At 49.0% G+C, this 122,025-nt stretch overlaps 1 protein-coding gene across 3 annotated transcripts; it reads right to left on the bottom strand.

Annotated features, from left to right (window-relative positions):
* Positions 1-6,046: 6,046 nt before the first annotated feature.
* On the bottom strand, positions 6,047-87,755 carry FAT2 (FAT atypical cadherin 2). Of its 3 annotated transcripts, none has more exons than XM_084764121.1 (24): positions 87,634-87,755; positions 59,365-62,635; positions 54,510-54,824; positions 50,553-50,611; positions 48,565-48,876; positions 45,161-45,371; positions 43,718-43,857; positions 42,239-42,520; positions 40,740-40,950; positions 33,453-37,517; positions 31,147-31,343; positions 29,220-29,373; positions 26,318-26,551; positions 23,314-23,697; positions 22,696-22,910; positions 21,489-21,626; positions 20,898-21,041; positions 19,797-19,994; positions 16,404-17,214; positions 14,015-14,160; positions 11,420-11,861; positions 11,045-11,198; positions 8,824-9,281; positions 6,047-7,920 (listed from the first exon to the last, which is right to left on the bottom strand). In XM_084764121.1, exons 2-24 carry the CDS (start codon positions 62,621-62,623, stop codon positions 7,391-7,393), a joined length of 13,059 nt encoding a protein of 4,352 aa, XP_084620247.1. In that variant the 5' UTR covers positions 62,624-62,635; positions 87,634-87,755; the 3' UTR covers positions 6,047-7,390. The 3 variants fall into 3 exon arrangements, with proteins under 3 accessions (XP_084620247.1, XP_084620248.1, XP_084620246.1); XM_084764122.1 differs by lacking the exon at positions 87,634-87,755 and adding an exon at positions 64,978-65,053; XM_084764120.1 differs by lacking the exon at positions 87,634-87,755 and adding an exon at positions 64,827-64,947.
* Between the last annotated feature and the right edge of the window lie 34,270 nt (positions 87,756-122,025).

The raw sequence follows: 122,025 nt of genomic DNA, 5'->3' as shown, positions 1-122,025 counted from the left end.
CACAGAGAATTTTGGTACCAGAATTCAAGCGTTTCTCAAAGTACCTGCCTCTTTGCTTAACGCCTCAGGGGGCAGTGCTATGAGGGTAAAGGGAATTGTCATAAAAGAATGAAAAGTTTAGAAGACGCCAAGTCAAGGTGCTGATTTACATGGTCGCCCACAGCAAGGTTCCATTCACACACAGTGGCTGGGCTCTGCACTCCCAGATCTCCAGGTCGCTCGAGGTTAGCCCCTTCCTACGCTGGAGACCCTCATGTGAGTGACAGTGCACTGACCCGGGGTTCCTAGGTAGGTAGCTTCCCATTTCAGCCCTTTGTAGATGTGTTTAGAGATTGACCCTTACATGATGCATTTTTCTTAGAGCAGTGGTTCCCAGCCTCTGAGTTCTGACCCCTTTTGGGGTGGGGGTGGTTGAATGATCTGTCACCAAGAGTCCCCTAAGACTAACAGAAAACACACATTTTTTTTTAACATTCTGATTCATAACAGTAGCAAACATACAGTTACGAGTAGCAATGAAAATAATGTCATAGTTGGGGGTCACCACAGCATGAACAGTGCCAGGAAAGTTGAGAACCACTGTCCTAGACTATGGTCATTGGCTCCTTCATCTTTTTAAAAAATTAAACATTACCCCCACGTATAGCAAAATTTTCTGGTTTTTCCAAGGCACAACTTGATAAGACTGTCTCAATAATAATGTAGAACATTGACTTCGCCTTAAATGCTTGCTTATTTATGTCTACATTTGGTGTGTGTGTGTGTGTGTGTGTGTGTGTGTGTGTGTGTGTGTGTGCAAGTGTGTGCACCTGGGTCTTGGGCATCCTGCTTACTTTCTGAGACAAGATTCCTCACTGACCCTGGAATGAGCGAGGCTGGCAGCCAGGATCCTGCAGTCTCTGCCCTGTGACGCTGGGGTCATAAGCATGTATCTGGCTACTTCAGGTTTTTATCTGGGTTCTGGGGATTTGAGCTCAGGTCTTCATGCTTGTGCGGCAAGCATTCTTACCCACTGAGCCATCTCCGCAGGTCCCCCCTATAGCATTTTGTAATCTCCCCCTCCCCATACCACTTTGCCCTTGGCCTTGGCGCAAAGGTCTGTGGATATGGAAACTACCCAGAGGCTGGCTTTTCAATGATAAAGGTAGAATAATGTGTTGAGACTTTTTTTTTTCTCTTCAGTGACAGTCAACAGTTTCCTATATAGCATCTTATTTAATACTCAGCCAGTGAAAGAAACTTCTGGCAATATCTCCTTTGCAAACAGAGAAATTAAAGGGATTTAAAAACTTACCCAAGATGCACATTTTCTGCCTATCCAGGTCTTGCCTCTTGCTTTTGCCCCTGAGATCCATGGCTCCTGCCTCCCACTTTCATCTGCCCTCCTTCGGTGGGCACAGAGAGGCCTCCCTGCCCCCACACCTGCTGGGTACCTGGGCCACCCACACTGCTCTGACCCCAAGCCTGCTCTGTTCACACCACCCTCATTAGTCCTGAGTTGTCATCTGTGAGAGCCACCCTGCCTGTCCAGTCTTCACAGTATGGCTTGCTCCCGACCTAGCTGGCTGCCCTCCTCCATGCTCAACCTGGGACTCAACTCCCAGCACCCACACCAGAGGGGGCTGCTTGTCTCAGGAATCTTCCTGGGAGTTTTTTTTGGCTCCTTCCTCAGCTATGTGCTGTTATATGATGAGCCTTATACCTACCTGGGCTCCATTAACCCTCCGTGGTCTTTGGGTAGCTCAGCTGCAGACTCATCCAACAGAGCATAGGAAACACTAGAAGAACTTCACTTGCTGTTGAGCAGGGCCAGACTTAGTGGCTCCCTCACCTCTCCTCCATATGACCTTAGGTATGAGGATGTGCAGTATGTAGGTAGGAAGACCTGTTCAGCTTACAGGCAGACAGCAGGCTGTTTTGTACAAGGGCTGAGTTGGCCCTGGAACCATGAATAATGAGAGTCTTTGTACTTGGCCCCCCCACCCCCCCACCCAACCCCACCCTTACTCCCCCACCCACACCCACCCCTACTCCCCCCACCCACACCCACCCTCAGCCTAGCTCCTAAGCTGCTGAGGACATTGACTAAGGGAGAGTGCCTTTCCCCTCAGTGTCTGCCCTAGGGGTAAGCCTGTCCCTGGTTCCGTTGGGGACTCGGTGTAATCTATAGTGAGTAGTGTCCTGGATAAGGAAATTAACTTCATTAAGCTTTTAGTTTCATGTTAATCTCACCAAGCAGTTTCCTTGGCTGGATCTTGGAGGCTTTATCAGAGAATCTGATAAAATTCTAGACTGTCTTTGATGAGTCAGGTCCCAGAGGAACCTAGGCAAGGGCCCCGTGCAGAGACTCGTGATCCATGGTTTCAGGCCTCATGCATTTCAGGAGGCAGCCCAGCACGATCAGCACGGGGTCAGTGCCCCAATGCAGGGGCAGCTCACTAAGTCACTATATCCTGCAGTGGCCATGACTGTCCCTTTAGACAGGGCCCAAGCAACTGTGGGCCCTGGGTAAGTCACTCCTCATCCTCAAATGTCGTGTCTGGTATTTCTTTTCTAGTCAGCTCTTTGGGAATCTCCCTTCAATTCAGAAGAGCGTAGACCACTCTGGCTGAATCCCTCTGTTAGAATTCCAGAAACTTCTCATGGCATCCAAACCTTACTGAGATCTCTGTCTTTGGTATTTCCAGTGAACACATTCACCCTTTGCTTTAGAAAGCCTTGGCAGCCCTGAGGCTGACACTGAGCCCTCCACATGACCATCACACGGGAGTCTGCTGTTGTTTGCACTTTGTCTCCACCTTCTCCCTCAGCAGGAATTGCCTGAGCCTGCCTCCTGCAGCCCCTCAGAATACATGCTGGGGGTCCCTACTCTTTTGGCTTCCTTTGAACTCCTTCTGCCCCGCCCCCTCCAGCTGTCTTCCAGACTGCTGGATCACTCTTAATGGTCCCAAGACCAGCTGTAGAGGCTCAAGGCTGAGACGACTTGTACCTCTCAAGATCAAAACCCTCTGACCTTAGAGTTCTGGGCTGGGCTGTTTCTGAACCCTGCCCCATGGGTCACACTTGCAGCTGCTGCCTGTTGGTCCTCTGGGGTCCTGACATGGTTTCACAAGCTCACACGCAGAGCAGACCTGGGTTTTAGGAAGGTTAAGTGACTTGGGACTATAGTCACTCCGAGTGCCTGACCTCCAGCATTGGATCACAACAAACGACTGTGGGACTGTGGCTGCTAGCAGTGAATGCTTTTGTGTGAGGTAAGGTAAAGACCAGAATCTGTTGGCCCAGATTCTTTGGGTCTAGAGGTCACGTGGCTTCATGGAAGGATTGGTTCTTGAGGTCAGAGATCCCTCTAGTGGCCAATCTGGGAAAATGCACAAACAAGGAGTTGGGGGGGGGTCTTTGGGCTGGGAGATGTTACCTGTCAGTGCTCTGTGGACCTTTTAAGGACAGGACTAATTCAATTGTTCCAAAACACAGTTGTTGTTGTTGTTGTCGTCATTGTCATCATCATTGTTGTTTTAGTGTGAATAGGGATTTCACTTGTGTTAGAAGAAAGCAACCGGTGGCCTGGACTTAGCTCAGCTGATGAATGATGGCTGACTTGGTGGCACTCAGTCCCCAGCACTGCATACATAAATGGAGTGTGGTGGTAAAAATAGGGTGACCAGAAGTTCAAAATTATTTCCAGCTACATAGCAAAGTTAATGCCAACCTAGGCTGCTTGAGTCCCTGTCTTAAAAGATTAAAGAAAATGCTGGGTGTGGTGGTGCACGCCTTTAATCCCCAGCACTAAGGAGGCAGAGGCAGATGGATCTCTGTAAGTTCGAGGCCAGCCTGGTCTACAAAGTTTAGTTCTGAGGCATCCAGGGATATACATAGAAACCCTGTCTCAAAGAAAAGAAAAAAAAAAAAGGAAAGTGGTGTCCTTATGTGACAGTTGCTGTGAGCTATCCTTGCTATTTACAGCAGTTACCCTTCTCTGTCAACCGGAGTAGATTCAGAGTTACTCAGGACATACTTTGGTGTGTGTCTTGGGGATTCCCAAAGAAGCTTAACTAAGGTCGGAAAACCTACCCTGAAGGTGTGGCTTAAAATTAATCCCAGATTCCATGGAGTTGACAATATTAGCCATCACAGTAACCAGTGTGATGCTATTTAACGTATTTGTTTACTGAGAAAAAAAAAAAACCCCAGAAAGACTTTGGTAAAGAAGTAAAGGGAATCCTTGGTGCAGAGATGGTCTTTTCAACAAGTAGCACTGAAGACTGGCTATCCACGTCTAAAACTCTGAGTGAGACTCAGCTCCATAAGTGAAACATAAGACTAGAAAAGACATCGCAAAACCATAGAAGCTGTTATACAGGAAAATACAAACCATCTTTGGTTCGGCAGTGACTTTTAAAGGATTGCTCAGGAGACATCTGGGCACGTCTTTGAGGGAGTTTCCGAAGAGATTTAGCCGAGGGAGGGAGACCCGCAGTGAACGTGCGTGGCACCGTCCTGCAGGATGGCGTCTCAGACTGTACAAAATGAAGAACGTAGAAATCCAGCTGGGCAGCGGCATTCTGCTCTCTCTGCTCTCTGACCTGTCCAGAGGTGTGCACCTGGGTAGTTAGGCACAACACCAGACGTAGCACACGTAAAGGGACGAAGTGCTAAGCCTTAAAAATGAAAACTTTGTGCCATGTTTTGTAATGTGCGCTGTAATCTCAGCCATTTGAGAGGCTGTGGCAGGAGGAGCTAAGCTGTTCCATATGATAACCATCGCGGTGGACGCCCCATTACAACACCAGGAATGAGCCCTGCTTTGTACAATGGACTTCGGCTGGTAGCGTGCCTATGTTGGTTCATTGATGTAAGAAATGTGCCACGCTGGCGATGGATGTACATGCTGTGTAAGGGTGATAGCTTTGTGTCTTCCACTTAACTCTGCTGTGAAACGACTACTGAAAGCCTCTATGACGAGAACTGGGGATGTGGCTCAGTTGATACAGTGAGTGTGATTCCCAGTACTTCATAAACACCTCATGATGCTGCACACCCAGCACTCAGGAGATAGAGGTAGGAGGACAGGAAGTTTGAAGTCATCCTCATCCTGCCTGGGCAGCATGAGGTCTAAAATGCTCTCAAAAAAGAGTCTTTAAAAATGAGAGTTGGGTCAAAGCTGCTCAAGGATGTGTGAGTGTGCAAGGGAGCTGGGTGACACAACCTACCTGCCTGACTCCAGAGCCCCCAGTCCACCTGGATGTCTCACGCCAGCCATCTCTGTCAGGCTGGGCTTTCTAGTCTCACGTCACGACAGCTGCCAAGGGAAGTCCCATTCAGGAGTGAGGCAGCAGTTGCTGGCTCCCTCAAGACTTGTGTTAGTGAGGTCCCTCCTGCAACCATCCTGAGTGGTGGCAGGAAATGAAGTCTTGAGCCTTAGACTTTTAGCATGCCTGCTGCTTACAGCCTCTGCTGAGAACTTTAGCGTTCCCATCTTTAAATTGAGGGGCTTGGGGCTGGTGAGATGGTGGGGCACTTGCTACCACACCCGATGACCTGAGTTCATTCCCTGAGAGATGCACAACAGGAGAACACTAACTCCCACAAGTTGTTCTCTGACCTCCAAACACATACAAATAGATTTTTAAATAAATAAATAAATAAGGATTTTTTTTTTCCAAGACAGGGTTTCTCTGTATAACAGCCCTGGCTGTCCTGGAACTCACTTTGTACACCAGGCTGGCCTCTAACTCACAGTGATCCTCCTGCCTCTGTCTCCCAAGTGATGGGATTAAAGGCATGCACCACTATGCCTGGCTCAAGGATTTTTTTAAAAACTGAACTGGAGAGGGGCTATTGGAATCAGAGGTGTTTCCCTGAAATACTGTCCTGGCTCTATACAGACCTCTGACTTGATGTCTGATTGAGCTCAAGGGTCTAGCGTAGCCAGATATCAGGGTAGTGGACCTGTCCAGCTCATCAATTCTTTATGAACCTGGACTTGGACACTCTTTTGACCTGACCCTGACCCAGCCTGAAGGACTCTAAGTGACACAGAAAGTAACAGTAAAAAAAGATATTTATTGTTAAAAAAAAAAAATCAAATGGCCAACAAAGCCACTCGTGCAATCACTCACACCCACAGTCACGCATGCCCACTAACAAGCCCTCTCCACACAGCTGCTTCTGAACGGCTCTGTCGGTGGGAGTCTCGGCTGTTCTTCCTTCTGACTTCTGACTCCAAAACCACACACATGAAAGGCAGTGGACCAGAGAGGGACTGGGGAAAAAACAGAGTGCTCAGGCCACTACAGGCCTCCCTGGCTTCCAGCCTCTGCCATTCCCAGCTACATAACTTTCTACACACGTGCCCAATACACACGGTCCATGGGTGCCCACATGTGTAGGCATGGGCCCGCACTGACCCTCCATGCGTAGGGCTGAGTCAGTGTGGGTAACACTTGATTGGCAGGCATCTGCGATGAAGGGTCTGCTAGCTGGCTTTTCTCCTCCACCTGGTCCTGAACAGTAGTTGAATTCCTTGTGTCTAGACAAGGAGAAACCCCTTGCATCCAGGCAGCAAGGTTGAAAAGTGCCTAAGGACTTTTTCAGATGAACTACTTCCTTCTTGCTTTTGGCCAAAAGTGCCTGGAGAACTTGGGCCAGTCAACTCAGCATTCCACGGGATCTGAATTCTTCAACACAGAAGGTCCTCCAGGCAGGATCCTACTGGCAGAGGTGCGACGCATCCTGAAGCTTCAAGGACAAGACTTCTGGGACATGGAGGGGCAAGCGACTCATCTCCCAAGAGTGCTCTTGTTCCCAGTGCCCAGGAATGGCGCTGACACGAGACACTTGGCACGGACTTCACAAATGCACACACAGCGCAGATACTCAGCTGACTGCAGTACCTGCGTGCAGGCTGCTTTACCCTTCAGTTCCCTAGGAGACCACTGCATGGATCTCAGAAGGCCCTGGGCCCTCCCTCCACAGTAGATGCATGCGTGGTTGCCTGTTGGGCACAGACCTGCCTGCCCCACAATGGGCCTGTGAGCCGTTTTAAGTAGCTTGGCCCAAACATGCCGAGCTAGTAGTTGCAGCTCTTTTCTGGCTGAGTCTGGGAGGTGGTCGAGCTGAGGGATTGCCCTCCTAGTTCTCATCCCAGCATGCACCTGTCTGCGCATCCTCTCTTGGCTGGGGCCCAACAGCTGTTTTGGCAGCTCCACCCTCAGCTTCTCTCCACCCTCGAGGACAAGCTAAGGGACCCGAAGAGCACATTTTAAGAGATAGGGATGTGGTGGCTTCCCTCTTTCTCCCAGTCACACCCAACTCACTCCCCCCACAAGACTGGAAGACAGTACAGGGCCTGGGCCTCCCCCACGCCTTCCGCTGAGAGCCCCCGGAGCTAGAACATGACTTCCTCACAACTCCCATAGTCGCTCTCTACCATGTCTGAACCCTCGTAGTTAGGAGGTGCTCGAGGTTGGCTCCGGCCTGCAGCAGGCCCACCATTCACTTCACAGTCAGCGTAGGAGGGCCCGGCTCTGCTGAGGCGCATGCTCACTCCCTTATAGCCCCCCTCTGCCAGGCAGGGCCCGCTCCCCTGGCGGAATTGCGAGTGGTAGTAGCTGATAGCCGTGTACTCGTTGAGACAGGGGGCGAGCAGGTGTTCCCGGGGGCTGGGGGGCCGTGGAGGCATCAGGTCTTCCAGGTTCTGGTTGCTGTAACGGGGTGGGAGGGGTGCCCGCTTGTTTTCCAGTTCCAGGGGGAAAGGGAAGCCCCCGTAGAGGCCAGTGGGATCCGGCATCACCGCGGGACTGCCATGGCGGTGAGGAGAAGGTGGCAGAGGTCCCTGCATTACTTCGGGATGCTGGTATTCCCAATGCTCCTTCCGGGAGTAAGTCGGAGGCCAGACTGCAGCCTCACCTGGGTATACTGAAAGAAAACAGAAGGCTTGGTGAGCTCCGTGTTTCCGCGTCGGGCATTCTAGCAAGCTGTACAGGGGCTGGGAATGACTTGACGTTTGGTACGGATGGCCCAGGGAGCTGGTGGGCGTGTCACCTATCTGTACATGTTGTCTCTGGAAGTTGGGATGGATCTCCAGTCCAGGGAGGGCAAGTTAAGGCCCTGAGGTTAAACCCAAAGCCAGCCCATCTTGCAAATCCCTACTGCCAACCCGTGTCAGTGACAAGGACTAGGGAGACCCTGGTGGCGTTGGACAGTTGAAACTCGTCCCGAGACCCCACCACCCCCGCAGAGAGTTTAATCTCAGGACTGAAGGGAGCAGATGCACACTGTGGACTTGGAGATGGCATGGCATCGGTCACAGGGGCTGATGGGATGAGGGAGGCTTGGAGGGGCCCTTTTATCTCACACCTATCTCTGCCAGAGAGAACGAGAGCAACTCATTTCATCTTTATGGCCTCGGTGACATACCACGACAATACCCGTTGTAACTACTGGGGAGAACACCAGGAAAAAAAAAAAAAAAAAGAAAAGAAAGTGCTTCACAAACCCAGCTCTTTCTGAACCAAAGAGGACAACAGCGCAAAGCTGCAGACAACCCCTCTTTGTTCCCAAGCCTACGCAAACTCATCAAGAGGAGCGGACAGTGGAACAGCCGCCATGAGCCACAAACTCCGGGTGAAGAGTCTTGGCCTCTTCTCCAGGCACCTGTGTACTGCAAGCTGGAATGCATCCTTTCGTGTCCCAATTCCCAGAGATGGGTTTGATGCCTGGCTCTTTCATCGTATCCCAACACGTACACCCGTGGAGTGTTTGGGGGCTCCTACTCCCTACCATCCACCCCTCAGCCACAGGACTTCTGGTTATACTGACCCAGCCCCTCGCCTGACCACGTTCTCTTGATGACCGGCTCGTGGCCAGGATGGGAGGAGATTGCGGCCGGTGGCAGCCTGGGAGGCACGCTGCACACCATCGGCCGCTGTTTGGAGCTAGGTCCGAAGGTGACGAGTTCACTCGGAACTGAGGCCTTGCTGGGCTCCGTTTGGTTCAAGTTGTCGCAGGAGCTGGTACCCAGGGGGTCGAGCTCGATCGCAGGCGAAGCTTGGGTGTCCACGCCAATGCTCCTGGCAAGGAGGTCTGGGTCCTCCATGGCCACTGGCTTGTGAGACTTGCAGCGGCGACAGTAGAGGAGGAGGCCCACGGTGGCAATGATGATAAGAGGCAAGGCCACTATGATTACCAGAAACTCCTGCTGCCCCCAGTCGCCTCTCTTAATCTCAGGAGTGATGAGGCAGTGTCCTTCAGAGCAACCTCTTGCCTCCATTTCACACCTGCAGAGATGGAGAGGTTACTTAGCGGACTTTGAAGGTACCTCTTAAAAAAAAAAAGAAAAGAAAAGAAAAACCCTGTTTATTTTTTTTTTAATGTGCAAATATTTTGTCTGCATGCATGGCTGTGTACCACATGTGTGCCTGATGCCCTCTGAGGCCAGAAAAGGGAATAAAGATCCTACAGACTGTTTGTCAGCCACCATGGGGGGTGCTGGGGGATCAAACCCAGGTTCTCTGAAAGAGACAGCAAGTGCTCTTAACCACCGAGCTATTTTTTTCCATCCCCCTAAAGGTCTCTTTTCCAAAGTCCTATGGGATAGAGCCCTCACCCCCAATCCTGTGACTTCCTGCCAAAAGTCAAAAGGGAATTGTCAAACACTCTACCTCATTAATATCACAATCACCCACACTTGTACGTGTGTGCGTGCGTGTGTGTGTGTGTGTGTGTGTGTGTGTGTGTGTGTTGATGCTTGTGCACCCTGGGTCGAGGGACACAGCTCAGTATGTAAGGGTATGAACTGAGTCTGAATCGCCTGCATCCACACAAAAGCTGGCTGTGTGTTGGCCCCAGACTGTGAGAGGCAGAGACAGGAAGATCCCTGGGCCTTGTTGGCCCTGAGTCCAGCGAGGCCCTGTCTCACAAGAATAAGATGAGGGTGATAGAGCAGAGCACTAGGCACCCTAGAACACTAGGCTCCTTTGTGTTATTGGGTACATGTACTCCCACATACAATTGTGTGCAAGAATACATGTGGGGGAAGGGTACAAGGGCACGTGTATGCACATATGTGTGAAGGACAGAGGTCAACCTTATATGCCATTCCGAGGGCACCATCCACCTTGTTTTTGAAACAGGGTCTTTCACTTGCTTGGGGGGGGTCTCTCACCAACTAAGTGAGACCGGCTGGCTAGGAAGCTCCAGGGACTTGTCTCTCTCTGCCTCTTTAGAGCTGGGACCACAAGTGTATACCACCATACCCAACCCTTTCACATGGGTTCTGGGGACTGAACTCAGATCCTCAGGCTTGCAAGGCAAACACTGTTACCAGTTGAGCCATCTTCCGCTGCCCCCCCCCCCAGATTTAGAAACCACCTCATTTGTGACCATGTTGCCTGGTAATGTCCATTTCTTTACCAATGACATACAAGCCTGGGATATTCTCTCCACCAATGAAATCAGATGCTACTGCTGAGGATGCTACCTCCTCAGGTATCTGTTTACCAGATACAAATCAGCTATGGCCCAGGAATGGGAAACAGGTAGGAATGCCACCTGCGTCTCTTCACTGAGCCCTAAGAAGCCAGCCCAGTCCTGCGCTGCAGTCACGGAGGAGCACATGGCCTATTATGTGGATGCTGGAATCTGAACGCCCATCCTTATGAGTAAGCTATCCCTCCAGCCTGGACCTTGAACTTCTGACTCTCCTGCTTGACCTCCTAAGTGCTGGGATTGTAGTCATGAGCCACCATGCCTGGCAGTCAATGGCTAATATATCTAGGCTGACTACAGCTGATCAGATGTATGGCTTCCTGGTCCCTTGCTTATGTGTCTGGTTCAGACGGTTGGGAATTGGGTTTGGGAAACCACCTTTTCCACAAGCATTCCTTCTCGTGGTGCCATGATGGAAGGAAGTCATAGGAGGAAAAGGCCCAAAGGCTGGGCTTCTAGACTCACATTGGCCTCCCTAGTGGTCAGAGGGCAAAGATCACTCCCTAATGTTCCAGGGTGAGGAACCAGGGCATGTGGCCTCTCGGGGGCTTACCTGTCTCCTGTGTGAGGGTGAGGGCAGTTACAGGAAGTGCCTTCAGGAGAGGAGACACACGTGCCACCTTCCTGGCAGGGCGCAGAAGTGCAATTCTCCCTCCCAAGTTCGCAGTTCCTGCCAGAGAACGGAGGGGGGCACCGGCACAGGTAGCCTGGGAAAAAGAGGAAGGTGAATGAACAACCGGCTAGTGCTTAGGGACCCTAGTAAAACCTGTCTTTGCGCTGTAGTTCAAGAATCATTAGTGGCTTTCCCAAGATCACCCTGGGCTGTGGTCAGGGACCCTAACCTGCCAAAACTACAGTGAGACACAAGGTCTAGATCACAATCAGGGGCTTTGAGTATAAACCTCGGGCTCACCTTCCCAGTACTTACCTGCTCCAAGGGTCGGTGAGCAGCTTCCACCGTTGAGACACGGGTTCTGGCTGCAGGCAGTGCCGGGCCAGCAGCACTGGGTGAGAGCCCGTCTCTCTAGCCGGCCCACCGTCTTCTCTCCGTGGCCAAGCAGCTCCAACCTCTCACCATTGACCACGACAGCATCCAGGCAGCCTTCAAAGCCCAGGGAGATGTTTGAGGAAGGATTCGAAGGGACGAGGCCACCCAGCAGTAGGTGTCTGTCAGTCCTCAGACCCTGACATTCCTCTGGGATGACAAAGGAGGCGTTGTCGGTGGCGTCAACCAACAGATGAACGGAAGTGTCCCTCTCCTCTAGCAGCATGGAGTGCCACTGCCCATCGTTCACAGGATTCCGGGAGGAAAGGTTTCCATAGAAACCACCTGGACAGCGGTGTTCCAGCTGGAGAAAGCCATTGGCCAGCTGCAAAGGGAGCGTGGATAGCCGTCAGCGAAACAAGGATTTCTGAGACGGGCTCTCAGTTGCAGAACTGTTTTCCTGGTCTTTCTTGTTCTACCCACCCCGCCCAGTCACCTACCCCACTCATTTACACTGCCATTTTGCTCGTTGGCCAAGGGTGACCTTGAACTCCCGATCCTCCTTCCTCTACCTCCTAATTTGCTAGAGCTACAGTTGTTCGCCGTCATAGCTCTTTAGGTAGAGCTGAGGATCAAATCTAGGACTCTGTGTATGCCAGACAAGTGCTTTGCCAGCTGAGCCACACCCCCCATTTCCAAGCATTTTCAATCGCTTCAGGTCGTCTTTGAAGATTCCAAACGTCCTCACAATCCCATCCAGTCCTCACCATATTCCACACAATGATCAAGATACAATTTGACAGATGAGGGAACTGGGGTCCAAAAATGCCTTACTGGTGGGACCTTGTGTTTTATCATTAGTGAATGTGCTGGGGCCAGCTAATCTAGCCTAGCTGTTCAGCTCCAGACCATCAAGAAACAAAAACAAAACAAACAAAGAAGATCCAAACAAACAAACAACAACAACAACAACAAAAAACCCCAACGTAGATGGTACCTGAGGAGCAACCCCCTGAGTTGCACTGTGGCCTCTGCACTTGTGCCTGCACACACATCATAAGCCCCCTGAAGCTAAAGTGTTAGAGAGCCCCTGGCTTAGAACATTCTAGTTTTCTTTACTGTCAACAGGTGGGTATGCTTATAAAGCACCAGGCCAGCCTAGGATACATAGAGAGAGCCTGCTTCAAAACAGAAAAAGAACAGCTGGGGCTAATAGCTCAGTGGGATGCTTGACTGGTGAGCCTCTGCGTCAAGGCTCGGTCACTTTATGCTGGCAGGCATAAAGTTGGAGCTGTGTTGAAAAAGCAGAAACAAAGCAAAACAACAGAACCTAGGCATTCCTGCTGAACCCATCCTTCCTGTGCTAAAAACTGCCGGTGTCCAGTGTTCAGTGCGCTCTGTGTTGCTGTGTCAAATGGCAGACCTTCTCTTTCTTCTCTGCTCCCAGCAGCCAATCGCTCAGCTAAGCACTGACGCCACTGCCTCCTTCTGCCCACCGTCACTCCTCCTCTCCTTTCCTCTCTTCTTTTTAATCCTCTTCTTTCTTCGCCTACTTTTCTTCCTCCTTCATCTCCTCTGCCTCCTTTTCCTTCCTCCTCCTTCCCTTCCTCTCCACCCTTCATCTTCTTTGCTTTTATTGCCTCCTCTTTTTCTTCCTCCACCTTTTATGTTCCCTCACCTTCTTCCTCCTCTCTCATCTTCTTCTTCCTCCCCCTCTCTTTTTCTCCATCTTAGGATGAACCCAGGGCCTTGCCCACACTTTATTACAGCAACAGGAAACACATCTAATACATTTCCTCACGCTCTTCAAGTTACTGCTTAGCCACCACCTCCCTGACCACCTCACTCCCCCCCCCCATCACCCCCCCCACAGCATCCCATCCCCTGTGCCCTCAGGACTTCTCACATTCAAACCAACTCTAAAATCTCCCGGTTCTATCATCAGCCTCCCTGGTGTGTAATGAAAACTCTAAGAGGGATCGCAGTCCCATTCAACAGGGAGACCCAAGTGCATAGAACAGGACCTGTCACCCAGTGCTGATGCCCAACAGATACACGTTGAACAAACTGAAACCATGAAAGTAGTCAACTGGTGCAACGTTGTGACAGAAGTATTAACCCAGGCAGCAAAGGTGACTTTTGTAGGAGGTAACACGAATTACTGAGGGACTAGCATAAATTACCACGTTTTCCTTGTGTTCCCATGAGGCTTTGCTTTGGATTTGTTATCTGAGTACTCCCAGTGGAAATTCCTACCACACGCTAAAAACCTGCTCACAGTGCCGGGGCTATGTAGGCTCACGTCCTTCTCACTGTCTCTCTTCCAGGGATTTCACATCCCACAGAGCAAGTAGCCCCACCCCTGATGGCCTTGGGTATGTATGTCCAGATGGAAGAGCTGTGGTTTGGACAGTCCTGGCCTGTGTGTTCTGACTGATAGTCATATTCAGCATCCTTGAAAAAGATGAGATAGATATCCCCACAGCACCCCTTGTCTTCCCAGTGCTATGGAAGCCACTCATGTGGGAGTCGCCTTACCTTCAGAGAAATAGAGGCTGTTTCATTGGTGACCATTAGGAGGGCCCATGGCTGGAGCGTTCTCAGGTAGAAATGGACCTGCCAGTTCTGAGCCTGCAGGGGCCTATATCGCATGTAGCTCTGACCACCGAACCTCAAGGTGGTACCTGCAAACGAACCCGAGGCGTCACCATCCTTGAAGTGTCACAGATCCCTTACACTGGCAAATGGGTCATGTACCACATTGGCTACGTGAAGAGCCCAGGCTGGGGTAGGATGGGCTACATTTCTAGAGTTGCAAAGGGAGGTTGGCTGTCACCCTGCATGCCTCCCTCTGGGTACAGGTTCCTTGCCATCACTCCCAGCCTGAGGGTCTGCTGCAGTGAGCTTCAGCCATGCAGAAAGAAAAGTCAGCAGGGGGAACTAGTCAACTAATCAAGCGCATGAAGCCAAGCTTTTAAATCCCGCATGACCCATACAGCCTGGCTATCACCGGAAGACAGGAGATGAAATTGAAGAAGAGTTTGCAGCCGTGTGAGATTGGAGACCACAGGGCCTGCCTTCTTCTTGGGTAAACAGGGAACTTCCCAAGCGAGATGCTCATGAGGGAGTCAAGAGCTATTCTGTGATACAAGGAGCAAGTGATGGATGGAAGGGTCCAAATCTCTTTAAGTCCAGCATCCCTAGCCCTGTTACTGATTTCTAATGCACAGTTGCATAGGCAAGAGTCCGAGGTTTTGCCTGAGCAGCGGGTGGGATGGGGGGGTCTCCATCTTGGCTCACTTAACCACCATGCCCTCCTGCTCAGGAGTCAGGCTTGGATACTCAGCCAAGGCTCACCCAAGGCCTTGCAATAAAAACTTCTAGCAGCATGCCCGGGGCAGTCTCTTTGAACACACCCTCCCTGGTGCAGTGCACAGCAGCACTGGCTTTTAGAACCATTCCTTCTGCTGCCAGGTGGTCCAGAGAGACAGAGAGAGCCTTCCGTTATTACAGTTTTCCCTGAAGCAGGCTGCAGAGTGGGGACTTAGCCTAGGCCTACTGTGCCCTGTCCGTCTCTAAATCTGAGCCACAATCTCCTTAATGAAAGCTGGATGGGTCTCTAAAAGATAGTACAGGCTATGTCACTGTGTGTGTGTGTGTGTGTGTGTGTGTGTGTGTGTGTGTGTTGGTGCGTGTATATGTGAGGGCCACAGGCCGATGTTAGCTATCTTCCTCAATTGCTCTCCACTTTACTTTTTAACCCAGTGTCTCTTGATGAACAGAAAGCTATCGCTGTCTGACCTGGCTAGGCCAGCTAGCCAGCAAGCCCCACCCAGAGATCCTCCTGTCTCCATCTTCTCAGCACTGGGGTTAAAGGTTAAAGGTCTGTGCTACTGTACTTGAAGACGGGCATCTAAACTTGGGTCCTCATACCTTGAGCGGTGAACAATTTACCAACTGAGCCATTTCCCCAGCTTGCGTTGGTTTCCTTTTTAACAAACCTGAGCTGCTCTGGGGTGCAGGTCTTCATCCCAGGAGCACTGGGTGAGTCTTTCCAGAAAACCGAGTTCCTGCAGTTGCTTAGTGCAAGTTTTGAATAAGACACACTGGTGCATGGATAGCCTGGCCTCCATTGGAGGCTGTATAGTTTCAGGCAAAATAGTGCCCGTCTTTAACACAGAAGGGGCTGGTGACCCAGACAAAGCCCGGCACACAGCTGGCTCTTTATAGCTGTTCCCATGTGAATGACAGCCAGCACTGTCCTGCACTTACCGTGGCCAGCCATGGGCTACGTACTATTATATCTATATGTAATTATATCTATATGTACTCATATCTATATATAGATATATCTATATGTACATATCGATATATAGACCAATCTAAGTGAAGAGGTACTATCATTATTCGAGTTTATAGATGGGCAACACTAGTTCAGTGGACTTCATAGAACCCACCCAAGGACACACCACTAGTAAATGATGGAGCTGGGGTTTGACCCTATGCTGAATCTACTTCCTGAGTTGATACCAGCTGGCTGTGACGCTAACAGCAGTGGCCTCAGTAACTGGCAGGTCTGGAGGCCTTTGCCAGGCTCTTCTCCTGAGTACCTGGTATGTCAAACTCGATCCGTACAATAGCCAAGCCCGAAGGTGTAGAAAGGTCAATAAATAACCTCCCGTTATCTGGCAGAGTAAAGATGGGAACCCCAGCAGCAGGTGCCCCATGGCCATGCTTTTCGCTACTATATCTATTGTAATCCACTGTTACTTTCAAAATTCCAGAAAGTGGAGAGAACTTGGGTAGCACCCTATGACTAGGCTTTGTCACGTGACTCCCAGTTAGTCTGTGGCATTTAGTTTGATTATAGCCATGCTCACGAACCTCGCAGCCAGAAAGGACTCAGCCGAACATCCCCAGACCTTACCATTGCAGGAGCAGTTTCTTCCCAGGTGGTGTCGTGGTGTCAGGATGCTGAGCCTGGCTGTGCTATAAGTGGGCCCAACCCTGGGCTCCAGAGACACTGTCTCTTGGCAGGTTTGATCCTGGCAACTTGACCCTTGGCATGGTACCACGGGCAGGGCCGACCTCATCTGAATTCCCACCGAGTGTTCCATCTCTTTGGATGAATGAGCTATGGCAGATGCCAGCTCCTGGAGGTCATAGGAGGTTCCAGAATGCCCCTCAAAGACCAGGAGCACATCCACCCCAGCTGTGGCCTCTGCAGGCTGCAGGCTAGCTAGGTGGATGCTGGCTCTTTTGATGTCCAAGGTATTGCTGAGGAATCTCTGCAGGTTACGCCAGTGGTCGCTCACCAGCTCCTCGGGGGTGAGCTGGTGGAAGCCCAGCCACACAGCTTGCTGCGGAGCCTCCTGCCCCATGTGCCACACGTGGACATGGACCCCAGTGGTGGTGGTGAAGGTCCCATCACTGACTGTGACATTGAACGAGTATCGGCCACGAGGCAGTCCTTGGGAGGCAATAATCTTGCCATCGGCTGCGCCCACTGAGAAGTGCCTGCCCAGGCTTTCTTCCCGCTCCAGACTGTAGGTCAGTGTGTCCTGGGGGTCTCGGTCTGTGGCGTGGATTTTCCCTATCATGCCACCCTGAAATTCCTCCTCCCCCTTTGTGATGAAGATCTCCAGTGGGAGTGTGGAAGGCGGGAAGCGGCTCTGCTCCGTGACGTGTACCCTGACCAGCGTGGAAGACGACAAGGGTGGGAGGCCACTGTCTGACACCTGTGGGTAAGACAAACAGCAATGGCACCCAACAGGCTACAATGCCTCTCTGCCCAGCTGAAGCCGTTCCCCCTACCAGTCAAGGCTCCCTTCTCCACACCCGCCAAGCCCGGTGTTGCGAGCTGTCACGTTTGGGAAAAGATAAACTCCAACACGCAGGGATGTGCTGGAGATTTTCTTAAGGGTTTGTAGCAAATACGGAAACAGTAAAACGACCCAACTTTCCCAAACCTTATGCGCCCTGAGCCTCTTCCTAAATCCAACAAACCTCCATGTGTGTGCACGCACATGTATGTGCTTATTTGTGTGTCCATGTGTATGCTGACTGAGCCAGCTCTCTAACACAGGCCAGGCTTTTAGGCCTCTTCTCTTCTGAGGCCCCTACTCCCACCCTCTGCCCTAGGCTCTGGCCGGTCAGCAGGTACCACTGAGCACTCTTCATAAACCCCTGCGGCTGCTACCCTGCTGAAGAAGAGCCCCCTCTGCACTCCTTTTCCTACATGACCTGAGTGGGAGTGGGAACTCTTCCTCAGGACCAGCTGAGAGCTTTCTGTGGCCAGGCCCTCTGTTGTGGTCACAGGACAGGCTAGGTGAGTTCCTAACATGGCCGAGGCTATTGGCTTGGACAACATGAAGAAAACAAACAGAGGGTGACAAGAAGGCCAGTGAGGGGTCTGACTTAGGTCGGGTGGAGGTGAAGGTGTCTCTGAAGAAGGAGGGACATGTAAGGGGGTCCGAGGGTTGGGAAGGAGAAGCCGGCTCAGGGAAACATGAGGGCACTGGAGCAAATGGAGGGAAGGCTGAGGTGGCCTCCACAGTGGGCTGAGGCACAAGGCTGCATCTCATGTCACGGGTGTGAAAAGCTCATGCAGGCTTTAAACAATGGCGGAATGACCTCCTTAGATAAGAGAATCAGAGCGCTTGTTGCAAGCTTTGTTCTGAGCAGGGAGGCTCCCAACTCCAGCCCCAGGAGACCTAAACAAATATATAAACAAATAAAAAAAAAATAGGGCGACTCTTCAACCTGGCTTGCCAAGGCTGGCTGGCTTAGAGTGTTCTCTGCTGTGGATAAATTGTCATCAATGCTTAGTGTTTTCTGTCCATTTAAAATTCAGATTAAATTAAAATACAATCCCCATTGTTTGTAAGTGGAGCCTTTGGGAAATGGGATCATAGTGGTGGGGACTTCGTGAAGATTATTAGTGCCTTAAAGAAAGAAAAGAAAAGAAAAACTTTTATTTTACAAGACAAAATCTAGCTCTGTAACTCAGGCTGGCCACAGACTTGCAATCCTGCTACCTCGGCCTTCCAAGTTTTGGAATTACAGATGTGGACAGCTCCTTTGCTTGGTTTTAAAACATAGCCTTGACATGTAGCCCAGTCTGTCCTGGACTTGCTTTGTAGCCCAGATTGACGTCACCCTTATAACCCTCCTGCCTCGGCCTCCCTAGTATGAGGATTATGGGACCGTAACACTAGCTGAAGGGGACAGCAGTGTCCCTGCAGAGTCAACAGGTTAGGAAGAGACCCCTCGGCAGGGTCTGCCCACAGCTTCATTCTCACCTCAGTCTCCAGCTCCCAGAACTGTGAAAGGTCTGATGTTAGCCTGTCCCAGCCATGGCATTCAGCTGTAGGAAACACTTGAACTAGACAGCACTTCTGTCACTCTCCAGTTGTCACAGGTTGGACCTCAAGTGTCAGTCACCCTTGCAACGAGCAATCCTCCTGCCCCACAATGATTAACCCACCTAATCAATACTTCAGTGTCTTTCCTGACATTACTTCCGAGGTTTTGATCACAGGACACTTTACACTCTTACCCAACCAGAGTCTATCTTACTCCTCCTGCCTGGAATGCTCTCTTGCCCACTGTCCCCCAGGCCCCCACAGGTCTTGACTCAGACATCGCCTGTGTGACGAATATGTGTGTCCCCTGCCTCGAGTCTCTCATTACTTTATTTACTTATCTCAAGTCATAAAGTGTGGCTCCCCTCTTTATCTATTCATTGTTTATCGTCATACTCAGAATGAAATGGCCACAAGGAAGGAGCCATCCCCTTCATATCCCCAGCTAAGGCTGTCCTCAGGCCTCCACATGCATGTACATACATGGATAGTTAAACACACGCACGCACACACACACAGACACACACATGCACATACAGACATATAGACACCCACCCACATGTATGCACAGACACACAGACACATATACAGAAAGACATACACACATGCACACACAGACACACATGTACACACAGACAAACACAGAGAGACACACATACACACATAAACATACACACACAGACATACAAATACACACAAGGACATATATACAGACACACACAGATACACAACTACACACACATAGACACACATGAGCACACACATGCACAAGGATGAGATGAGGATTCATGCGGGGCTCAGTGTGAAGTCCCTGGTCCATGGCCGGGCACATACACAGCCCTCACATTTTTCCTCACACCACACTTTTCCTCACAGCAGAAGCACCACGACTGTGTCTGTCAGCAGGCATCCTGTCCCCCAAACCCCTTACCAGCTCGGATCCACGCAGCACCCACCTCAATGTGAAGCTGATACCACTCTTGGGCCCTCCTGCTCAGGCTCGCGGCTGTCACCAGCCAGCCATCTGGGGTCACCCGGAACACAGAGCCAGTGTTCCCCTCGGTGATCCGGAAGGAGTAGGGGGGCCCATTCTGTGGGGAGTCAGGATCATCCAGGATCAGCTGCAGGACTTTGATGCCAATGGGGGAGTTCTCCTGTGACCAACAGCAAGAGGAAGCCAGAGAGTGGTGTAAGCCCCAAGCCCTCCGGTCCCTCCTTTGTGGTCCCATCTTTCAGGGACCCATCCTTACCTCTCTGCCCACAGACAGCTCAAAGCTAGCCTGTTAGTCTTCCCTCGGTGTCCAGGAGTGCAGCATTGGGTCTTAGAAGGGATCTTTGACACCAAAGGTCAAACTCTTATCCTACACAAGAGGTCACTGCCTGACCCCAACAACTGACAGATTACTACTACTTAGAATCCATAACACTTCCAATTTTTAATAATTACTTTTTTAGTTAGAATACAAAATAATGGATTCCATTATGATGTTTTATATATGTGCATTATACATGTATATAGGTATATATATATGAATATATATAATTTTACCTTATTTTTATGAACCTCTTCACTACCCTCCTGGTTCTCCCTTCCTCATCTCACTGACCTTCCTCCTCCCCAAATAGTCTCCTTCTTACTTTCCTAATATGTGTGTAAGTCTATATGTACACAAATATACATATATGTACATGTCTAAAGCTAGAGTCTACGTATGAGAGGTAACATGGAGCATGCTGCCTTTCTTCCCCCATGTACCTTCATGTCTGAAATCTCTGAGGCGGACACTACCTACTTCAACGGCAGGGGTGAACCCCAAATAGGACAGAATGAACGCCATATAAATGCCTAACAAGGCTAACAAGGGGTCTGTTTCTTTTTTAATTAATTTTTTTTTCTGTTTCTTTTCAATCCCACAATCCACATGCCCCTTTTGGTGGCCTGTGTTGCCTTTAAGAACAGCTAGGAAGTATCACAGCAGGTTGGGTGGGCCAACACCCCTGGGCAGCTCCTCCCCTTGAGAGGGACACAGAGGAGCGCGGGCTCAGGGTGTCCTTACCTGGACAGCAGTGCTGTAGTTGAGCTGAAAGAACCTGGGTGGATTGTCATTGACATCAAGCACCTCAACAGCTACCTCAGTGTCCTCGTGCAAGGGGGGCTGCCCACTGTCTGTGGCTCGGAGCCTCAGGGAGTAGCGAGGTGTCTGCAACAAGATGCACACTGGGGAATTAGGGCTAAGGCCCCTGGTGTCTGTCCCTTGGTGTATCGCCTACTCCGGTGGCCCCACTCACGGCGCTGGTCAGACCAAGTAATTTGCAGCCCAGCGTTTCCTCATTACAAGGCCTTGGGGAGAGGACTGAGCTGGGGGGGATAAAGTCGGGCCGTTCTTCTCAGGACGACTGTGGGCATCAAATAGTGAGATGCATGAGATGCACCTAAGGCAACCAGCCACGTGCCTGATGCCAGTAACTGATCTCAGTCCCATGGTAGCTGTCACTGGATTGATCCCTCGTCAGCCCACCTCTCACCTCAGAGCTCGCAGAGGAATCATCTTGAGGACTGTCTGGACATCAGGATGGGGTGTGTTTACCCTTTACCCTCTGGATTTTACCATAGGGCCACATCTCTGCTCAGCCCGGACATGGCTCACCTGTTCCCAGTCCAGGGCCTTGGCCACCTGAAGTTTCCCCTTCTTGGGGTCGATGGTGAAGTGTCCAAGCTGGTTCCCTCCTACGAGGCTATAGGTAATGGCACTATTTACAGGCCCGTCATCATCAGATGCCGACACCTGCAGTAGAGAGGAGACCCTGAATGCAGGCACAAGAGTGACCAGAAAGGAATCGTAGCCCTGAGAGTGATGGCTGTGTCCACATCCCAACGGCAGCCACTGGCTTGGTAATCCCACCCCAAGAGAATCTCTTGTGACCTCAGCGCAATGTTTACCCATTGTCTTATGGCGACAGGGTACACCAAGGTTGGTCCCAGAAGGCTAACATGGGAGGAACATGTAAAATGATACATACACCCGTAGAAAGTGCTGTGTCGGGTGTTATGTGTGATTCTAATCATGGTGGGTCTTGTGGGAGTGCAGAGTGGAGTGACACTCCAGGAAGGTCAGGAGGATTCAGGGAGCCCTGAAGGACGTGGCAAGGTCTGGGCATAGAAAGAACATTTCCAGGCAGAGGCAGTGGTATGGGCAAGGAACTGTAAAGCCACAGTGTATTTAAAAAGGCAACGGATGGCATGCATTTGGGGTAGAGGATGCAGAAGAAGAGTCCAGAGGAAGATGGCGAGGAGTCCTGAAGAAATTAAAATGGGCATGCTTCAATGAAGGCGAGAGCAACTGTGTATTTAAATGCAAAAATATATATAATATGACATGCCCTCTGTCTCTATCTTCCACCATGGGCATTCCATGTCACAGGCATTGGAAAGACCTCTGCGGCCAATCTTGTTTTTTGTTCTCCTATTGAATATTGCCAATCCTGTGCTTTCACCAAATCACCCTGACATTAATATATGACAGTTTTGTTTTTGTTTTTTGTTTTTTTGTTTTTCGAGACAGGGTTTCTCTGTGTAGCCTTGGCTGTCCTGGACTCACTTGGTAGACCAGGCTGGCCTCGAACTCACAGTGGTCCACCAGCTTCTGCCTCCCAAGTGCTGGGATTAAAGGCGTGCGCCACCACCGCCCAGCTATGACAGTTTTGTTGAGAAGCTACAAGCCATGGTCAAGTCTGTAGAGAACGGGCTTGGTAAACCAACCTATGTTTGTAATGACTGAGGACCCATGTGGAAGGTGAGGCAAGAACCACCCCCAGAGCCCACACCCCACAAAGAGTGAAGCTGGAGGTCCTTACAGTCAAGATGACGTCACCCACAATGGCATTCTCTAAGACCTTCACAGTGTACACGTCATGGGTGAATCTGGGGTGATGTTCATTAACATCAGTGACATTAACCACGATGGTGGTCACATCACTGAGGGAGGAAGAGCTCTTCCGGCTGCATTCAATGGACAGGAAGTACTTGGGACTTGTCTCAAAGTCCAGGCTCCCATTGACATAAAGGATTCCTGAGGAGAGAAGAGGTGATGGAACCGTAAGGCAGAGATCTGAGGGGTTTGGGGACAACTCCTGTGCATTGGGGTAAATGGGAGGACTCTGCACGAGATGCAGAAGTGATATCCTTCCATGAGTCCCTATGGGGTTGACTCAGGCTCCGTAGGACCACTGAGGGTCCTGGGTGGAGTTCTTGATGAAGATATGGAGGAATAATTACCCTCTCGGGTAAGCTAGGCCCACATGGATAAGGGGAGCAGCTTGTGAGTCTCTGAAGAACTGAGGACAGCGTATATATAATCAAAGGATGCCAGCTGTGACGGTTAGGAGGGGAGCTGTGTGGACAGATGCTCCCTGTATGTGAAAGACTAGTGTACCCCATAAACGAAGCGCTGAGCTGCCTCCTGCCCATCTCACCTGTGTGAGCGTCGAGTCGGAACTTCCCCTCCTCATTCCCACCAGTGATGTGGTAACCAGTCTTCTCTGAGCCTGGGCGCGTGAGGGTAGCCAGGTGCAGCACCTCCGTGTCTATCGGAGCATCCTCGGACACCTGCGTGCTGTGCTCGGCGTTCAGGAAGATGGGAAGATAGTCCTCCAGGCTCACTACAGAGACCGTGACAGTGCCCAAGGCGGACAGTGGTATTGGGGTGCCTAGGTCAGAGGCACGGACCGTGAGCTCCACAGCTGAGCTTGGTCTGACCTGCAGAGGCTTCTCCAGGCGAATCACCCCTGAGGTGGCATCAATGGAGAACTGACCGTCAGCAGAGTCTGTCAATGAGTACACCACCTGGGCGTTGGCACCTGTAGAGACCAGGGGCAAGGATCATATTGAGGACACTCAGCAGCAGGGCTCAGGAGGAGGCTCATAAAAGCTGATGTGCCCAGGGCAATGTCAAGAGTGAGAACCTCTTGGGCAGCCACTCCAAGCCCTCACAAAAAGTTCTTAGGAGGATGAAGGGGCTTATTCACAAACTTGGTGGCAACTTCCTGTGAGCCTATAATTAATGTCAAAGTAAAAGGTTAAGAGAACAGGGCTGGACAGAGTGGCTTGTTTGACAAGGTGCTTGTCACCCCAGCGTGGGTGCTGAGTTTGATTCCCCAGAATGCATGCAAAAAGCAAGGCATGGTGGTGCATGCTCTTAATCCCAGCGCTGGGAGGAGGAGTCTGGCAGATTTCTGGGGCTTGCTGGAGAGCCATCCTAGTAAACCGACTAATGCTATGCCATTGAAGGGATCCTGTCTCAAAAAAAAAAAAAAAGCAAAGTGGGTGGCACCCAACGAATGATGGCCAAGGATGACTTCTGTCCTCCACACATACATGTGTACCCACATTATGAACATAAGTGTGTGTGCCAGGTTTACCAGGTCCAGTTTCTCTGCCTTTGGATTGACTGTTCACCTTCCCTAGAATACCATATTCCTTTGCCAAAAATCTTCCCTCCTGCAATGCCAAGCTAAAATATAGGAGATATTCAATTTACATTGCTGGGAGAGTATGATTCCACTTTTATAAGTATAATCATCGTTGTCATCTTAAATTGATCTGGCTACTTTGACCCTTAAGTCATCTTTTGGCCTACCCAGAGTATCAGTGATAAAATTTGACTTAGGAAAGTGGACCACATTAAGATGTTTCAGGATGACAGATGCTATCATTGGCGCAATATGGGTAAACAGACCAGAATGGCTTGAATTCGCTGTGTGCCACGGTTTAAATGTGACCTTCACAGTTGATGTTTTGAAAACTCAGCTCTGACATCATGTGTGGACAATGGCTGGAGGTCACTGAGATGAGAGCACAGAGGTGGGGCTACCAGGATGGCATTAGTGGCTTCATAAGAAGCAGAAGACAGCTGGGCAGTGGTGGTGCACGCCTTTAATCCCAGCTCTTAGGGAGGCAGAGGTTGGTGGATCGATGTGAGTTCAAAGCCAGCCTGGTCTACAAAGTGAGTCCAGGACAACCAAGGCAACACAGAGAGGCCCTGTCTTGAAAAACCAAATAAATAAATAAATAAATAAAATAAAAATAAAGAAACAGAAGACAGACCCAAGGTGCCATAGGTATCTGTGGCCTTCCCAAAATGCCTTCTGTTGTACTGTCATACAACCGAAAGCCCTTCCAGCTGCTGATATCAAATTCGTGAACTCTCCAACCTCTATAACTGCAAGCCAGATAAACTTCTATTTGATTTTTGGTGTGTGTGTGTGTATTTCTGTGTGTGGAGGTGTGCATGCATGGATGTGCATGTGCATATGGAGGTTAAAGGTCAACCTTAAGTGTCATCTCTCAGGAGCCATTTATATTGTTTTTTTCTGGCCTGGGGCTCTCTGATTCAGCTAGACCAGCCAGCCAGCAAGCCCCAAAGATCCTCCTGTCTCCCCTGGCGCAGCATTGGGATCACAAGCACACACAAGTCCAGCTTTCTTACACGGGTGCTGGGGATCGAACTCATGTCTTCATGCTTGTGAGCAAGCCCTCTACCACCTGGGCACCTCTTCAGCCTTGAACTTTACTGGCTCCTTACCAATCGCCCTAGTCCAAAGTATTTAATCACACCACCAGAAACCAGACTAAAAGACTTTGCAAATGTCACATGGGAAAGAAACAATGAAAACAGCGTCACTGAAATAAAATGGAGGCTGTTGGGGCTAAGGATATAGCTCCGTGGTTGTGGTTTAAACGTGGAATGTGCTTCCACGTCGCACCCAGCGTGTGGAGTTGTTTTAAAAGGTTGCAGAACCCTGAGGACGCAGAGTCCACTAGAGCAAGTAGGTCACTGGAGGGGACCTTAAGGCTTTATAGCCTCCCCCTGCTTCCTGAGTGTGGACACAGTGTGACAAGCCACACCTCATGTGCTAGCCCTATGGCGGACCTATCCTCTCTCAAACCATCAGACAAAATGAAGTCTCTCTTTCATGAGCTGCTTTTGTCAGGCACTATTGTGACAGTAACAAGAAAAGGAACAGACACAGTGGGAGACAGCTTGCTTAGCATGCCCGGTTCAAACCCCAGTACCTGAGAAAAAAGTAAAATATTGAATATGGTTCAACTTTACTGTCTAAAATTTGATGAAAGGATTTTTAATAAGCATCATGGACTCAGGGACAAAAGTTCCTTTCCTACATAAATTAATGAACCGAATAACTGGTTTGGAAATTTCTGATTAGCTGTGTTCAAAATGGCTTCGAGGGGAAAAAAACGCTTTGAGGCTCCGGTGGTTCTGCGGCTCTAAGTGGCAGAGGAGAAATGGTCTGTGATGTGCCTGCCTCAGATGCCACTAAAGCCACTTGTCACAGCCTCAGACTTGTAGCTGTCTACACTGGAGTATCCACACTCAACAACGGATCTTAGTCCACACCCACCCCAGATGGACCTAGTGGCTCAATAGTGTAGGTTGCCACCAGCTCTTCACATACTCACCCTGGTCAGGGTCCCGGGCAAAGACCACAGCCACAGGGGTCTTAACTGTGGTGTTGTCAAAGACAGCCACAGTGCAGTGGCTGGGGAAGAACCTCGGGGCATTGTCGTTTACATCCTCAATGTGGACAACCACTTCTGCCTGGCATGACTGGCCCCCTCCGTCTGTCGCCTTAGCAACAAGGTTGTACGTGTCCTTCCTTTCCCGGTCCAGGGCTGTGAGTGTGGTCAGCTCCCCTGCCAGGAGAAATGACAGAGGTTATTGAGTTTCCTATGGAGGACACGTGTGCTCCCTAGAGAGCTCCAGGGACAGCTCTTGCCACAGGCTCTATCACAGCTGGGAGAGACTGGTCTGTGTACACGCCGGCAGAGAAGAAGCCAGCCGCATTCCCTGGCACCAGCGTAACTTCCCGGCTCTCCTACAGCACTCCACAGCCATCATCACCAATGTAGGGTCATTATTAATAAGATACAAATACACAAACTTTTAGAGGCCAATTAGGCAACTTATAGAAAATGTAACATATACAATTTGACCCAAAATTTCCCTTGTGCCAAGCATGATGGTTAACATCTTTAGTTCCAGAACTCAGGAAGCAGAGGCAGGGGCATCTATATGAGTCAAGGCCAACCTGCTCAGGACTATACAGAGAAACAAGGAACCAAGGAAAAAAGTCACTTGTCAGAATGAATATATACATATTCAATAATTAGCCCAATAATAAAAATACATGATGTATATGTGAGTGTGGTGGCACATGTTTTTAATCCTAGCAGGCAGATCTCTGTGAGTTAGAATCCAGCCCGGTTTATATAGTGACAGTCATGACTTTTCTGAGACACTGTCTCAAAAAACAAACAAGCAAGCAAAAAAGAAAAACATATAAAAAGAAGTTCTCTGAGGTATTTTATATAATGGTGGCATATTTAAATCACCCTATATGCTTTTGAAGTAGAAATTGATTAATATACTATGGTTTAGCCATATAATAAAGTATTATGTAATGGCTAGATTAATTGTCAGTTGAAGACAACCTTGAATCACTTGAGAAGAGAGTCTCAGTGAGGGGCTGTCCACACTGGGCATGTCTGTGGAGAATTGTCTTGAGTTAGTGATGTAGGGAGACACAGTCTGCTGTGGGAGGCACCATTCCCTAGGTAGGGGGTCCTGAACTATGCTAGAGAGTGGGGGAAGGCCACACAAATGAGCATGTGTGCATTTATCTCTGTCTACTCTTGACTATAGATGTGCTGTGGCTAGCTATTTGAAGTACCTGCCTTGATGTTCAGCAATGAGGGACTGTAATATGGAATTGTGAGCTGAAACAATAATCCCTTCCTCTCCTAAGTTTCTTTGTATTGGGGTATTTTTTTTATCGCCACAACATAAATAAAAATAAGGAATAATATATAGCCAGGAGTCACCGGAAACAACTTCACATTCTTGCAAATACCTGCAAGCTACCACCGAGGGGAGAAACAGCAAACTATATAACAGAGACACAATTACAGAGAGATTTTTGGAGGTGAATCAGAAGGCAAGCCCATCGGACTTAGGTGAGAGCTTATTGTGTAGGCTTTCTGGCTCCTGCAGGATGCATACTTGTGGTGTTTTTTAATTTGTGTGCTGAGCAGGCATCATTTTCATACTCTGAAAAAAAAATAACAAAAACGCCCAACTGGTTCTTCTTTAAGTCCCCACGGGCAGTTCTGCAGCTGAGCAAACAGCAGCAGAGAGATGTGCTTCCCAGATCACTCAGTATGTTGGACTGGGGTCAGGAAGGACAATGTGCAGTCTCTGATCCTTCCAGACAGCTTCCTGGGACATGGCTCTCGCTGCCACCATCCACCCACCCACCCATCCCTGCTCAGTAATCTTTGAGTCATCTTTGGTGCTATGGACTCCAGCCAGAGGTTGGCAGCTAGCCCCTGTGCCTGGATGCCACCAAGCCACCTGCTTCCCACAGCAGCAGGACAGGGTCCCCTGGGGTATTGCTCTTTCCTACCTCTGTCTCCAGCAGACCCACAGTTCAAGCTTGGTGTGGCTATTCAAGGTTCATCCTCCAGGGTTTCCACTTTCTATCTCTGCTTTGTCCTTACCTGGCCTAATGACAGTCTATCCCATCCACTGAGTTCTTTGTTACCCTAGACGAGGATCCCAGGAGCATTACGGCTTGAAGTGTTTACTGATGTCTTGGGTACCAGTCGCCCGGTTTGCAATGTGCAATGTGCCTATCTTGAGACTGCACCAACTTTGGTCCTTACTGATCTAAATCTCCCATTGGCTCAGAAAGGGCATCGGCCCATCTGTCTTCAGGGCCCTCTCCTCTCTCTGTATGCACTCTGACATGTGTCCTTTTCCCCAAATAAGATTCTTGAGGACATTTTCCCTTTACCTTCAGGCTCTTCTCTGCCTTCTGCAAGTGCTTGACATAACTTCTGTGTGTGCTCAACTCCACATAAAATGGCATTTTCCCAAAGAGGTTTAACCTGGCTCCTAAGCCTAAGTCAACTTCTGTCAACATTGGCTGTCTCCCTTTCACCAGCCTCCTCCTCTCTTTCTGCGTTTGTCTGTGGACCGGACTCATACTATGTAGCCCAGGCTGGTCTTGAACTCACTATGTAACCCAGCCTGGCTTTGAACTCTCAATACTCCTCACTGATGTTACAGGTAGGAACCACCATACCCAACTTGCAGCACTCCTAACTCAGCACACTGTAAGCCACTGACTCAGCAATAGCCTTTCCCTCTGGATTATCGAGAACTGGGTCTGAACTCATCCATCCTTTACTGCTAGTGTCTGATGGTGTGTGGACAGGTAAGTGAGTGAATTTCTGCCTCGTGAAGAGCTCACCATGGCACAGGCACAGGCTATTGCCTTTATCCTACACCTCAGAGACCTACCTGTGTGAGGGTCCAGCTTAAATTCCTGGGCTCCGGGTCCATGCAGAGAATATGTGATCTGAGCATTGGTGTCCACGTCTACATCTATGGCAGAAACTTTCAAGACGAAGTGTCCGGGGGTGACATCCTCTCGGACCTTGCCCGTGTAGAGGAGCTGGAGATGGAAAGGTGAACATCAGAAAGTGAACATCAGGAGTCTGAGGCAACGGCTCAGACACAGAAGGGGGGGGGGGAGAAGGAGGAGCCAGAGAGGGGTGGGCAGGGGGATGGGGTGAGATGAGACCCCAGGAGGGGTGGCTCATCTTACATCCAGTACTCAGGAAGTAGAGGCAGCAGGATCTGGAGTTCAGCTTCGTTATCGGCTTCATAGTGAATTTAACGCCAGCCTGGACTATGTGACTTCTTGGTTTGTTTATTTGTTTTAAAAAGACATGTAAGGAAAATGAAGATTAAAAGCCAGAGGCCCGGTGAGATGGCTCGGTGGGTAACTGTACTTGCTATACAATCCTAAAACCTGACTTTTATCCCTGGAGCCCCTATAAATGTGAAAGGAGAAAACTGACTTCACAGCGGTGTCATCTGATCTCCACATGAACATCCTCCCAACTCCTCACCACATCATACACACAACACAAGCAATGATAAACACAGTGGTGATTTTTAAAGCTAGAGGAGAGAACTGGGAGATGGCTCAGTGGGCAAAGTGCCTGCCACAAAGACATGAGGACCTGAGTGTGGGTCCCCAGAAGCCACATACAAAGTATGGATGGGGTGCTCCTGTAACCTTAGTACTGGGGAGGGGTGTTGGATTCCTGAGGGTCACTGAGGTCTGGCTCTACCTTAAGGGTAACAGTCTGTCCTGGGAATATGAGCTTCATATTTCCAGTGGTCAGTGAGCTTCAGGTTTGCTGAGAGACCCTGACTCCAAAAATAAAGGTGGAAAGTGTTTGAGGAGAGACACCAGGCTCTGTTGTTCTCTAGCCCTTACACGCACACGCACATGCACACGCACACACACACACACACACACACATATGCACACGCACACGGACACACAGTACATAAAACAGACAACAACAAGTCAGAAGAGGAATGACAGAGAATAAGTCAGAATCCAGCCTACAAGCAGCCACCACTCAGAAGCCATGCTCAGGGCTGGAAGGACCCACCACAGCCCACTTAGAGAGGGTTGTTGGAAGGAAGCAGAGGTTGGGGCAGGTCTGGCAGCAGATGATGCAGTCTCAGGGCAAGCCCTGCCAAGCTCCATCCCTGCCTGGTAGTAAGGCCAGGCTGCCAAGATCACCTCCTTGTTCATATTCCCAGGACAGACCCACCAGCCTTTAGGGCAGAGCCAGACCTCCCCAGCCTTACCACCTGCCATGCCCTGCCCTGCCCTGCCCTGCCCTCCCCTGCAGGGCAAACTGGCTCTGGGTACTGGAAAACAGCTGGAGTCCTTGAGAACTTAGTGTCCCTTTGACATCCTAGTTTGCACCATATGGAGTGCAGGCAAACATGGACTGTGGCCATTCTCTGGGTGGATACATCATGCCCAGCTGGATTGTGTGGGACTGATGTTATGGGGCATCCCAGGCTTGGCCAAGCCTGAGCCTGGTCTCTCCTATTACAGGAGAAGAGGGAGGTTGTATGCATGACCAAATGGGAAAAAGAAAAAGAAAGAAAGAAAAAAAAAAGATGGCCACCTTTCTCCGCAAGAAACAAACTGTTTTTTTGAGACCAACTGAAAACGTGCTCATCTGGGAATTTATGCTTACAAATGTTCCAGGCTCTCTTCTGCTGTGTTTAATGTGACAAAAGAGAGGGATGAAATAAAAGTGACAGGGTGTATATATTCATGTGTGCTGCATGATGCTACCTTCTCCCAACCTTCCTTGCCCACTGTTCCCATGACAACACTCTCGGGGCTTACCTGTGAGCACTGAGGGCTGTTGTCATTGATGTCGAGGACGAACACCTCCACGGGAACAGAAGCCTGGAACTTGCCATCTGACGCTGTGATTCTGAGAAGATACTTGGCTATGTGCTCCCGGTCCAGACTCTTCCTTGAGGAGATCCTCCATTCACCCTCGACTTGACTGATGCTAAACTGACCCAGGGGGTCTCCCTCTAAAAAGAAGGGATGCAGCTATCAGAAAGCAAGTACAGGAATGAACTGAGCTCTGTGTCTTAGACGGCTGCATCCCTGACTCATCTTTCAGGATGGTTGGGGAAGGCAGAATTTTCGCTGCTGAGCTAGGGACCCACAATGCTACATTGAGTCTATTTTGCAAAGTTAGGAAGCCTCTCCTGACTGAGGTGATTACTACAAGAAGTACAGGGCTGGAGAGATGGCTCAGAGGTTAAGGAGCACTGGATGCTCTTCCAAAGGTCGTAAGTTCAATTCCCAGCAACCACATGGTGGCTCACAACCATCTGTAATAAGATCTGGTTCCCTCTGCTGGCTTGCAAGAGTACATGCAGGCAGAACATTGTATGTATAATAATAATAATAATAATAATAATAATAATAATAATAATAATAATAATAAAGTACAAATGTGGCTGATAGAAGGAACAGGTTCCTGTTTCTTGTAACCAGGAAGGCATTGAGGAAAGTCAGAGGGAGGCCAATTCCAGAACTGTATGAGGAATGTCTGAGCTCTGCTGCAAAGCTACAGCAGAAGAGTTCGATGACACCACCTTTAGGGTTTGATACACAGCTAAAGGCATATACTAAGTGGAGGGCATGTGATCATGTCCCAACAAGGGTGTGGAAAGATGGAGTATCCCTTTGATTCTAAGATTTTCCATGATTCTGTTCTTGTAAGAGTTGATGGTCTCCCTCCACTCATTTCTTATTCTGAGGAGGGGGAAGTTAAGACTGGTGTTGTCTGTCAAGTGTCTGATATCACAAGGTTATAACCATCATTTTCCTGACTATTTTGGGTGATTCTGACCCTGTCTGTCTCAGGGAGTCTGAGGTTCTCGGTTGGCAGTTCAGACTCATCAATGCTCGCCCAGTACAGCTGTACTGGCAGAACCAGCCGTGTTTACAGAATGGGGCGGGAGAAGGGAGGGGACATAATGTGGGAATGAGAAGACAAGGACATTCTGTGTGAAGGCTCATCTTTGTTTTCATCTTGGTTGAATTTAGGATCGCCCAGGGGATGCCCCTCTGTGTGTATCTGTGAGAGCATTTCCAGAGAGGTTTAACTGGGGAAGGAAAACCTACCCTGAATGTGGTGGGCAGCACCAGCTCATGGGCTGGGGGCCTGGATTGAGTTAATAAAAAAAAAAAAAAGAATGTAAGTGGAACGCCAACATCCGTCTCTCTGGATGCAGTGTGGATCAGATGGCTCACACTCACTCTGCTGTCACATTTTCCTGCCACAGTGGATTATATTCGTTTTTAAGCCATGAGCCAAAATAAGCCTTTCCTTACTTCTGATGCTTTAATCAGATTTTTTTGTTTTTTTGTTTTTTGTCATAGCAGTGAGGGATGTGACTAATACCCTCTGGGTGAAGACCCTCCCTCAAACTTGCCCTGGGCATGACACAATTCCACAAAGAAAGACAAAGCGGTTGCCAGAATTTTTATGAGTCACAACTCTTGGGTACCTCAGCACCCCCCCCAGAAGACACCCAACAGCAATGGTGGTTTGAATGAGAATGAACCCATACGCTCATATCCTTGGATGTTTAGTCAGAGAGTGGAAATGCTTGGGAAGGATAAAGAGACAGCAAGCCTAGTCTCTCTCTACCCACTACCTGCAGATCAGGGTGTGAGGCTCTCAGTTTTTGCTCCAGCACCAGGTCTGCCTGCTTCCCACCATGATGATCGTGGACTAACCCTCTGAAACTGTCATCAAGCCCCAATTAAATGTTTCCTTTCTCAGAAGTTGCCTTAGTCACTGTGTCTCTTCACAGCAATAGAATAGAGACTAAGACAAGCACGGGCGGCACGGTCCTTTGATTCCGTCTCCTCACCTAGAGGAATGATGGTTGCCTCTTTGCAAAGTACTTTCTAAATTATAGGTGACTTTAGGGGTTCTCTCAATTAGGTTTTCCCAGTATCCCTGTAAAGTGAGTGAGAACAGACATGCCAAATCTTTGAATGGGACTACTGAGGTCCTAGAGGAACAAGTGTCCAAAAAGTGTCACCTTCATCTCAGAGTGCCTCCTGCTAGGCTTTCTCAGTGTCTCCCAATGCCTCCAATCCATTACCAGCATCCTTACCTGTGATGTAGCAGGTGACCTGCCTGTTCTGCTCAGAGATGTCGGCATCCAAAGTCTTCAGGGTCGCCACAAGTTCACCAGGCTCACTATTCTCCACTACGGAGCCTCTATAATCTTCCGAAGCAAACCGAGGTGGGTTGTCATTCTCATCTGTGACGTATACCTCAACCAGGGCCTGAGAGGACAGCTGGATGGTCTGTCCGTGGTCAAAGGCCACCACATAGAAACTGTACGTCTGCTGGGTCTCACAGTCAAGTTCTTGGAGTGTGGTGATCCAGCCACTCTCGCTGTCAACAGCAAAGAGTTCGTGGATGTTGCTACCAGGCTCCACTGACAGCCTGTAGCTCACCTGTCCGTCACTTCCAGTGTCCTGGTCATTGGCAGTGACCTGAATGACTGTGGTTCCTCCTGGCATATTCTCAGTGAGGAAAGCCTTATATGGATCAGCCTCGAATACAGGCCTATTGTCATTGACATCTTCTACTTGAATGTTGACAGAGACTAATGATACCAAGTCAGTATCCTCATGAGGGCAATGTGCCATGAGGTCAATCTGGTACCACTTAGTGGACTCATGGTCCATGGCCTTCCTCACCTTCAGAACTCCTGTGTCCTGGTCCAGGGAGAAGACACCATCCCTGTTGCTCTCTGGAGTGGTACCTTGAACCAGACTGTAGATGACCGGATCTTGAGCAGCTACTGCTTTCACAGACCCAATTTCAGAACCTTCTGGAAGGTCTTCAGATGCAGAGAAAGTATACAGAGGTTCAGAAAACTTGGGCAAAGGGATTTCGTTAGGAACCACTTGCAGCCGTACTGGTACCAAAGAGTCCCAATGAGGAGGACCGCCATCCTGGGCTTTGATGTTGAAGTCAACAGCCCTGTTTTCCAGACCCACCAGGCTCTCCTTCACCTTGACCACCCCAGTGGTTGGGTTGACTTCAATGACCTCTTCAGCAAGGTCTTCGGTTGAATCTACTGAATAGGTGACATCTGCATTCCGACCTTCATCTGCATCATAAGCCAGAACCTGAATGACAGGGGAGTCTCTGCTGACATTGGATGGGATGGACACGGTGTACCCAGATGCTTTGAATTGTGGGGCATTGTCATTTTCATCGGTGAGGATGATCTTCACAGTGCAGAAGGCCACTTTCCCCCCTCCGTCTCTTGCCATGACTTTAATAGCAATCACCCTTTCGGTTGAATTTTCCCGGTCTAGTTTCTGCAGGGTGGTGATCTGACCGCTGGGATTAATGAAGAACCTTTCACCAGCTAGCTTATTGATGATGGTGTAATCCACCGTGCCATAGGGACCACTGTCTTTGTCTATGGCTAGCAACTCAATCACCTTCGTCCCCACTCTTGCATTCTCAGCTAATTCAGCCTCGTAGATGTGTTGCTGGAATTCGGGGCTGTACTTGTTGGCGTTTGTAGTGTTGATATATACAGGCACAGTTGCTCGGAAGACCCCATCAGAAGCCCCTACCCTCAGGTTGTAAGATGAGTCCAGCTGCTTTTTGCAAAGATTGAACATAGAAATGATTCCTGATGAGCTATTGATGGAGAAATGTCGGTCCTGATTGCCAGAAAGAATCAGGTACTCCAGGCGGGAGGTGTCCCCGACGTCGGGGTCAAGGGCTTGAACTTTTAGAACCAGATGGCCACAGGTGGCTAGCTCACTGACGTTGGCTTCGTACTGAGGTTCTCTGAACTCTGGAGGGTTGTCATTGATGTCAGACACATTGACAACCACAAGGGTTTCGCCAGTGAGCGGGGGGTCTCCTCTATCTGTGGCCCTGACCTTCACGTGAAAGTGTTGTTGAGCTTCGTAGTCCAGTTCTTGGATGGTGACCATCTCCCCCGTGCTCCCATTGATCTGGAAGTACTTGGAAACCTCTGAGCCATCCTCTACAATCTGATAGGAGACATCTTGGTTCTGTCCTGAGTCTCGGTCAGAGGCCAACAACTGGATCACAGGGGTCTGAGCAGGCAAGCCCTCGGAAACCGAAGTGGTATATACCAACTGGGAAAAAGTCGGAGGGTTATCATTGATGTCCTCAACTAAGACTTCTACTGTGGCTTCAGAAAAGGATCCCAGAGCCGTATCCGTGGCTCTCACTGTGAACACATGTTTGCTCTTAGACTCGTAGTCCAGCGGTCCTGTTACTGTAAGGACACCAGTTTTAAAGTCTGTGGTAAACAGCCCCAAAGGCTCTTCCTCTACAATGTTATAGATGAGCCTCAGTCCCTCTGGACTCCGGGCCTGTGTGTGGAGAATTGGGGTATAGAGTGTGATATTTTCGGGGACTTTCACTTTGTAGTATGGACTCTGAAACAATGGGTTGGATTTATTTCTGACAGTGACATGTACCTCTACCTCAGCTTGGAGGGATGGGCTACCTGCATCCCGAGCAATGACTTTTAGGTGATACTTGTTCAAAGCTTGATAATCAAAGGGCTTCTTGAGGGATATGTCCCCAACATAGGGGTCAATCCGGAAATAGGCATAATCTTCCGCAAACCCATATGTGACAGTCCCATTAGCTCCCATATCCTTATCAGTGGCAGATACCTGAAACAGGACATCCCCTGGTTCAGTGCCATCTTGGATGACTGCGTAATAGGGCAGATGCTGAAATTCAGGGACATTGTCATTGACATCTTCAATAGAGACCTTGACAAGCGCCTGAGCCACCCGCGGAGGGACCCGGTTGTCCCTCACTTCCACTGCCACTTCATGAGTGTCCTGCTGCTCCCGGTCAAATGTTACCCCTCTGGTTTGCACCACACCCGCTGACTTGACCATGTGAAATAAGTCTGTGCCATTCAAGAGGAAGTAGGAAAGGGTATCATTCAAATGGTTTCCATGGACACCAAGAATCACCAGGTCCTGTCTGTGCGGTACATTCTCCTTCACTCTTGCCCTGTAGATATCCTGATCAAACTGTAAGCTTTTGTCAAGCACTTGGGTCAAAAATATTCTTACCAGTGCAGTATCTTGAAGCAGACCATCAGAAGCCTTAATACTGAGCTTCCGAGAAATAGCCGCTTCCAGAAGAGCAGGATTAACCACAGATATTTGGCCTGTGATGGGATGAATGGCAAAGGCGTCATCAGCATTGCCAGCTTTGATGCTATAGGTGACTTCTGAGTCATCATCCGTCGCCTGCACTGTAAGGAGATCCATGCCAGGGTGGATGGGTCCCACCACTGACACTTCATATATCTGCTCTGAGAGCCTTGGCGGGCAGTCATTCACATCCCGGACATGGATGATGACCTTGGCAGGTCTGGATGCAAATAAGATGGGCGTGCCTTCGTCATGGACATAGATGTTGAATTGGAACAAGGGTGTGGTCTCAAAATCCAGCTCTGATGTGATAGTTAGAGTACCCATGCTGGGGTCAATTTTGAAAAATTTTAAGGCCTCTGGCTCCAAGATTTTATAGACCAACAAGGAATTAGCTTCCTGGTCACTGTCGGAGGCACGGATCACTAAGGGGCTGTTGTCTTCATCCAGGACCATGCTGTGCAGAGGAGCTCCCTCACTGATGTGCCCCACGAAAGTTGATTTTAGGAATGCGGGAGCATTGTCGTTCTCATCGATGACGTAGACAAGCGCCACCACATCCGTGTACACACCAGCCATGTTGCTGCCGCGGATTTTCAGTTGGTACGATGAGATTTTCTCATGGTCTAGGCGCTTCTGGGTGGAGATGAGGCCAGAATAGGAGTTCATGGAGAACACACTGTCCTTGTTCCCCTCTCTCAACTCATAAGTGACTTCGGAGGAGCTCGCAGCAGAGATGAGGAGGATCGGGGAGCCAACAGGGACTGACTCTGGGATCTCTATGAAATACTCATCTTTTGAAAAGATGGGAGCACTGCTGTCGGAGGGGTGGACATGAACGACCACCACAGCCAGGTCATGCCGCCGGGGGGAGCCTTGGTCTTCTGCCTTCACGGTGAGTGTATGCCTAGTGTGGTGGACACGGTCAAGTCTCTGGGCTACTGTGATGATGCCTAGGAGGGAGTCGATGTTGAAGAAGCCTCCACTGTTCCCTGAAACAGAGAACGGGATAGGCTGAAGTTTGCCATCGCCTCAAGAGACACCAGCCAGGCTTCTTAGGTCAGTCAAGAGGCCATGGCACCAAACAGGGACAGGATACAATCTGCGTCTCAGTCACCGTGGGTTTAGTATATCACGGATAGAGCAAGTGCACACTACACAGTCTCGAATGTCACCTTCTGCCATTGCTTTCTAAATAGAAGTGTGAGGAATTAGAAAGTCTGTGGGATACAACTTGAACTATAAACCAAAGCTGTCATCAATATGCCTTTGAAGCCAATAACAGGGACCGACACTCTGCAAGAAAAGCATGCTCCACCCCGAAATTCATTAGCACCTTTTGTAGGAAGAGCTTCAGCAGAGCATTCAGAGGCATCCCTTGAAATTTTTTTTTTCAATAGCTCCGCTTACATACTTCTAAGGTGGGTCTGCAAACATGGCATCAGGCTGCCAACACTGATGGGAATTTAAAAGCCGCTCTTCCTTTTATGGCCTCCCATTAGAAAGTCTCTCAATATGCTTGAAGATGGAGACGAGTGGGGAGGAAATGTACAAAGAACCGAGGCCCAGAGGCTTCTAGGCCAGTGCCTCCCACCACACCCGCTCCTCCTAATCTTCTGCCAGCCTCACATCATCTTGATAATTTCTTTTCAGTATTCAGCCACTGGTCAGTTATTTTATAATAATGTTTTATGACTACTTTCCTGTAAATAGATTCACTCCAGATTTGACATGTGTTTTTAGAAGGCAACTTCATACTGATTTTTAAAAACAAAAAAACACTTTTGCTATAAATTAAGGGGTTATTATAAAAACAAGTCAATGAAAAAATCATATTAAACTCTCTGTAAAAGATATTCCTTACTTAAGCATGTGGCCTGGAACCTATCTTTTTTCCCCTGGTTTAAGGGGGGGGCAGGCGGGGGGAACCAAAAAAGCAAAGCAAAACCAAACTCCCCCCCCCCCAAAAAAAGAGCAAGCATCAGATAAGGGCTGGAGATACTCAAACCCAACTGAGGCTTGTAACAGAATTTGACCAAGAAGTCTGAGTGGGAACCAGAAACAGAACCAGAGTGGCAGGGTGTATGGTTTGGTCACCACCGGAAGCACAGGTCCCACATGGAGGCGGGGAGGCGGCTTCCTTTCTTTAGACCATGCATGTTTTATATGGCCAGACAAGTAGCTAAGCGTCATCATAAAAACCTCCCTGCTGACTCTTCCACTCTGCAGAACCTTTTCCCCCCGGATGGTGGGTAGATACGGGGTGCATGAGTAAACAACAGGCATAGGTAGTCCTGTAAGTGTAGCTAAGTTAGCCGGGCACGGGGGCGCACACCAGTAACCCCAGCGCTGGAGAGATGAAGGCAGGAGGAAAAACGAGTTCAAGATCATCCTTGGCTACACAGTGAGTTTAAGACCAGCCGGGGCCACAGGAGACCCTGTCTCAAAAATGAAACAAAACAGTGCCTAAGTTAACTATCTAAAAATAATTATAGTGGGTTCTCATGTTGTTCTGCCGAGAGAAAAGACCATCAAAGATGCTCAGAAAAGATGGACAGGAAGCACAATGCGAGTTATCTCTGGGTGTTGGCATGTAGGGCTGCACCTGATGTTCTTCAGACACTCCTATATCTCCTGTGTTTACAAAAATGAGCATGAGTGGCTTTGTAATCCGCCCAGAGGATTTCAACTAATGTTTAAAGTTATTTATTACACTTATTTATTTTGCACGTGCATGATGAGAACACTTGTGTGACACCATGTGCTGCAGAGGTCAGAGGATGCTTGTGATAGTCAGTTCTGTTCTTCCCCCGTGTGGGTCCTGGGGAGTGAACTCAGGCTGTCCGGCTTGGAGACAAGTACCTTTCCTCACTGAGCCATGTCACCAGCCCCTTAAAACTAATCTTCATCTGTAAAATGCGACCATCAGCTCTATCAGGGTGGTTGCCAATGAGATGAAATGAGATAAACGATGGGATTATATTCCATAAATCAGGGAATAAACAATGAATGTGTCATAATTCATATTCTTCTTTGTAATTGCCTATGGAGTGTGGGTAACCATTTCCAATGAAAGGAGGTGTGTAAAAAACCTGACTTTTGCAGATGCATTCAGCCAGCACTGCACTCTGAAAAGATAATGGGCAAATCATAGTCATCATTCTCCTTCCATAGTGTCTACTTCTGTGCATTATCACCATCATAAAATATAATGACTAAAGAGTCATTAATTATGCATTTTATCTTATAAATGACCACTAAGAGTTTTTGGAATACTGGGTATTATCACTTTGTCACATCACACTGATTTAAAAAAATTTTTATTGGGGCTGGAGAGATGTCTCAGTGGTTAAGGGCATTGACTGCTCTTCCAGAGGACCCAGGTTCAAATCCCAGCTCCCACATGGCAGCTCACTACTGTCTGTAACTCCAAGACCTGCAAGACATACTTGCAAGCAAAGCACTAGTGCACATAAACAAAGGTAAAATTTTTAGAAGATTTATTATTTTTTAATATGTATGTGTGCAGTGTCTGCTGCAACCAGAAGAGGTTCTCAGGCACCCCCTCTTGCTAGAGTTACAGGTGAGAAGCCCAATGTGGGAAGAACCAAACTTGGATCTCTGCAAGAACAGTATAAATTTTTAACCTCAGAGCTAACTCTCTTAGCTCCACTCTAACGAATAATTGACATTTTTTTCCAATGACAGTGAAATCTCTGGCACTTGTACATTTCATAATTTATGACACACATACATTTTTCTTTGGATTCTTACGGCCTTACAGCAAAGGTGATATTCCAAGTTTTTAGAGAAAGAAAATCATAACAGGTGCCAGGTCAATATGTGAACTGAGTAGAAAATAAAAGTAACTCCTAAAACGATGCCACGAATCTGATGAGGTGCTTACATATCCCTGCTCACACACATGCATGGTGTCATTACATCCTAACACATTTACAGGCTCTCTAAACACCTTCCACATGGGCACTGGTGGCTTGTGTCCTATCATGCATAAATTTCACCATAACTTGAGAACACATTCGTTATTGCTATTACCATTTTTGGAAGAACACGGACACATAGAATGCTCTAGAATGGTCATCTCTCACTGCTCAGAGAGCTGGTACTTGAGGATTCTGTAGAGTCATGCCTCTACTGCTGACCCTTGACCCGGCCCTTCATCTAATTCCTCAAGCTCACCGGCAGGTCCTCACCTTTTAGGAAGGAGTAGTGGACTTCGGCATTGGCTCCCCGGTCAGCATCCACAGCTCGGACCTGCAGCAGCTCTGTGCCAGGGGCGGTGGTATCGGGAGCATTTGCCTCATAGTGGAGCTGAGTGAAGCGCGGTGAGTGGAGATTTCCGTCCTCCACGTGAATGGTCACCCACACAAAGTTCCTCTTGATGGGCATCTCTTGGTCTCGGACCTAACAGAGGGTTTTTAGCAGAGTAGGTAGCAAACAGAATTGAAGGCGGTGGGGTCAGATTCAGGTCAAGGAAACAGAATGCCGGTGAGCAGGCTGCCTAATTTCTGTGGATGCTTTTAAATCTTTCTCTAATCTGTGCTTTTATAAACGTCTCATTACCAGTTATTTGGCTTAGCTGTTTCTATAAATAATTCCACTTTAGTAGAAAGGCAATAATAATCAGAAATACAGCAGGTCTCAGACTAGGAGTTTTTAAAAGGATGCTAACACATTAAAGCATTCTATGGTCATGTAGATTTGGAAAACACTGAACTAAGTGAAGTCAAAAGGCTCTGTTGGTGGAAGGATGTCTCAAATCCTTCACTTACGTTAATATTTCCAGAGGATGCCAAATTGGCACGTAAGAACACTGACCCCAAGATGGGAGGCCGAATTCTGACTCCAGTTTCCTCATAAATGACTGAGGTAGTTAGCAATTTTTTTTTCTTTCCTTGTGGGCTTCAGGTATAGATAAGAATGGGCAAGGTCAGAACTGGGGAACTTAGGGAATGTAGGGTACAAAATTCAGGGTGACTCTCGGAGTCACAGAAGCACAGGACCCAGACAGTAAGTCCTTAAATGTTACAGCCTACCGGCTTGCTTGCTAGATTCTTGTCCTTGCCCTGGGATGGAGGATCTCTGGGTCCCTCCCCAGTCCGAGAATACATGAATCTACAGGGCAGCCATAAAAATCACGGAAGGAACAAAGATCTATTATAGATATTTGAGGTGAGTCCCGAGAAAGCCGAAGCTGGCAGGAGATGTTTTACCTGTGTCTTCACTCCAGGCATCCCTTAGAGAAGGTGTCTCTGGCCAGCTGTGAAATATTACACACCTCTGTCCCAGGGATTATGTTATGAATGTCTACACACCCGGCTCATCAGGGACCAGCACGTCCGCTCTCTAACCTGCATGCAAGCCCATTGTGGTTTGAATGTGAAGTGACCCCAGAGCCTCATGTGTTTAAATGTATCGTGCCTAGATTGGGGAGTTTGTGCAAGCTTTGGGAGGTGAAGGCTTGTTGGAGGAAGTGGGTCACTGGGAGTGGGTGTTGAGGCTTGATAGCTTGGCCTCACTTCCTGTTCCCTCTCTGTTTCCTGAGTGTGGATGGATCTGTGACCAGTCAGCCTTCTGCTTCTGCTGCCGTGACGGGCTGAAGCCTTCTGGAACTTTCTCTCCTAAGTTGCTTTTGTCAGCAACGAGAAGGTAACTAAGATTCCAATCTTCACCCATTCCTGGCTTTACTCACCATAACTGTCAGAATGTGCTGAGAAGGCCCTGAGTGCAGGTCCAGTCTCCCCACTGTCACCAACACTCCGCTGCTCGGATCCAGCTGGAAGAGGGTGGCACTTCCAGGGTCCAGGCTGCTCTGGATGGTATAGATGAGACCTTTGCCATTGTCATGATCTGTGGCCTGGACTCGGAGGAGTTCAACCCCAGGCAGTGTGTCCTGGGGGACCCTGATCTCGTAGTGATCCTGCAGGAACTGGGGCCGGTGGTGGTTGATGTTGGCAATCATAAAGATGTGGACCTAGGCAAAGGGGGAAAGGAGTAAAGAGGGAGCTTGTGAACTGCCTGGCCTCAGGGATGGTACCTGCTGGAGCTTCATGGCCCCACCCATGTTGTCAGTGTCTGACAAGCAACCGCCATTCTAGCCAGTAAATAGCTACCAAAGGTGTGGAAAGATCTGAAAATAACAAATTCCAGACACCAGATTGTCCAGATTTTTTAAGATGGGGTTTCTGAGTAGTCCTGGCTGTCCTGGAATTTGGTCTGTAGACCAGGCTGACCTCAAACTCAGAGATCTACCCACTTTTGCCTCCTGAATGCTGGGATTAAAGACATACATCACTACATCCAGCTTGCCACTGGACATATGGGAGTCTGAGGCAGAATTACCACGCGATTGATGCTATCTTGGGCTACAGAATAAGTCCCTGTAACAGTTAGTGTTAATGTCAACTTGACATAAACTAGCATGGCCTGGGAAGGGAATCTGAAGGAGATGTGGGCTAGATTAGCTGGCCTGTAGACATATCTGTGAGGGATTATCTTGGTTGTATTAATTGAGGTAGAAAGACGCATCCAATTATGCACCATGTCCTGGGCAAGGGAGCCTGGGCTATATAATAGTGGGAAGAGCAAGAAAGCACAGGCATGCACATGTTAATTCATTGCTTCCTGCTCCTGCTTCACGTTCCTGCAGCCTGAGTTCCTTGGCTTGAAGAACTGTAATCTGGACTTGTGAGCCAAATCAATCCCTTCTTTCTTACATTGCTTTTGTCAGGGTATCTTGACACAACAATAGGAAGAGACTCTCTCTCAAAAAAAACCAAACAGAACAATTTCATTGGGCTATTTCTTGATGCAAAATGTATAGATCTCAGTATATGAAATGGCTTTACTCTTCAACTGTCAGAGTAGAAACTGAAAGCATCATGGCCTGTCATTCCTCATATCTACTGTAGCCCTTATGGTAGACTATATTTAATTAAAATTGTTTGCATAAATTCTCTCATTCTATGGAGATGTAGAATTGGGGGAATTCTCCCACAACTACAGAAGTGAAGTCTGTATCAAAGTAAGACTGGTACCCAGAACTTAGATTCCAACTTCAGTACTTTTTAAGTGACCTCACATCAATAGAAAACATTCAATAGCCTTCCTCCAAGCAGCTTTGCCTCTCCTCTCCTCCCCAAGCCAGGCTTTCTTAACTAAGGCCTCTCACCTGCGTGGCAATGGTATGAAACCCATCTGTCACCTCCACAGTCAAGTTATAGCTTGACTTTCTCCTCGTATCAAGAGGCCTGGCTATGACAATGCTGCCCGTGGTCTTCTCGATGTCAAAATCCATGTCCTTATCGCCATCTGAAGGAGGGAAAGAGCAGATATGACGTCAGTGACTTAGGCAGCTGTAGCCCAACCTGGATGTGGCCACAGACCTAGAACACTTGGTAAGTGGCAACCTTGGCTGACTGTGGCTGGCAAGTCTGTGCGTGTGCAAGGGAAAAGCTGAATCAGAGCGTGTGAGCCTATTTGGAAATGGTAGCTATCTGCTGACAGACTGGAGTAGATTTCCTTGGGAGACCAAAAAGATTATATTATCTGCCTGATTATCAAATGATCTAGAGACATACAGGTCTATGAGGGCTGAAGAGTTCTGCGGGATCGGGGTGGGGCAACAAAAGCTGCCGTAGAATGCATTCTGCTTCTGGCGTTGTTATGGTGAGAGCATGAAGTGCTCCCATGGGCCCGTGATTTGAACGCCTGGTCCTCGGATGGTGACACTCTTTTGGGAGGGTGTGGAAACTCAGGCTCTGGGTCCTTGGGAGAATCTCTTAGTACTTCTTATCTTACTCTTGTTTTTAGTCAGCTGTAAAGTTAAGAGCTGCCCTTCCCCACCCAGTCCTGCTGCAATGGTGGTCTTCCTGAGCGCATGGACCTAAGCCATCATGGGCTTTGAAACCAGGAGCTAAAATAACTCAGAGATTTTATCACAACAGGAAAGGAACTGACACAGGCATTAAGATAGACAGGGCCAGGGAAGCCAGACTTCATAGCTTCTTCGTAGACTGTGCAAACTGCCTGTGACACACACAAGGACAAATGGAAACAAGTCTTTCCAACAAGAGGAAATTGATTTAAAAAAAGAATCCATATTAAAAAGTTTAAGGGGTGGAGCAGGAAGATAGGGGACATGGTTAGATAAAGCTAACCATGTTTGAAAATGCCAGGGGGGGCTCAGTGTTTAAAGGTGCTTGCTGCTCTCCCAGAGGACCCAAGTTCAGTTCCCAGCACTCATGTTGAGTGCCTTACAACTGTCTATAACTCCAGTCCCAGGCGTTTGGGGGCCAAACGGCTTCTGTAGGCATCCACACTCCCATAGCACATCCGCGAATAAGTACACACACGTCCACATAATTCAAAATTAAAAGGTTTTTTTAAATAGAAAAGAAAATGCCATAAGTGAACAAAATATTGGCTCTAAGAGAAGAGACCTGGCAGATGTGTTGTTCCTTCTACACAACGTCCTAAAAAACAAACAACTCCCCCCCCAAAAAAAAACAGGGAAGAGATGATCATCAGAACAAAGGAGGCTCCTAGAGAGGGAGAGAGAGCTGCACCAGGTGGGGATATGAAAATAGAGGGATTTGTTCTCCTTGGTCCTCACCTGAGATGTGGAACCAGAAGAGGCCAGGTCGTCCCTCTACACTGATGACTCCCACCATGTGGTTCACAGGGTCTGTCTCCATGACCGTAAAGCTGTAGTGGGGCTCTTCAAAGGACAGCGGGATGGAGGATGGACGAGGCTGGGGAATCCATTCGATGTGTAGCCGGACACTGGTGGACAGTGCCGGCTGCCCGCTGTCTGTTGCCTTGATCTAAGAAGACAGCAAATCCTAGTGAGTCATCGTGGAAGTGGCCTTCCATCCACTCCCTCCTCATCCACTCCCTCCTCCACTGGGCACACACTTGAAGGATGCTAATAGACAGCCGCTTTGTTAGTCATTAGAGAAAAACACCCAGCCTACATCCTAGAATCCCTTGGTTAGTAAGAAAACAAAACAAACAACTGGGACAGTTGGCGTCGGTTGTCAACTTGATTGGTGTAGCGGTTTGAATGAGAAATCTCTGCCTTTGGTTCAGATATTTAAGCATTTGATCCCCACTAGACAGCACTGTTTGAGGAGGTTGTGGAACCCTTAGGGCACGCAGCCTTGATGGAGAAAGTACATCCCTGGGGATGGTCTTTGAGGGTTTATCTTTTTTTTTTTTTTTTGCCTCACTTCCTGTTCTGCCTTCCTTTGCTTCCTGTGTGTGGATGACATGTGATCTCTCTGCTTTCTGCTCCTGTTGCCATGCCTTCCCTGCCATTATGAATTCTTTCCCTCGGAAACCATAAGCTAAAACAAACCCTTTCTTCCTAAAGTTGCTTTTGGTCATGATATCTTATCACAGCAACAGAAGTAATTAATGCAGTTGCACTGATAAATGTCTAGGGGATTAGTAAGGCACGCCTTGGGTATATCTGTGGTAGCATTTCCAGAAAAGGTTAGATTGTAAGTGTCCTGACCTAATCGACGGGTCAGTCCCTTGATGTGTTCTTCGTATGAAGCTCAGTATGATGGGAGCGGGTGAGATGTAGGCATGGGCTGAGATGGAGGCCACTAGGGCACATCTTTGAGGACTACATCGTACCTCTGTCCCCATCTGAATCTCCTTTTCTCAACTTCCTGGTCAACCATGAGGTGAAGACTTCTCTGCCATATAATCCTACCACCATGATGTTCGCCCAGATGGGCATGGACAAGTAATCATGGCCAAGACCATCTAGAAATGTGAGCCCAAGCAAGTCTTTGCTCCCTTAAGCTGCTCCTGTCAGGGATTGGATCACAGCGATGAGAAGGACCAACAAGGAAAGCCACTATATCTTACTGCGTAGTAATTCCTGAGTGGGATTTTATACTCCTAGACCTCATATCACTGCCAACCAACATGATGGGCCAGACACACTGAGCTCTGCTATGATTAGTTCTTGCTCTAAAGGTTCTGTGTGCAGTGTTTTGCCCTCACTGTAGCCCTAGGAGAAATACTATGATCAGTTCTCTCTCCTTTGTAGGCCGAAACAGGGGCACTTGTGATGAGGTCACACTCTGAGTCATATGACCCAAAAGCACCAAGGCTGGGCTTCAGTTTAGTGCTGCGGTATGAGAGCTCACGACCTGCCTTTTGACCCACTGGCCTCTTAACCTCAGCTTACAGAGACTCAAAAGACTTTAAAGATTTGTCTGAAGAAGAAGAAGAAGTCAGGGTCAGCAGTTGAGAGCACTTGCTGTTCTTGCAGAGGACCTGAGTTCAGTTCTCAGCACCTAGGTCATGTAGTTCACAACCGCCTGTAACACCAGATCTAGAGACATTAGATGACTCCTCCACAGGTACCCACATCCAGGTGCACACACTCTCACACATGTACACATACTTTTAAACAAATAAATAAATCTAGATGGGGCTTGTGGAGCATGCCGTTAATCCCAGCACTTATGGGGCAAGAGATAGGTGAATCTTTGTAAATTCTGGGCCTGCCTAGTCTACTTAGTATCTTCCAAGGCTACACAGTAGCACAGTGACAGCCAGGATACTAGTAAGACCCTGTTTAAAAACTATTTTTATAACTAAAAATGAAGTAAATAAATCTTTTTAAAAAATCTAACAGGTATGTCTCGATTCTGAGACCATGGTCATTTTTTTCTAAATGATTACCTGTAAGAACAGAGGATGCCAACAGCCTTTATTGCTCTCAAAGAAAAAAGGCCACAGTCCACAATTCTGTCCCCTGCATGTAAGTAGGGACTCCCTGGTTCCCTAAGGGAAGACATTGAAGGAGAGAGGTCTCCCTCCTCCTGTGCCCTCGCAGAAATTCACCATCCAGGACGGTTCTTCTACAGGTACTCTCCCTCGCCTACTCCACCCCGCTATGGTCCCTCAAAGTTTCATGTGCCACAAGCCTGGTTCTTAATGACACAGTGGTGAGGTTGGGGAGTGTTTCTCAATAGGTGAAGTCTAGGGGGCCGAGGGAAGGCTCAGAAGCTAAGAGCACTGGCTGCTATTGCAGAGACTTGAGTTCAATTCCTAGAACTGACATGGAAGCTCACAAGCATCTGTAACTCCAGTTTCTGCAGATCCAATGCCCTGTTATGGCCTCCACATGTATCAGGCATGCTCATGATACATGCACATATGTGTAGGCAAAACACCATACGCATAAAATAAGTTTTTAAGAGGTAGAGCCGAGGGGCTGGGGAGCTGGCTCAGTCAGCAAAGTGCCTGTCTTTCAAACACATGAACTGAGTCCCTAGAAGCCATTAGAAAAACCTGGGTGCTGTGATGCCCATTAGTATTCCCAGTGCTAGGGTGACAAACACATACATAGGAGAATCACAGGCCCAACGACCTGCCAGCCTAGCCTACTTAGTGAGCTCCATGTCAGTGAGAGAGAGCCTCAAAACAAAACAAAACAAAAACAACAGCAACAAAAAAGTGCTACTACACAAGATTGCACACACATACACACACACACAAAGTGGGGTTTAGTGACAGACTTTAAGGGTACAACTCTGAGGAACAGATTCACACTGGCCCAGCAGAACAGGCTGTCAGTGTCTCTTAGGAGTGAGCCTTCCTCTTCCTCCACCTCTTTATAAGCTAAAATAGACAAGGAAAGAAAGAAAGAAAGAAAGAAAGAAAGAAAGAAAGAAAGAAAGAAAGGCCAGACTGTGGTGGTGTACGCCTTTAATCCCAGCACTCAGGAGACAGCGACAGGCAGATCTCTGTGAATTCGAGTCCAACCTGGTCTACAAAGTGAGTGCAGGACAGTCAAGGCTACACAGAGAAACCCTGTCTCGAAAAACCAAAAGAAGAAGAAGAAGAGGAGGAGGAGGAAGAAGAAGAAAGAAAGGGAAGGAGGGAGGGAGGGAGGGAGGGAAGGGAAGGGAAGGGAAGGGAAGGGAAGGGAAGGAAAGTCTCTAGCCACTTCCGCCCTCCAGCTCTGCAGCCCTTCGTCCACGGTCAACTCACCGTTAGGATGTTGTACTCTCCTGCTGCAAAGGTGCTGCTGGAAGATACAACCCCCATGACAGGGTCGATTCTGAAGCCCTCCTCGTCACTCTCCTCAATGCTGTAGGTGACGCTGCCGTTGAGACCTTCGTCTGGATCTGAAGCCACCAGCCTGTACACAGGCCGCAAGGACAAGGGGCTCAGTCTCTCAGGAAGACGGACATTAAAGAGCTTGTGGGAGAACACGGGTGGGTTGTCATTGACATCCAAGATGCACACCACCACCCTGGAGGTGGACCTTAGAGGAGGGTCTCCATTGTCCATCACAGTCACCTGTAGACAGAATGGTGTGTGAGCTCCTGGGCTGCCACTGTGGAGCCGTGCATAGTACTGCGACGTTCCTACCACGTTAGAGCCGCCCAGCTTGTTAGAGCTGGTTGCTGTCTGTCACTGCCACAGTCTGACTTTGGAATAGCAAGAACAGAAGGGAACCAGATAGAAGTCATTGTCAGGATCTGCCACAAAAGCCTGGCCTTCGTGTAGAAGACCCCTGGGCCTCTCCCATTGATTGCCAAAAGCCTTGTTCTCTGCTGGGCTAGACAGCATATTTTTGTCAGGGATGGAAGAAGCTTGGGTCAGCCATGCCTCCTGATACCCCAAATAAAATCCAGCTTCAGCATCCTGCACTGCTGGCCCTGGGACCCAGTCGTGTGACACACTCAGAGTAGCTCGAAGGCTGGGGTGTGTCTAGCGTGTATGAGGCCCTGGGTTTGGTCCTCGCTCTGCACATGAGAGAAGCAGTTAGGAGTAGATGCAGAGCAGGGGTTCTCAACCTTCCTACTGCTGCGACCCTTTAATACAACTCCTCGTATGAGGTGATTCCAAACATGACATTATTTTCTTTGCTACTTCATAACTGTAACTTTGCTACTTTTATGAATCGTAACGGACATCTGTCTTTTCCTACAGTCTTAGGTGACCCCTGTGAAGAGGTCACGACCCACAGGTTGAGAACTGCTGTTCCAGACTTTAAAGATTACTGAAGCAGAAAGTGTAAGCTTTCTTAGTAACAAATGGTTTTCCTTTCTCCCTTCTTTCCTTGGCTTCTTCCTTCCTTTCCTTTCCTTTCCTTTCCTTTCCTTTTCTTTCCTTTTCTTTCTTTCTTCCTTTCTTGTGGTCCAAGGATGTCAACCCAGGGCCTCATGCTTGCTCTACCAGTGGGCTACACCCTCATTTTTCTCTATTTTTCAATCTTGGAACAAGGTCTCTCATTAAGTTTACACACTGCCTTGAATTCCCTCTGTAGCCCAGACTGCCTTTGAACTTGCGATCCTCCTCCTAAAAATAGCTGAGATCACAGCTGTGACACCCCAGGACTTCAAAGGGAAAGAGAATGTCAGAGCCTGTAGCATAGAAAAGCAGAGTGACCTCCAGTCTTCTCGGAATATGCCTCGCCCCTCCAGGGGCCCCTAGGGCCAGAAGAGATGCCTGGTGGGTTGTGAACTGCTCGGGAAGGGAATAACTTGCTGGGTTTGTAACCTCTGCACGTTTTCTCCCTTCTCCCCTAGAGCACTGTGAAAGCCTTGAAGGAGGGTGAGCACCAGGGGGTTCCCCTTTGCCCTTAAAGACACCCCAGAAAGAGCACAGAGCTAGCAGACAAAACCCTTTATTCTGGCTAGGCATCGAACCCGGTAAAGGACCCTTAAGTGGTTTGCTCTCCCCAAGCCAGGAGGAATGCACTGGAAAGTAGACCTGACACACACACACTACACTTCCAGTACCTCCTTCGGGCATTACTAGTTAACCTGGGCTTCCTCCCCTGCCTGGATATGGTTCCAGAATCCTTTCCTCCTCAATACTGAAGACCTAATGATCTTTACCACCAGCCACGGATCTTCTGCCACATCAGCTCCCCCACCCCAACTCCAGCCAGAGCACTGGAGCCATGCAGCTAGCCCAGCCCACTCCAGAGGCTTCCGAAGGCAGGGCCCTGCCTCCCCACCACTTACCTCCAGGACATGCTCATCTTTGCTCTCTCGGTCCAGCTGCTTGGCAGTGGACAGGAGACCTGGAAAGGGATGGATGGAGACAGACATGAACGAAGGGCTCCCAGGGCCTTGTTACTGGGGCAGGCTCAGTATTACACAGAGCTCTCGGATGGGAGTCCAGGGTTTGTACTTTTAGAGCTCTGGGGAAAGGGAAGGGGTTAGTGAGGAAGTTGGAGACATGAACAGGGCGTGTGCTGACTGGATCCTGATGAGCTGACTTCCTGAGGCTGAGAACCAGATCTTATTTCTCTCTTTCTTTATATAATTTTATTAAGTTTTTTATGTATACATTTATACTATTACACATATACAGTAAACTACCTACAGCAAGAAGAACCACAAAACAATCAGGAGTTTTATATATACATATACATACATATATATATATGTATGTATATATGTTCTTCTTGCTGTAGGTAGTTTATTGTATATAGGTGTAATAGTGTGTGTGTGTGTATATATATATATATATATATATATATATATATATATATATATATATATATATTACATTCATAGTGCTTTTGCTATTTGTACTTGGCAGCCTTGAAAACATCTTTCCTATTTTGGTGAGTCTAAAATTCTGAATATAAATCAATATCTATCGTATCTCATCTCTATTAACTTAAAACACCTATCCAGACCTAAAAACATCCTAACCCCTTAACAACTAAGCTTAATTTTAAAACTAAACTATCTGGTCTTCAACCACATCAGAGACTTATTTGTCTTTACATCTCTCTACAGCACAAGGCTTTAAGGCCTCACAAGGGTGACCTCTTTAAGCATTTGCTGGGTACGCACATGGATCAGAAACAAGGACGGTTCATCCATTTAACAATTGTTTATTGAGCTTCTACTGTACTCTACGGCACTGCCAGCTACTGAAGACGCTGTGGCAGGCAAAAGCAGTCAACTTCCCCCTTTTAGGAACCTGTCGAGATCCAATGGTCATGGAGAGTCAATGGAACAATCACTTGATTGAGTACAGTGGCCTGTGTGGTAGGTTAGAGATGTCAGCAGTTATGTTAAGATATGAGGACCTATCCGGCTGGGCTCTGTGGGAGACTAGCGGCCACACAGACAAAAAGACAGGGCAAGCCTGACATGTAGCCAAGCTTCTGGCCCCAGAACTAAGGAAGCAGAGGCAGGCAGATCTCTGAGAGTTCAAGGCCAGCCTGTTCTATTTAGCAACTTCCAGGCCAGCCAGGACCACATAGTGAGAGAGCAGAGACAGACTCCTTAACCTTTGCCAGACTCCATGTTAAGAGCTTTTATGGTCCGAAGCCTAAAATTCTGTGAACAAAAAATTCCTGAAGAAGCTATGCCTGGAGGTGGACAAAAAAATTCTCCTAGAAGGAGTGTGTGTTGGCAGAGACGAGGGGGACTAACTGGAATTTCAGTCCTGTGGAGAGACTGGAATTTTGTAGGTTCAGAGGCTAATTGCTTTATCTTGAGCTAGTTTAGCCTTCTGGAACAGCCATTCCCTGGCCCTCTCTGTATCTGAACTATCATCTCATGATAATAAATAAAAATGTCTTAGAAGCTATTAACTTAGCAGAACACGAGCTTCTAGCAAGCCAAGAGCTGAGAATGTCATCGGATAGCATCTTGGGCCTATAAAAAAAAGCTTCCCTGATGCCATCTATCTGTCTCTCTGATGTGCCCACCAATATATTTTAAAGTTGTCTAGATTTATGACTTTCTTTGTTCCTTAGAACTATAAATGCCCTGTGAAACTGCATCCACGTCTGAACGTGGAATTTGATTGGTGTAACCTAAACCTGTGGTCCTGGCCTATAAGTCACACACAATGGCTCCAGAATAAACTATCTCTTATTCCCTTTAAGACGAGAGCTGTGGTTTTATGTTGACACAGCCATGCGGTTGGAGCCAAAAGAGGTACAGTGAGGGGGATACAGTGAAGCTAGAGAGGTCAGTGGGGTCTGTTTAGGCACCCGCTTGTGGGACCCAGGGATCCCTGACTTTAGCTCAAGGACACAGAGAGGCCTTCCAGGCTTCTGTAGTGGGATGGTAGGGTGGCTCATGTGAGGAAGGTGGGTTGGGGGCTGATGGTGGATACAATGCTCATGTTAGAAGTAAGGCTTCAGGCGCTAATCACGGTTTCTTCTGCCTGGCTGCAGGAAAGCTGGGAGCGCCTCTGCCTGCAAGGGCATCAGGCCAGGCCTGCTGCCAGAGGACTGTTGACAGTAAATAGGAGAGGGATTGGGAGAAGCTGAGGAGTTAATAATGCCTTAGGTGACGGATCCATCTCCTTGCTCTTCTGGAAAAAAAGGAGTAGGGGTGTGAGGGCAGGACGCTGGGGACATGGGGTGAGCCTCTCTGGAGAACCTGCTTGGACCTGTTTTTTCAAAGAAAAACTCCCTAAGCTCAGAGAGAAGAGGATGCATCTACAGCCTGAGGTCAAAGGTTAACAGGAAAGGCTCTCACCAAAGTCTTCAGTGTCAAAGACACTTGCATTCCTTACCTACTCTTCCACCCCCACCCCTGATACCCCCATCTCTCAGCTCTTGGGAAAGCCCACAAGCAACCCCCTTCCCACTCCACAGTCTGTCCTGCTGGGCCAAGAGCACAGTGTGGCGTAGGAAAGACTGAGTCACATGGAAAGATCAGCCTTCTTTACAGTCGGCCTGTAGCATCCCTCAAACTCCAGTGGGAACAGGAGTGGCAGGTGACATAACTGGAGGAAGAGGGCAGGGACTAAGACCACAGGCCTGGGGCTGGTGACTGTGGAACCAAAGAACGTATGTGGGATCTGCTCAGTGAGCTGCTGTCAGCCTCTGGTATACCAAGGCCCTCTGAGAATGTGGTCAGAGCATGCCATTTTTTTTGAAGAACATCCAAAGATCTGGAATGTTCTGTGGAATTTGCCAATGTGGACTACAAGTTGACAAATCTGCGCTTAAAGTTTCTGAGTCAAATCATGTATCTTTATGATGGCTCTCCTCGGCTCACTGCTGCACAGGGTGACCCCTGGATTCCTCTGGACCTTCCACCATCCTTGGCCTGTGAGAAGGCTGATGGGGGGGTGTGTGAGTGGGATCGCAATTGTTACTGTTTCGTGGGCAGGCTTGAGGCTAGTCTGCTGTATGGGCCGCTCTGGTTAGCTTTAGTTGTTGACTTGACACAGCCTAGAGTGGTTGAAAGAAAAACCTCAGTTGAGAAATCGCCTAGATCAAACTGGCGCACGGGCGTGTGTGTGTGTGTGTGTGTGTGTGTGTGTGTAGAGTTGGCTTGACAGTTAATAAATGCAGGAAAGTCCAGTTCACTGTGGGTGGCACCATTTTCTGGGCAGGTACCCTAGCCTGCATAAGAAAGCTAGCTGAGCATGAGCAAGCCAGAGAGCCAACCAGTAGGGAGAGTCCCTCCATGGTTCCTGCCTTGACTCCTACCCTGACTTGCCTCAGTGATGAGCCGTGACCTGGAAGTATTAGCCTATAAAGTATGCTTAGTGAAAAAACCTTTTTCTCCCCTAAGTTGCTTTTGGATCAGATGTTTTTACCACAGCACCAGAAAGAAAGTAGACCAGTTTGGGCTCTGGCCATGGCTGTGACTAGGGAGAAAGGGTCAGTTGAGAGCAATCAAAGGCCTGAACTAATTTCAGCTTGACCTCTCAATCACATGTTGGACCCCAAGGCAAGAAAGACTTTAACAAGTTCTCCTCATTTTCTTGTGGAGATGGGCATTGTTGAAAAGTATCCAAACTCTGGCACCCGTAAAAATGTGATGTTTGCTTTGTTAAAACATATTTCTGGAGTCTGCCCTCAGAGTTGGCAAGGTCTAGTGAGGGGCCTGAGAGCTGGAATTTCTGACCTGTCTGCAGGTGGCACGGATGCCACCCCAAGAACCACCGTGTAGATCTGTATGCCTCTGGCCCTCCAGCTTTCCCAGCCTCACCTGTGAAGGGATGAATGACGAAGTAGCCCATGTGGTTCCCGCTGGTGATGTTGAAGGTCAGTTTCCCTTGAGAGCTGGAGTCTGGGTCCCAGGCCTCCAGCTGAAGCACAGAGGTACCCAAAGGGGCATCTTCCCGGACAGAGGGGTAGAACACCGGTCTCGACATGCAGGGTATGTTATCATTGATGTCCGTAACTTCAATGTAGACTTCAGTGACAGCAGAGAGGGGAACGGAGCCCCTGTCCACAGCCAGTACAGTCAACCAGTAGTAGGGTGCAAATTCTCGGTCCAGAGGTGCCAGAGTCTCGAGCATTCCTGGGGACAGCAAGTGACGAGAACCAATATACTCAGATCTCAGAGAGTCTTTAGAGACCATCCTACCCAGAGCTAGGGAGATGGCTCACTGAAGTGTCTGTTGTACAAGGGTGAGGGCCTGGGGAGATCTCCAACACCCATATAATAGCTGGGTATGGTGGCATGTGCCCATAACCCTAGCACTAGGGAGGAGGGGTAGTAGGCACAGAAGGATCTGTGGAGCTTGTTGGCTGTCAATCTAGCTGCACCAGTGAGCTCTGGGTTCTGTAACAGACTGCCTCAAACAATAAAATGGAGATCAATAGAGGATAAAACAAAATACCATCCTCTGACCTCTATGTGCCTGTTCACATGTCTATGGGCACACTCACACATGCATGCATAGTGCATACACATGAAAGCATATACAGAAATACATATGTACAGATACACACACACACACAATATATATATATATATATATATATATATATATATATATATATATATATATATATATATATATACACAAAAAGAAAAATGACCCTACCCAGCGTCTACTCATCTGTATTGTGGAAAAGATGTTGACAGACAAGGGGAAAAGGGTAGGGCTGTCAGTATGAGGTGGGAGATGGTAAGTTGGACACTGTGGAAATTGATGTCCATTCAGTAGACGCTCTTAGCCTTCCTCTGCTAACATGAGCCCTTGCTTCTGGCATCCAGGCATATGCAAGGCTTCCAGTTAATCATTTCACGTTCTGTAAGTGGGATGCCCTATATCTGACCTTAACCTGACTCCGTTAGTCCTTTAATCCTGGTAGATCCTCAAATTAAATATTAGAGGCTTTGGGAATTCGTTTCTCCTCCCTACTTTGTCACTTCATGGTTTTAGGGGCTTAGCTCTATTCTTTCGTCCGTTTACTCTACAAACCGCCTATAAGGGCCAGCTCTGATCTAGAAGAGGAGACTCTGACAGTGACACGAGAGGCCCATCCATACCTTCTGGTCACTCTCAGGTGACAGGGTCTGCCTGAGGGGACAGATTCACAATCAGAGCAGAGAAGGCCAGAGATAGCAAATGTGAAACTGAGGCCCAGAGAGGAAGCATAAATTGGTCAAGATTATATAGGACGTAAGAGGAGTAGCTGGGGCTGAGCGTGGTGCACATTTTTAACCTCAGCACTTGGGAGGCAGAGGCAGGTGAATCTCTGTGAGATTGAGGCCAGCCTGGTCTACAGAGTGAGTTCCAGGCCAGCCAGGGCTACACAGAAAGACCCTGGAGAAAAAAAAGGAGAAGAGTGAGGGGAAGGAGGAAGAGGAGGAAAGAGCCTGAGAGAACTGTGTCTAGAGTCTACTAAATGGAATACTCTTCCCAGCACATACCTGCCCTTCACCCTGAAAACAAACCACAATTTCAGACCATAAGATATATTACAGAGCCATAGTAATAAAACAATATGGCATAGACACAAAAAACAGACATGTAGCCCAACGACACAAAAAGACAGGGATCCCTCCAAGAGCCAAAGTAAGTTGAAGTAACCTCAGCTATTTAATATTTGACAAGAATGCCAAAAACATATGCTAGAGAAAAGAAATCATCCCCCACAAGCACTGGGAAAACTGAGGGACCACAGGCAGAAGAATGAAATTACAGCCACACCTACCACAGTGCCCCAAACTAATTCCAAATAAACCAAAGACTTAAAACTGAAACCTGAAACACTGGAACCATGTGAAGAAAGCATAGGCAGCACCCGGCGTGACACAGGGGTAGGAAAAGACTTCCTGCACTGAACTCCACTTCCCTAGAATTTAGGCCCACAAGTGACAACAAGTGGGACTTCATAAAGCCACAAAGCTTTTGCACAGCTAAAGAAACAACCAGCCAGCTGGAGAGCAAATCCACAGAATAGGAGAGAATCTTTACCAGCTATACATCTGAAAGAGGATTAATATCCAGAATGTACAAAGAACTCAGAAAAGAGGTTTCAAAAAAAAATCCAAATGGTCCATTAAAAAATGGAACTGGGACCTGAACAGAGAGTTCTCAAAAGAACAACAACAAAAGACTAAAGAAATATCTCAAATTTTCCCATCATCCCTAGAAATTAGGGATATGCATATCAACACAACTTTTGAGATTTATTTCATCTAACATCAGTCAGAATGGCAAAGATCAACAGAGCCACTGACTGCAAATGTTGGAGATGACATGGGGAAAGCTAGCCCTCGTTTGCTGCCAGTTGGACTGCAAACTGGTACAGCCACTATGGAAATCAGTGTGGAGAATTCTCAAAAAGCTAAAGTAAATCTACTCCATGACTCAGGTATATGACTCCTGACACATGGACACCAACTATCTATTTCACGGATACCTGCTCAGCCATGTCCATTGCTGCTCTATTCACAATAGCCAGGAGATGGAAACAACCTAAATGTCCTACAACTGATGAACGGGTAATGAAAATGTTACAGATAACACAATGGAATAGTACTCAGCTGTAAAGAAAAATGAAATCATGAACTTTGCAATTAAATGGATAAAACTAGGAAAAAAATTATATTGATGGAAGTAACCCACCAGACCCAGAAAGACAAATGCTGCAATTCTTTCATATATGTGACCAAAGAAACTGGGAGACTGAAACCAGATCATTGCCAGGATGTGGGACTTGGGGAGCCATAGAGTGGAGAATAGCAGTGTACACATGATTTGATCCCAGAAATGGGAAAGGAGAGCGTCTTTGGAGTGGGGAGGAGTAAATTCAGGAAAGGGTAGGAGAGGGCAGAGAGGCTGAGCAGGGTACAAGTGATCTGGAGAAACGCGATTCTGTGTACAAATATTTGTGTATAGTTTTAATGAACCTTTGTCATCTGGACTGACAGAACTCCCTCCAAGAGCCAAAGGCCATCTAAACAAAAAGCCCCAGCACCAGACATGAGAAGCCCTCTTTTGATTTGGGAGCCAGGGTTGTCCAAGAGACTCTTCAAAACATACGCTCTATTGCTGTTGCCTTCGGTTACCTCCTGAAGGTGAAAGGTAAGTCCTAATTGCTGAAGACACCATAAACTTCTGAAACTGGGCCCAGAGACCCCTGCGCTGGATCTGACCTGAATGCCTCCTCCCTGAGGACCAGCCTTCGTAGCAGAAGGCACCACATAAGCTACCAAAGGAGGGAAGCAACCAACAGTCCTACCCAGGTAGGACAACCATCATGGCACAATTAACCCTAGTAGTGGCACACGCCTTGGTGGTAACCAACAACTCTCTAATTGGACTTAAGACCCGCTCAGCAGGACAGAGGGCATGCTTGATCCTGGAAACCTAGCTCCTCAGTGCTAATGGCGAAGTCACGCTGGAGAAGAATCTGCAACCACTAATTTACAAAGCCAGCATAATCCTTAACAACAATCTACGCATTTGTCCTTTTACCCACAGATACGCACAGTCTTCTTCCCTCATCAAAGAAGCTTCTCTTTGCAACAGACAGACCATCACAGAAAACCACAGCCAATCAAAATGCAGGGTTGTGGAGCCCAGCCTCAGTGGATACATCTATAAAACACTCCTCTTGCACCTAAGACTCAGGGAACTTTGTAGAAGACTGGGTGGAAAACTTGTAAGAGTCAGAAGGTCAGACAGTTTGCTGTGAGATTGTGTTTCCTAGTAATATCAGAAGTTCCACCCATAGAATCTCACCAACATGGCCACCCAAATGTTTACTGGCCAATGACATGCCAAACTGGATGGAGGGAAAGCCATGAGGCTTCAACACGCTGAGCTATAGACAACTAAGGAAGCCTGGAATGGGACAGGTGGCCTTACTTAGGGAAAGGCAGATCAATTGGCTGTCCCATGCCAAATGGTCAGCCCTGAAAACATACAAACATCCATACAGGTAGCATTATATGGAATGCATAGATCATACTTATGAATAGACATGTATGTACATGTACAAACGTGCATGCTGTAACAATTAGTTAAAAAAAAAACAGCCTTGAATTTTAAGGAGAGTGAGAAGGGATATATGGGAGAGTTTGGAAGGAGGAAAAGAAAGAGAGAAATGTAATTAAATTATAGTCTCAAAAATAAAAAAGGGGGGCTGGAGAGATGGCTCAGAGGTTAAGAGCACTGACTGCTCTTTCCAAAGGTCTGAAGTTCAATTCCCACCAACCACATGGTGGCTCTCAACCATCTATAATGTGATCTAATGTCCTCTTCTGGCCTGCAGGTGTACATGCAGGCAGAGCACTGTATACATAATAATAAATAAATATTTTTTAAAAATAAGAAATAAAAAAGAAAAAAAGAAATGTATAACCATCATGTATCACTTTCATAAGTGGTATATGTATGTTATTATATGCATATAATATGCATTTTATATATACATGTGTATATTTATGTGAGCCTATATTTTAAAACCTGCAGGAAAAATCCTCATAAAGACATATTTAAGACACCAGGAGCAGGAGAGTAAATCCCCATTCATCCCTGTGTCTCTCTTCAGTCCACTGTCCTCCAGGCCCTGGCAGCCCATGTACCTCACCCCAGTACCTGTGTCTTGGTTGATGCTGAAGGCTTCCAGGCCAGTGCCGGCCCGTAGGAAGTACTGGAGGTCTCCATCCAAGCCATCATCTTCATCCTGGGCTGTGAGGACCATCACCTGGGTCCCTGCGGGGCTGTTCTCCTTCACCTGGCCCTGGTACACGAAGGATGAAAAGCGGGGTGACTGGAGATTCTCATTCACATCCAGGACTAACACTTCCACGTGGCAGAGGGTCCTGCGGGACAGGGGCCTCCCGCTGTCGCTGGCCCAAAGGCTCAGGTTGTAACCAGCCCGCCTCTCAAAGTCCAGTTCTTTTTCCAGACTCAGAGCTCCAGTCATCGGGTCCACCCGGAAGGTTCCACGGACATCATCGACCAGGATATATCTCACTTCACCTGCAGGGCCCAGGTCAGGGTCAGAGGCATCTAGGAATGTCAAGACTGTCCCAAGGGGCAAGTCCTCTGGCACTTTCAGGCTACTGTGCTCTGTGATGCACTGGGGAGGGTTGTCATTGGTATCCTCCAATGTGATGATCAAGTCAGTGACAGAGAAGAGCTGGTGGCCCTTCGTGGGCTGGTCCCTGGCCTCTACTTTGAGTATGTACAGAGGCTCTGATTCCCTGTCAAGGGGTCCTGTGACAACCAGCTCACCAGTGAGTGGGTGAAGAGAGAACTTCTCCGTGGGGGTCAGCAGGGCATAGCGAACCCTCCCATTGTCCTCTGAGTCAGCATCCTTCGTCTTCAGCTCCGCGATCGTGGTCCCAACTTCTGTGTCCTCAGGAATGGTGAGCTGGTACCCACCCGGAGGAAACCTGGGTGGGTTGTCATTCCAATCTTTCACAGTTACCGTCAACAACTTCCAGGAGGATCTCTGGGGAGTTCCCAGGTCGTACACGGTCACATTGAGGACATAGAAGCTGGTGGTCTCATAGTCCAAGGCCGCTGCCACTGTGAGCAGCCCTGTTTCCAGCTCAATGTCAAAACAGCCTTCCTCGTTGCCATCTGCAATCACATACACCAGTTTGCCGTGGAAGCCAGCATCTGGATCAGTGGCTGCCAGGCGGGCCAAGGGGGTATTGATAGGAACCTGCTCTAGAACGTCAATGGACTGGGGAAAGTGGTCCTCAAACTGAGGGGTGTGATGGTTGACCTGATAGCTGCTGAGGGAGGTGAATTCCTCTTCACCCAGCTCTTGGCCCTGAAGGCCAGCGGACTGGAGGATGGCCTTCGTGATATGGGTCAGCACTCCTGTCTTATCACACTGTACAGGGACCTCAGCGTGAGGGTCCTTCACCACAGTGACTTTCAGAGTAGTGGGGGAGGCATAGTTCTTGCCGTCAGAGGCTGTAATCTTCAGGGAGTAGACGGTGGGCCGAGCAGCAGTGAGATTCATAAGAGAGCGCTTGAGAGATATCACCCCGGAGAAATGGTTCAGATGGAAATAGTCTTGCTCGTTGCCAGACACAACTTCGTATTTTAGGTTCTGAAGTTCATCCATGTCTATGGCAGACACAGCCATTATTGATTTCCCAACAGGCGCATCTTGACGAAGGGACACGGTGCAGTTGACTTCCTCAAACATAGGCTGGTTGTCATTCAAATTCTTGAGCCTGAGAGAAACAGACACCTCTTTCTCCTGGCGAAAAGGGGACCCCCAGTCTGATGCCCGGACCCGAAAGGTATAAATTCTTTTCATGAGTTCATAGTCCATGGGTTTGGTGGTGGAGATGACCCCCAGGTAAGGGTCAATAGAGAAGGGCACAGCTTTGGGGCCAGCGATGGAATAGGCGACACGTCCATTGTTCCCATGGTCCTGGTCAGTGGCTGTCACAGTCAAAACGCTGGTGCCAGGAGGGATATTCTCATCCAAAGTACCTTCGTAAGAAGACCTGTTGAAGACTGGGCCATGGTTGTTACAGTCCACAATGTCAATGATCACGGTGGTGGTGGCCAGGCCCAGGGAGGTCTTCACATGGAGCTGGTACTGGTTTCGGTCATGGAAGTCCACGAGCTTCGTGGTAGTGATCAGACCCGTGCGAGCATTCAACTTGAACACGGTGCCCCCGGAGGATGGCTTTAGAATGTAACGCAAAGTGGGGAGGGCCGTGGTGACTTTCACTAACGCCACACGACTTCCAGGAGGGGAGAATTCGCTGAGCTTTACTCTGTAAACAGCCTTCTCGAATCTGAGGTTGGCCACCTTGGAGGGTGGAAGATGGAAAGCCCGGATGAGGGAGTGGGGGGGAAGTCTGCTGCTACTGTGGGCCTGGAGGCTAATGTTGAAGCCGTGAGGGTGCTCTGCCCAGTTAATGTCCTTGACTGCCACCAAATTGAACTCATTGCCTTGGGCATAGGACTTGAGGACTTGGAAGCACTTTCCAGGGTCACCACCAACCACCTCCAGGGAATCTACTTCAGCCGCTGAGCCGTTTGCATCCACTGTGACAACGGCATAGATGGCCCCTTCATCACCCTCTGGTGGGGTCAGGACCTTTGCGGTGATAGCTGGGGGCTTCCTGCGCACGGGCTCCACATAGATCACCAGCGCAGCCAAGTTGCCAAACCCATTGCCCTCCGAGATTTTTCTCATGCGGTCCACAGCGAGCACCTGGAGCTCGAACTTCCCTCGCCATGTGACGTTCAGCTTCCCAGCCACCGTGACCACCCCGCTGGTGGGATGGATGGCGAACGCCTCCGACCTGGCACTGAAGGCGTAATAGAACTCAGCGTTCTGGCCCAGATCGGCGTCGGTGGCAGTCACTTTGCAGATGGGCCTCTTGAGGGGCACGTCCTCGGAGATGGTGACTCTGTAGGAAGGTGGGGAGAAGAGTGGCTTCAGGTCATTCTGGTCCAGGATGTGGACCACCACTTGGGTCAGCGCTTCAAACTCCTGGCTCTTGTCCGAGGCTTGCACGACGAGTGTGTAGCTGTCTCGCACCTCCCTGTTGAGCAGCGCTGTGTTGCTGCTCTTGGTCCTTATTCTCAGGAAGCAGAAGTTGCCCACCACGTGCTCCTCGGTCTTAAATACTCCAGCTGCATCTCCGGAGATGATGCGGTACTTCACCACCCACTGGGGCTCCGCCAGGTACATGCCCATCTTCACTGGGCTCTCCACGTACGTCTTGGGAGCAGAGTTTTCGTAAATGGTGGCGTTGTACAGAGCATGCGTGAACCGCCAAGCCAAGCGGGGGATGGTTTCTTCCAGGGGCTTCTCGCAGGCCACACGGTGGAGCAACAAGATGGCTAGACCCAGCAGGACGAGAGTCATGGTGAAAAGCTCCTGAATGAAACAAGGCAAAGGGCTCAAGTCAGGGAAGAAACAGGTCCTACTACCGTGGTTCTTTCTCCATCTTTTTTTTAAAAGCATATATTAATTGTACTTAATAACTGCTTTGAATATAACGTTTTCCATATGTGATATGTATAATGTATTTCATACGTGAGTATAATGTATGTGATCATATTTACCCCCTTTTATTCCTCCTGCCATTCCCTGGGATCCAGATCCCGTTCCTCAATAGTGCAAGGGAGGATGCAGAGTGAAAAGCTCAGTTATACCTGCTCCCCCACCCATCCCTGTGGACAGAGCCTCCATCTGACTCATCCTGGGTCAGGACACAGACAGCTAGAAGCATCCTCTCAGGGGCCTCCTGTGGATGCTTCCTAGTTTTGATCCCTCATTGCATCCTTTATTTTACAGCCCCCCCACCACCACCACCATCCCCAGAAACCTCTGTGGCTACTTTGTGAAGGTAAAAGTGTTCCAACTCTTTAGCCAAGGATCAAACTTTAGCAGTTTCTCCTTGTAAGGCCCCTCCACCAGGGCTGATCTGGAGCCAAACTGAACTGTGTCTGTTCACCTAGAGACTACAGACAAACACTGCCATCAAGATCCCAGACCTGACACCAGGCTACCTGGATCTCAGCCCCGGCTCCCCATTTGCTAAGTGGGTAGCCCCCCAGCAAGTCCCTGACCTCTGTGATCCTTGATTCTTTCTTCCATAACGTAAGGATAAAAATAGTATCTAAATGGGGCTGGAGAAGATGGCTCAGTGGTTAAGAGTACATTTTGCTCTTCCAGAGGACCAGAGTTTGGCCCCCAGTGCCCATATCAAACGGTTCACAATTGCATCTAACTCCAGCTCCAGGGACCTGACACCTTCTGGCCTCTGCAGGCACCCACACTCATTTGCACAAACCCACACACAAGCAGACACACACAATTAAAATAAAAATCTATAATATATATGTCTGTGTATTATTTAGGCTTGGAGACATGGCTAAGTCAGTAGAGTGGATACATGAAACTCAGGATTTCATATTAACACTCGGGTGCGGTGGTACATGCCTGCAATCCCAGCATTCAGGAGATGGAAACAGGAGGATCAGAAGTTCAAGGTCATCTTTGCTTATGTACAGAGGCCAGACCCAATCTTACCAGCAACAACAACAGCAAGAGTGTGGGACTCTATCTCATAGCAGTGTTGTGTAAATTAAAGGGGGAAAGGTGAGTGATGTAGCAGAGACCCAGTATGAGATACATTTTAACAAGATTTGCCATTATTAGTAAAGGGAAGGGTGAACACAGGGCGGAGCACCTATCAGGAGGCAAAGCTGGAACTGGATGGAGCTTCTGTAGTCAGTCACACACTGTGTTGCTTCCTCTGACCAAGGCCTAGGGACACCTAGCCCACCCCTACCCACTGTGGACAAAGCTTAACTCCAGATAGGCAACTCTTGGACTCAGGGATGTCACTGTCAAAATGGACCTCAAAGGGGGCTCTATATTCATGTGCAAAGGGCAAAGAGTCCGGTTCTGAGGATGGGGCTTGCCCCAGCTCACAGGGCCAGCTCTGAACTGGTTGGAGGAACCGGTTCTCTTTGAACTAACCTCTGTCCGCTCCACTCCCTGCTGCGTCCCATAGAGCCGAGCCTGAACCCACGGAACCAGGGCTAGAAGCCGATTTGGGAGCCCAGTGAGGGGGCTGGAACCCAGTCTGCCCCTGTGAACCCCATTCCCAGGAACACCCTGGCTGTAGGCCATGTGTGAAGCATTCCTGGCTGAGACGGGACAGACTCGTTTTTCTGGTTATCTTGCTCTTCAAAGACACCGAAGAGTTAAACTTCCAGGGCAAGGGGGAAAGGCGGGAGGGCGCCACCTCTTCTCGGAGTCCCCCAACGAACAAGGCACTGGGTTTCCTGACAGCCTGCAGAAAATGGGAGGTTGGAGGCAGCCGGAAAAGCCCACCTGCCCCTGGCTCTGGAAGCCTGGGAAAGAAGGGGGCAGGGACTAGCCCCCCCTTCCAGCTCCACCACCACAGGCTGCCACTAACGACTTTGTTGGGGTGACTGGAGTTCAAGCACCTCCGCAAGAGGACACAGGACAGAGGCAGACACCCGCACTTGGGGAGGGGGGGCCAGTCCCAAAATCAGTGTTTCTCAACCTTCCCGCGCTCCCGCCACGTTCTTACCTTACTCCATCCTGCAGTCCAGGCAGACACCATACAAGGACCCACTCCTAGACCCTCAGGCAGGACAGGGGGCCCTGAATCACTCAGGTCCCAGTTCTCACAGGATTGTGTGGTCTCTGAAGTGGCAATCCCAAGAGAAAAGAGCCCTTACCCGAGTAAAGGATCCTCAGCTCAGAGAGCCAGGAGCTTGCAGCCGGCCCTGGCTGCTCTGCTTGCCCGCTGTGCAGGGCGCTTCCTGTTCCCCTGGGTCAGCACCAGCAATGGGCAGGTCCCAACAAGAGCAGGCTTAGCCGGCATAGGCGCCAAGCCGGACCCGTTAAGATGCACTGTGGGGATGAGGTGGTCACAGGGTCTTCCTAGGGGATGAGAGGCAGAGAGATACACCCTCGGGGGAGGTAGCTTGATGCATGTGCCCACATGTGAAGTGTAGGACCCACAGACAGCCACAGTGGGCAGGCAGCCTATGGAGGGAGGGCACTGTGCCTACACGTGGCTGTTTCCTGGTACCTGGTCCCAACAGGTGAGCATGCTCTCGGGGTATAGAGGCACCCAGGCCTCCCTGCCTCACCTCCCTCCCACACCCAGGAGCACTACATGAGACTTCTTGTAAAAAATACACAGCACTCCATATCTTCATATCATTTACCAGTTACCATGTTTTCTAAGTTTCCCATAATTCTTAGATTACGATCTGATCACCGTAGGCTAGCGCGAAGGTCCTGCAACACCTGGGGATGCTGTCACACTATTACCTGAGCTACCGATGTCCTGGAGCTGCCTTTTCCCTCTGTAAACACATTAAATGGGGAGCTGCCCCCAAGATTTTTGATTTTCGTGCCTTCCTCTACTTAAGCCTCTCACACAATCTGTCCCTTCTTGACAGTCTGCTTTTCATCGCACGTTGCCTCCTGGCCCCGCCCCTTTTGCATCCTGGCCCCGCCCCCTCCACCACCTATGTCATATCAGGGTCATGCCTCATCATTTGCCCAATGACAGTCCTCCCCCCACTGGGCTCCACGAAAGACAAGGGGTTTGTACTGGTTGTTCACGGCGGGATCCCCAGTGCGTGCAAAGACCAGTGCTTGGGTGCACACCCAGCTAATTGATAACCAGCTGAAAATGCAAGGCTCTGGACCTAGGGAAAGTCACGAGAGAAGAAAATGGAATGAAAGGTTGGAGATGGCCCTGCTCCTTTCGAAGTGGGAACATATGTCTTAGAAGTTAAAAGCACTCGCCAAAATTCCAGAGGACCGGAACTTGGTTCCCAGCACTCACATCTGGGGGTTCACAACCATTTGTAACTCTGACTACAGGTGACCCAACACCCTCTCCTGGCCTCCAATGGTGCCTGAACTCATACAGACACGCATGCGTACACATAGTCAAATATAAGCCAAATCTTTTTTTTTTTTTTTAAGGAAGGGGAAGGAAAATAAAGTCCTAAAGGAAGAAGTGGATTTTCCCAAGGTCACAGAGTAAGGATGACAGCCAGGGACTTTCCTCCAACTGGGCCACCAGAAAGTGATGATGCTATGTCCTTCGGACCCTAGTCCCAGTGTCATCACTCAACTGTATTGCTGAGTCTGCTACTTGGCCTCTGGGAACCTTGTTCTCCTTGTCTGGAAGATGGGCTGTGAAGAGCTTCTTACCCACTGGGTTTTATGAAAATGAGGAGAAACTGTGGACATGAACACACCTGGTGCCTGTGTACAACTTGGTGAGCCCCATTTATTCTTCGTTCTCAATGACTCAGAGCCTGGGATGGGTGAGGCTGGGGCCCACTGACATCTCTGGAGAGAGTCCAGCCTGTGCCCCAGTGAGCAGGAAGCAGGTCGGCTGCACTCTCTCATCTATCGCTCAATCAACTCTCAGCTTGCTGGCCCTACTCCACGCTCCTCTGGGAAGCTGCTAGCGGGTACTTGTCTGGGGTGGGGCTTGGCACTCCCCAACTTCCCAGGCCCAAACAGACAGGAAGGGGACATAGGCAGAGGGGTTGACTACCATGTGGAGACACCGAGTCAATACTCATCTGTTCATGAATAAGACCCCGTTTCTTCCCCAATGGGGAAGAGAGACCAGCTGTGTGGCTTCAGGTAATAGCTTGCCTTTGCTGATCATCAGGTTCCCAACTTTATGAGAACAAAGTCAGGGAGAACACAGATGTGTGACCTAGCTTTCTTTTTTTCTTTCTTTCGTAATAATTTATTTTTATTTTATGTGCATTGGTGTTTTGCCTACATGCATGTCTGTGTGAGGGTCTGGGATCCCCTGGAACTGGAGCTACAGACAGTTGTAAAGCTGCCATGTGGGTGCTGGGAATTGAACCCAGGTCTTCTGGAAGAGCAGCCAGTGCTCTCCAGCACCCCACCACCACCGCGCATGGTTTTCAATATCACCCAGTACCAGCATGCCTTAGTGACATGCTCATTTTATTAACAGTGAGTCTGTGGATAAGAAAGAGTTTCATGTGTCATGCTTTGCCTTTTCCTAACTGAGCCTACATCTGCTCATCCTCAGCACAGTGCCACGGAAAGTTTTGTTTCTCTGCTTGTTCTATTTTTAAATATTCAATCTTTATATTACATTTATTTATTTATCATTTATTTATTTATTATTTATAGAGAGAACAAGGAAGGAAGGGAAGGGAAGGGAAGGGAAGGGGCCACAGCACATGTGGACATTAGAAGCCAACTTGCTGGAGTTGGCTTTTTCCTATCACGTGGGCCCCAAGGAACAAACTAAGGTTACCAAACTTGGCAGAAAAATACCTTTATGTGCTGAGTCATCTTACCTGCCCCAGCTTGTTTTCATGAGACAGGGTCTCATGTAGCCTAAGCTGGCTCAAACTTTCTATGTAGCCAAGGATGGCTTTGAACTTTTGATCCTCCTGCCTCTACCTCCTGAATTCTGGGACCATGGGACTGTACCATCACACCTGGTTTGTGAAGTACTGGGAACGGAAGTTGGGGCCTTGTGCATGCTAGGCCAGCACTCTTATCAACTGAACCTCAGCCCCAGCTCTGTTGTTAGGGATTTTAAAAGGCCTTGATTCTGGTCATCCTGTGATTCAATTCCCAAGCCCTCAGGACACTGCTTCTGGTGTTCAAGAACTTTGTGGCACTAAATGTGGTGCCACTGATCCGGAGTGTCCCAGAAGAAGGCACGATGCAGGGAACTGCAGAGTTGTAACGTCCCACTGGCCCACTCAGCCACGGCTCTTTAAACTATACACACAGAGGCATCTCTATCAGACGTTAAATGAGCCTCCCAGAGGCCCTGAGAGATGTCCCTGGCCATGGACCTGTCTGTACACCCACTAATACTACACAAAACTTAGGTCAGATTCCTGGGGAGGTACCCACAGCATCCCAGAATCTGAGGTCAGCCATTCACTGTGTGGTCTTAGCCACATGTTTCAGCCTCACCTCACAGACCTCTTTGTAAGTGTTGTGCATATCAGGGGCAGTGGGGTAGTGGACGGCTCAGTGGTTCCAGAGCTGTTTGAAGGCAGAACTTTCTTTTCCTAACAGAACTGGGCTGGACCCGTGATGTATAGACAACCTGAAGATGGCTGTGTTGTTAGAAGCAGGGCTGGCGTCTGCGTCCTGCCTCCAGCCTTGTCCCTCACCCAATAGGCAACCCGGGCCTGAGCAGGGTGCTGGAGGACCCCTAAAAGTCCTTTCCACTCCGGCAAGCTGGCTCTGCTCTCCCAGCATCCTGGGTCCTGTCAGAAGAAGTCTGGGGACATCTGGTCGGGTGTGCTGTGATCTTCACGCCTGTCACAGCATACCCAGCAGCACATGTGTGGTGTGTCACTTTGCACTCCAGGAGTCTGTGACTCTGACTAATGGTTTTTTTTTTTTCTGAGGAGATCTATAAATCAAAGACAGACCAAGCTTCAATTGAAGGGGCACCAGAAAATTCTCCTGTCGTTCCCAGGAATACCCCAGCATGGAGCAGAGAGATGTCTGTCCTTTGGCTAACACTACCCTTTTTTAAACTTTAATTTTGAAGTTTTCGTACGTGTACACATTATATGTTGAGAATATGGCCCCCACCTTCACCTTTCCCTTTCTTCCCCATCTTATTTGTCCCCTTGGACTTCTAGGAAATTTTATTCCTATTTTTATTTTATATAAACATACATGCTTTTATATGGCTACATTAAAATGTGAAAACCACAAGTGAGAGAAAACCCACAATATTTGTCTGTTTGGAATGATCCTAATTTTTAATATGATTATCTCCAGCTTTATCTGTTTTCTTACAAGTGATATAACTTTGTTCTTGTTTGTGGCTTTTTAAAAAATCCTTTTGTGTACCCACACATTAATTATCCTTTTCCACTCTCTGTTGACGGATACCTGCATCTGTCTGTTTCTTAGCTATTGTCAATATTGCTGCCGTGATTGTGGTGTGCCAGTGTCAGTGACATGTTGACTCTGTCCTCTGGGTAGATCCTGGGAGTCTACAGCTGGGTCATGTGGGAAATAAAACTGGATCCACATGCAGAAGGATGGAGCCTGATTCCTAACTACCCCTCGGCCTGAACGTTGTCTCTAATGAATCAAGGACCTTAGCATAAGACCTGAAACTCTGAAACCCTTATGGGGAGTGATGGGAAAAAAATATGTTATGACCTAGGCAAAAGCAGAGACTTTCTGAGTAGCCTTCAAGGGCCAACACCTCCCTTTTGTCAGCACACAGCTGATGCTAATGAGCAGTGTCCCAAAGCTCCTAAGGAAACATGGTTCAGTGGGTAAAGCCACTTACTGCCAAGCTTGACAACCTAAGTTCGATCCTTGGGACCCACATGGTGGAAGGAGAAAACTGACTCCCACAAATTGACCTTTGATCTTCGCGTGCCTGCTGTGCACGCATGTGCGCGCTCGTGCACACATGTGCACAGGCACACACGCACACACAAACAAATATGAATATGAATAAATGTTAGGAAATGGAAGGAGGGAGGGAAGGGAGGTAGGAAGAAACTTCCTTTTTAACTCCAGCTCTCAGGGAAGGGAAACAGGCTTGCATGGCTGCCCAAGACACCCTTCCCCTAGTTGCAACAGGGGTTGACCCTGAACAGACTCCCCACTTTTGGAACCTGTGCATTTATGTACCTAAGCTGCAGGAGAGCTGGCTGAGAGCTCGGGTGCTGTTTAAACTTGGGCAGCTTTTTCAAGAAAGGACAAGTCCTTGGATTCACTTGTGAAGCCCTTGGCACCAGTCCCTCAGCACCATCGGAAGCTCCTTCCTTCTCCCCAAGGCCAATACAACTGCAATAAGCTGCGTGCTGCCAGCGCTTTTAGGTCCTCCTCATGGTGCCTCCTTTGCTCTGGGCATTGGGTACTAGGGATGGTTCTAGTGGCATTCAAGAGGGAATCCTAAACGCATTGCTTGCTATAGTGGGAATGGGGCCGATGAGCAGAGAGTGTGCATGCCTTCAAAACAGACTCAAAATTAAGTTCTGCGTAGTTGTTAGACAAGAAGACTAATCTCTCCATCTCTCTCTCTCTCATCTCCTTGTTCCCTCTCTTTCTCCCTTTCTTTCCTTGGTGGTAGAGAGCCATGGAGGGTGTTTGAGGGGAAACAAGACTATGCTTGGGGAAAACTAATCTAACATCAGATCAAGACTCCCCTGGGTCTGCATGCTGAGCGGGAGCTCACGCTCCATCACCTAAGCCAAAGGGAAGTCTCATCCACACAACCCAGAGGAACACTCAGTCCATCAGTCAGTTTGTAGGCGACCGCTACAGCATGTGGAGACTAAAGGGGCCTTGCTGCACATGTGCAGAAGACTGTCCATGGCTTGAACCACACAGACGGGGTCACGCGATCTTGAGAAAGCCACCTGACCCGTCGTGGGCCTTACTTTCCATGATCAGAGGTATTCTGACCCACTTCCCAGGGATGCAGGAAGACAGACGGAATGACAAGAGGATGCACAGAGAGGGAAGAGGCAGGTGACACCCTTTGGGACCAGCAGTGTATGGAGATTGCAGCAAGCCCAGAGGCTTTCTCTGGAGAGGATCTATAAGCATCAGACCCACCCATCCCTGAGACCAGAAGGAAGCTGACAGAGTGAGTAGCATGGTTACCTAGGTTGTAAGAAGCCCTGGCTTCCACAGCCCCCCCCCCACCAGAACCACATAACCCTGCCTGGCTCCAGAGTGTGGCACAGCAAAGAATAGGATTGTTGTAGGGGCCACTCAAGGGCCACTGGTCCACCATGCACTGTCAGCTCTTCGGGGGTCCAGGAAGATAGCTGAGCTTCCTTATTATTGCAAGGGAAATAGATCAACATTTAGATTGAAGACAGTGGGTTTCTGTTGTGTTCGGGGGCCTTATTTATTTATGTCTATTTTGAGATGTAGTCTCATGTGTTCCAGGCTTGTTTTAAATTCACTATGTAGCTGAGTATAACTTTCAACTTCCGATCCTCCTGCACCACCCCCCCCCCCACACACACACCTGGTTATATGGTGGTGGGGTGGCAACAGGGCTTCATAAATTCTAGGCAAGCACCCTGCCATCTGAGCCACATTCCCAGCCCTGAAGACAGTGCTTTCTTCTTCCCATCCTCCCACTAATGCTATGCTAAATAGTATCTGTTAGTTTTTAACTGTACACTTATGTTAAATGTTTTTCACGGAAGAAGGCCCCCAAAGGCTTTATACCTGGGGTCCTCAAGAGTTGGAAAGCAACAGGGGGACACATGAAGGATGGTAAGCGCTTTTGGGCATGTGAGTTTGAAAGAAGAAAGGGGATAAATGGGAGATTGCACTACTGTGGGGTTTTCGGGGGGAGGGGTCTCCTTTCCTAGATTCATTGACTGGTTTATTCAGTGCTCAGGAATAGAACCTTCTACCTGGAGTTCTAGAGCAAAGGGTGAGGGAAGCTGACCCTCGGCTTATGGGGGACTGCTTTCTTGTGGAGAGGGTGCAGGGAGAGGCTATCCGCTGTGCCGTTGCCTGAAAGTGAGATACCCGGAAACCATGGGGAAGAAGTGTTGCCCTGGAAAGGGAATTTGGAAGGACAGCTGACCTAAGAGCAGGGTGCTGACAGCGTGGGGAAGACAGCCATGTGGTTATCTTAAGGAAGAGAGTTCAAAGACACAGCTGATGTAAGGCTCCGAGGCAGAAGCAGAGAGACATGCGGGGCACTGGAGAGAGCAAGGAATGAGGGTGTCTGTGTGAGAAGAGAGGTGGCTGCTGGGCGTGGTGGCGTACACCTTTAATCCCAGCACTGGGGAGGCAGAGGCAGGCCTCACTGTGAGTTCGAGGCCAGCCTGGTCTACAAAGTGAGTCCAGGACAGCCAAGGCTACATAAAAAAACAAAACACATAAATAAATAAATAAATAAATAAATAAATAAATAAATAAGAAGAGAGGTGGCCAAAAGCCCTTGAGTCCAAAGAGAACTGCAGAGAAGAGGGTGCACTGTGGGATCTGAGCAGCAGTTACACAGAGAAGAGAAAGCAGGGCTGTGGTGGTGGTGGACCAGTGCCTTAACCTTGTGCAGGGACCGCAGAGATGGCTCAGGCAGCAAAGTGCTTGCTATGTAATCATAAGATCTTGGGTTCAATCTCGAGAACCCACATAAAGAAATCGGAGTGAGGTGGAACACACCTTGAACCCCAGCACTGGGAGGCAGAGGCAGGGGAATCTGAGACTGGCCAGCCTGGTCTAATTAGTGAGCTTCTGGCCAATGAGAGACCATGTCTCTGATGATGTAGATTGTTTCTGGAGAAATGAGACCTGAGGTAGTCCTCTGGCCTCCATATGAATACAAGTGCTCACATGTAGTACACACACACACACACACCCACACACACACACACACACACACACACACACACACACTGGTTAAAATAAACAACCTTCACCAGGGTGGCAGTGGTGCACACCTTTCCAGCACTCGAGAGGCAGAGATAAGCAAATCTCTGGGTTTGAGGGTAGCCTGGTCTACAGAGTGAGTTCCAGAATAGTCAGGACAGCATAGAGAAACACTGTCTTGAAAAACAAAAATAGGGCTGGAGAGATGGCTCAGTGGTTAAGAGTACTGTCTGCTCTTCCGGAGGTCATGAGTTCAATTCCCAGCAACCACACGGTGGCTCACAACCATCTATAATGAGATCTGGTGCCCTCTTCCGGAGTTCAGGTGTACATGCAGGCAGAATACTGAATGCATAATAAATAAATAAATCTTAAAAAAAAAAAAAGAAAAACAAAAATAAATAAATCAACAACCCTCAGGGGTACCCCATGAAGCCAACTGGTGAGATCCAGTTCTGTTTGTGGCCTGTAATGGATCATCCTGTTATTTGGTGGTTTTTATAAGCCACCATTTTGTTGTTTTTATAGTGGTTATTCACATAACAACTCTAGGAACCTTTTCCCCCCAAAACCTGGATTCCAGCTGCTCTTTCCAAAACCAGAAGACATGGCCCTGGGCTCTTGTGTGGCACCAGTTAACTGGCACTAGGTGGTAAATGCTTCTGGTGGGACACTTACACATGCCCCTCCTCAAAACGAGTCTGCACTCATTTTGTGCAAATTGTGTTTCCATGTCTCTCTCCAACCTGACAGAGGGCAGAGCCCAGCTACAGCCATGCCACCCTGAAATGCCCAGTCTCATCTGATAATGGAAGTTAAGCAGGGCCAGGCCTGGTTAGGACTCAGGTGGGAGAAAGCCAAGCCCAGGAGGGCCACCCGCTTTCCGTGCAGCAGCTGGACACCCTGAGGCCCAGGAGCCTAACTGAGACTACTGCCTCTTGAGGAAGAGCATCTGTGTGTGAGCTAAAACTCCGAGAACCAAGGGGAAGCCTAGTCCAGCCACCCACTCCCACTTACTGGTCACCAAACACACTGACCCTCCAGTTCCCTGTGAGACTCCACTGAGAATGATTTTAGAGATCAGACCTCGCAGACATCTGCCTGAGATGTGCTGACCAAGCCTCTAGGGAAACAGAGCCCCTCCCCTGGGGTCTGAGTTTGGACTCAAAGATTCATCTGCAACTTCAACTGTGCAGCATCTGGCCAAGAAATGACTGGGGGGGGGGGGTCAGGAAGCGTTGAGGTCTATCTCATTAAGTCCCCTGAAATTATGAGATAGACCAGCTCTCTGGGAACGGGAGAGCTTTTTTCTGAAGGAGGTCTCACTATGGAACCACAACTGGCCCGGAATTTACTGCATAGACCAAGCCGGCCTTGAGCTCCCAGAGATCTGCCTGCCTCTGCCGCCTCAGTGCTAGGATTAACTACATCATTCATTGAAAGCTTTGTTAGAAAGAGCACAGAGGCCAGGTGTGATGGCACACACAAAATTCAGTTAGGGGATTGGCTGCACTGCACGGTGGCACCTCAGCTCTTGGGACTTCACGGTCATCTTCAGCCACCTAAGTAAGCTACATCAGACCCTGTCTCAAAACAAAACAGAGGGGAGAGAGGAAGAAAATAAGGAAGAGAGAGAGAGAGAGAAAGAGAGAGAGAGAGAGAGAGAGAGAGAAAAGAAGGAAGGAAGGAAGGAAGGAAGGAAGGAAGGAAGGAAAAAAGGAAGGAAGGAAGGAAGGAAGAAAAAATTTAAAAATTAGAGAACAGAGTCAACGCGGAGGCCAGCCAGACCGGCTGAACAGGCCTCCATGTATACTGTTTCTTGCCTCTTTGACTCAGCAGAACCCTTTGCAAAAATGTTGAGTCTCCAGACACATAGACCTCAGGTTCCGACCTGGGTGGCCTTGGATAGCTTAATCGCCAGGCCTGTCTTTCTTCGTCTGCTGGAATGGCTTGTCATCAAAAAGACTAAAGACAAGCAGTGCTGGTGAGGGTGTGGAGGGAGGAGACGCCTGGTGCATGCTGGTGGTGATGTGAACAGCCGTGATGGAAAACAGCAGGGGAGGTTCCTCAAAACAGCACAAACAGAACTACCATCTGGGCCCAGCAATCCCACCTCTGGGCGAGTGTCCAAAGGAAATGAAATCAGTCTGCCCACCCACGTTCACCGCAGCGTGCTCGTGATGCCCAATGGAAACAAGCCACGTGTCCATCATCTGATGAATGGATACAGACAATGAGGTCTGTATACACGGTGGAATACTACCCAGACTTTAAATTTAAAAAAAAAAGTCTGTGGAGTGGGGGAGGGGCGGGCAAGACGGCTCACAAGGAAAAGGTGTTTGTCACCAAGCCTGAAGATCTGTGTTCTATCCCCAGGACCTATGTGGTGGAAGGAGAGAACTGATGCCGCGAAGTTGTCACCTGACTGCTCTGTGCTTCCCGTGGCATGCATGGATACACTAAATAAATAAATAAATAAATAAATAAATAAATGGAGTCAACGTTAAAAAAAAATAAGTAGATAAGATAAGAGAAATTTTTACGCAATTGTGTTGTTGAGATTTCATGGGCGCAGCCTTCCTGTAATGCCTAGAAGCCTCTGTCTTCTCACGGCAAGTGTGACGTGCATAATGACACCACCTGACACGCCAAGATGGATGCCGGAAATTTCACAAGGCCCCAATCCTAGATGAAGAGCTTGAAGCAACCAATGGCTGACGAGAGAGGAGAATTCATTTTCTCCAGTTTTTCTTTTCTGAGAGGTTATCCAACTCCTGTGGTCAGCCTTAGAGGACTCATGTATGTTATATTAAAGCCTTAATGAGCACACAGGCAACACCAAATGGATGAGGTAGAGGTGTGTGTGTGTGTGTGTGTGTGTGTGTATGTGTGTGTGTGTGTGTGTGTGTGTTATTAAAGAAGCAGCCACGAATCTGAGAGGAAGTGGGGGGGGGGAATATAGAAGCAGTCAGAGAGGGAGAGGGAGGGTGGAATACAGTAGTATGAAAGTCTAAAAAAAATTTTTTTAATAAAATTTTTAGTTAGGTAGTAGTGGCACACGCCTTAGCACTCAGGAGGCAGAGGCAGGTGATTCTCTGAATTCAAGGCCAGCCTGGTCTACAGAGTGAATTCCAGGACACCCAAGGCTACACAGAGAAACCATGGAGGGGGTGGTGGGGGAGACAGAGAGAGACAGAGATTTAAGAAAGAAGAAAACCAACCCCACCATTCCTAAAGAGGCAGCTGAAGCTGAGGGGCATTGTGCTAGGTGCAATAAAGCAGGCATGGAAAAGCCAGTGCCGCACCATTTCTTCCACAGACAAACTCTAAAAACAGTTGAACTAACAGACTCCAAGAACAGAATGGTGGTTACCAAAGGCTCAAGTGTGAGAAGCGGGAAATGTTGGTCAGAAGACCTCAGATTGCAGTCAGCAGTGAGCTCAGGACAGCCATTGTGCAAAGGGTGACTTAATTAATAACGAACTATAGCTGGTCCTGGTGATGCACACCTGTAGTCCCAGCTCCTAAGGAGGCTGAGGCAGGATGATCACAAGTTCCAGGCTTGCCTGGAGTACAGAGAGAGTTCAAGGCCAGCCTGAGCTATTTAGTGAGACCCTGTCTAGAAATAAAAAGTAAAAAGTGAACTGACGTGTAGCTCAGGGTTTGAGTGCTGGTGAGCACACACAAGGTTTTAGGCTCACTCCTCAGGGCCCCATCCCCAAAACACACACAAATTACATACTTGAAAATTACTAGGAATAGATTTTACATGTTCTCACTACAAAAACATGTCATGTGATGAATATAGCCTCATTTAGTTTTATTGATTTTTTTAAAAATTAGGACTAAAGGTGTATCTCAGTGCGAGGGTGCTTGCCTGGCATGCAAAAAGCTCCACATTTGACCCCATAGCCACAGAATTATTTTTTTTAAATAGAAAACAGAAACGTGTGTGTGTGTGTGTGTTACAAAATAGATACAAGATGGGAGCTAGGGAGATGGTTCAGCAGGCAAAATGCTTGCCTTCCAAATGTGAGGACCTGAGTTTGGATCCCCAACACCCACATAAATGTCGGGTGGATGTGACAAGCCACCTGGAATTCAGTGGATTGGGGGTTGATATGGGATCTTTGGAGCAGGCTGGCTATTAACGTCTCTGGGTTAGCAAGCTAGGGGCTCAAGTGAGAGACTGTCTCAGTATGTAAGGTGGAGAGCCACGGCATCTACATCTGGCCTCCATGTCCACACACAGAGATGTGCATGTGTACCCACACACATGTGAACACTCAGTGACTAGTGTTCACTGTCATGTGTGTGCATGTGGGCACACACACACACACTCATACAGAACGTAAGCTGAACTCTCCTCAGGTAACTGTTCTGCAGCTTGGTGTCAACGACTCACATTGAATATTGTTCACATGAGTGATTTAGTAATGATAGTTGTGAATACTGTCTTTTACTATTATAAACTGCTGTGAAGACTGTCCTAAAGAGATTGGAAAGAGTGGCCCTCTTTTCCCTGTCACCCCAAGCCTCAGTTTTCCCACTTAACCCCCCGGGGGACTTGGGGGACTTAGTGTGGAAAGCATTTGGCAAGACGCCAGGCAAGACGATGAAGTGACTGACAGGCTGAAGTCAGTACCATCACAGTACAAGTTCAAAAATTTGTGGAATGCAGGAATTCTCTGCATGTCGATGGCCATCAGTGTGCCCGAGAGCCCTTTGTTTGAGCAGTCACACACACACACACACACACAAACACACACACACACACACACACACACACACACACTGGCAGATCTGTGACACTCCTCTCTTTGCAGTCATTTGTTTCAAAGTGGAAGAAGCAGCCTTCGGGTTTCAAGAGGGGAAAGAAAAGAAAGAGTAGGAAAAGAGGAGGTGCCACACATGGGCTGGGCAGGGGCGGGGGGCGTCTCAGCTCCTTGCCAAGCATGAGCACAGCTCCGAATTCCACCCTCAGCATGGAAAAAAAAGGAACGGGAGAGAGGGAGGAAGAAGACAGGAAAAGAGGAAGAGAGGCAGGATGGGGGAAAGGGAAGGAGGGAGGGGGAAGGGAAGGAGAAAAGGGGGGTTAGAAAGAAGAGGAAGAGGGGAGAGGGGAAGAGAAGGAAGAGGGAAACAGGAGGGAGGGGAGAAGAGGGAAGGGCAGGGAAGGGGAGAAGGGGGTAATACTTTGGCCACCTAGATGCCTCCTGGTGATGGCCTCCTGACTCTGTGTGTTCTCCATGGTTGTGCAGGGTGCCCTCTCTGGTCCATTTCCATCACCTATAAATGAGCTCACACAGTCTAATGGCCCTGTGTATCCAGGGCTTCCTACTCTGGGGCCATCGGCTCCCCCACCCCCACCCCCACCCAGACACAGGAAATGGATACTCTGTCTTATCCTTGCTCCTTGCTCACAAGCCCTCAATGGTGTGGCTACCCCTGCCAGGTTCTACCTCCAGCTCTGGCACAGGATGATGTTCTGGGTAGGGCCAGGAAGTATATCATAGTGGTCACATACAGACTTGAGTCCTGCCTTCGCTTGTTGGTGACTTTCAGCCAATGAGGGGACCTGACTGAGCCATGATCATTTTACACATCAACCAGAAAACAAGGAGCAGGCTGTTAGGGGACCAAAGCAGGATGGAATGTGGACAGCACAGTGCCACTCCTGGGACCTTCAAGAGGTCATTATTACAACCCCAGCGACATGGTTGTCATCGGAGGGGCTGAGTGATGCCTGGGCAGAGTACCTCATTCTGTATACCCCGGCATCCGTCTGAAATAGGATGAACTAGCCCCTATTCTCCTACCTCCCAAGCCACCACTAGTGATGCACTGAGGACCAGCGGAGTGTGGGGACACGCAGTTCTCGGAGGCAGATGACATTAACTGAACATTTACTACGAGCTAGAACTGTGGTGAGCAAGTATCACACTTCAGCTCCAGCAACCCCTGGAGTTTAGCTTCGTTCAGGAAAAGGCATGGCTGAGGGCCGGAGGATAGCTGGCTCAGCAGGCAAAGGTGCTTGCTGCCAAGCCTGGCAACCTGAGTTTCATCCCAAGAACCCACGCCGTGGAAGAAGAGAACTGACTTTTGCGACTTGTCCTCTGACCTCCGCACGCATGCAGTGGTGTGTGTGTGTGTCCACACACAGACACACAAAAGCCACTGATGGGACTCACATAGGTGACCCACCTTTCCGATCTCACAGCCAAGCTAGGAGTAAAACTCACATTGCCTATGTATCTAACAGTTGCCTGGCCTGTCTGTTCATGCCCATAGCTTGGAAAGAGCTACCAGGAAGGGAGAGGTTCTGTGGTTCCTCCCCCTCAGCAGGGATCCTAAAACCATGGGACTGTTCACACCAGCAGATTCTCAGCCAAGGCTTCATGTCCAATTCTCCCATGAGCTCCCTTCTCTCCAGCCTGGCCCTTCCCAGCTTTCTGTCCATCTGTCCTGTCCCTCCCCTGAGCAGGGCAGCTTAGGACAGAGCCAGGCAGGCAAGCAGGTCACAGCAGGTAGAGAGAGAAGTCTTCTAGCAATGAGGAAAAACTGCACACAGGGCCAGCAGCCCCTGGTGAGTGAGGGGTGACTTTGGAGCATCCTCTGTTGGCCCAAAGGTTCTGGGCCCCCGACTACACCGCTCTATCCCAGGGCTCTGTACATCTTAATTTCCCTTATCTACCTTAAATGTACATTCTTTCTGGTCATCTGCAGACACAGGACTCAACAGATCTGCCCAGCAGCCTGTGCTCTGTGAAGCAGGATGCTGTAGCAACCAAGGGTTAAAACATAAATATCCCAGCCCCACCCCAGATCTATTGACTCAAGATCCTCAGGGGTGGGGCTCAGGAATAGGAGTCCAACAAGTTTCCTGGGTGATTTTGGGGTGACTGGCATTAAGCATCTACTAAACTAGACACATGGCTCCTTTTTAAAAAGGGTCTTCCTTTGTGCTGTGCCTCATCTGAGAGACCAGATCCCCCATAGGGCCTTGGCAAAGTTGAAATTATGCAGAAAGACTTCAGTCTTTGAGGTTAGACAAGAGATTTGAGTGTTGGTGTGTTGGAGACCACAGCCTTTGGTTTTGAGAAGCATGATTGGGCAGGGGCATGGGCTAGGGTTGCTCAAGTGGGGACAGACCTTCTCTACTGGAGGTCTTCTGAATGCTCTTGGGGGACATAGGACCTTGGCAAAGCAGACACTTGAGTGGATCACTCAAAAAAGTAGCCGGGTGAGAGAAAACAACACAACCTCACACATCTGAAGTTCACCTGCCTTCTGAGCTTGCCGTACCTGTCACATCCATCTGTGTTCAGGCCCCAGGGGCAGCAGTTGGTTACTTCCCCGAGGCAGAGTCTGTCCACCCTCAGGCAGTCCCAGGCCATGAACCATGCAATAAATAGAACCTGAAAACAGAAGGCCTCTGTGCATGAGTGCATGGCCCACAGCCCAACAGAAACATGAGCAAACCTTCACTTGCGAGTCTTCACAGGACCAGCACAGATCATCATCATCGTCATCATCATCATCATCATCATCATCATCATCATCACTACCACCATCATCATCATTGTCATTGTCATCTTCATCAAACAGTCCAAACAACCAGAGCCCAGTGCTTAAGTCAACTGGGGTATACGTGTGTAATGGAGTACTAGGCAGCAAAGTAGGGGAACTACTATTCTAGGTAGCAATACAGCAGCTGGGTCTTGTTCATGATGTGGAGCTGTGTGTGTGTGTGTGTGTGTGTGTGTGTGTGTGTGTGCGTGTGCACTTTGTACTACAACTAGTATATAAAAATTAAAATAGGCATTGAAGATATGAGTTAGATTAGGATAAAGTTACTCTCAGAGGTGTGGGGGCAGCTGGTGACTGAGTGGCACGCAAAGGGAGGATTCTGGGTGGAAGGTGAGTTCAGTTTATCTTGGAGTTGGTTAGTTTTCACTGAACTGAGTGTTTATGACTTGGCTCATTAGAAAGGTTTTTTTTAAAGACCCTAGTAAGGATTTCAAATAGGGAAGCCATGTAAGTGATGACAGCAGTCCCACTGGGTATTAGTCACCTGAGGGTTCCTAAGTTGAGCATCTCGGACTCTTCCTACCCCCTAGGAACCAGGAAGGAGGTGGTTCCTAAAATCAAGCTGTACGGGAACCGTGCCAGGCAAGGCAGGGCTGTGGAAACCAGTATCCCACAGTGCCATGCCCAAAGCCTCCAGCCCGCAAAAATCTACTTCCTTAGCCACACTTCACTCTTATACACTTAGAACTGGCAGCTTTTTCTAACTATCTGGTGAGCTCAACTCTGAGCCAGGGACCACAGAACAGGATGGCCGCAGCAAAGAACCTCAAAGGTCAAGTTTAGTTTAGCAGCTTCCAATAAACTCACGGGGCCTTCCCCCATCATTAGCACTGTGACTGGAGTGCAGAGCCTGAGAAGGGAGGTGTCGCTGCCCAGAGGTGGCCAGCTGAATACAGGTCATGTGCTACAACGCGGCAGCTAAGCATGGCAGGCAAGCTTAGGAGGGCTTCTGGGGGCTGTGACATCTGCTTTAGGCTCCAGTTGGCCTCTGGTCCTTTTTACTTTATGAAAATTCAGCAACTACGGCACAGGGTTCGTGCGCTCTCTTTGAAAGTTTACGCAAAGAACTTAAAAGGTTATATTAGACACTGGCCAGGCTCCGTGCCGGGACTTGATACAGGGGTTCTGCAAGGCCAGGGTATTGGTCTGAGTCTAAGGGTCTGAGATCCTGAGGGTTGAATCAGTTCCCAAGACTTCAGGACCTCCTCTTCGCCTATAGCGGTTGACACATGTTCAATTAGCACGGACTAGTGACTCTGTTACCTGTAACGTGTGAATGTTACCTGTAATGTGGCGGGCAGCGTGCGCCCTCCGTTGAGGTGAAAGTGGGTGTCCTGGACTACAGGTGGACAGTGACGATCAGCCCAAAAAGCGGCTGCAGAACTCACACATACAGAACTCCCTGACCTCTCTGTTTCCCCAGCTGACCTCTCAGGGGTCCAGAGCAATGCCGTTCAGGATCCTTGGGTCCCAAATGTGTTGGGAGGACCGGGGGGAGGGCATAGACAGCAGCTCTGATTCCAGGCACGTGAATACATGCAAGTCAACACACTCCCGCAGGCTGACGTTATCCCACACTGGCATGTACCATCCTGCTCAGCCTAGCCGTGGGCATGGGAGACCAGGGGAGCTGCTGCTGCGGCTGCTCCTGCTGCTGCCGCAGTGGCTCCCACTGGGCCTGCTGGGGAAGAACACTGCTGTACTCTGGCCACACTGGTGGCCTTGCACAGGCCGCCATGACCTCAGAACTAGGAAGAACACACACACACACACAGAGAGAGAGAGAGAGAGAGAGAGAGAGAGAGAGAGAGAGAGAGAGAGAGAGAGAGCAACTATTGTCTTCTGCAAGCTCGAAGCTGCAAAACGCGCAAACTGAATTCTTCTCCACTGCAAATGGAAATATGTTTAGAGACAGGTGTTGAGTTACCCCATGAGCAATGAAGGCATCTCAGGCCCTGGACTAGCCTATGGGGCAACAGGCCACCTTAACCTTTAATCTGACCCCTGCCTCAAGTTTGGCTTCCATTCTCAGACCGATGTGCCTAGCAAGACACTGGAACCTAAGTTTCTTCATGTCCTTCCGTGCTTATAGAGGGCAAGTCATACAGGGCCCTGAGGTATATAATGTCCTTCTGCTTTTAGACCTGTGGGGATGGCACCCAGAAAGATGGCTCAGTGGGTAAAGGCACCTGCCACCAAGCCTGACAACTTAGGTTCAACCCCTAGAGGGAGAGAACTGACTCCTGGCAATTAGCCTTTTAGTACGAGCTGTGCTGTGGGACTCCCTTGACCACACATACAGTAAATAAATACATAAATAAATATGTAATGCAAGAGTGTGTAGGGAGATCCAGATGGACTGAGCCAGATGGACTTGCTTCCAAAAGAAATCTGGGCCAGAATCTTGAGAAAGGCATGGTTGTTTGTTATTGTTGTTGTTTTGTTTTTTTAACATTTATTTACTTATTATGCATATACACTGGCAGGCCAGAAAAGGGCATCTGATCACATTATAGATGGTCGTGAACCACCCTGTGGTTGCTAGGAATTGAACTTGGGACCTCTGGAAGAACCATCAGTGCTCTTAACCGCTGAGCCATCTCAGGAGGCATAGTTATTAAAGGCAAAGAACGAGGGGCCTTAACAATGAATATATATAAATAATCCTCTCCCATCTATATTTAAAATGGCCGTGCTCCAGGCATGGTGACCCATACCTGGCATGCCAGTGCTTAGGAGGCTGAAGTGGGAGGGCCAGGAGTCGGAGGCCTGCCTGGGCTGCATAGTGAGACTCTGTCTCAAAAACAGTTCTTAAAAGTGTCTTAAGGAGCAAATCAGATGACATGTGTCTATAATCCTAGCACTTGCAAGACTGAGGCAGGGGTGGTTGCTCCAAGTTTGAAGCCAGTCTGGGCTACACAGTGAGTTCCAGGATGGCCTGGGCTGTAGTGTGAGAGACTGTCTCAACACATAAAAGCAAACAATCAAACCAAGCTGCATTCCCTTGATGGTCCAGCTTACTCTACCCCCAGGACCTGCCCAGTGCTCCCCACCAGCAGCAAGGGCTCTACACTGGAAGACTTCCTGCCATCTCTGCGTATGCTGCTTTCTCTCTGTGAGATGTGCTCTCCTCTGCCGTTCCTTGTCAACTGTGTGAAATCAGTAGCTATGTTGTACTGTGTACGTACAACGATGCTGCTGGTCTCTGTGCCAGCCTGGCTTTGCCTATGTTTTACTGTCTACCTGGAGATGTTAAAGGATCTGTGTGTGACCTGTCTCTACCAGCTACTGTTATTTTTGCTTTATTTGAGTCAGGGTCTCATGTAGCCCAGGCTGGCCTTCCCAACCTTATCAAGCGAGCCTCAGACAACAGAAACTGTGTGATATACAAGAAGTTAACCTTTCTGAGTCTGTCCTCACAGTGAAAACAAAGGTGACAGAAAGAGCCAGGGGAGGGCAACGAGGGTGACCGTGATGATGACCGTGTATGATGGTCTAGCCTGGAGACATGCACTTCTTAGGGCTCAGCAAGCCAACGTCCTCTCCTCCTCACTCACACCCCATGACTGCAAATGGCTTAGTGTGGCATGAAAACTGGCCCAGGACTTCATTCCACGCTGGCTATATGGGTTTAGATAAATGCTGAAATCTATGGTGTTACCTATAAAACAGGACCAGCAACTCTTCAACAGGGAATTCTGGGAATGCTTGCGATCCTTCTGATTGGACAGTTACAGACATCTGCTGGCTGGGTGGAAAGAGCTATGGAACAGTGAAGGACTCTGTGTGTGCACGTGCGTGCGTGCGTGCGTGGTGTGTGTGTGTGTGTGTGTGTGTGTGTGTGTGTGTGTGTATGTGTGTATGGGTATGTACCATGTGTTAGTGGTGTGGGAAGGGGGTCCAACTGATAAGTTTCTGTCCCCTGGAGAGCAGTTTATAATCTAGTGATCAACTTCATTGCTTATCCAGCATGCCTTAGGGGACTTGGGGGTCAATCCACCATTCCCCAAGATGGTGAGAAACACTGATGAGAAACAAGCCCTGACTGGCTAAGGTAGAGTGGGGCAAACGAAAGCAAGAGATGTGGCCATCTCAGGCCTTCCCCACTTGCTGTGTGACCCTGGTATAGTCACCAGCCTCCCACACTGAGTCTGTCTCACTCGTGGTCTCTGAGAATACTTGAGCTGTCTGTGATGGTATTAGCTCACGGCCCCTCTCATTTGCAACCAAAATAGAGGCTCTCCCGCATTGCTTGTTTGCACGTCACATCCAGACTGCACCACGCTCTGCACAGAGAGCAACACAGTCCCATGACTGACTTTCCAGCAAGAGATGCAACCCCAAACAATACAGACCTAACTGTGATCAGGCTGGGAGCTACTCAAGATGCCCTGAGATGACACCACCCAGGTGGAAGAGAGAAGAGCCATCAGGGGGCCTATGTGTGACTTCATTGAATTTTTAACACCAACTCTCTAAGAAAAGAAGGATATCAGACTGGGTAGATGGCTCAGCCAGTAAAGTGCTTGCCTTGCAAATATGAGGACATGAGTTTGATCCTCAGAACCCACATAAGAAACTGGGCTTGGTGCGTGCTTTTAATCCCAACACTGGGTGGGTGGAGACCAGCAGATCACTAGGGCTCACTGGCAAGACAGCCTAGGGTCAGGTTAGTCGGGGGCCCTGACTCAGAGAACAAGGTGGACCACATCCACAGATGTTCTGTGGCCTATTCATGCAGGTGCATCCCTGGGGCACACAATCCGCAAACACCCAGGTGCACACAGAGTGGAACCGTGGCTGTCCCCACTTTTCAAATAAAGAGATGGAGATCTTCAGGGAAGCTGAAGGCCCAGTCACATAGCTAATAACACACTCTGGGTTTAGATTACACCTCTCTCAGGAAAGCTACCTTGGAACAGCCACTGTAAATGGAGCCCTTAGCACCACAGTTGGAGCAGTAGAATTCTGTGGTCTGCCCCTAGCTTGGTTGGTATTGCTAACCCCAGGAGTGGTGATGGAGCTCCCAGGAAGCAAGCCCACCAAGGGGTAGCAGAAGGTCCCAGCATACAATGATTCCCCTCACACACTCACACACACCCTGAGGCTCAGCACCTGCTGCTGGCCTCTCCCATGAAGCCCTGGCTGGCCCCGTGGTGGCTGCTGTCTCAGCCTACCATCGAAGCCCCCCTCCCCCAACAGGGGGAGAAGTCACCAGGCCAGAAGAGGCAGGAAGTGGGGGTGCAGAGCAGACCCACTTCCAAGGACAGGCCTGGAGGAACTAGAAGGTTCGTCCCACAGATGTCAGGCCTGGCTGTTAGGTAGTGGCTAAAGAGTATAGGGGTCAGTGCATGGCTCCCCAGGTCCTGACAGGCAAGGTGCTGAGAGTCATAGAATCACAGGGATCCAAGACAAATCGACTTATTCTAGTTCTTTAGGCTTCCTCATATGACAGATGAGGAAACTGAGGCACAGAGAGGAGCTGATCATTGCTCTATTCCATCTATTAGACAAGCCAGTATTGGGGATTCAGTATCTTCCTGTTAGAACCCTGGTGGGTTCTCCATACAGAAGCTTCTGGGAACCCTCATACCTGCCTCTTACAGAGACCTGGGACACTCAGCCAGCAGACCCCTCTTCCTGTCCTGTCTGTCCAACAAGGCCATAGGGCTAATACACACACACACACACACACACACACACACACACACACACCTTTGTTTTCTTTTGGTAGAGGGTCTCATGTAGCCCAAACAAGCCTTGAGCCCCACTCTGTAGCCATGGGTGGCCTTGGACTTCTGATCTCCCTGTTTCTACCTCACTAATGCTGGAGTGACAAGCCTGTATCACCATGGCCAGTTCATACAGCACTGGGGATAGAACCCACGACCTTGTGCGCGCTAGGTAAACACTCTCCCCACTGAGCTACATTCCCAGCACCAACTGAGAATGAATCTGCTGCTGAGCCTGATGACCTGGGTTCTATTTCTGGGATCCACATGGTCAAAGGAGAGAATCCACTCCTGAAACTTGTCCTTTGACTTGGACAGGCATGCTGTGACATGTAAATGCCTGCATACTTACACACACACACACACACACACACACACACACACACACACACACACACACACACACCACACAAAATGTAGAACAATTTTCAAGTAAAATGAATGAATCTTCGTGGGCCCCAATACCTTGACTGCATCTGTAGAAATGTCAACCTGGAGAGACCCGACCCTGTCTCAGGCCACACAGCATGAGAATCACAGAAACATGACAAGTTAATTCCTTTTTCACACTGCCACACTGTCTGCTAGGAAAACCAAGAAGACCACGCACACATGCTTAACACAAACCCCAGCACACAGGAAGAGCTCAGCACATGCCGGCTGTGATGGCCAGCATCGTTATCATGGGCTGACGGCATGTGAATCAGCTCCCCACCTGACTGTGAGGCTGAAGGCTAGAACACTGCAAGTCCCCGGTCTCTCTCTCTCTCCACCTCCCTTCTCTTTCCTGAGCCCAGACATCGCCTCTAGATCTTGACTGGGGCAGAGGTGGCTTTGGGAACTCTTGGCAAGCCTCAGCCCAGCCCTGCCACTCCCCACACAGGGACGAACACACACCGTCTTTCTCCCACGGAGGGCTGACCTGAGACCGGGTGGCTTTTTCAGCATTCCACTTGGGCTCTCTGGCCTCAGCTCCTGCTCCCCCAAGACATGAGAGCAGAGTTGATCTCCGCAGTCTTCTGAGTCAGCCCTACCTCCAGGGCCTCTCAGATCACCCCCTTTCCCAGCGTTTAGTCACAACATACATCCCTATTGCACAACCAGGAAAGCCAAGGGTCTGGGGGTGCACCCCTAAAGGACTACAGGGTAAAGCATGGGCGACCCTGTTGTCTGACCCCTCCCAAGTCTTCCTTCCTCCTTACCAGGTAGCTTTATCTGCCATGGAGTCTCTGTGCCCCTCAGACACATAAGACGCTAGCTCCTCGCCTCAGTTCACTTTCCAAAACCCCATAGGAAATCTTCACGTAACAGGAAAACTCATCCTTGAAACCCAGGCAAAAGACACGAGTCCAGCCTTTCCTGAGTGCAAATACGGCTTTCCTCTTTCTCCTCAAGTTTAGGATCTTATCCTTTGAGGGTCCTGTTGATTAGTGCGCAGGAGCAGGCCGGCCGCATCACTGTCGCCGGCACACCTAGGGAGACTTAGGCGGGAGTCCATGTCCACCGCTCTGTGTCTGTCTTACCAGCTCCTGGTCCCTTCACCACTTCCCAGGAGCTTGTGCCAGCTTGCTCTGAGACCAGGCATTAAAACAAATTCACTTTATAATCCCAGCCGCGACCTCCCAGGACCTTCTTCCTAGGTCTTACCTGTGCCCCTCAGGTGGGGAGGGGTCCTGCAAGATGGGGGTGCTGGGATGGAGCCCCTGCCCCCCCGGGGCCTAGATGAAGGCTCCAAAGGGAGGTACAGGGCACAGAGAAGCAGAGCAGGAAGCTCTCAGCACAGCCCCAGCCCAGAGGCTGCTGAGAAAGTTGGAGTAGGTGTGTCCAAGGCCCAGGGAGGAGGAGGGAAAGGAGGTGGGAGAAGTGAGGCGGATCAACCGCCTCCTGCCAGCTCTCTGGCTCGCTGCTGGGAGAGAAAGCAAGGAAGCCAACTGGTTTGCCGCCCAGAACTCACAATGGGGTAAGGATGAAGTCAGGGAAGATGCCCCTTGCCATTTCTCTTCTAGGTTCCACAGGTCAAGAAACTGAGTCCATAGGCAGGTAGTGGTACCCAAAGTCACCCCCAAACTACTAGGGGTGGAAAAGGTGGCATGGCTTGCAGGTCAGTGTTGTATCTTCCCCCAGTGCCAGATCTCCCCGTACCCTACACTATGTAGCCTTGGGCAGTCAGACCGAGAACCTTAGTTTCTTCTTCTTCTTCTTCTTCTTCTTCTTCTTCTTCTTCTTCTTCTTCTTCTTCTTCTTCTTCTTCTTTTCTCTCTCTCTCTCTCTCTCTCTCTCTCTCTCTCTCTCTCTCTCTGCTCCTACCCTCCTACCTCCCTAGGATTAAAAAAGATTAAAAGTTGCAATGAGGGATTGTGATTCCTGACTGAAATCTCAACACTTGAGAGACTGACACAGGAGGATTGTTGTGAGTTCCAAGCCAGTCTGTGCTCCACAGGGAGAACCCGTCTCAACCCTTTCCAAAACAAACAAAACGACAGAGGTTGAGAAAAGGTGATTCTTACTGTTATGAGGCTACAAGACCTAAGTCCTCCAAGCCTCAACCCTATCTGTAAAGCGTGTGTGAAGGTGTGTGTGAGTGCATGTGTGTGCATGTGTGTGTGTGTGAGTGCATGTGTGTGCATGTGTGTGTGTGTGAGTGCATGTGTATGCATGTGTGTGTGTGTGTGTGTAGTTCTTATATTTATGGTTGTGAGTCTAGCCTTTAACGGCTGAGCCATCTCTCCAGCCTGTGTCTGTGTAATTCTACCTGTGAAAGCTGTCATATTTCTGACCTAGTTGCCTGACAACTTTCCCAGACATAAGACAGCTTGTCTGTGATGCATCTTTACAGGGCGCCCCTCCAGTCTAGCTGCTTGGATGATCTCAACATATATCCTATGTGGGGGCCCATATTTGAGGGGAAAGAAAGAAGAGACCCACAGGAGTTACCATTCCCCAGCACTGTCACCCTTCCACCCCACCCCCCACACAGTCTTGAAGCCCCTCCCACCCCCCCCCCCACCCCCCGCTCCAGCACCACTGGAAAATACCTGAATCTTCAGTGATTTTGTGCACCTTCAACCACAGAAAACTCGTTACCTCCCCAGCAGTCTGCTCAGATGCAGCAGTCTTACCTGATGCTCAGCTGAGCGGCGACCTTGAACCTGGCAGATAAGCAAGAGCTTTTCAGACCCCCATTGTCCCCACTGTCACTGTTGGCTCATGGGACTTAAGCAAATGGCTTAAGGCTGCTTAGGATCTGCTTTGTTGTTGTTTTCTTATTTTGTTTTGTGTTTGAGACAAAGTCTAAGGTAGTTCTGTCTCTCTCACTCTCTTTGCTCTCTCTCTCTCTCTCTCTCTCTCTCTCTCTCTCTCTCTCTCTCTCACTCTCTCTCTGCTTCTTAAAAATATATTTCATATTATTATTTATGGGGTGTGTGTGTGTGTGTGTGTGTGTGTGTGTGTGTGTGTGTGTGTGTGAGATGGTGTAAGATTGGAAGTCAAAATAATCTGTGGGAGTCTGTTCTCTCCTTCTGTTCTGTGAGACCTAGGATCAAACCCATGTGGTCAGGCAGAAGACAGGCATCTTTGCTCACTGACCCATCTTCCTGGCCACTTGTTTGTTTGAGTTTTGTAATATCAAGATTGAACCTAGGGCCTGGATTATGATAGGCACGTGCTCTACCACTGAGATACACCCCCAGCCCCTCCGTCTTGATGGTCAAGTAGGGTTACACCTGTGAAGAGAGCGTTCAAAGCAGATATGGTTTTCATGCAGAGGGACAAAAGCTGAGGCCGGATCCCATGGCTAGGACTTGGTTGGCTGGAATTCTGGGCTGGAGTGTTAGGGTCCCCTACCCAGCCATGAAGAATGGAATGAAGTCATCTGGCAAACTGGAGATCACCACTGTCCTGGTTTGCTTTCTTTACTGTGCTGAAACACTCTAACCAAAAACAGCATCGGGGAGGAAAGGGTTTATTTCCGCTTATACTTCCAGGTCACGGTCCATCACTGAGAGAAGCCAGGAGAAGAACTGAAGGAGAAGCCACAGAGGATTACCACTGTTCCACTCACTCGTAGACCCATGCTCCCTAGCTCTCTTTTATAGCCCAGGCCAGCCTGCCTAGGGATGCTGCTGCCCACAGCGGGCTGCGCCCTATTACAATCAATGAATAATCAGGACACTTCCCCCAGACATGCCAACAGGACGGCATGGTCTAGGCAACTCTTCATTTGAGATTTCCTCTTACCAGGTGACTCTCGACTGTGTTAAGTTGGCAATCAAGTTCCATCGGGTCAACAACATTAAACAAAGAAAGGCAGATCCAGAAAAGCAACCCCCACACACTTTCTCTCAGGCGCAGAATGGTGAGAAGAGAAATGACGGCAGAGGCAGCGAGGGAGCAATGGCACAGTGGCAAGTACTGGACAGTTTCCTCTTGTGTGCGGGATGGGTTGCAGGCATGTGTGTCTGATATGGAGGCAGGAGGAAACTGTGTGGGGAAAGGGGAGAAGCAACAGCCGTAGGGTGCATATAAGCAAAATACAAAGATCTTCTTCTGTGCAAATGTCATGATGAAACCCATTGTTTAGGGCCTGGGGAGAGGGATCGGTGGCCAAAACGCTTGTTGCGCAAATGTAAGGACCAGAGTTCAGATCGCCAGGACTGATGTCAATATCAGGGGGCGTGTGGCTGCCCACCAGGAATTCCAGCCTCCAACAGTGAAGACAGGATCCCAGAGCAAGCCATCTCTCAGGGCTGGCCGTGTTGGCAAGTTCTGGCTTTGACTGGGAGACCGCCTCAATGAATAAAGTGGAAGGGTGACAAGGGATGGCTCCCAACATCGACCTCAGCCTCCATGTGCGTGTGCACATGTACATGCACAGGCATGTGCGAGGGAGCGCGCGCTCATGCACGCGCGCGCGCACACACACACACACACACACACACATGTAAAACATGCACATACGCACATGCCCACTGCACACATTTGGAAATGGGGGAATAATGAGGCTTTTGCTATTTCTAGCCTCCAGGTAAGAATTTATCCAGTGATCTGCTGCAGCTCCGGTGGGTCATGCCTTCAGGGACAGATCTTGAACACAGAGTGTCACATGAGAATCTCTAAAGTCTCTGCCCTGGGATATCCATGTCTTATGGACAGAGGGGCTAGGGGCTTCCAGTGTGGGGCCCCTGTGGTCACCTTGGCAGGAGGCCACTCTGGACAGTAATCTACTTGGCTGCCTGTCACCCAATCTCCAAATCTGATATGATTATACATTAACCAGTGGGGGGATGGCAGGGTGCCCCCACAAGCCCTTTGACCAGCCATGTGCAGAGTGGCAGTCAACTGTCTTGCCTGGGGCCCCGCTCCAGCTCAGGCAGGGCTCTGGCCCGAGTGGTACAGGGAAGGAGGCATGAAAGTAGTGGTGGGCTGCAGGAGTCTATGCTGCCACTGACATCAGGCATCCATCCATCCATCCGTTCTCTCCTATTGTTTTTCGATGGTGCCTGGCCTGGTACATCTCCTGGATGCCCTCAGACCTTTCTGGTTGGTGTCCATATTCAGCTCCTATGCGCTAAAGAAATGAGACTCTGTGCCCCCAGAGTATGCTGAACTTTCAAATTCCTAAGCTCTGAACCAGGCCTTCCCTCTTTCTCCAAAGATGATCGTGTATCTCTGGACTCCTCTAAAATGGCTTAGCTGACTCTCAGAAAAGCTTCCATTACCTGCCTAGGGTCGGGGATCTATATGAAGCTGATATGAAAACCCTGGTCCATCTGAAGCCTTGTGCCCTAACCACTGGGATGCACTGCTAGTGTCTTTCTCTGCCCCATGGTCTTCTGCTGGCCGCCCTGTGTGGTCCTTTACGTTGCATGAGCCCCTCTTGACTTCCACTCTTGATTAGCTTGTTTTGCTCTCCTTGGGGGATGGAGGGGCATCTGATAATGCTTCTCGGCTCAGGCTACACAGAGAGCTCCTAGAACTCCTCCTGATGCCTGTGCCTTAGCCTTGCATAAGCACAGTCTTGGGGCTGGGGTCCGGTGTTGTCCAAGCTTCCTTGTGCAGGGCCTGTCTCTGCATGCCCTCACCGGAACTCTGCTCCTCTAAGCAAATGAGGCCGAGGTTGAACTAAGACCTTTAACATCTGATCCACACGGGTGTCTAGCCCACCACCACATGTAGCCCAGGCTAGCTGTGAATGTGGCCCAACACAGGACCAAACACTTACTTAAAATAGTGTGGGGTAATCGTGTAACTTGACTCTGTGGTTCTTGAATGTGAACTATGCGGATGACACCAGCATGGTGCAATATCAAAAGGCAGGACACCCTGATCGGGGACTTCTCAGGACAGACCCAGGGAGGAGTCGCTGTGTGTTCCCTCACATCCTTGAGAAAGTTATCCTGTGTCCCATGGACCAGGGAGCTCTCCCACTCCCCCTCCCTCCCTCCCTCCCTCCCGCCCTCTCTCCTTTTCAGGCTGTCCTTTTACAGGACCTGGCCATATTTCCCTTGTGAACAATGATGGAATTTCCGGACCCCAGTGAAGGCTGGAAGCATAGAAAGCATTATTTTAAGTTTAACACACCGAACCCCTTGCAGTTCTTCTGGGGCAGGCTAACAGCTGGTTCTAGGTCATTCGGGGGCAAATAAGGCACAAGCCAGAGGCAGTATGATTTAGATCAGTGATTCTCAACCTTCCTGATGTTGGGATGCTTGAATACAGTTTCACATGTTGTAGTGACCCCTGGCCCTAAAATGATTTTCCTTGTTTATTCCTAAGTGTCATTTTGTTACTGTTATAAATCATGATGTAAATATCTTATATGCAGGATATCTGATATGTGACCCCTGGACACAGAGGTTGAGAAATGCGGATGTAGATGCACTTGCTCGTTCGCCTGTCCCAAAATCCCGACTGCCTCAGGACCGAGGTGTTTCTCCAAATGCGAGGCCTTCCATAAAGGAGATAGCCAGGGAAACTGGGCTCTTTGGTCACTCCAGGTGAGACAACTGCTACCTTAGAAAACTGCTCCATTGAGGACAGTTGTCTGACAGATTGGTCGCATTGGGCAAGTGTTTGATGAATGTGAAAGTCAGGCTGTCTCTTCTTGGGCTGAGGTCCCTCTTAGCCTAACAAAAAGAGAGTGGAACTGGGAGGCAGGTGCAGTGCAAAGGCCCTGTCAGTCTGTGGACCCACAGAGAGGACAAGTTCTAGGGCCCGACTGTTCAAGGGACCTGGTGCCTTTAAGGAGGATGAAGTCATCGGGGACCAGGCCACCTGGCCATAGGAGAGCTGCAGGCAAGAGAGAGAAACAGAAGGTAGAAGGCAGGTGGGCTGTGGGGGCCTGGCTTGGGAGCCCAGCTCACTCTCAGACAGATGGGCCCCAGCAGGAGTGGGAACAGCCAGCCTTGGCATCGCGTGGGGTGCCCGGGAATGTAATCAAACACTCAGCAGACCCACTGGCCATGGGCATCTGGGCACCAGCTCATCCTCACCCCCAGCCAGCAAGGCTGACAGGCTCCTGCCGGGGGAAGCGTCCAGCCTTGTAGGCCAGGCCTATGGGCATGAGCTCATCTTCCACCAATCCCATCCTTGGTTCTCCTGCCCTAGGCAGGTGTAGTGGGTGGGGCCCCCATTGCTGAGAGCTGCTGGAGCCAGGCTGTCGGGCTGTTGGCCCTAACCTTGCTTGGGTCATCCCCACCTAGAAGCCTGGGAATTAGCAAACTACTCTGAAGACTTGAAACAGGACCTATGATCTGCTCACTGGCCCCATCTTTCCTTACTCTTAGCACTCTGAGCTGATCCTGGCATAAGGCACCAGAGATACTGGTAGATACTGGCACCACGGGCAATGTCCCTGTCATCTTCTACTTCTCCTCATCACAGAGAATCAACATCACCAGTAGCTCACGAATCACTAATCCTTGTTAAGGACTAAGGATTAAGAACTAAGCACCAGGCCAGGCATGGTGGTACATGCCTTTAATCTCAGCACTCAGGAGGCAGAGGCAGGTGGATCATTGTGAGTTCGAGGCCAGCCTGGTCTACAAAGTGAGTCCAGAACAGCCAAGGCTACACAGAGAAACCCTGTCCCAAAAAACTAAAAAAAAAAAAAAAGAACTGAGCACCAGGTTGTGGGGATGGCTCAGTGGGGAAAGGGCTTGCCGCATAAGCTTGGGACCCTGACATGTGGTAGCGCCTGACTGAAGTAACAGCCTTCCTCTGGTGATATGGAAGGCAGAGAAAGTGGAATTCTTGGAAAGCCATGGGCCAACTATCGTGGTGTGCTCAGCAATAAATAACAAGAGACCTTGTCTCTAACAGAGCAGAAGGTGAGGGTGGACACTGAAGTTGTACACACACACACACACACACACACACACACACACACTACTCACACACTTACGAACACTCAAAGATTTAAAAACTGAAAAGAACTAAGCGCCACTGTGTGTGATCCACAAGCTGACCCCTAAACCCCCAGTGAGGGTCTGTGACTGTCACTCTTGGTTTGCCGGCATTGAGATTCAGACAGGTGTAGTAGTTTGCCCAAGGTCAGTTTGGCCTCTAACCGTAGAGTCAGAACTTAAACTATGTTCATTTCATTTCAAACCCTTACATTATGCTCCAGCCAAATCACGTGTAGGACTCACCTGCATATTAATTAAACAATTAGTTAATTTACACATTGCGATACTGGGGATTGAACCCAGGACTTGCAGAAGCTAGATGCATCTGCTCACTGAACTGCATCCCAGGACCCCACCACATATATTCTGTGTGTGTGTGTGTGTGTGTGTGTGTGTGTGTGTGTGTGTGTGTGTGTGTGTTCATGTGTACGAGCATGAGCACATACGCAGGTGAGCATGCATGTCTGTACACATGTATATGAAAGCACAGGTCAATGTCAGGTGTCTTTGTAGTCTCTCACTGAACCTAGGACTTACTCACTAGGCTAGACTGGCTGGTCATTGGGTATTGGCTCTACCTGTCTCTGCCTTCACAGCACTGGGACGACAGGTGTACACTGCCCTGCTTTGCATGTAGCCCCCTGGGACCCCAACTCGAGCTTTTATGCTTAGACAATAAGCACTTTACTGGCTGAGCCATCTCTCCAGCCCTGAACCTACGGCTTTAAGATGGCCCTATGCTTGACTCTGTCCCGCTCTGTCTAGCAAACTAGTGTCTCTTGATGCACTGACCCCACTCATTCTGTGATTGCGATGGCCCACTGCTCCCAGGTTCAGTCTAGCATCCCCATCACCAACCCACTGACCCCTCAGCCTCAACAGCTTCATGCCAAGGCTGCCTGCTCAGCACCACCGAGCATCCCTCGCCAGGAGCAGCTAGGGGATACCTTGCCAATCTATAACATAAACTGGTCCCAGAGAGACTTTGGTGGCAAAAGCTTCAGCCCCTTAATGTGCCTCTCTAGAGAGTAGGAGAGAAACTTGGACTTGACAAAGTTGGACAGACAGACTTGTAGCTGGCTGTGCCATCTTTGGTGCTGTGTGGGACAAGGTCTCCTCTCTAGGAAGCAGTGCTGTCTTGTGTCAGGTGTAGGAATAATTACAGCCTTTATCTTACAGCAGTTGCCATGAAGATAAAGTGAGGTGAACCGGCTAAGCAGCACGCCTGAGGCAAAAACCAACAAGACAAAGAGGAAGGTCCTTTTCTGGAGCCGTCCTTGTCTGGTGTGTAACTTTCTATGGTTTCTCCAGCTCTTTGCCCAATGCTAACAAACTGCAATGGATGAAGATTTACAAGTCCAAGATGGCTCTGCGGGCTTCAAATCTTTTCCTTGCTGGCTATACCAAGTTCAGCAAGGCAAAGTCCCTGAGGGTCAGAAGTCTGTCCTCTGTTCCCTGAGTTCTAAAACCAGAGCCACCACCCTACTGGCCCCAACTCCATAGAGTCACACCCACATATTCTGTCTGGCTAAGAAGAGCCTTCCCTCAGGGAGGGAAACATCAGAGGCAGGCCAAGGAGACAGGAGGCGAGGAGAGAGGCGGGTCTCCTGAAGATCAGGGACGGATGCTCAGCACTCTGAGCTCTGTTTGCAGGCCAGCCTCGGGCCTAGCAAGGGGGATGCTGCTCTGTGACCCAGGGTTTTCTACCTTCTCAGTCTGAAGGACTCAGCCACATGCGGGTATTTCAGTGGAAAATGTATTAAAATGTGCATTCCTGGGCCCTATCCCCACCAGAAAAGGGCTCACTTGTGTGTATGTGTGAGTGTTCATGTGCATACCTGTACATATGGAGATCAAAAGACAGCCTCTGCTGGTATTCCTCAGGTCTCTCACTGGTACCTGGAACTTGCCAACTTTGTCTAGGCTGGCCGGCCAGTGAGGTCCAGGGCTCTGCTTGTCTCTGCCTCCCCAGAGATGAGATTCAGGCACACGCCATGATGCCCAGCTTTTTTAAAAAATTGTTTCTTTTGTTTTTTGAGATTATAATATATATACAAATATCCATAAATATATAAATACAACCCAGTTTATATAATGTTATACACATATATATGTATACACACACATATATATACATATATGTATATTATATATATGTTTTTAGGGATGACCATTTATTATTGAATAACTAATTGCTATGTTCTTCCCTGGAGAAGACTTTTTCTACCAATCTTAGCATTCCTTGGTTGCCTTTAGCTCTTTCTGAGGCCTCGTAGGCCTTCCCCCACCCACTGGCATGTCTATTGGTATCACCCTTGTTTAGGCAGTGATGTAGGTGAGACTTTATGGGTGGAGCTTCTGACATTACTAGGAGACACATCTCACAGCTAACTTCTTGACCCTTTGGCTTTTACGATCTTTCCACACCCTCTTCCAAAGGATCTTTGTCCCTGAGCCATAGGTGTGGGAGGTATATTGTAGACATAGCTGTTGGGACTGGATGCCCAGCATTGTAATGGAGGTTCTGAGGACCAAATTCAGGTCTTCGTTATTACACAGCATAGATTCTGCATTGTGTATGTGTATGTGTATGTGTGGTATGGTATTTAGTACATATGTGTGTGGACCTGTGTGTGCAAGCGTGCACACTAGAGGTTAATATCAGATACTACCCTCTACTGTTCTCCACTTTATCTTTGGTCTCTCCCTGGATGTTATATGGGCTCTGGGGATCGAACTCAGGTTCTCACGCTTTTACTGCATGCACTTGGCCCATTGAGTCATCTCCCCAAGCCCTGGATTCTGCATTTTTCCCTTTTTTTATTAATTTATTCTTGTTACATCTCAATGGTTATCCCATCCCTTGTATCCTCCCATTCTCCCCTCCCTCCCATTTTCCCCTTACTCCCCTCCCCTATGACTGTTCCTGAGGGGGATTTCCTCCCCCTGTATATGCTCATAGGATATCAAGTCTCTTCTTGGTAACCTGCTGTCCTTCCTCTGAGTGCCACCAGGTCTCCCCCTCCAGGGGACATGGTCAAAGGTGAGGCACCAGAGTATGTGAGAAAGTCATATCCCACTCTCCACTCTACTGTGGAGAATGTCCTATCCATTGGCTAGATCTGGGTAGGGGTTTAAAGTTTTACGGCCTGTATTGTCCTTGGCTGGTGCCTTAGTTTGAACGGGACCCCTGGGCCCAAATCTGCCTATCATAATGTTCTTCTTGTAGGTTTCTAGGGGATTCTGCATTTTTAAGTGAACTTCTGAAAGGGTTCCCAGCCACGTCCAGAAGCTTCTGGGTTTTCCCACAGTGTCAAGTGAGCAAGCTGTGTGAAGAGAGGGGTGGGAGTGCCCCAAGGTCGGCCACAGGGATTCTCTCCCAGACACTGCCTTAGCTGGAAAGCCGAGTGGGGCTCGTGAGGCAAACCATACAACAGGGGCGAACTCCAGGAAGGGAGGCCCGAGAACTGAATAGAGCAAAGGAAAGGTAAAGGCAGAGTCATCTCCATCTCTCTTCTTTCTCACCCCACTGTACTCCCTCCCCAGGACCTCCTATTGGCTGAAGTAAGTGGTACCCTAGCCCCTCACACTGTCTCCACTCACCTCACCGTCCATCTCCATCTTCCTGGTTAGTTTCCCTCTCTTTTCAGGATAAGAGAAAGAACACCATCTTAAAGCCAGACACCTGGCATACAGGCCGGTCTCTCTCACTCCCATGCTATGTGGTCCTAGGCAATTTCTTACCCTCTCTGACCCCCAGGTTACTGTTTTGTACAATGAGGGGGGGGGTCAAGCTAGAGAGCTTTCCTCAATGTATTGTTCTTGGGTCATCTCGATAGAAGATAGATGGGCAAATGGAAACTCATGACTCAAATCCCAACAATCAGGAGGCAAAGGCAGCAGATCTCTGCTTGAGGCCAGCCTGGTCTAGTGAGTTTTGAGCTACCCAGGCCTACATAGTGAGACCTGTCTCAGAAACAACCAGAAAGAGTGCCTCACTGTACCCAGAATGAGGCCTGCGGACTCCATGCTTGGTCCATCAGCACTGCTGACTCTGCAACAGGCATCCCTCATCCAAGGTCAACTATCAGTGCCTGGCAGGGTTGAGACTTGGCTCATCTCTCCCCATGCCTATTTGGGGGTCCCTATCAATGTCTCCTGCCCAGAGGCAAAGACATAGTCCAAATGACCCTTCCACAGCCCTACGCCCTAAGCTTGCCAATTCCTCAGCAGTTCCCAGGTACAAGTCGCTCAAATTGCCTGGGGATTTTGAGCTAAGCCTTCGGCTTCCAGCATGCTTCAGCAGGGGTCTCTCTAGAACTTGAGGCGAGATACATGATTCTTGCTGCTCCACCCCCCTGGCTGCTGCCCGGGCAGAGCCTGCCCTATTGTCCACATGGGTGTTCCAGGCTTGGGACTGTGGGGTTGTGCAAACAGAGCCAAGCCGTAACCCTGGGGTGCTCAGAGCAACTGTTCTTATCCCCGGCTGCAAGCTTCAAAAAGGTTTGCTCTCTGCTCGGCCCCGGAGCGTCCAGATGCCCAGCAGCGAAGGCATAGACAGCTGATTGTTCAAAGCCTTCCTAGGTGATGTCAATATGGAGTGAGGTTGGAAGTTGATGCCTTAAGGCCTCCATCCCAGGATCTCTCCGTAGCTGGAAAGATAGAAGCGGCACGCATTCCAGAGGAGGAGAAACTGAGGCTTAAGTACTTTGGACAACATATTCTCAAACACATATGGGGTTCAAGCCACATTCAGAAGGGTGCTGAAAATGAGCATGCAGTCAGCTCAGCTAGGCACACTCCTGCCTCAGGCTGCTGCAGGGATGTAAGCATGCTCATCTTGTGGTGGGCCTCTGGTCTGCAATGTAGTGAAGTAACCTCCACCACATCGCAGCTGATGCCAGCCATAATCTTGGGCTTCATAGCCTCCAGAACTTTAACCCGAACAAAACTCCTTTCCTCACAAACCCCTCCCAAGTCCTGGATATTCTGTTCTTCCGAAAACAAACAAAACAAAATGCCGGAGTGTTACACAGAGGGCTTTTCTGAGCAGATGGCCTTATGGGATAAGGAGGTGACAGACAGACAGATTGACAGACAGATCAGAGGGGCGCTCCAGTTGGAAGGATGCAGCTGGGACTAAGTTATTCCCAAGTTCCCATACTTTGTCCTTATCTCTGAACAAACAGAATTACAAAGTGGGTTTTGCTTGTGCCATGCGCTGCAGCAGACCCAGTGTCCCTCCTGCACTAGACAGAGATTCCGTGTCTTTGTGGCACTGTCCCTGAGAGGAGACAGAGGCAGGTGACTCTTGCTCACATTTCAACCTCAGCACCTGGCAGGGACTGCAGACTTGAGCTGGAAAGGGGAGCAGAAAGGGGATTATGCTTAAGTACACCACTGAACGTAAGCAAGATGCCAACTGGTTCCCCAAAAGCAGTGCAGGCTCCCCAACTCTCATAATTGCTCCATTTAATTCATTATAGGATTATCTCTGAGACTAAGGGAGGGGGGAGGGAACACCACCTGGGAGTCCTGGCAGTTGCACAATGCCCTGAGGCTGAGGGGACACCTCAGGACCCCAAGCATGGCAGAAGCAACCCCGGTTCCAGTCCTGTGCCTGCCTCTGAGTGAGTGACTGAGCAGCACCATAGATCTCTCTATGCAGTGGAAGACCTAGAACAAGCCGAGGTGGTGGAGTGAGGCTATTGCACAGGGCAGGGGGCGCCTAGAATCCTGCTGAGGGCCTTGAGGGACTGCCCTGGGAACGAGCCACCAGAGGCAAATTGGTAGGACAAGTAGAACACAGACCCTATCTCTAGCTACAAGGCTCTCACAGCTCACCATCTGGCCCTCTGACAAGAAGAGAGTGTGTGTGGCATTAGTGACAATGAAGCCAGAGCCCTCCCACATTGTAGGGATCATGAGATAACACAAAACACTCCCGAAGACCTCACTGTGCCCTCCTTCCCAGACTTTCCACTCCACCGAGGAGGGTGCTTAAAGACTTTCTGAAATCTGAACAGGGGCACAAGGGCGTTCCAGCTGATCTCCTAACTATCTTTCTTAACCTCGGTGCATCAAGAGGAGAGGTGTGTGCTGGGATGCAGCTCAGGGAGTAGAGTGCTTACCCAGCATGCACAGGGACCTGGGTTCTGTCTCTAGCATCATGTGAACTGAGTGTGGTAGCGTACACTTGTCATCCAAGCATTGGGGAGGTGGAGGCAAGAAGATCAGGATCTCAAGGCCATTCCCAGTCACTTATGGAGTTGGAGGCTAGCCTGGGCTATATGAGCTCCTGTGTCCTGGAGAGAGAAGGAGGGAGGGAGGGAGGAGAGAGATAGTGGAGAGAGCAGATGTCTATTAGATAAGCTCTGGATGTCGCCCTAACACTGATGCTAAGTACCTTTGGTCCTCCCAGTTATCCAAGGAGCATGCTCAGCAGGGAAGACTCATTCATGGTCAGCTATTTCTACCATTATTGCGATTCTGTTGCTGTTGTTTGAGACAGAGTATCATTTTGTAGACCAGGCTAGCCTTGAACTCATAGAGATCCACCTCCCTCTGCCTCCCAAATACTGGCATCAGAAGTGCGCGCCACCACATCCGGCTCATAACTGTGATTTTAATTTAATGAAGAGTCAACTACTAAGAGGTTTTGCGGCAGCACTGGTGACCCACATGGCCTTCCAGCAGCCTGATACCCCAGCATGCCGCCAGACAGCTGAGCCATATTTGCTCTTTCATAGAAGATGAGAAACAGGGTGAGCTGGGGAAAGGTTCAAGTCTCACTTTGCTCAGTTGAAAGGGTTGCCCTTGAACCAGAGATGAAGACCCGCCTAGCAACCAGAAGAGTTGTTGCTGGGCAGGTACGGGCTGCGTCCCAGGCATCCTCCGTGTGTTTCATTTCACTCCGGCCACGCCCTCCTCAGGGTGAACCCAATCTTTTAATTGAGAAAACTGCTGTCTATCAAGGTCAGAGAATTTTTGGTGTGTGTGTGTGTGTGTGTGTGTGTGTGTGTGTGTGTGTGTGTGTTCATGTGCGGCAGGTCTGCTTCTTCTTTAGTTCCAGGGATCTATCTGCCCAGGATTTCACAGCACCATGCCTGGTATTAAAAAAAAAAAAATGATTATGTAGTTCCAGGACAGCTTGGGGTACATGGAGAAAGCCTGTCTTTTTAAACAAACAAACAAACAAACAAACAAACACCAAAAAATTAAAAATTAAAATGTATTGTGTGTTTGTGATGAGTGACGGGTTTGGAGACCACTTTTGCCACAGCAGCGATGTGGTGATCATATATGACAGCTTGCAGGAAGGCCAGCTCTTTCCACCATGTGGTTCTGGGATGGAGCTCAGGTTATCAGGCTTGGCAGCAGGCCTTTACCTACCAGACCATCTCACCTGGGATTCTTCATGTGAGCTCTGAACATTAAACCCAGGCCTTCAAGCTTGCAGGGCAAGGGCTGTAGCATAAGCGCCATCTCCCCAGCCCCAAGGTCAATGGATTTATCCAAGGCACCACAGCTCCAGAACTCATTGAAGCCCCCGGGGTCACCAGAGCCCTACCCTCTTACCTGTGATGCCCCTAAATGTTCAACAGCTTTGTTGGGGTATAATTTACACTCTGTAAAGTCTGCCTATTAAAGGGAGTGATTCAATGGCTTCTGTGTTACTCAGAGCCACCCAACCTTTTCAGAACGACTAGTTTTAGAACACTCCCATCGCCTTAGAGAGGAAACTTCATCCCCACTGGTACCCACTACGCATCCTCTGTCCCTCACCCCAGGCCTAGGTGACCACCAATGCACTTTCTCCACAGTTTTGCTGTTGGAGAAGCACCAGCTCTGCTCTTTTGTGCCCAGCTCCTCAGTGAGCTTAACAGGGTCCTAATGGTCCTCTTCTATTAGCGTATGCAGTTTGTCCCAGAGGCACTTATTGAAAAAGCCTAGTCTCTCCCACTGAGTTGTCCTAATGCCCTTGTCAGACCAGAAGGAGGCAGCTCCTCACTAGAGGCTCCCAGGGGATTTCTGGTTTGTAAAGTGTTGACGGTTAAAGCTGGTTAGGATACGCCTCTTCCTTACTTGTCTCTTCTTCCTCCTCCTCCTCCTCCTCTTCCTCCTCTTCTCCTCCCCTTCCCTTCTCTTCTGCCCTTAATAAGTGCTTCTCAGGGAAGGGAAGTCCGATCTCTAAAATTATAGTGAATTTTCTTTTTTTTTAAGTATTTTTATTTTATTGCACATGTATAAGACAAACTACATACAGCAGGGAGAACCATGTGACAATCATGAGAATAATGAGTTCTATACATGTTACATTCATAGTGACTTGGCCATCTGCATTTGTCTCGTTTGAAGTAAGTGTTTTTCCTGTCTTGTTGGGTCTAAATTTCCTAATGAGAGTCAATATCTATCCTATCTCAACTCTAATAGCTTAACTTCTTTATCTAGATCTAAAAACAATCTTGTCCCCTAACCAGCTAAACTTGGTTATAAAACTATACTATCTGGTCTTCAATGCCCCTCAGAGACTTGAGAAGGAATAAAATTTAAGCTCCTGAGTGAACCAGTAGTGCGGGTTAACAGCTTCCAAAACGTACAACTTGACTTAAGACAGTTTACTGCCTGACTAGTCACCCAATACACTTTATAACGTTGGAGCCTCATCTTCAGCTTTCTGGCCTAATATTTCTGCCAGACTTGTTCACAGGGCAGGAATTTTCATCTATCTAAAATAGGAGAGTGTGTTAGAAGTCCCTGGAAAATAACCAGATTGCAGGATAAAGCAGTGTGTGCTGTTTATAATGGAGGCCAGGGGGTCTGGCCCTATAGGAAATCTACAACAGAACATCTAAACAACTGGGTGGGGGAGGGGTTGTTAGGATTGTATAACCTGTTGGTTATACAAACAGCTTGCTCTGTTTGTATAAAAGACCCAGGAGACTCCTGGAGAAGAGGTCACCCTCCATGATGGCAGCCAGGCTCAGCCAGAGGAACACAGGTACACTTGTCAAAGTCAGAAAACTGAGTGAATTGGAGCTCAGCTCAATGTCTGGTGCATGGCTGAAGCTGATATTCACGGATGTAGCATTTGGCCTGGAGCATCTCACTTAACACTCACCATGGTCTCTTGTGCTCACATCATAATTGCTTGTTTAATTGCCCAACACAACACTGTCCAGGAGCTGTACATGTGACTTTACACTGCCAGAAGCCACATTTAAAAGATAAAAAGGTAGTGCATGCCTGTCATCCTAACACTGGGAAGGGAAAATAAGGAAGATAAGGAGTTCAAGGTCAACCTCAGCTACATATGGAGTTTGAGGTCAGCCTGGGCTACATGAGACCTTGTCTCAATAAAAGAAAAAAGTAATTTAAGGCTGGAGAGATGGCTCAGAGGTAAAGAGCACTGGCTGCTCTTCCAGAGGACCAAAGCTCAGTTCCCAGCACCTGACTCAGGTGCCTCACAAGCACCTGTAGCCCCAGCTCCTGGAGATCCAACAGCTCTGGCTTCTGTAGGCTCCTGTACTCATGTGCACATAACCCCTACACACACACACACACACACACACACACACACACACACACACACACACTTAAAAATAAAACTTAGAGAGCAGCTATCATTTTTAACAAACTTCATTATAAAAAATGTTGCAAATAAATAAAAGCATCACATATCAAAAATAGCCAGACTATACCGGTTTATACAACTCGTCGAACAGTTAGGCACGCATTTAAAATGGAAGCTATGGAGCTACTCATTGAATTTTACATTTCCGATGTTCAATATATTTTTATGTACTTACCTATGACCAACACCATGACAGAGTTAAAACCAGAAAAGCAGTTAGCAATCATCCTTTTTCCTAACTCGTGCTCCTTCTCCGCATTCAGGCCTTTCTCGTCCCCCTACATTTAGCCTTTCTTGTTCTATTTTCTTCATGTTGCACTGCACCTACATTTGATGGGTTTACATTTGGTAGAGTTCAGCATTTGTTTACATATATACATATGTTCTTGGCTAGACTCCTCATACGAGAAAGAACATACAGTTTAACTTATTCTGAGATTGTGTGACCCTGCTAAATATTGTACATTCTAAGCCAAATTTAAAAATAATAAATTAACCAATTATTATAATGTGTATATATATATGTGTGTGTGTGTGTGTGTGTGTGTGTGTGTGTGTGTATTATATATATATATATATATATAATTAGTCAAAGAAAAAAGTCAGTAAGAACAGCCAAACTAGCTGGGCATGGTGGCTCATGCCTTTAATCCCAGCACTCAGGAGGCAGAGGCAGGAGGCCTCTAAGGCCAGCCTGGTCTACAAAGCGAGACCAGGATAGCCAAGACAACATAGAGAAAACCTGTCTCAAAAAACATAACAAAACAAATAAAGAAAAAAAGAACAGCCAAGCCTGGTGGCACACTCCTGTAAGCCCAACATTGAGGAGTCATAGACCGGGAGATCACTGAAAGTTCAAGGCCAGCCTGGGCTACATGATGTATTATTCTAGGCTAGCCGGGGTTACATGGTGAGATAGTCTATAAACAGTCTATATAAATGAATAAGTAAACAACAAAAAGCAAAGGTGAAATTATTTTTGCTTAAGATACCCACTTTTATTATTTTCAATATATCATTGATATTTGTTTTGGTGATTTTGGGTTTTGGTTTTGGTTTTTTGGGTTTTGGTTTTTTTTTTTTTTTCAAGACAGGGCTTCTCTGTGTAGTTTTGGCTGTTCCAGACACTGTTAATCCCAGCACTAGAGAGACAGAAGCAGGCAGGTCTCTGAGATCTCTGAGTTTGAGGCCAGCCTGCTCTACAGAGTGAGTTCCAAGATACAGAGTGACAACCAGGACTACACAGAGAAATCTTGTCTTAAAAAAAAAAATCTTGAAATTAAGTCTGGGGTCATTGCTCAGTCCATAGAGTGCTTGCTTAGTATGTAAGAAGCCCTGGGTCCCATCCCCAGCACTGAATAAACCATGTGATCCCAGCACTTGGGAGGCGGAGGCAAGAAGACCAGAAGTTGAGGGTCCTCCTGAGCCACATAATAAGTTAAAGCCAGCCCAGGCTACGTGAGACCCTATCTTTAAAATAACATCAACCACAACAGTAAGAACATAAATTTCAAATTAACTAGCATCAGGTGAACTTTACATTCTAGTTCCTGGCTTGTTCTTGCCACATGTCTAATGCCTGACAGCAGTGAGCACAGAGTGGTCACACTGTGGGTCATGCCAACAACACTCTGTTACGCTGTGTCCCAAGGATAGGGACTATGTTGGCTTGTTGACTGCTGGATCTTTGGTATGTGTGGGCATGGGGTGATACCGAATGTTTATTTCGTAGAAAATAGTGGTAAATTGCTGAACAAATTAAACCAATAATTGGATAGTTACTATCATCCCAGTTTGGTGAATAGAGAGCCTCAGGTTCAGGGTAATGAGATAAGTAGGCCAAACAGCCACAGTGAAGCTGGCCAAGGAGGGGATGCCAAGGCAGGTCTGACTCATTCCAAAATCTATTGGCTGCAAGAAATGTATGTGGGTTTGGGAAAGGAAGGCTGAAGCCTGGGCCACAGAGCCAGGCTCGCCAGGGTATCCACACTGACATGCCAGGCCCCCTACCCGCTTCCCCCTGGCCCAGCTCCAGAATGTGCCAGAAGCCTAGTGGACAGAAGGCTGGTGGGACAGGTGACTCCACTGACACAGTGACAGCCGGACATGCTAAGCAAAGGGCAAAGCCAGAGATACGGAAATCAGGCTGGAGCCGCAAAGACAGAGCCCTCACTTGTCTTGAAATCTTCAGGGCTGACCTTGTATCTGGTCATAAGACCTGGGAGCAAAAAAGCCAACAGGAAACTCTATCTCCGGTCACAGAGGGTCAGAGCTGGAGGGGTGGCCTCATCCACAACACTCACCTTGTAGATTAGGAGGGTGATGCTCAGCAAAGGCCGGATCATGGCAAGCTACACGGGAGAGGCCGTGTGTCAAGCTTTCCCTGGCTGGTGACACCACAACTTCCTTTCTCTAAAATGGCACCAGGAGCCAGCGAGCAGTTCAGTGGGTGAAGGCATGTGTCACTGACCTGACAGCATGAGTTTAACTCCTGGGATGATCCAAATGGTGAAGGGAAGGAAGCAACGCCCCCAAGCTGTCCTCTGACTGCCACATGTGTACTGTGGGTTGAGTACCCTCTTATAAGTAAGTGAATAAATGTGATATAAATTAAAAATAAATGAACTAATTAAATAGTACCAGGTGAGAGTTTTTGTACAACTTTTTATAATCTTCTGTACCCCAAAATTCCTGGGAGAGGTGGCCAAAGTACCCCCAGAGACATTTGTTGACACATCCATTCACACATTTATTCATTGAAAACATGATCCTAGTTCCCCAGAGCCGCCGCTTTGGTGGAGCCTCCTCATTCACCCATTCTTTCTGCCAAACACAGTCAAGGCATCAAGCATAAAGGAGGGAGCACGCGGGGGCGCGCGCGCGCGCGCGCGCGCGCGCGCGCGCGTGTCTGTGTCTGTGTCTGTGTCTGTGTCTGTGTCTGTGTCTGTGTCTGTGTCTGTGTCTGTGTCTGTGTCTGTGTCTGTGTGGAGAAAGAGAGAGAGACAAACAGAAAGACAGACAGACACACAGACACACAGAGAGAGACAAAGAGAGATTACAGAGGAGAATGCAGAATGGGGAGAGAAGCAATTACTGTTTGCTCCAAGATGCCCCACAGTACCCTACAAGTTCAGGGTGCAGCTGTGGACCAGAGGTTAGCTTGAGCATGGTAGGAACGCACAGTAGGTACACCTGTCTTGATCTGTCACCTCCAAAAGGAGGCAATGATTTATCTGTCCTGTCCATGAACACTGAACTACAGATGAAGGGATTTCTAACTGAGAAATGTATGTGGGGCTGCTATGAGAGAGCATAAGAGGAGAATGGGCTAAGCTAAAAGGATGATGTTCCCTTCTGGATGTCAGTGTAGGGAGCAGGCATTGAGCGGTGGGTAATGTAAAGACCTGGCATGTGCAAAGACTCAGGCAGGAGGAGCACGGCTGACTGTGACATTCTCTTCTCATGACCAGGGCTGGTGGTGCTGGGTGAATGCCAGGTGTGTCTGCTCCTCTCTGCCTTGGGGGGGGGTGGTTCTGGGTCTTAAGACTCTCTTCTCTCAGGCTCACCCTGGCCTGGCATTTGCCAGTTTGCACAGCAGTATGCTGCTCCATTGGGGAGGCAGGGGTTAGGGCTGGCCTCACATGTCAACAGAAGGAGCTAAAGGTCATTGTGGGATCTTGGGAGGTGACCCAGCTACAAAGTCCCTGAGTTTCGGAAGCCAGGTGGCTGACTACAGAGCTGGCATTCCTAGCTGGAGGAGGACCTGGCCTAAACCGATGCTCTGTAATGCTCAGTCTAGTCTCATGCTTTAGACACTGTCATAACCTGGCCTGGTGTTGGCCTTCCTGAGACTCCTATACTCTTGAACAAGGGCTGGTGGCAGGCAGTACCATGGGGCAAAAAAAGAGAGTATATTTGATGCCCATGGCTCCAGCCACCTGTCTGGCCTTCCTCTCCTCTCCCCTCCAGTCTCCTGTCATCTCTTCTTCCCTACTTCTCCCCTCTTCTTCTCTCCTTCCCTCTCTTCTCCCTTCCCCTCCCAGGGACAGTGGCTATACAGAACACATCCCACCTCCACCACCCTTAGGCTTCCTTGGCAAGCATCACCTTGGCTCCTGCAGGCCACCCTCGGGTGATGTACGACTGCGGAAGAAAGACTGCAGGCATTAGCCGAGGAAGCTGACAGGGATAGGGGCACTAAAATAAAAAACTGAGATGTAGGAAGCTCAGACTATGACGCAGAAATGAAGGTAACTGGCTGGAATGCCAGGGACTCTCCATCTCCATGGGCAATGTAATGGCAGAGAAGTGGACTTCAATGGCTTCAGTGTCAGGGCTTTTGGGGTACAGACAGCCTGGGGTTGCTCCTGACTAGTTCGTGGTCCTGGTACTTCAGTCCAGACTCACAGCCCACACCTGAATCACTTCCTGGTCCTTACCTGAGAGTGACCTTCTCCTCCTCACCATCAGTACCCCCATCCCCACCTCAGGCTGTGCCTCGACTTGCGTAAGCCACAGGCCTCTGTTCTGGGCTGAGACAGGTTGAGTGAGTCAAGGGTATAGTCCACAGAGCACTGGGCCTTGGGGAAACCAGGAAGAGGGAGCTGGGGGCACAGAGCGATGATTCAGGCAGGATTGCTCAGGATGCGCCCTGTCTTTGCAAGGGTAGGGGCTGCTCCTGGCCATGGCCGGGTGGAGCTTAAGAAGTCAGCTTTTCAGAGATGCTAGTACTACACTTAGCTTAGGAGGAGAACGGTATAAGGCTGTGTGCGAGTGTGCATGTGTACTCATGTGTCTATGTATGCACCCACATGCTCCCGCGCACACATACACACACATCCGGGAAGAAATGTCCTAGCATGACAAAATACACTCCTCAAGTCCTCAGCTGCCCGGGCTTCTGAAGCATCCTGTGAGCTGGTCTTGGCAGTGGGGAGATGCTGATTGACAGGCTTGACTTTCTCAAGCTCTGCCCGTGTCTCCTCCTCTATTTTCTCTGACAAAAGCCCATTCGTGTGCCTGTCTCTTACCTCTTTCCTCTCCCTCTATCTCAGTGTCTCTGTTTCTCTCTGTCTCTGTCTCTTTATTTCTTTATTTTGAGACGGAGGCTCATGTAACCCAGGCAGGCCTTGACCTCCCTATGTAGCTGAGGCTCAACTGATTCTCCTGTCCACCTCCTGAGTGCTGGAATTACGGATATGTCCCCACACCCTGTTTAAGCGATGCACCGGGTGGAACCCAGGCCTGGCAGGCACTCTATCCACTGAGCCCCATTCATCTATCTTTAATGACCACGTGGCCATTATAAAACTGCCACGACTGAACTCGGCTTTAGGACAGTAGAGGCGGTAGCTCTGCTGTCGTTTGAAGGTGTCACCTCAAATTCATGCACTAGAATGAAAAGAACATTAAGATACTCCCAGCTGCTCAAGTTCCAGGATAGTCTGATGCTTTCTGTCTTGTCATTCTACAAGAAGACCCTCACCAGATGCCAGTGCCACACTCTCAGATTTCCTTAGCCTCTGGAACCAGGGAAAAATAACCTTTGATTCTGTATAAATTTTCTGGCCTTGGGTATTTTGTTATAGCAACAAAAACTAGCCTATGACAGGTTATCAAAGATGGCAGGTCATCTGGCCTGCACTGAAAACCATAGTCATGTCTTTTTGCGTGTTCTATCTTCCTAATTGATGGTGTTAGGAGTCTTTTATTTCAAGGGTCCTTCTGTCATTTTTTTTTTATGACAGTGACTGTTGGATAATTGAGTCTGTGTGATGCATGAAATAAACAAGTCACTTTCAGTAAGATGCCTTCCCATGAATAAAACATACAGTGGGATCCATTGTGTCCACTCTGAAATAGTTGTGTCTGCAGCATTGTCAACTGTGTGGTCTTGACAAAAAGCCACCTAGAGCTCAGTTTTCAGCCCCTGATTCTTGGTGTTATCATATAGTAATGAAACATTCCCCTGGCATGGCTTGCTACAGTAAACATTATTTAGTGTCTTCTTTGTTATTGCTGCCACCTGAATCTTGGGTCAATGAGACTGCTCATTCCACATAAGTGAAATGATGAATTCCTCTGCCTGGCTAGCTCAGTTGGTAGAGCATGAAACTCTTAATCTCAGGGTCGTGGGTTCGAGCCCCACATTGGGCGCCGCCTGTATATCTTATTATGAACTTATTAAATGAGCCTACCTCACTTACAACCTGACTAACCCAAACTATAGGAAAAGGAGATTAAAGAACACAATAATGAAACCTTAAGGATATTAGTTCTGAGGAACGATTCTCCTGGCATAGTCAGCAGGACCTCAGCAAACCAGTAATCCCACCAAAGTTGCTGCTGGAGCCTGGAGCAACCGGAACCTGAAGCCTCAGCTGGGGTCTAAAGCCTTGAAGCTTTCCCTGGAGCAATTCTCTCTAGGAGAGTCTCTTGAAGTGTTGATGAACAGCCAGAACAATCCCAAGTCCTCTCTCTCAAGGCTCTTGTTTTGGAGATATATATACATATCCTCTCAGGATCTCTACTAGGATGTTTTCAGCTGGTCCAAATTCCCCCACAAAGGTGTTTAACTTCTAAGGAGATAAACAACCTGCTCTCTCACTAGTCTGTTCCCAATCCCACACTTGGATCAACACAAAAACATGCTTATCTCTCCTACAGCAATCAACCACTGAGACATCTCTCCAGCACCCCAAAGGAAGTTTTGGGGTTTATGTATTTACTTATTTATTAGTTGATCTATCTATCATCTATCTATCTATCTATCTATCTATCTATCTATCTATCTATCATGTATGTTTATTTATTTGTTTGAATCAGGGTTTCTCTCTGTCACCCTGGATATCTGGAACTCACTGTATAGACTAGGCTGGCCTAGAACTCAGGGATTTACCTGCCTCTGCCTCAAGAGTGCTGGCATTAAAAGTGTGCACCACCATACCTGACTAATTGTGCCTCTGAGAGCACAAGCCAAAACAAATCTGAATTTCCTGAAAGTCATCCATCTAGAGTCAGTTGGTTTTGAGCCAGGTCTTTTGTTTGTTTATTTATTTATTTATTTATTTATTTATTTATTTATTTCAAGACAGGGTCTCTCTGTGTGGCCTTGGCTGTCCTGGACTTGCTTTGTAGACCAGGCTGGCCTCACACTCACAGCAATCCACCTGCCTCTGCCTCCCAAGTGCTGGGATTAAAGGCATGCGCCACCATGCCTGGCTGAGCCAGGTCTTTTCATGTGGCCTACTGGCCTGGAACTTGCTATGTAGACCTGGATGGCCTTGAACTTACAGCAGTCCACCTACCTTTGTCTCATGAATACTGGGATTAAAGGTGTGTACCATATCCCCCCCCCCTCGTCCTATTTAAATGTGTCTTAATTAAAAGTGACATAAAACCAAATCAGAGTGGCTTATACATAAATAAACAAATTGATTAAACGACAGCTAAGATGAAAACTATGATTCTCCTCCCACTCCCCCCCACCCCTCCCCCCACAGAAAAGCCCAGAAACAGTTTGGCTCTGTCTCCATGTGAGGCCAGATGGGCAGACAGTGCAGGCCAGAGACTGCCCTCTCTACTCTCTGCCCTTCTGTGTACGTCTAGGCTACTTCCCCTGATGATCCCTGGAAGCTCCATGGGCCCCTTCTCTTGAGCTTTTGTCTGTAGAGAGGCGAGCAGGTAGGTTCTCCCACAATAGACACTGTTAGCCTATGATTGGATCCTAGGCCATTTTCAGCCAATCCCAGTGACTCTATGAAATCCAGCGCTCGGGTTGGCTAAGCCATAGCTCATACTCATCTCTGGGGCAGGGATGGGATCAACTATTCCCCGAGCCACTGATTTCCCTTGAAGGTTAATATAGACAGCACCCTCAGGGAACCTGACAGAGCCAGAAGAACAGAGCAATGCAATGTAAAAAGCTTTGGATTTTCCTCTGTGTGTGTATGTATGTGTGTTGTGTGTGTGTGTGTGTGTGTGTGTGTGTATGTATGTGTGGTGTGTGTGTGTGTGTGTGTGTGTGTGTGTATGTATGTGTGTTGTGTGTGTGTGTGTGTGTGTGTCTGTGTGTGTGTGTGTGTGTGTGTGTGTGTACAACTCTGTGTGTCTTCAAGTGTATGTGTGTCACTGTGTGTGTGGATGTGGTGGCTAGAGGTCAGTGTTGCGTGCCTTTCTCTATTTCTTTCCTAGTTGGTTAGTTAGTTAGTTAGTTAGTTAGTTAGTTAGTTAGTTAGTTTAGATGGTGTCTTCCACTGAACCTGGAGCTCACTGATTCAGCTAAACCAACTGATCAGCAAGCTCCAAAATTCCCTGTCTCTGTCTCCTCATGCCACCAGCCTTACCTTTTCACATGGGTTCTGAACTCAGGTCCTCAACCTTGTACATTAAGCACTCTATAAGCTGAGCTGTCTCCCCACAGCACCAAGCTCTGCATTCCTGAGAGCCTTGTTGCATGCAGATGTCTATGAGGTAGGGAAGGATTCTCGTCCTGTACTGCAATGGATAACCTGTTACAGAGAGGTGAAGGATGAACTACCCCATAGCCATGCTGCTCACAGGCACCTGCAACTCTGGCATCCTGAGATTTGTTTCCCCTAAAGCTTCCCAAGCCTACGAACATCTGGTCTACCCAGAGACAGTCCTGGAACCACAGAATGATTTAGGTTGTGAGAGTGGCAAAGCATCATAGCTCCTGTTGTGCTTTATAAAAGAAGCACCTTTGCCTCTGCTCTCTTTGGGAGTTTTGTACCTAACAAGGACAGAGATCCAGAAAAGGCTACTGCATTAAGGAGGAAGAGGAGGAAGTTATGGAGAGACTGATGGATGGTGGCTGAGGAAGTGCCAGGCAGGACAGTAGTAACTGTGACTTCTCCAGCACTTTCTCAGTACTCTGCCCTACCACAACACACCATGGGGGGCGGGGAGGGAATTAGTTGTGCTACCATGTTTCAAACTGTAGCTCAGCTTCAGAAAGCTTAAGACTTGCCCAGGACCACATAGCTACTAAGGAGAGGGCCTGGGCTTAAAGCTGAGCCTGCTTCAAGACCTCAGCCCTGAACTGAAGGAATCTCTATTAGGCGTGGTCTCTCAGTGAGAGTGGACCTGCTGACCACTATCAAAAGCTCTGACGAACCACTCACCTTAAGTGCCTGGACTTACCAAGGGCCAGGGAAAGCATCAAAGTGGCAGCTCCACCAAGCCAGCCCCCTTTTCTTGCTTTGTTGGCACCTGGCATCATACCCCCCTTGCTCAAGAATTATCTGTTTGTGACAACTTCGACCCAAGAACTGTCCTCAAACCCTGCAGCTCAGCCCAGGAGAAAAACAAAGTCTCAGTGTGGGCATTGTGACACCTGCATTTGAGCCTGTGCCTGGCTTGCTGGGACCTGAGAAATGGTTTCCATTGCTGAGCCTTAGTTTCCCCATTTCCTTGGACTCTGCTCTCCAGAGTCACCTCTAGCTCCAGCAAGCCTGCAGTTTCAGGGTCCAGGCTTTCTCTGCTGCATTCGCTTTGGATTTCTGCCTGGGGCAGAGCGAGGGCAGGTTGCTACAGTACTGAATCTCTGTGCCAGAGAGGCATGGCTCCCAGCCCAGTGCCTTGCTTGCCTAACCTCAGTAAGCAGAGCAGATCCCGGAGAACAAAAGGAGGAAGGTACTCCAGAAGGAGGGGACCTGGTGACTGGTCCTTCCTCACTCAGTGACTTTAACTCTTTCTGCACTAACCCAGCAGACTGCAACAGGGAACTGGTCAAAAGATGTCTGAGCTGTCCCAGGCATCACAATCCTCCCGACCTGCCCTGATTCCAATAGCTGGCTTCTCCCATGGTGGCCACAGGGAGCAGCCTTGGCTGCACACTCCAATTGTCTTTCAGAGACCCAGACTCAAAGGTCAGATGCAGAAGGGTCCCCTCACAACAGCATTTGCCAGTTCAGAAGTGGAGGCCAAGAGACGGGAAGGGACACATCTTTTAGCTCCATTGAAGACGCCTTGACTAAAATAATGCCAGGCACACAGAGGAGCAAACTTGTGGGATGGCGGGAGACTAGGCCCCTCGCCTAGTGATCCTTCCTCTAGTCTGTATTGCCTCTGGGGGGTTGTAAACACCTTCCCATCCCCAAATTAGAAGCAGGCTGTTGAGGCTTGCCCACAGATTCCTCACTTGAACCTGGAGTGACTCATTTTCTCAGAAGTATGGGATCAAACCCACTGTGGCTACTAAAACTTTACTACGAGGCCCCCAGTGCCCCCGGGCTGGCTTTCTTATTAGTGGTGGAACTGGGCGCAGCTTGTGTCATGAACAAGGCTGGGCCAAAGAGTGCAGGAGTTAAGTCCTTTCCCTCAGAAGTTTCTGCTGCGGCACTTCTCCTCTGGGGAGTATTGGGGGACCCAAGGAGGCAGGAATATCTCTTTGCTGAAGTAATCTGAATCACAGACAAAATAAAGGAGAGTCCCCAACTGAGGGAAGCCTAAATTACTGAATAAATTATCCTCCCCAAAGTATCTTTACCTGATACTTCCCAAAGCACATCTGTGTGAGTACGTGTGTGTGTGTGTGTGTGTGTGTGTGTGTGTGTGTGCGCGCGCGCGCGCGCATGCCAGAGGTCAACACCCATGCTCTCCTCTATATCCTTTGCATGTTACTTTTTTTGAGACAGGGCCTCCCACTAAATCTAGCTTACCCATTTGGTTAAGCAGTCTAGACAGCAACCCCAGGGAGCCTCCTGACTCTGCCTCACTGGCTCTGGGGTTACAGGTGCTTGCCACCACATCCAGCTTCTTACATAGGTGCTGGGGAATCTGAACTCAGGTCCTCATGTGTTCACAGCAGGCACGTGATGCGCGCCCTGCTTAACACTGTGATAATGAGTTTCAAACAACATGCACATCACTGATTTGCAAAAGCATCCACACAGCTCTGTAGTAGGGAGGCAGTCGGGAAGGATGCAGAGGTGTTGTCGTCAGAGGAGGATGACCTGAAGACAGCAATGGGTGAACAGCAAGGCTGTCTCTCTCTCCTGGGCTGGTTATCTGTAGAACTGGTAGGTTCTACAGCGCACAGAGCACATGAACTCACAGATGCCTGTTGACAGCCCTGAGCCTACCTGTGAAATCCCTGAGACAGGAGCTCCAGTGATGGTTCTGGGTATCTTAAGAGGGTAACTCTGTCTGACTTTGTTCTTGGCCCAGAGAGTATAGAGGAGAAAGCCACTTGTTCCCTTCCCTGAGAGAACAGCAGGTAGGAGACAGAGATCACCGTATTCTGATTCAGGAGTTGCCTAGACCCCAGAGCTGAGCTCTGACAAATGAGCTTTGCCACAGGGGTTTTGTCACTAAGCCAAGTCCACTGTCCGTCAGACGTATGCCATAGGCTTCCGTGCCTCATCTTCCCACATGAGATCATGGGGTCCATCAGTCTGAATTCTCTGGACTTCTCCAAACTGTACTTCCAGACTCTCTGCCTGCCAACAGCTGTCGCCTCTCCCTGGGTGTTCGATAGCTGTCTGCCCTCCCAGAAGGACTTGACTTTGTCAAGGGCAGCCTAAACCTCTCTCCCGTTATTCCTATGACTTTGTATGAGAACTTCATAGTCCCTACAGAGCTCTGCCCCCAACACCTCCATCACCTCTCCCTGCCCCCAGCAAAGGCTCTCCACCAACACCCCTACCCCAGTCTCACACCTCCACAGTATTCCTGGGCCGTTTGTCTGACTCTATAGAGCCTTCTGTTCTCTCAGCCTCTGAGTTGCAGCTCTTGAACAGCTTGCTCTCAGCTTCCTTCACTCAAGTCTCAGCATCCACTAGACCTCCCCACTACAGCCCCAGTCCCTCATCACAGTGGCTTAAGTGTCACTTTGTTGCAATGTACATAGTGTGCCTTTTTCCTGTCACTCTCATAGCCCCTGTTGGCTGTGAACTAAGGAGCAACCACGGATGATCTTGAATCTCTTATGTTCCTGCCTCTACCACCTCAGTGCTGGGATTACAGGCATGAATCATCAAGTCTGGGTTGTGTAAGTGCTGGGGATCGAACTCACGGCCTTGGGCACCCTAAGGCCCAATGCTCATTCTCTGCATAGTGCTTGGAACTCTGAACTCTGAGAGGTCTCCAAAAACCTCTGCAGCCTTGCTATGTGACTGTCCACAACACTCAGGTGACACTTGGAGAGAAGGGTGGCGCTTGATTAATCTAATCATTTATTTGATAACTAAATGGAGAAGCAAAGAGGGATTGGAACCTTCTGGAAATAATACAGTCTGTGCATGACAAAATCAGACATGTTGGAGGCCAGGCGTGGTGGTACATGCCTTTTAATTTCAGCACTCGGGAGGCAGTGGCAGGTGGATGGATCTCTGTGAGTTTGAGGCCAGCCTGGTCTACAAAGCGAGTCCAGGACAGCCAAGGCTACACAGGGAAACCCTGTCTCAGAAAAAAAAAAAAGAATCAGACATGTCGGAAGATGCAGAGGAACAAGCTGGAGCAAGAGTCTGAGGCAGCCTGTCCCCAGAAAGCAGCAATGTGGCAAGAGAGACCAGACAGCAAATGGAAGCCGAGAGGACATGAGGTGGGGAGCCAGGCCTATGCATTAGATCTGATTCCTCTGAGCCAGAACTGAGATTTATTCTGCCCATTTGTGTGGGGCTCTCAGAGAGCAGGGATTTGGGGAGCACCAATGTGCATGCATGCTCAGCTCAGGGGGAGGATCCTGAGGTTGAGCAAGTCCCACAGAGCACATCAAAGGTGTTTCAATCCGCAGCTGCAGCCTGTCTGAGCACTACCATCCAGTATGAACTACACCCAGAGCCCATGAGCAGGACAATCCAGCTGCCCCTGCTGCTGACTTGGGAGCCAAATTGCTGCACAGTTAGTTACCCATGCCATAGGCTTTGGACCAATTAAGTGAGCAAAGAGGGTAGTTAGCGGGGAGTAAACAACCCAAAGGCCTCTGGTAATTACTCCCAAGCTCTGCGCTAATACACCTAGGCCAGGGGGTAGGGTTGTGGCAAGAACAAAAGTAGAGTCTCATGGCCTTTGCTCTGTGTGGCTGGCCCCACTGGAGAGCCATCTGCCCAGCCCTCCACCCACCCAGTTCTGAACTCTCTGCTGAGTTTCTTTCTTCCTCCACTCCTTCCCGTGCTCAGTCTTTTAAACTGTTCTTTGGTAGAAAGCGTACACATGCCAGGATCTAAGCACCAGTACTGGAGCAGAAAAGGTAAGTCTTGGCCCCCCTCGTGGTGGTACCGGTATTTTGAACAGTCAACAGTCCCCACTCTCCACTCAACTGTGGAGAATGTCCTGTCCATTGGCTAGATCTGGGTCAGGGTTCAATGCTTACTGCATGTATAGTCATTGGCTGGTGCCATAGTTTGAGCAGGACCCCTGGGCCCAAATCCACCCATCATAATGTTTTTCTTGTAGGTTTCTAGGGCCCTCTGGATCCTTCTATTTCTCCATTCTCCCATGGACTCCCTAAAGTCCAAATAGGATGTCCTCCCCTCTGTCTTACTAGATCTAGCCAATGGACAGGACATTCTCCACAGTTGATGGAGAGTGGGGACTGACTTTCACACGAACTCTGGTGCCCCATATTTGACCACATCCCCTGGATGAGGAGGCCTGGTGGCACTCAGAGGAAGGATAGCAGGCCACCAAGAAGAGACTTGATACCCTATGAGTATATACAGGGGGAGGAGGTCCCCCTCAGTTACAGTCATAGGGGAGGGGAGTAGGGGGAAAGTGGGAGGGAGGGTACAAGGGATGGGATACTATTTAGATGTAATAAAAAAAAATTTTTTAAATCAACAGGCAGACCTGCAACTCCTCAGTGCACAGGGCAGCCATGTAAGTGCTGGAGACACTGACCAGGGTCAGGGGAGTAATGAAGGCATGTCAGACAAGAGGATGGTTGAACAGAGACACTCTGATGGCTGCAGAACCAGCATGAATACCTGGGAAACAGCTTGCTAAGCAAGGGACATCAAGAGCAAAGTCCCTGAGGCAGGGAGGAGGGGGTGGGATGGACGTTGTGGGTAAGGGGATGACTGGGTGGCCTAAGACGAGGGCCATGCTTTGATACCGTTGCGGGTTACACAGCCACAGGAAAGGGCAGAGAGGGAGAGCACATCAGAGGCTTCAGAAAAGAGACAAGTGTGCCCTGTTTGTCAACGTATTTTACCTTATTTGATCCTTGGAGCAGGTGCTGAAAGGGCACGAGGTTAGATTTCTTTTTCCACTTGTCAGCTGAGGATCCGACATTCTAGAATGTCCCACTGTTCAGCCAGGATCACGCAGGAATGCCCTGATTGAGGGCAGAAGTCTGTAGCCTACAGTCTCCTTTCACGTCAGATGAGAGGCCTGTCCTGTCCCCCCCCCACCCCACCCCCCGACACTGTGCCTCTGCCAGCGTCCAGAACAAGATCCACTCTCAGGCAAGTTTCTGGATGGGTGACACAGTTCAAAGCCAAGCCAGGCGCAGTCAAGCTGCCAGGTGGGATAAGGAATGCTCTTAAATTGACTTAACACGGCCCCTGAGGGCTATAGTCATTTAACTGACTCTTCAGGGAACCTTTATCAAAACATTGAAAGGAGTCAGGCATGCGGTGGACACCTATAATCCCAATGCATGAGAGGCTGGGGGTCGGGGGAGCTTGTGAGTTCCAGGTCAGCTTGGCTACATAGTGAGACCCCCATCTCAAAAACAAGTAGCCGGCTGAAGAGAAAGAAGAGACCCAGAAGAGACAGGCATATCCATGTGAGGTCATGGCCAGCCTGGTCTACATGGTAAGTTCGAGGCCAACCAGGACTACATGGTAAGACTCTGCCTCAAAATAAAGCAAAGCAAAACAAAACATCCAGGCACAGCGTTTGGGAGATGGAGGCAGGAGTTTCAGGTGTTCAGGATCATCCTCAGCTGCATAGTAAGTCTAAGGCCAGCTACATAAGACCCTGTCTCAGCCAAACAAGCAAGGAAACATTGAAAGGCAGAGTCTCGTATGTATCACACTGTAATTTGTAATTTAATAGTTCAGAATAACATCCTTCTAAAATACATGCCTTTGCGATTCCTTCCCAAAGACTTCCAAACCAAAGAGAACAATTGACAAGTTCACATGAAAGGTTAAATCGGGAATGCCATCAGAAGACCAGATTCTCTGTATACTTCTAGAACATTCCCTTTCTTCTTCTCCTTCTCCTTCTCCTTCTCCTTCTCCTTCTTCTTCTTCTTCTTCTTTTCTTCTTTTTTTCAGAGCTGAGGACCGAACCCAGGGCCTTGTGCTTGCTAGGCAAGCGTTCTACCACTGAGCTAAATCCCCAACTCCTCACTCCACCCCACCCCACCCCACCCCACCCCCTTTTTTTGTTTTTTGTTTTTTTCAAGGTAGGGTTTCTCTGTGTAATAGCCCTGGATGTCATGGACTCACTTTGCAGACCAAGCTAGCCTTGAACTCAGCAATCCACCTGTCTCTGTCTCCCTGAGTGCTGGGGTTACAGGCATGTGCCACCTTGCCCGGATCTTCTAGAACATTCTGCAAAACATTTCATAAAGCTTTCTACAGATCTGCCAAGGTGTAGCATTGGACTCCATGTCATGCATACATATAGAATTCCTACTGTTGTGGTCACCCAGCACCTTCACTATTCAGATTCCTAATCATCACCCTAGCAAATGAGAGTCACCAAATGAATTGTCACCAAGCGGAAGGAATGTTTGTGACTTTTTTTTTTTTTTGCAACTGCTCTTATGTAGCCTAGGCTGGTCTCCATGTAGCTGAGGATAACCTTAAATTTCTCATTCTTCTGCCTTCACACTCAAATATTACAGGCACGAACCACCATATTCTTGCTTCCAGCACTGGAGCTGGAACCAGGGCTCGGTGCCTACTAGGCAAGTATTCTAGACTTTCTAGACTTTTCCTGTAAAGGGTGACACTCAGTGTTAACCTCTGGCCTCCACATGCACAGACACAGACACACAGACACACACACACACACACACACACACACACACACACACACACACACAGAGGCTATATAGGCAATAAAATATATCTAGGGCAGCCCTGGTAGGTGGCATCTCAGACTGCAAGGAAGACCTTGTAGGCACTCTCAGGATCACAGATCAAAAGGAGACACACCTTCACTCTCAGAAAGACATAGAAAGAACCTGGAGAGAGATTTAGGGTTGAGTCCCATGTGTCAATCACAGGCACAGATGCGCTGAGTCACAGGCCATGGTGTGTGACAGAGCTACTGCCATGGACCCATCGGTGAGGCACAAGCCAGGCTCTGTGATTTCACGTTAAAGCCAGGGCCCCACCTCACAATGGCCTCTCTTGGAGCAGAGCCAGTGTGATACAAGACTGGACCCTGCCATCTGGGCCGGTGCGGCACTTCCCAAGCTTTCTTGCTTTCAGAACCTGTTAAGGCTTGGATCTTAAATGTCATCAAAAGCCCTTATGTTTCAGGCTTGTCCCCGCCTCCCCCTGCAAGTCTTCAGAGATCTTTGGGAGGTGGTTGAATCACAAGGGCTCTGACCTCAAGAATTTACTACTCTATGTGCAGATTCATAGCTTAAGGGGCTATTTGTGGTGGGGAAAGCTTCAGGGGGCGGGGCCTACTTGAAGGAAGTAGGTCACCTGGGATGTACACTGGAAGAGAATATATTGTGCCTCTCTCTTTCTTCCCCCCTCCCCCCACTCTCTCTCTCTCTATGCTTCCTGGTAGAAAGGAAGTAGGGAGCTTTCCTTCTGCCATCTTTCCGCCACGAGGCTCTGTCTCACCACGGGTCACAGCAGGAATTTTTGACTATTTCCGCTGAAATGAAGCCAAAATGCACCTTTCCTCCCTCACCCCACCCGACCCCCCCTTTTTTTTTTCCAGGCAGAGCACACATATACACAAAATAAAGATAGATCTTTGAAAATTACTCTAACAGGAAGAAGAGGGCAGGCCTGGAGCTTGCATCCACAACTCCAGCACGTGAAGAGCTGAGGTTGGAGGCTTAGGAGTGTGAGGCAGGCTGGGCCACAGAGTGAGGCCTTATTTCAAAGCAAATAACAAAATAAAAGCAAGCGAGGGTTGGGCACATAGCTCTACTGGGAGAGTGCCTGCCTAGCATGCACAAAGCCCTGGGTTTGATCCCTGGCACCACAGAAAGCCGGACGTGGTGGCATGTGCTTGTAATCTCTGCGCTGGGAAAGTACAGGCAGGAGGATCAGGGGTTCAATGTCATCCTTAGCTACATGTCAAATCCAAAGACAAGAGACAGAGACAGAGAGACAGAGACAGAGAGAGACAGAGAAATAATATAGTTCTCTGATAGAGTGTTCCATATGCACAAAGCCACAACTTCCCCAGCAGTACCATAAATTGTACATGTACACGCATCATATATGTTATGTACATACGTAATACATAAGAGGAATAACTGTCCTCGCATGCTCTGTTAAAGCCAAATAGTGTAATATGCACAAAGGACAGAAGACACAGTCACAGCTCAATAAACCATGAGTCTGTTGGGAGCCAAGTTCCTAGAGTCACAGCTGCCCCAGAACAGTGTGGTGCAGGTGTGCAAGGAAATGTTCTGGAGTAAGTAAAAGTGGGTGAGAGTGAGCGCTTAGTTAGGATGCCCAGCTCTTCCTGGGTGGGGAAAACTGACATGTTGGTCCTTTGTAAATAAGCTGAACGGCTCAGATGCTGGGGCAGGGGGTGGAGGGTGAGGGGGGTAATGATGGTCACCTAGCAACCCCTGCTGTAGCTGCTGAGGCAGTTGAGAGGGCCTTCCCTACCTCGCCCTTTCCCCCAGCTGTGTTAGCTGAGCACTCTATCCGCATGTGCAGGGTACCCTGTATGTTCATTTTGGTTTTTTGTCTTTTTATTTTTGCTTTTTTGTTGTTTTGTTTTGTTTTCCTGAGGCAAATTCTTCCCTAGACGAGGCTAGTTTCAAACTTCCTAGGTAGCCAAGGATGACCTTGAACACCTACCTGTGTCTCCCAAGGG

Source organism: Acomys minous (assembly GCF_964271855.1).
Source record: "Acomys minous genome assembly, chromosome: 16".
Taxonomy (NCBI): Eukaryota; Metazoa; Chordata; class Mammalia; order Rodentia; family Muridae; genus Acomys; species Acomys minous.
This window is presented reverse-complemented; position numbering and strand designations above follow the sequence as displayed.

Coding starts and splice junctions, on each gene's coding strand:
- FAT2 (XM_084764120.1), bottom strand. CDS start 64,859: ATGGTGTCTGCCTGGACTGCAGGATGGAGTAAG. Junction 54,825..59,364: donor CAGCATCAACCAAGACACAG/GTACTGGGGTGA, acceptor TGCTGTCCCCAG/GAATGCTCGAGACTCTGGCA. Junction 50,612..54,509: donor CGTCATTCATCCCTTCACAG/GTGAGGCTGGGA, acceptor ATCCCTTTCCAG/GTCTCCTGTCCACTGCCAAG.